The sequence below is a fragment of the Anomalospiza imberbis genome, chromosome 1, assembly GCF_031753505.1.
Source record: "Anomalospiza imberbis isolate Cuckoo-Finch-1a 21T00152 chromosome 1, ASM3175350v1, whole genome shotgun sequence".
Classification (NCBI taxonomy): Eukaryota; Metazoa; Chordata; class Aves; order Passeriformes; family Viduidae; genus Anomalospiza; species Anomalospiza imberbis.
In genome coordinates this window covers 49,239,190-49,359,157 of record NC_089681.1, presented here as the reverse complement: position 1 = coordinate 49,359,157, position 119,968 = coordinate 49,239,190, and the positions used below count along the sequence as shown (strand labels likewise).

Genomic DNA, 119,968 nt, shown 5'->3' with positions numbered 1-119,968 from the left:
CTCGGGGAGGTGAACGAAGCCTCCTCATCCCCGGGGACGTCCTGCCCGGATCAGCAGGTGTGAGGTGTTATCCTTACCTTCGGTCTTCCTCGTGGTTCGCTCGAGGGACCAGAAGAATTCCAGATTGCATCTTAAAGTCTTCTAAGTGGGCGCTCCCGCAGGAGCGAGGCTTAGTGCCTCTCGCAGCCACAGATTGTAAGGCCGCTTGGAGGATTTGTTTTTGCATATATTTTCTTGATGAAAAAGGATGACACGTATTTTTCCATTCATCATTTGATGTAGGATCTCAAATAAATTGCGGTACATAGTGTTTTTAGTGTAGGGGGATGGTGTCTGAAATTGCTTCAGAAGCAGTTCGCTTTTAGCCCACTTGTACATTTAAAAAAATTTCCAAAGGGAATGCTTATTCCCATTTTGCTTGCTGAAGTCCCACATAAATAGCTTGGGCTTCAAGAAAACTGTTGTTTAGTGCACCAGAAAAGGTCCTGAAGTAGTCAAACGGGAAAGCTGCACTGCCAGATCATCATTCTTTGAATCCCCCTCCTACCTGCTGTCAGCTTTGTTGGTGTACAGTCCGTGGCTTGGAAAACAAGGGCTCTTAAGGGGGAAAGGCATTGGCCACGCATTGGAGTAAGTTGCCCGAGGAGGGTGATGGAGTCACCATCTCTGGAAGTGTTCAAGAAGTGTCTGGATGTGGCCCTTGGGGATTATGGTGGTGCTGGGGTGATGGTTGGACTAGATGATCTTAAAGGTCTCTTCCAACCTTGATCATTCTGTGAAAGGAAAAAATAGACATACAAGCTTTTTCTGAAATTGTCAATTATATTTATAAATGTGAATGAACTACATTTAGCCACTGGAGCTACTGAAATTAACATGTAATCTAAAATGTAATCTAGAAATTGCAGTCTCAAATTTGAAGGGAGACATTTTAATTGCCAACAGGCCCAACTTTCTTTCCCCGCTCTCCTCTCAAATCAGAAGTTATTTCACAAGGACTGAGAATTTGGCCTAATTAGCTTATAATACTTCCCCAATTAATTTTAATATCACTCTTCTGAAGTTACCTCAAAGTGCAGTAGAAACTAAGACTAAACTTTGCTAAATTGATAGTCTATTAATGGAAAAAGTTTTGGGTAGAAAATTCTCTGCTTACTAGACGTGGCACATAGTTTCAAGATAATTACATGCAAAGTATGAGTGGGCAGAAAAGCAGTAGAAATATTAAAATGTTAAGAGAGTTAATAAAACACTTCATGATAATATTGAAGAACTGAACTGTGTGTTGAAATTTAATTATCAAAAGTTATCTGATCTCTTAATTTAAACTTCTTTCATCAGTTACTTTAAATTGAACCACTACTGCAAACATGCCACTCTGTCTTGTATTGTTTTTCATGCTATTAAAAGGGTGTTACATGATGCCTGTCACTGTGTATGCTGTTCTCAGTGTTTAACTTCTGCAGATGTAGGGATAAGTGCACTAATATTATTTGCCCAGTATGAGATCAGTTCTTAATGACAAAATTGCATGTCAGTGTGTGTCTCTTAAAGCTTTTGTCTTCAATTTGTTACATCATGGTGGAATGAGAAGCAGTTCCTACATTTTCTGTTTGATGTAAATCTAAGTAATGCTTTTAGAAATTGTTCAATTTTACTTGATTACAGCACTCATCATAGCAATAAAGAAATTTAAAGGGAAAAGAAAATAATTGTTTTGCCTTTTATAATATTTGGTGGATTTTTTTTTTTAACTCGTTGACATAAATGTTGAAAAGGGAAAAAATGAAGGGTCTTTTTTGTGAGTGTGGTGCTTCCTGAGAGCTGTGCATCAAACTTTCAGAACAGAAATGATCGTTTCTGAAAAAATGGTTTAAAAAAATTGCTGAGTTCTTAACTCTTTTAATTTTTCTTCTTTCTACTTCTTTCTTTCATTACTCCTTTCTAATTTATGGCAGTCTTGTTTAAGAAAAAAAAAACATTTTAAGCAAAGTTAGTTAATTGTTCCTATCCTTTCTGTCTAAAATACTCTGATTTGGTGCCATTGAAATGCTTATTTTCTTTGAATTGTCAAAAAACCTTCAAAATTATCTGTTTCATACTTAGGTTTTAAGGCTACTACAGACAGTGAGCAATTTACAGTAAACCTTTTCCCTCCTTTCACTTAATTCTTTCTATTAACAGTTGAACTTAGAGGTATTTTCCAACTTTTAACAATTCTCTGATTCTATTTCCCCACCTTTGCTGAGTTACAGTGGCAGTGCAAATATTTGTCATTAACTTGGTTGCTTAATTAAGCAGAATCAGTTTGTGTCTTATGATGTTTCTTTATTAATCTAAGGAATGTTACAGGAATGGCTGCACCTGGCTCACTGTAAAAGTCTGCCTAGACCAGTGCACCCCAGCTACAAAGAGATGTGGATTCTGGATGTGGAAGGCAGTGAGCAAAATCTTGGCAAATAAATCTTGAGACTGGGGACAGGGAAACCCAGCAGTTGCTTTTTCCATTTCTAGGTTGGAGCACCACCGGGATGGATCTACTGATTTCTTGGATGCCCTCAAGGAATAATACCTACTATGAGGTCTTCCCTGCCAGGTCACTGGAGAGTTTTATAGTTTTGGATCTTTTTACCCAAAACTTGGAATCATACTTTTTTTGGGGAAAAAAAAAAGCTTTCTCTGTACTTGTGGGTTTTTTTGAGGAGAGAGAGCACATGGGATGTTTTTAGCCTGTTCTTTAGGGGAGGGCAGCAGCAGTGGCCACATGCAGGTACTTAGGGAAGAATAAAAATCAAGGTAGCCTATGATATCTTCCCAGAATGCTCTCCCAATAACTACTATTTTTAATTCACGGAGGGATAAGCTATCCTGAGCCAGATGTGATATTTAGTAACCCACAATGAGCTTCTTTCATGAACTTGCCTAATATGTAATCCTTGACTTGATATAAATTTAGCATCCACAATATGCTTTGGTGATGTTTTTGGAAGGCTTTGCAAGGTTGCTATTTGTTGCATGAAAAACTGCACCTTACTGACCTTGACCGTACCTATTGCAATGTTTATTCCATGCTCTAGACTTCGTATTGGAAGAACTACTAAGGCTGAATTTGCATCCACTTCTTTTCTGTTACTTTTCCTCTAGAAAGCTCGTGTGTTGTTCTTGTCTCAGCTGTAGCAGAGTCCCACTTAGGTAGTTTTTCTTGTACAGAAATCATTCCATACCCTTGGTCATCATAGACATAAGGCTGAGGATAAGAAACAAAAGGGTGTGAAAAGAGAGACTAGACTAGAAGAAAGAGCAGATATGTGATTTCCACATGAAGAATTAAAATTGTTTGAAAGTTGAGAGGAAGGTTTTTCAGTTAGGAGATCTTTTCCTGAGCATATTATCACTGTTCAACAAATGTTAATTATGGAGATTAAGACAGCAGAGTCAAAATTAAACATATCCATCTAAGTTCTAGGTCTAAACAGTCATTTAACAAAAGCATTTTGTCTGTCAGTTTCTTCACCTGATATTTTGGCCTTTGCCAAAATCCCTCTGCCTTTCCATCTCTTCATCCTTGATTCCAGCTGGCATCTGTTGTCTCTGTCTAGCTATACTAAGTGCAGTGCAGTATCAGTCAGAGTGACAGTCACTTTTTTTGAGGTGCTGAAAGCATCACAAAGTTTTCTGGAATTTCTCCAAAAATAACTCCAGTGCTGTGATCCAAGGGGAAAACATTTGAGGAGTCATGAGTTAAAGAAGGGATTCTGAAATGTCTTCACTTGAGTCTCTTGGAGGGCCTCAGACTGCAGGTTATTCCCTGTTTTCATTCAATGACCTCATGAATAAATATGGTTACTGCTTTCCCAGGTGGTCCCTGCCACACAGTAGATTCTGAATCATGAAAAATAAAGGCTCTCAGAAATATAGTGGAGCCTATAGAATAAACACATATTCTTTCTCCACACTGAAAATTAAAAATAGCACAGTTTTGACTTCCTAGTAACTTCCAGTGTACATGGCTGAGGAAGAGGCAAGAATATGAGTTCTCTAGAGCATTGTATGGCAGTAATATAGCAGCTCAAAGGATAAAACAGAGATATTTAATGGAATGTAAATAAAATGCAGTCAGTCTATGAAATGTTGTAAACAGGAGAAAACAAACTTCAATATATTTATTTAAACTGCATCTCAGTGATTATATGAATGGGCACTGACATGTGTTTGACAGAGTATTGAGGGACTTTACTCAGCAGACATGGTACTCCTTGCATTCCCAGATCCCTAGTCCTTTATACGTAAAGAACACAAGTTAAAAACCCCAACCAAACGCTGAAAAGCACATCTTTGGCTGTTGGGCTGTTCTCTATGATCAAAGTCACTGTTCTGCCTCTTGTGCTGAATGTCCATCCCTTCTTTTTTATCCTAGCTGGTAAGTTGCAACAATTCTAGCCAAGTCTTTGTGGGGTTTTCAGCTCTTCTTGCATGAGTTTTAATCAGGAGTGTTGCCAGACACTGCGATTCTGTAAAGTGGAGAACTGAAATGTAAAAATCAGCATTGGTAGGTATTGTTAGAAAGGAGAGCTGAAGTCTTTAAGACAAATGTAATTAATTCTCCTAAACCTAAGGATGTGCATATGTGCTCTTTCCTTGTATGTTAGAGTTTGTATCTGTCATTGTACATTCAATGCGTATGTACAAATATGGAAGAAAATGAAATCTGCTTGATGCTTGGCCATAGGTCTAAAATAGTCTTTTAAAACATACTCAGAAAACAAGAAGCAGCATATTTAGTCAGGTGTTTCACATGAGAAGTAAGCTGTTATCAGTTTTCTTATCAGGTGATGCCTGTGCAAGTTTCGTTGGCTGGTGGAGCAATTTCAAAATCAACATATTTCTTATGGGGTGGAAATATCTTGCCACTACCTTTTGTGTTAGGTGGTTAGCTCACAATTGAGGAGGAACTCAAAAGAGGGAAAAACCCCAGTGCTTGTTAGATACAAGGCTAAGTCAAGGTTCAAGTAACTCATGTCTGATGTCAGCTCTATTTTAGCACATACTAAGACAAGTCTTACAGGCCTCAATTTACACCCACTCACTTGAATATGCTTGGCACAGGCTGGGAATTATTGTGAAATACTGTCTTTTAACTCTCAAGGACTATTCACAGTTAAAAAACAACCAAAGCCTATTTCAATATTTAGTAAGGTTGTATTCTGTGATACCCTAAAATAGTCAAAGTGAGGATTAAAAATTAAATAAACCTTGCAAAACTAAGCAATTTACAAGAACAGTAAAATGACTAACATAGGTGCCTAAACGAGCAGATAGTGGCAGCAGCAAAGTCAGTCTCGACCTGCCTAAAGCTGTAGTATTTGTTACTGACTTTCAAGCTTTATCAAAGTGCAATGCTGCTTCACTGAGGGACTGAATCACAGCTGCATGCAGCAAACAGTTGGGATTTTCCAGGAGGCCAGTTTGATTTCCCACTCTCCTGTTAAGTGGGTTCTGCTGAGAAACGTGTAAACATCTTCCCTCAGATTTATTACATTGATACGAACTGCCTGACCCCTTAAGTCCTGTGATGCAGGGCCTATTACGTATGGCCTCTAGGGAATATCACACTTCTGGACTGAAAACATTCCTTGGCAGTGCTTTTACCCATGCGCTGCAGAGAAAAGTAGGAAAAGGAGCTGTGTGCTCCCACCTTTTTCTTTTTTTCTTTTTTTTTTTTTGAAGATGGGAAGTTTTCTATCTAGTATATCAAAAGTTTGGCAAAACTGATCTCTGAGGAGTTGCTGCTCAGAGCACAAAAAAAAAAAAAAACAACCCAGAGCTGTGAGGAGGGTTCCCCCCCCGCCCAGTATTACTTTTCAGTATTTCATAGTAACTTAATTTTAAGCTGCATTTTAGATGCATTTACTGAGCTCTTTTCCCCTTTGTATTGTTCCTAGTTTTTGCAATACTGTTTCTGAGTCACTGTAATCCTAAATCATTTTTCCAAAGGAGTAAGTTAGCTAAAAATGACAATAGGGTTTTGAAAAATTAAGTAAGAAGCCAAAATAGGAGCATGGGTGCATAAGCAACACCAAGGGAGGATTAACTGCTGATATCTAAAATGTTCCTGACTGTACTTTGTTACTCACCCGTTATTTGGATTTACATTGTCGGAATATCTTTGCTTTTGTTGTTTAAAATTCCCCAGGAACATCCCAAATATTAGGTTAGTAACACTCCAGACTAGAAAAGGCCATGAGAAATATGTGATGACGAGGTTTCAGATATTTTCCAGCTTTTGGATCGAATGCAGGTGTCAGGACACAAAGGCATCCTGCCCTGTGCCAGGATGGGGCCGCTGTGCCGCATTCATTCCTCCAGATACCACAGGGATCCTAGAAACAAGCGATCCAAAGATAGTCCATAGGTCAGCGGTGAAACGGATCCTTGCTCTGGAGTGTAGGGACACCACCTCTGTGACATCCCCTAGCTGCTGAGCTAGTGTAACAAGCTGCCTTCATGTTGTGAAATGCTTCAGTCATCTGATCACAGTGCCATAAGGATGGGTTTATTTGCTTAAATGAAGAGCAAAACCAAGTGTAAAATGTTGTGCATTACCTTTATCTCCAGCAACAGAGTAGGGATGAAAAGATAGCAGGTAAACATTCCCTGGCAGCACTGAACAAAAACATGTTCCTCTTTGGAGGTTTCTCATGCAGCCTCGGTAGTTCTTTGGCTTCATTTTGACCTCTGCGTTTGTAGCCTTAGAACAGGGTAAGTGGGTCATGTAAAATAAATCACTGCTTTTCACAGTAGTGCTTCACAGGCCATTATAGATCACTGTAGATGTAAGACTATTAAATGTGTGCATGAGCCTATGAAAATAGTTTTCCATCATAAGCTTAATCTGGTGTGGAGCTTGGAGCCTGTTATATATGAACCCTAGGGGAGAAAAGATTAGGTTCCAAGATTTTGGCTGCAAAATGCTAAGGCTAAGTCATCAGAATTTTAAGCTGTTTCAGTGACCAAAGTTATTTTTATTTTTGGAAGTGAATTATTGATGACACATCCCCACAGCCCTCGGTACGCAACCTCAGCTGTCACATTCCTCCCTGCCTAGCTACAAAACACATCTGATGCTCTTATATGGTCTCTTGGCTGGAGCTGTCGGTCTTGTAGCCTCTCAGCAGTTAAGGGGTTTGTGCCCACTTGCAGGTTAACTGGTCTCCTACAATACAAAACAGAAACTGGAACTTGGAAGGTTGTCATTATACTCACACACCCTTGGATATTCTTTCTCAGTAACACGTCTTCCTGAGTAGGTATCTCTACCTCTGCACAGTTGTCTCACCCTCTACTCAGAGGGAGCATCCAAGGAACAAAACAGTTACATCCCACATTTCAGCTGGCTGTTCAGAAAGCAAGAGCAGCAGTACAAAATGTTTTTCAAGTGGACCATTTCCTCTCAAGGAGGACACCAGGCTCTCTTTTATGTAGCTCGTATTTATGATTCTAAAATTGCTACTTCCAGCAAGAAAAATCCAGCTGGTACACCTGCTGTTTTCTCAGAGTAACATACCAGCACCTACCATTTACAGAGAGAACAGGATCAGGAAAAGAAGGGTTTAGGGATCCAGGGTTCCTAACAAAAGTAAACTGCTCTCTGAATCTTAATGCCATTTAGACACTCAAAGGGAAAAAATAATCACTATCTTACATCTGTCCATCAAGCAGACATGTATGCACACAGTACCGAATTGCAGAGGTGACAAGATCACAAGATCGGTCTAAAAAAGTGACAGCATAACTTGTTCTCCAGCCTAACGTTACATAGCAACATTTCAACAAGACAGCCTCCTAAATGCCCACTCTCGTCTTTGTCACAAGGGCACTGCTGGTGAAACTTCCATGGATACTCGTAAACTACTTCCTAGAACCTTGCAGGTGTCGCATGGAAAAGTAACTCAGCAACCATTACTGAAGAGCATCAAGGTAGTTAAAAAGCAAACTTTCAAAAAAAGGAGCAGCTGTGGCAACCTAAAGTAGTCTTACATAATGTGGGTAGGAGACAAACTGAGGCTAGCAGATAAAACACAAAACTGGGAAAAGAATGGTTGAAAACTCAATTTTAATTAAGCCCATAAGTGCAAAAAACCACCCTAGAATAAAAAATAAAAAAATAGTACAAGTATGCCAACTGAGTATACTTTGTCAAGTTATTTACAAACCTGAAGCCAGAATATCTTCCAGAGTTGCCATATGGGAACACAAGCAAGATTAACCAAGCCTTCATGCTATCACACACGAAACGAGATAAACCCACCTTACAGGATAAGCTCTCAGAGCCTTTACAATCCTTTGTGCTGAATTCCTACTACTTGGGGTCTTAAGTCTTGTGATATAGCTGAGGGCAAGCTTTCTGGATAAGAGGTCATTGTTTTAATTGATAAATAAGTAGGCAAAATAAATTTTCCTCCTGCTTTCTAACTTGCAGTAGCCAAGAGAATGAGGCACATGGAAAAGCACGGTCATACTAAGAACTAACAGAACAATGCTCCTCTTTTCTTCGTATTTGAGACAACATCAGCACAAACAGCTCTGAGTGACTGACTGTGCTAGGTTAAAAGCCATCTTACCAACATAACTGACGAATATGTATGATATTTAAAAAAGCAAGAGCAACTTCAGCACCTATAGGGTTTTACCAAGTTAATTCTCAGAATTACTTGGCTCAAATTCTCACATGCAAATGAATTCGCTGTAGAAAAATAAAGCTTTCTGTAAGTTTTCTGGCCATGTATTGCTGTTAATTAGTGCCAGCACAGACTCCTTTGCACAAGCTTCCTTCAGCACAAGGGGAAAAATAGGCCTAATTCCCCCTTACTTAGCAAAGAATAATGCACACTTTGACATGAAAGTACTGCTAGAAAACCCATAAATATTAAAAGAAAGCAAAAGCTGGGCATAGTATCTGCTTAAGAACCAGATATTCTCTGCTGGCTACGAGGCAATTTTAACAGTCTTCCCTAACCATTTATCTGATTAACTACTTACACAGAAGTCAGATCCCACTTCAAAAACCTGAAAGACTTCTGCAGGTGAATTTTTAAAGATGCCAGAAGATGCTGCTAGGAGCATTTCACAACTCTGTGACACTGAACAAAACACTATGAAAGTGAGTTTTCTAGCTTGACTTGCAACTGCAAGAAAAATACCATGAACACACCTGCATTTATAAATGTGTAATAGAAATGTCATTCTTCACAAAAGATTTTGAGGTATTTTATCTATATAGCAATCTTTATTTCAAAATGGCATTTATTACAAAAATGTAAAAATCCAGCTAAACCAGAAACATTGAGATTATTTTCCTGGACTATCAACTCCAGGGAATGTTTTTCCTGTAGCCTTTCCCTCAAAATATTCCCTGCTTCCAGTCTTGATTACAGGTGCAAATGTGCCTAAATGCCCTGGAGTAGATAAATATATTGAAAAAGACAAAAGCTTTGGAGCTAAATGCATGCAACAAGTACTACCAGGAAGAAACCATTAAAAATAAACATAAATGTAAAGATAATGTGCAGGTGTCCAGGGACTTGCTCAGTCATCCTTGTCTTTAGCTCCATGTTTCAGGATGCGCGTGAATTCGATGTAGTTGAAATTGCCCTTTTTGTCGATGGGGGCCTCTCTGTACAGCTCATCCACCTCTTCATCCGTGAACCTGTCTCCCATCGTGGTCAGCAGCTCCCGCAGGTAGTCTTCTTGGATGAACCCTGGAGCACAGTGTAGGAGGACAGAAGAGGAGTTTTTACATTTATCTGCCAATATGTGGGTGATTATTTCTTTGAGTTCTTTCCCTCAATTAAAAATACCTACAGTCTTTGTCTGCCAAATGAACACAATGCCATTAAGCCCTATTACTAAAATTGCCAAATAATTACAAGAATTCAATCAAATCAGGCATCTTAGTTTGAAAGGTCCCACTAGTTCAAATAAAGACAATTACATGTTTTGCCTGTGGTGTACCAAAGAATATAAAAATTTATCAGTATTCATATTGGACATTCTTCCCAACAGCAGGGCTACACTCCCAATAGTACCAAGAACCCTATAACTCAGTATTTTAAAAATCACAAAGGGGATCAGTTAATCTTGAGCATGCCTATTAAAAAAAACACCAAAAAGAAGTAATGGAACTTGACTATTAACAATCAAGAAGTGCAGGTAACATGGGAAAGTTTGCAAAATTTCAAATTGATCTTAAATCACTGCTAAAACTCAGATTTACCAGACTAGTTACAAAGAATAAATTCTTGGCATGGCTTATTAAACAAGTAGGCTTGTCTAACTTGTGATTGCTTTTATCATCACTCCTGTGAGTCACACAAGAATTATCTTGCATTCATTTTCTTCTCCTTTTAGTGCACCTTAAGAAAGGGAAGGTAGATACAAGTTGCTGACAGAAAGGTTCTTCATAAAAGCACAACAGCTTTGAAAACAGTGATTCCCCACATGAAAGCAGCTCCAAAGGTGAATTTTAAGTTAGGAATAAATTAAGATCCTGGTTCCCAATCAACATCTTTTATACTTTCTCCTGTTTTGAACAATAGAACTGCCAGAAATTTGGAATTTCTACAGAGACTGAAAGGCAAATTTAGCACATGATGATACAGTAATGATTTTCAGTTTGCAGAAATTAAAATTTTCAGAGCTAAAAAACTGATCCCCGCTTCTATGAACACAAGTATTTGTTGTTACAGAAGTAAGTAGAAGTAATACACGTACACTGTTGTTTCACCCACATACCTGTTGCTTCTTCATCAAAGCAAGCAAAGGCATTCCTGATTACATCCTCCGGGTCGGTGCCATTTAACTTCTCACCAAACATAGTGAGGAACATGGTGAAGTTGATGGGGCCCGGAGCCTCATTCATCATGGCATCCAGGTATTCATCCGTTGGATTCTTTCCTACAAATAAAGGGATTCATACTTGGTTCAGCTTTCAAACTGAAAAAATAATGTCAATACAAACCAAGCGTTAACACAAACTGAGACACCACACCTCTCATATCCCAAACTCAGTATTTTGATTTTTGCAGCACAAATTTGCCTGGCAAGCATGAACAGAAAAAAGGGACATTACCAAGGGAGGCGAGCATGTCGTGCAAGTCCTCTTTGTCAATGAAGCCGTCCCTGTTCTGGTCGATCATGTTGAAGGCCTCCTTGAATTCCTGGATCTGCGACTGATCAAACATCGCAAATACATTGGAAGTGGCGCGCTGAGGGCGCTTCTTGGTGGTCTTTGTCTTTGCCCTTTTGCTAGACATGGTGGCTGTTGGTTCTGAGGAGACAGAAATATATCCAAGATTTAGCCTTATTAAATATATCCAAGATTTAGCCATCTACCTTGGGGTAGAAGGACATCAGGTTTCATGTTATTCGTGTATTTGGCATATACCCCAAATTACACATTTATTTCAATATCTCCTGCTCTATTTTCTTTCAGTCTTCACTTGCCGTGAAAGCATAAAGCCTTTGAGGATTGAGGGACCAGCACTGTAGGCCAATAGGACGCTACATCAAAAAACCCAAGTCAAAGCATAGCTCTTGAAACTCACACAGTGCTTGTATTGCTGATTCAATACTCAACCTGCATCTTCCACAAATTAAGTCAACTACATATTCAGGAATTTGGGAGGCACTGTTGACATAGAAGGATATGTGGTGCTAAACTAGTAAAGTGGTTAAATACATCAGATAGTATGCTAAACTAACATTTTGGAGGGGGGAAAAAAGTATTTTTGGCTCTGAGAGAGAGAGCACCAACTTGGTTCAAAAGCTCTACAGTGCTATTCCTTTACATAGTGGAACTACTACACAACACATGCAAATGCCAGCACACTCTTTTTTAAATGAATTGAAGGTATAATAGCTATAAAAATGTGAAGATTGTTTATTTTAAGCTACCAACCCTTAGAAACATTTATATGTTTTTATATATTTTCACATATCACTGGTATACTAATGTCATTGTTTCCCTTGAAGCTGTCAAATGAAGAAATAAACACGGTAGATTATTATATATTATAACACTAATCCATTCAGGGTAGAAGTGAGGCTTTTAAGTGAACTGCATCTCTTTATCTGGGAAGATACATGTAGTGTTCCAACTAAATGTATGACAGCACAAACTGGAAAAGCTGAGTCATTCACTGAAAAGTGAACACAAAGTCCTCAAGATTGCTTTTGAATCAGAAGTTAGACCCTTTTTAATATTGTTTCCAAAAGTCTCATAACGTCTGCTTGCATTAGCTAAAACTAAAGTGTAATCTATACTGCTAAAATCCTTCATAATGCTCAAAGTGTTATGCAAACCAGATTCCTTCCATCCTTGACCTGAATTTTACAGAAAGCACCTGTAGCAAGTGTCTCTTGAAAGAAGAAAAATTTAAGCTTCACCTGTAATTGCAAGAATATTAATATTCTGAAATTTACACTAAGTATTAATTTTATAACTTAGAAACAAATTATCTGGTCAGAAAAGCAATGCTAATTGGAGTCATAGCACAGTTCTAACTGTTTCTCAGATAGTTTTCTCAAAGATGTATTTTCTGTTATGCTCCTGAAAAGCAAGACTAAAGTCACTAACTGGGATTCATCCTTAAAAAAAAAGGGAGTAAAATTAAGCAAAGTAACTCCCTTATACAATCAACTCAATATGCAGGCAAAAAGCAGTTATTTCTGTCTTTTTTTTTTTTTTTTTTTTTAACTAAAAGGAAAGACATTTTACCTTGCTTTGTATTAGATACCTGACAGGGTGCACCAAGCATCTGGATCATAAAAGGAAATTCCATGGTTATGTCCTTCTCAGTCTGTCCACACCGACAGCTACTGATGTCCCCTGCCAATTCCACACTTTTAAATCCTACGCGCATCTACAACGGTCTTCTGACGTACAAAACAAACCATTATGTCCCAAAGTAAAAATAGCCCATGAAATGCAACTGCACATCGCCCAGCAACGCAGACGTCCTCTCCATTGCACTCACTAACCATGAGCTACCCGAGATGTCTGGCCTCCACAACACTGCAACAAATAAATGTGAACTCTTGACTTTGAGATACTTATGTAGACAGCTGACAACAAAGGTAGTTTACTTTCAAGCTGCAGCCAAGGGCTGTGCATAACTTTGGTGGTTTTCTCGACACTGTAAAAAACCCTCAGGGCAAGCTCTCATTTAACTCTGGGTTATTGATTAGAAGTTCCACTACTCAAAATAGAGCCAAACACTGTATTTTAAATACTCTTCTCTGAAATAATGCAGTTTTCCGGATATGGCTCATTCAAAGTAAACAAAAAAGTTTACTCTGCATGTGCTGATGCCAACTAAATTGATTTTTGCCTTTTTACTTTCATATGTCTCCATATTCTTTACATATATATTTGTAGCTCTGTAGCCTATTATTGTATTCATAGCTAGCATTTTACCTACTCTATTAGAAAGACAAAACACATTCCCCAGCAGCTCTAAGGCCTGGGGGTCCAAGGTTAGATTCTTTGGGAACCCAGGTCAAAATGGCTTCCCAAGTTTTTCATAAACAAAGTTTAGTTCCTATCTAAAGGGGGGGTTTCAAAAAAGGGGAGAACCAGGGGTGAATTATCTCATCACCTCTGTCTCTAATTGGTGATTCTTGTCAGTTATGCTAATTTGCTGAATATATAAAATTGTATCCACTTGTTACAGTATACATTTTCAGTGCTTTTTCATCCAGCATGCTGTGCACCATCAGGATCCTTATAATGGTAATCCCTTTTTATCACCTGTGTCTGGCTTGTAATTCTAGGATCAGTGAAAAGGCATTAAGTGCTGCAAAGGCAGTGCTCCCAGCAAGCCACTGCCCGCAATTCTCTCACCTACAATTCAATCCTAAGCAAGAGGAGGTAACAAAAGCAGACTGTCAGCACATTCTTTTTAATTCTGTTGAGAAGACTGAACTATCAGAGTATATTTTATTAGAAAAAACAAAGCAAAACAAAAAGTGCCAATGCTTGCATTACTATTTTCTAAGTTCCTCTGAACCAGGCTTGGGAACTCCTCCAGACCAAAAGAGCTGTCAGCCTAGCTACAGAGAAACATCAGATCTCACAGGACTGCAGTGTCCTTCAGCACAGGCATGCTGCAGCTATGCCTGAAACACTGGATTCAGCTTCGCTAACATCTGTTAGAAAAGAGGGTGGTACATTTTGGAACATGTTCAGAAAACCAAAGGCATCAATCCAGTTAGCCAAAGAGATCAATTTATGATTTAAAAGTTCCAGAAGTGTTTGCACTTTGTGTTATCCAACAAAAACATTCACATCTAAGCCAACACTTCTGTAATTGAAATAGGCTTAGTATAGGCTGCAAATAGAATTTGCAACCTATACTAACTATTATACTATTACATAACTATTATACTATCTACTATCTATTAGTATATAAAAAGCAGGAATACTTCACATTAGACAGTGCAAGTCATAACAAGCAGGTTTGGTCCCTTTTGTTTAATACTATGCTGCACTGAATGGTCAGGGCCGTGTTTTGGAAGCTGTCCAAGAAACTTCAAGCTTAAGACCTTACCTGTGAGACACACCATAATGGTATTTCTGAAAGTGTAACCTTTCTTTAGGATGATTTTCACATATTAAAAAACAATAAATAGGTAGTAGCAGCACTGTGCTGCTTTGTGCTGCCTGTATGGCCATTTCTTCAGCTGCAGTGGATATCAAACTACAGAAGCACAGAGTCATCTTGTGGTCCCTTCCTCTGGGAAAGTGATAAACCCTTAGAGAAAAAAATACCCCAAGCAACTAAAAATTTTGAGCCACGCAGTAAGCTGTGAAAATTTACAGCCCACTAACAGTGGTGCAAGCTGGACCTGCTCAGAGGCAGTGACCAAAAGTTATGCTTTAGAAAACACTCCCATGTTTCAAAATTGTGAATATTGTCATAATTGCAAAATCTGTCACTGAAAAAAAAACAAACTACTACACAATAAATCCCCAAACCCATAGCCAAGAAAGTCTCTATACGAACTAAGACAGAACAAACTCAAAAGTCAACCTCAAACCTAAATCTCAAGTTCTGTCCATTTACTCAATTCTCCCATCACATACAGTCACACACCCCTCACAATCTGGGGGGCAACAGGAAGAGCTAAGAGCAAGGTGCTCTTCAGCAAGACGCAGTAAGAGCAGATTACACTTTATGAAAGCCAACTAGCAAAAACCAAACCCTACGCTGTCCCACCCAGTCTTAAAAGTCAATTTAACACACTACTCACTAGTAAGTTTCCCAAAACTCTTGTACAGGAGTCACACTTGCCTCAAAATCCAGCGCCAGTGAGTCAACACAGCCTGTCTGCAAAAGACAAAACCAGGCTCAGAGGTGACCTTATCACTCTCTACAACCACCTGAAAGTAGGGTGTAGCCAAATGGGGATCGGCCACTTCTCCCAGTCAATAAGTGACAGGATGGGAGGACAGTCTGAAACTGTGCCAGGTTTAGGTCGGCTATTAGGAAGAATTTCTTCACAGAAAGGGTGATTAGACATTGAAATGGGCGGTGGGAGGTGGTGGAGTCACCGTCCCTGGAGGTATTCAAGTGAAGACCGGACGTGGCACTCCGCGCCATGGTCCAGCTCCCACGGTGGTCGGTCACGGGTTGGACTCGATGATTTCGGAGGTCTTTTCTAACCTGATTCTGAGAGCCGGGGAACCAGTGCACGCAGTCCCCTGTGCGGCTCTGGTTATTCCAAAACATGAGCAGGAAGGGACAGACCCAGGCCCACTACCTCACCCTCTTCCGACCGCAGCGGCTCCCAGCCCTGCCCCTCCCATGCTCTGACAAAGCCGAGGAAACACCCGCAGAGGCTCGAGGTGGCCGGGAGGCAGCGGAGCCCCTCCGACAGGGAGACAAACACCTTTTAACACCAGTTCCCTGAAATGATGCACAGGGAGCTCGTCCCCGCGGGCACCGTCCCCGCGGCGTCGCGCCCTGCCCAGCTCACAGAGCGGGGTCGCAGGCCCCGAGCCGGGCTCCCTCAGCTCCAGCCCGCAGGGCGGATCCCCGTCAAGAGCAGCAGCACCGAGCCGAGGCCCGAGGGGAGCTGCGGGGGGCGATGCCGCAAGCGACCCCGGCTCCCCAAGAGACCCCCGGCCCGGCACCGCCCCACCCCTCACCCCGCCGGCCCCAGACTCCGCGGGCAGCGGGCGGAGCCCCCCGACTCACCTGGCGGCGGGAGACGGCACCGGCGGGGAGCGGCTGGAGCGGCACTTCCGGAGAGCGGAGCGGCCACCGCCCCGCCGGGCAGGAAGGAAGCTGTGGGCGAGACCATCTGCGCAGCAGGGGGAGGTGGCGGCTTGGCTCATCGCTTCGGCGGCCGGGCGCCACGAGCCCTGTCGGGGAGGGGACCCGCAGGGGCCCAGGTGTTTCGCGTTTAGTCCCTGGAGTCTCTGCCTTCCTTGAGGGAGAAAGACAGAGCCACGAGCTCAGCCCCTCCACCCCGTGTGTGTGTCCTCCCCCGGCGACGCGTTGGTGCAGCGCGGTGCGGTCACCACATTCCAAGGGCGGAGGGAGTCGCGCGCCTGCCCTTGTAAGGCAACGGCGGGAGTTTCCTGCTCGCCCCGGGGGGCGGGGCCTTCCCCGCTCGCCCCGCCCCCCGCTCCGGCTGGGGGCTGGCCACAGGGCCACCGAGCCACAGGGCCACAGAGCCGCAGGGCCGCAGGGCCACAGAGCCGCAGGGCCGCAGGGCCACAGAGCCACAGGGCCACAGAGCCACAGGGGCGCAGAGCCACAGGGTCACAGGGCCACAGAGCCACAGGGGCGCAGAGCCACAGGGTCACAGGGCCACAGAGCCACAGGGCCGCAGAGCCGCAGGGCCACAGAGCCACAGAGCCACAGGGGCGCAGAGCCACAGGGTCACAGGGCCACAGAGCCCCAGGGCCACCGAGCCACAGGGCCACAGAGCCACAGGGCCACAGAGCCACAGGGCCGCAGGGCCACAGAGCCACAGGGCCACAGGGCCACAGAGCCGCAGGGCCGCAGGGTCACAGGGCCACAGAGCCGCAGGGCCACAGGGCCACAGGGCCGCAGGGCCACAGGGCCGCAGGGCCACAGAGCCACAGGGCCGCAGAGCCACAGGGCCGCAGGGCCACAGAGCCACAGAGCCACAGGGCCACAGGGCCGCAGAGCCACAGGGCCACAGGGCCGCAGGGCCACAGGGCCACAGGGCCACAGAGCCACAGGGCCACAGGGCCACAGGGCTACAGGGCCACAGGGCCACAGAGCCACAGGGCCACAGGGCCACAGAGCCACAGGGGCGCAGAGCCACAGGGCCGCAGGGCCACAGGGCCACAGAGCCATAGGGCCACAGGATGGGTCAGGCCGGGAGCGACCACAGGCACCGGCATCTGGTGCAGCCTCTCTGCTCAAGCACGTGGCACAGGGTTGCATCCAGACGGTTCTTGAACATCTTCAGTGGGAGAGGTGCCACACTCTGGGCTGCCTTGTTTCAGTGTGTGGTCACCCGCACAGTAAAGAAGTCCTTCCTTGTGTTCAGGTGGCACTTCCTGTACATCTTACTGCTTGGCACCACCGAGAAGAGCCTGGCTCCACCCTCTTGACCCTCCCTTCAAATACTTAAATTTAAAAGGTCCCTTCTCAGTCATCTCTCATCGAGGCTGAGCAGGCCCAACTCCCTCAGCCTTTCCTCGTAGGAGAGGTGCTCCAGTCCCTTGATTGACTTTGCAGCTCTTAACAGCCCAACACATGGTATGGCACTGTCCTGCATGCTCAGGAGATGCTGCTGTGTCTGGAAGAGTCACAGAAGACTACAGAATATCCTGACTTGGAAGGGACTTACGGGGATCATAAAAGTCCAGCTCCTAGCCCTGCACAGGACACCCCAAGGATCACACCCTGTGCCTGGGAGCATTATCCAAACACTTCTTGAACTCTGTCAGGCTTGGTGCTGTGACCACTTCCCTGGGGAGACTGTTCCAGTTCCCAACCATCCTCTGGAAGCAGAACCTTTTCCTAGTAAATAATACTGTTTTTAAGTCAAGATGAAGAGGAATATGGGATGAACAGAAACATCATCCAAAAAACAGTGACCACAGGTCAAAGATACAGCATCATATAAAAAATAGATATCACAACCACTGTCTACGTGGCCTAATTTATAACTTCGCATATGATTCTACTTACTAAATTTTTACAGAGTTTGCAATTGTATATGAAGTCATATAGTCTGTGAAAACAGTAAGAGATTATCAATATTTCTGACTTTTTTGAGGGAACTGGACTTAACTGAGTGTCCAGAAGGTGTGGTCTTCCCATGGGCTCCCCTGGCAGAGAGCACAGCTCTGGGGGAACATCATCTCTGCTCAGCACCTGCAGAGTCAAAACAAGCCTCTTGCAGTTTTCCCTGTCCCTGCTATTGCTGGCAGTGTTTTTTACCTATAGGAAATTGTGGTTGCTGTCACATCTCCCACCTTTCCCTGGGCACTGGCAGGATGCTGCAGGCTGCCCACTTAGGATGAGCCTGATGTGTCATAACAGGCAGCTCCTGACCCTGAAGACATGAGTTTCTGCTGTAGAGTAGCTCCAACATGGAAGCTGAGACAGGTTTTCCTCTTATGATCCAGAAAGGGGTCATTCCTCATGCTGCATACAAAAAATATCTTTGTTTCTTATGTTTCTAGAGTCCACTGCTTCCACAGCTGGAGTCAGTGGCAAAATTGATGTGTAATTTATGCAACTTAGCCTTGATATGAGTAGAAATCAGAATGTTTGTCTATTTAAAGGTATTTTTATCCAACAATTAAATAAATAATACAATGACAGTGATTTTCTGTTTTCCTTCAAAAAATGGTACAGTACTAACTCAATGTTCATTTTTTTGACCTAAACTAAAATAATATTTTAGCTTATGTGAAATTGGAAAAATGGAAATAACAAGCAAAGCCTAAAATGTCAGTAAGGAATATGTAGGAAGACCTGTCAGAATAATCCTCCATACTTGGGATCTGTCTATGGAGAGTCCTGGCTATGAGCAGCTGTTGGGTTTAATATTTAACATAATGAGTAATACTTAATATATTGACTAACCACAGAGAACTTTGGCCTACACTCTAAATCACCATAGTTGATTAACCTTTTACAATTCTTTTTCTGAATAATTTCTTAGTGGGGAAAGATGAGCAAGCTTTTATTTTGAGAAGTAGGTAGAAACTGACTCAGTAGATTTCAGGAATCTTTAAGAAATAGAGCAGTAATATTGGTTCATAAAGAGCAGTCCTGTTTCCAGAAAAAGATAATTAACCAGTTGCAAAAAAATTACATTATTTATTTGTAGCATTCTAAATCTCTTTCTACTGTATAAAAGTGCCATGAGTTCACTTTACAGATGGTGAAACTGGAACACAAGTGAGCTAGACTACCATAAATGCGAAAGATGAGGTTTGGGAATGTAAAGGGATTGACACTAAGTTAGGTAGTTGTGGAGTCTACTTCCAACAGGATTTGGAAGTTTGCACTATGACCTTCCAATATTTGCAAACCTAAGTAATTTTAGAATCTGCCTTAAAGTGACTCACCTGCTGCTTCCTCAGAGGTCCCTAAAGAAAGAAGTATTGCAAGGCCGCTTTTAAGCTCGGTCTTGACTATATACCTAGACTTAGTCTAATACTTCTGGGTCAGTGACTCCTTTGTTTGTGTGCATAGTCTCACTGCAGTAAATAAAGTATTAATGAAGCCACCAGGCTCCTCTCTTGCCTGGCAGGCATTCTGCCCAGCTCTGTGGTGGCATGTCTGGGGAAGGATCAGCCATCCTGGGCTCTCCTGGCCTCTGGCATCTCTTCATTTTGCATCTTCCATGTCTTTTCATGCTCTGTCATTATAAGGCTCTCCACTGCTGTGTTCTATACACTGCTTGGGAACTTCTCAGTCTCAGCACCTTACACTCTGCATGTAGATTGTTATTTCCCACATACATCAAATACAATTTCCTCTATGGAAATGATAATAAAGTAATTCAGGCTGTCACGGGTAGCCTGATATGGAATGATAGTAAAGTAGTTATTATGGAAATGATAATAAAGCAATTCAGGCTTTCAGGGGTAGCCTAAAGAGAATTAGATCAATTTACCAAGAAAAGTCTGCAGCCGCCACAATCCTGGCCATGTGGATGTAAAGAGCCATGATGTCACACCTCTTCACCAGTGTGTCTTCTCTGTGAGGATGCATTTTACTGGGGGAAGGATTCTTTAGAGAACTGCATACTTTAATTAAGTTCGTGTGTCATACAAATCCCCAGACAACTCAGTGGGACCTAGGGCACTCAAAGAATACAAGCAAAGCACCATACTCAAATCAATTATTTACCTACTCTAACCATAAGTAATATTTAGCAATTTGTCTAATGCTTTTCAAATCATCAAAATGATTTGTTTTTCCAAGAAGTGAAATGATTACCAGAGTAAATAAACAGTGCAATTCCAGCTTATTCTGGCATGTGGAAAGTGGGTACCACATCATGGTCTTGGTGGTGCCGTTCTTAAGGCATTCCTGGGGTGGGAATTTGTCCCTGTGCTTCACTGACATGACTAATGCGCCTGTAAAGAACAGGGGCTGTTACTCGCACCCGCACCGGAGCCTGGCAGCCGCCTGCTTACAGGTGCTGAGGAGACTGAGGATGATTCACTCACCTCGATTTCGGATTCCCAGCTTGACCTGGACACGCTTATGTCGCTGCACAGCGCTCGGAGCCGGGAGCCGGGAGCCGGGAGCCGGGAGCCGGGAGCCGGGAGCCGGGAGCCGGGAGCCGGGAGCCGGGAGCCGGGCCCGTACCGGCTGTCACCAGCAAGGGGAGCTCCACATTTGGGTAGACCCGAGAGACAGCCCGGCTCCGCTACCGCCACGGACAGGAGAGAGGGGACGCTGTGAAGTGACATCAAATCGGTGTGGAAATAAGTCCTGCTGTAGGCTGCGGAAGGAAAGGGAAAGACCCGGTAAGTGCCGCGATCTCTGGCGTGACGCTTGGGGCACTTCTGAGTTCCGCAAATCATAGAATAGAATTACTGAATGGTAGGATCATTTGGGTTGGAAGGCACCTTGAAAGTTAATCATCTAGTTACAACCCTCTTGCCATGGGCAGGGACACCTCCTGCTAGATCAGGTTGCTCAAACCCCTGTACAGCCTGGCCTTGAACACTTGTAGGGATGGGGCATCCATAAATTCTCTGGCAACCTGTTCCAGTGCCTCACCACCCCCACAGGAAAGAATTTCTTCCTAATATCGAATATCTTCCTATTATCTGCCCTCTTTCAGTTTGAAGCCATCTCCCCTTGTCCTATCACCACATGCCCATGCCAAAAGTTCCTCTCCAGCTCTCTCTTCCCCCTCTAGGAGCTGGAAGGCTGCTATAAGTTGTCGCCAGAGTCTTCTCTAGGCTGAACAGTTCCAACTCTCTCAGCCTGTCTTCAAAGGAGAGATGCTCCAGTCCTCAGATCATTTTCTGGGGACCTCTGGATATGCCCCAGCATCTGCCCCTTGCCTTTTCTGTGCTGAGGGCCATAGAGCATTGCCAGTCACAAGCATCTGCCTGCCTCTACCAAGGGAAATTGCTTGGGATTTTACAAAGTGAAGGCCTGTCTTGTTATAGCTGCCCCTCTTTGCTCATCTTCAATGCTGTTTATTGCTTTATCCCAGTCATTGGAAACTAGAGAAGTGTCCCCAAGCTCTGGTTGCTTCAGAAGCTTTCCTGTGAGCTGGGTGTATCAGTGGTTAAAACTTAATGAAACCTGACATTGCAGTTTTACATGTACCAAAACCTGAGAGACTGCTCAGGGTTTCATCACATGTAAAACTGCAATGTCAGGTTTCATAATGTTTTAACAGCTGTGATACATCCAGCCCACAAGAAAGCTTTTGAAGCAACCAGAGCTTGGGGACACTTCTCTAAAGTTTCCAATGACTGGGAAAAAGCAATAAACAGCAGTGAAGCAGAGCATCAGTGTGTTCATTTTATGGAAAGCTCAAATATTATTTTTCTAAGATGGAAAGTATTTTGTTCCAATCACAGTTACAAATGCAATAATAGATACAACATCACAGTAATCAACAGCACCTATGGCAAATATGTTTTCCATTTGTATAACAAAATTGTTCTCTCCTTGTTTGCAGCAGAGAAACATTCTGTGTGAGTGTGATGAGCCAGAGCTGACCTACCACTTGACCGATGTTTGAAAATCTTTCTCTGTATCTAGGCTCAACTTAGAAGGAATTTTTGAATAAATATGAATTAAATAAAATATACAAGTGCTTGGAAAGTATATGAAAACAAATATTCTAAAGTAGGTCAAGAGCTGGAAAAGAAAAGCAGATTTGGAATGATTTTCCTTCAAACCTGGAAGGCAATAGAGAGCTCGTAGTTTATGAGCCCTTTTTTGTGAGAATTGATGAAATGAGCTCATGACAGCACTGGAAAAACAAACAACTTGCAATGGAAAAATGAGTTAATTAACACAATAAATTAAACTGAGCTTCACAAAGCTCTGACAAACCTTCCTTCTTTAGTCACGCTTCCTGGTTCAAGTATGCCTGGATATCCCTCAGGAACATGTTAATTTTGATGTTAATGTTTGGAACGTTTTTGCTCGTTTGTATAGCAGAGGAAAAGTAACTAGGATTCCAAAATATCAATGAAAAGTATAAATGCTTTTAAAATCAAATATTTGGAATTTTTCCTATTTACATGCCTCTCCCATTATATGAACATTATATGGTCTGTATGCACCCAGTATTCCCTTGACTCCATTTTGCCAGCTATTGAAGGATATATGATTTTATTCTGTTGATGAGCTGGGAAGGCATTTCAAAACCCCTTGTTTAGAAGGAAAGATTTTGTGCTTTTTAAAATGAATTCTCACCTTTAAAAGAAAAGTATTAAGACTCTGGACATTTTACACATTAAAGCAGCCTTGAGATCAGAAACCAGACAGTAATGTGAAATGGCATGTATAACTTGACTCAACTTCTTAATCTGGGGATAAAGGAGAGCAAAATCATTTTTCAAATGCTCCACCCAAAACTATAATTTGACCCACAACTTTGTGATAATAGTGAAAAGTAGCTGATTGCAAATGATAGGGGAAATTGGAAAAAAAAAAAAAAAAAAGTGGTTTTCAGTCCCTCTAGATACTCCCATTTTAAAGGCAGGCTTCTTGTGTCTCATATTGCAGAATAGCTGCCAACAGAGCATGCTCCCCTGTGGCTGCACCCCAGAAAGGCTTCCTTGGGGTATCTGACAGATGTAATGAAATCCTTTTTCCCCATTTTCCTCCCCTTGTAACAATTTCAAGGAAGGAGAAGGACAAGCTCCCACTTTTGTGACTGGGAGTTCTGTAAGCCCTTGTCCAGCCCTCCTCCCATCAGATCCTGCTTGTCCAGTTCTCCCTGCTTTCTCTGGATGTGCTGTAGGGGGGAACAGGGGACCCTGGCTTCCTTGCTGCAGGTTTGGTTTCCTATGCTCCTGCACCCTCCTGGAAGGTTACCACCTTGCTGGGACAGAAAGCCCATGAACAGGGCCAGACGCTGCTCACTTGAGCTTTTCCGGCAACCAGGCTTCTTTCTCTCTTTGTGAGCAGCCCAACAGCAAAAGAAAACCCTAACTGCTCCACCAGGAATTTCTGGAGATTATCAGCAGCTGTTTTTAAGCCTCTAGCAGTCATTATGCAGCTGCACTTGGTCGTGAGACCCTGCTGGCATGAGCAGAAGGAAGGGACAGATCCCCTCTTATTTACCCTGCCAGCTACAGTAACAGCCTCTGGAGAACTCTAATGAAACAGCAGGAACTTACAGATGAGTAAGCAGGAAATCAGCCCTTCTTCAGGAAACCAGTAATACATATTTCAGGATTGTACTCAAACACGCTCCCAGACGCTGGCTGACAATTCAGCTGTCTGCTCACCATGGATGTCAGAGTGGGACACAACCTCCCCCTCCAAAACCTGAAACACAGGACTTTTTCATTCATAGGAAATATCAAGTACTGTGGTCACTTAATAAGGCAACATTTTTTAATACGAGCAAAATGAGAGAAATCAGATATCAGCTGAAAAAATTTCCATAGTGTGTTTTCTTTTAATTACACTTTAGACTTGCAGAAGTAATGACAAATACAAGTATTAAAGTGTTTCAAGGTGTCTCTGGCTAGTTTGATGAAAATTGTTTCTCCATCATATGTAAAAAAGTACAATAAAATACTAGTAAAATATTTTAAAATTTTGTGTTTCTGGTCCCAATTTTTTGCCATTTCTCCCCAGTGTAGAAATCATAAGGATTTTTCACAAAATTCCATTGGAATCTGGAGCTTTCAAGAAATTCAGCCTCTGCAAGCTAAATATCCTAAAACTTTAATAAAATGACAAAATGTGAAAATATGCTTCAACTATTCAGTTTGATCTCTCCCAGGTAGCTACTTCAATTTTCTTTGGGCTTTGGCCAGAGGAAAAGTGATGTTTAAATAAATGAGTTTTTTGCAACAGAAGTGTGGCTAGATTTCAAAGAACTGCCAGGAGGTGATAAATGGACATCAGATGGGCTCCAATTTGGACCATCTCATAGAAAATAAGATCCATCTAGTAAACAAATGCTTCCCCTCTGTTTTTGCATGTGACTATAAATTGTAAACGAAGATATGCCTCATATATTTTGCTCTGCACATTTAGTCCTTGGGTTGGTATCAGCTTTTTAAGACAGTGAATCACATGAACTCCAGGCTCCACATACTTTTAAGTTTATCTGGTAACTCTGAATGTTGTGGGTCCATAGCTCTGTTCTAAGTATTCCTACAAAGATTATGCTGTTATCTATAGGAATGTTTCTAATTAATCCAAAGTGTGGGTGTCTGTAGAGAAGCTAATTCTAGAGGCTATCTCCCTGGCACTGTTTTTCTCTTGCTGAAGATTAGGAATCGTATCCGTTGGTGTTAGCAATGTCATGGGCCACGCAGAGCAGCACCTCTTGTGATAAAGAGATTGTACTGCCATTATGCTAGCAGGCATTTCAGGATCCTGTACCATGTGTGCCCACCCCTAAGGAGTGCAGACCTCTGTGTGTAGTTTTCTGAATAACTCATCTAGCCCAATTTTAACACACAGAGGATGGATGCTGGAGGAACCATGACTACAAACAGTTCAGAAGCAGAGAATACCTGGACAAAAGAGACTTTTCTGCTCCACTGTCAGCTTCTTACCAGCAACAGTGAGATCAGCTAGTAAGAACACATGTTGACAAGGATTTTATATACATTTTCCAGAACAATTTTAAGACCCATGGGAAGATAAAACTCAAGATGCTGGTATCACTGCATCTTCTTGAACAGGAGCAGCTAATGTTAATCACGGGATTAATTGTGTTTGAAGACACTAGAACTAAAGACATTGTGTGACAAAAGTGTGGAATTATTAATGCCAGATCACAGGCAGGTTTCAAATGGCTGCTACATTTACAAGATGAGCAGGAGAAATCCTGACAAAGCTTGAGGGCAGTAGCTTTCCAGTTATTGCAGAGAATTAGGTTGCAAAATCTTCCTTAGCCAGCAAAGTCTATACTGTCACTTCACAGGGGTGGTACCTGCCCTACTGAGCAAACTCTGAGAGAAACCATTTTCAAACTAAGGCATGCAGCAGCAAAGTGGTCATGACTCAAAATTTTTAAATACCAAATAGTCTGCAATTGTGCTTTGGAAACAGATCTGTATTCATTGTACTACAGGGAAAGTAGGAGCCAGTTACAAAAGAAAATACAAAGGCAATTATGCAGCAGGATTTTAATGTTTGGAAATTTGACTCAGATGACTGGACTCTGAAACATATTTCCAGAACTGCATTCTCTGCTCAGTCTTGCACATATTTGGCTCTTACATTGTTTCTCCTTGTTGCTCCACCTCCATGGACAGACTGAAAAGCCAGGGATCACAGAGTGAAACAAGGCAAGAGAGAGTATAACCCCTCCTGTGCTCAGACTCATGCCAGTGCCAGACCATTCCTGGAGACTATTCAGATTTGTCAACCCTCCATCTGCTTGCCTAAGTTGGAACAATTGTGAAAGAACCTTGAGCTTTCCGTGAACTTTAAGTCCACCATAATTAAAAGGTGGCTGCTAATTAAGTGTATGTGCAGCTCACCCAGTGAGTGCAGTTCCTAAACACTCCGATTGTGTGGAACTACATCTGGAACAGTAATGCCCTGATATGCAGGTCTTTCTTCCTTGAATTATTTTGGGATTCTCAAGATATGTTTTTCCCAGGCAATTGCTTTTCCTAAGTAAAATTATTTGAATTGCAAAATCAATTTATTATTACAAGCTTGTTTTAAGAACTTGTGCTGAGAAGGGATTAAAACTAGAGAGCTTTGTGAATTGTATAGCTGGTTTCAGCTCATTACTTTTAAATTATTTTCAGCAAAATAATATTATGCATGTATCTGACACCTAGAAAGAAAAGTTAAAAACAAATAAAGCATTACCATGTTTGCTAGAGATTGTGAATATAAATATTGCTTTCAGCAGTTTTCACTGATCTATGCAAATAACCATGTGGTTGATTAGCTAGGCTGAGCTTGCATTCAGAATACTGAACCATGATCCATTAGTTATACATATAATTCAGAGATGCACTGCTCAGAAAACTAATGTTCTTCAGCAAGTTTAGTGAAAATATAGAAATTTTAAAATGCCTGGTTTTGCAACAGCTCTGCATTTTCACAGTGGGCAATATCTCTCCAGCTCAATGCTTTCAGTGTTGAATAAGGCAAATACAGATTGCCTGTGTCTAACATTGATGAGTGTTATCAGTGTGCCTCTGTCCAGTGTGAAGAAGATCATCTTTTTTCATGTGGGTCATTAAACTTCTGAAACCACTTCAGCTTCATATGTAGCTCTTTCAGAACCTTTGGAAAGATAATTTCCTTCTGAGGCCCACATCCTTTATCTGGATATACAGCTAAACACTTAACCATGTTTCTGGACATCATATTTGTGATCATATCAAATGTTTGTTGCCCTCTGAGCCCTGATGACAATCTGGCAGTGATGTAGCACTAACTCATGTCCAGAGATCATCTAGATATCAAGGTTTGCCTTCTGAGGAAAAACCTCCTCTTTGGTGACAGCACACAAGTGACTGCAGTGACATGCCTGTTCTCCTCAGCAGCTTTCACCAGCTGCATTCCTTTAATGCTGCCAGCCCATTGGCTTGAGCTCTGCCTCACTTTTCCAGGGTAAGGCAAAGTTTGAGAAGCAGGATGTGAGAACATAAGGATGGGAGATGGAAAACTGAGCAAGTAGGTTGCAATGTCAAAATACCCTTTAAATCATCTTTAGAGTCTGTCACTGTCAAAAATCAGCCCTTGAATTGAAGGAAAGCTTTGCAGCCACACTTAGACACTGGAAACTTGTGCAATGGAGCAAAAAAAATTTGCTTTATGTCATTGATTAACTACTGACTCCAGGGCTGCATCTGATGCTAACAGTTCTGAAACAGTAAAGAGAGTAGTAAAATACAGCTGAAACTGCACTACTTAAACTGCAGAATTTTTAAAAACAAAGCTGTCATCAGATCTCCAAATGGTCTGTTGTTACTCTTCCACAGCTTTCAGAGTACTGACAGACAACCTGTAGGCATTGGAGTATCTGGAGGAGTTTAAGCACTAGATTGTAGAGCCACAGACATGTCACAGTGTTTTAAAAAGAAAAATGACAAATCAAAGTAGGAATCTGGAGGAGAGCCCCCAGATTTGTGAGGATGTATGGATGATACTCCTGTCTCTCAGCTGTTAAACAAGGCAAGGGCTAGCACAGGTTGCCCAGGGAGGTTGTGCACTCTCCATCGCTGGAGGTTTTGAAGACCCAACTCAACAAAGTTGTGAACAGTCTCACAGTTGACCCTGCTTTCAATTAGAAGGTCAGCAAGAGAGCACCTAGGTCCCTTCCAACCTTAATTATTTTGTGATTTTTGTGATTCTCATTGTAGAACCAAATTGCCTTTTAGATGTGCTGTACTGTCTGTTGATAGTAATTACTAGAAATTGTTAGCTGGACTAGCAGTATGAAAATGGAAATGTAAAACAGTATGCAAATTTCTACAAACGAAAGGCAATTTAGACAGAAATAATTGCAAATAGAGTGATGACAGTAAAATTATGAGACACTTGTTCTCTGTCACCAGCAATCCTATCAGTGAAAATATATGGCAAATTCCTGAAGTCTTTCACTTACGCAGAGGCTTAATTGCTTAATCATTTTCCTAGAGGGATTTTTTCTCCTTAAGATCAATAATGACTTTCTTGGCAACTGAAAATTGTTCCAAGTGCATAAATGCAAACCAATTAAATTAATAATCCCTCTTTTCTTTTCCTTCAGACATACCAACCAGAGAAGTTGAAAAGGTTGGTCTTATACTGCTGCATACAATGCAGACTCATTGGAAAGAAGTGTGGCTGTAAAGCACAATTGAAGTACAGCTAGATTTAGAAATTCTGCTAGTGTTGCATTGTTTGAAAAAGTAATTCCCTGTGGTGTAAAGAAAATTTAGAAATCGGTGCTTTGTGCAGTCAAGCAAGATCCTTTGAAGAACAAAACGCTCTTGGAAAAGAGAAGAAAAAGAGAAAAAATGAATGGAAGAACACAGAATAACAAGACCAAAAGTTATATAAAAAAGAAGAAAGATGAACCAAAATATTCTGATTCCTATGCCATGGACACAATGCAGCTGTGGTGGTTACAGACTGGGAAAATCTCCCAGATTCCTGTGGTTTATAAAGGGGGCAGTACCAAATTTCCAAGCTGGCCAGCAAAGTGGGGGTGTTTCGCCACAAACATTGGGTGAAGGTTTTCCTTGGAAACCAGAAAAGAACAAGAAGTTAATCACACTCTCAAGGTTAATTTTTTTCATGTGGAAGATAATTTTGTCTCAACCTGCTTTCAGGTTCTCTTTGAGAGCCTCCAGAAGGGTTTTTCCAGTTCACATTTACTTAATATTTCAGAAGAGCCAGTGGCTGCAAGAACAGGCATGAAGAAAAGCAGTTTTTCCTTTTGCAAACCATTATATTGAAGATGGGTTTCAATTAAGATTCCACATGAAATTCTTTGTCTGTTAGACTGATCTTTGATGGCTTTGAAGAAAATACTATTTGTTTAAAATAAATTTAATTTTTATTTGCAATCTCCCTGCCTTTTTCTCAATATGGTAAGAAAATAATTTGTTATGGGGCAAAATCAAGAACTTTTTTCTTTAAATATTCATAACATGGCAAAAAAAACCCAAAAAACAACTAAACAAACAGGTCATCTTTCAAATGGAAAGGAATCCAATTTAAAACTTAAAAGGAAAGACAGTTCAGCTGATACGGCCATGACAGGTACCACACAGAAAAGTTGTGACACAAGAAAATTAGATCTGATGAAAAATCCAAGGTTATAAGTAACAGTTAAATAAACTAATGTTTAAAATATAAAAGAACTGGAAGATATGAATACAATATATTAATTCCTTTGAAAGCACATCAGCATATGGAAGATTTTTGACAAATTACTTTAGATGGGAAGCTTGAATCTTGTAGCTCTCCAGCTCCCACAGCTCTGCTAGGATTTATGCAAAGCAACAGCAATCATCACCAGAGTCAGGGGAAAAAGAGAGCAAGATAATGTTTTCCCCTCTTGATTTGCATATTCTGAATAAATTTCTGTTGTATATGCCTGTCAAATTTATAAGCGCATATAAAATCTTTGTGCAGTTTAAACAGAGATCAAGTAGTGACAAAATGTGGAAGAAATTCAAAGTAGCTGGTGTGAAACAGTACAAGGATTTTTAATGTAAGGATTTTTAGGTGAACTGGGCAATGCTTTGTTTTCAACATCCATTTCAAATGACTCAATCAAGTGCCAAATGAAAAATACTGTAGATGAGAAGCTGAGTATGCAAAACAGGCTGGGCTGTACACTCAGCAGTGCTACAGCCTCTGCTTTGTACATCAAAATGGTCCCTATATCACTTGTTTCTGCCATATTATGTCATTTCTTGGCCTTTTAACTTCTTATGAAAGGTCTCAGAAACTGAGCTCCTGTGATAGAATCATAGAATGGCTTGGGCTGAAAGGGACCTTATAGATCATCTCATTCCAACACCCCTGCCATGGGCAGGGACAACTTTCCACTAGACCAGGTTACTCAAAGTGCCATCCAACCTGGCCTTGAGCACTCCAAGGAATGGGGCAGCCACAATTTCCCTGGGCAACTTGTTCCAGTGACTCACCACCCTCACAGTGAAGAATTTCTTCCTAATTCCCAATTTAAACTTGCCTTCTTTCACTTTAAAAAGAAGCCATTCCCCCTTGTCCTGCCAGTACAAGTCCTTGTAAAAAGTTCCTCTCCAGCTGAGTTGTAGACCACCTTTAGGTACTGGAAGGCTGCTCTAAGGTCTCCCCAGAGCCTTCTCTTCTCCAGGCTGAATCTCCCCAGCTCTCATAGCCTGTCTTCATAGGAAAGGTGTTCCTGTTCTTTCATCGTCTGTGTGGCCTTGCTCTGGGCCACATGTCCATGTTCTTCTTATGTTTGAGGCCTCAGAGGTGGATGCAGCACTCCAAGTCTCATAAAGCAGAGAATATTTACATATATGGCCACAAAAGAAATGCCAAATATCATGGTTATTTTTTCCATGTATTTTTTTTTCAAGTGCTGGAGAGCAACATCAGCATGCAGTGTGGTGTTCTGAATTGAAAATTTGTAGATGAAAAGTAAGCAAGAGGAGAGTTTTTAAAAATAGCACAGGAGTGAGGGAAAAGGTGATCAATGTGCCTCCACATTAAAGTGATGTGGTCATGCTCTTTCCTGTGAGAAGTGGTAGAAATACAAACACAAATAAGAGAAATAATCTGACACAGGAATAGAAATAAGGCTGCATAAGCACAACATTGACTTAATAGTGCGCTAAGTGTTTTCATTAGAAGGCTGGGCTTTCTCATTATGCCCATTATGCCTCATTTTAAAGCACCATCTGGGTTTTAACAGAGCCTTGATAACCTCAAGCTCTTGTGCTAAACAAAAATATTAATGAAATGCCCACACAGACATTGTCTAGAGATATATCTGGAGGAGATTTAAATTAAGTAGCTCATTTGGACTAGCTATATCGTGCTAAGATCAGGTCTGGCTGAAAAACTCACCCCAAACTGATTAGCTCAGTAAATAGCAGGTGGAAGAGTCCTGTGCTGAGCTTTGAATTGTCAGAGCTACACCATCACTAACACTGGATTTAGTTAATTAAATCTCTCATGGATAAATCTCCCTGTTATAACTGTTATCAGGGGAAAAAAGATGCTCTGCTTTCTGAGCCAGCTGTTTGAGTAGGCAGAGGAGGATATTTTAATAGCTGACAGTCACGCCCCGCCTGGCCCTTCCCCACCCTGTAAGTTGCTCTTGGTACCTCTTTCTAGTTTCACTACCTGCAGTCACAGAGATTTCTCACTCTGGCAGTGAACCCACAGTTGCTTTTCCTTGGGAGCCCCAGCAGCCAGTGGGGTTTTGGGCACACCTGGTGCCCATTTGGTGTATGTATTCCTCTCAACATCCCTGCAGTTTGCTTAGTGCAAGTACTGAAAAGAGGTGTAAATCACTCACCCAGAAGTCATTGCTTTTCACTGGTGGAATACACAGGCATAGTATTTTGGAGTAGCACTTCTAAAATTTATTGTGGCTGAATGACCTGGAGGAGATAGATTTGCTAGTTTAGGATTCATATTTTGCTGCTGTTGTTTAACCTTACACTGAATTATGAGAATTTCTTTGGGTATAAAGATGCTGGGTTGTCAATGGCAGTCATGAGAAATGAGTCAGGGGTCCTCTACTTCCTTCCAGTCACTGAAGGGAGAAGGCTGATGCCACTTTGCAGGTGTGTCCAGCTGAGGAGGTGTTCAGTGGAAGAGGCAGGGATGTGCTAACAAGACATTCACAGTTTCTGCTAGAAAGCCAGAAACAAGCTATAGCAAAAAAAAAAAAAAAAGACAGATGAGGAACTAGAAATGTTCAACAGCTTATAAAATAACCAAATCCCAGTTGATTTTCAGAAGTCAGTAAAGGCTGAACTCTCATCTGTAGGTCTAGTGTTATACTGAATTCTAGAATTTTACTGTAAACTGCTATTTAATTTTTTTTTAAATGAAGGGCTTTGTTAAGCCACCGCAACTTCTCCTATAAGTCACTTGAGCTGTAAGATAATAAACTAGTTAAGCAGCAAATGTTAAAGTGAAACATCCCCTGGAAAGGATTTTGAAAACCTGTTCACTTTCATTTCTTGCTTGTTTTCCTGAACTATCCAAAACTGACCATCATCAGACAGAAAAATGATCTTGCCCTCCAGTCTTTGAAGCATCTTATTTTAGTTCATGCCAGTCCCTTTTGTTGAGTCTCCAAACTTAAAGTCGCTCAGAAATGAAAAAACCCTGGTCCTACAGCATGGATGGAGAAATCAGAGTATTGGCCCATCACATAAATATCAGGATTAATCCATTTCAGAGTTAAACACACAGCTGCCTTTGAGGAATATAACTGCACTGGAGTCTGAAGTCACCATCTATAGCAGATATTTTAAGTTACTGAAAAAAACTATTCAAATAATTTGATTAACTCTCTGAATATTTGTTAAGTCCTGGTGGGTTTGGCAATTGTCTCATAATAATTTGGTGCTACAGCTTATGCTGTTGATGTTTGAACTACTTTCATTTAAAGTTAAATCACACCTGGGAAATATTCACCAAAATTATCTCTGACTTTCATGTCCACCCATCAGATCCTAATCTCAGTTCCTTCTGTTCTTCAGTGCATCTTCTTATTTTCTTTAAATACTAAACAGTCTAATGTTCACCTCTTTGTCTTCACCAGGTCTTTTTGCATTCACCCCCAATTTCTGGAAGACTTTCTTAATGTCCTGGGGTGACAGGACATTTTCATGCTTTGTATCCCAATCGTGTATTCCTGTTCCCGTGCTCTCAGTTTGTTTTGTCTATAGCCGTGTCCCTCCCCCGGCTTGCTTGCTATGGCTTGCTGCTGCTAGCTTTAGGCCTGCTTCGCTTGCTCTGCTCGCTTGTGTTTTTTTTGCTTTTTCTTTGCTTGCCTTATTTTGCCATTTTTCTATTTTTTGTTTTTCCCTTCCTTCCTCCCCTTCCCTGAAGACATCGGACCTGCTTCGGACCTTGATTCGAGAACGTCAAGGAACTCCTCCGGAGTCTGCACTACAGAGAAGCTCAACACCCTCCTCAGCAGACTGCCCAAGCCGTTCGGTCTCTCTCAGACTGGTGAAAACGTTTGTTGTCATCTCGGGCTGTTTTTTCTTGTGTTGGAGAGTGTTTTTTTTGTTCTTGCTTAATAAACAAGTTTTTTCCACTTATCCTCCGAGGAAATTCCTCCCGAACCCGGTAGTAGGGAGGGGGGAGGAGTTGTGGGGGTTTGTTTCCTTTAAGGGGGCTCCTTCGGAGATTTTCCCCTAATTTGTCCTAAACCAGGACAATATATTCTTTGGTGGCCCGTACGGGGAAATCGACCAGACAAAGTGGAAAAAACTTCATTCTAAATAATATTTTGGTCTCAATTGTTTCGTGGGTACATTGGTATGTCTGTTTTTGAAGTTATAATGTCATTTGGATTGAAAGCCTGCCTCTATTTCTGGTCATTAGGGTTTTTTGAAGTTTTAATACCTTTGTGGTCCCTAGGTTTATTTTCTTATCCAGAAATAGCTCCGGTATTGTCCCTAATGCGTAGCTTTTGTAGCAGAGGGGCACTAACCAGAATATTTATCGGGTTGGGCTTGGTTGTGATGATTTGCAAGAGGTTTATAAAAATGTTGTTATCGGTTCCAGGAATGTATGGTTCGTGGTTGTGGCTGTGTACTCAGTTTGTTAGGGGAGAAGCAGGGGAGGAGGCTTTTCAGCCTTTGCTTTCCTTCTTCTCCTCTGAATTATTTACATCTCTATTAGAAAATGTTTGGTTCTCCCTGACTGCCAAGGACACCATCTTTCTGGCATTTAATTTAGTAAGCTTTCTTTATACTGTCTGTAGTTTATATAAGATGAAGGCTGAAATTTCTAGAGGGGCTGGTGAGACTCCTGATTTAGGAGTAAAACCAAGAGTGAGGAGTCCTGAGTGGTGTGGGAAATGGGAGGATATGGGCCAAATTTTAAAGGAGTTTTCTGATCCTATAGTCTGGGACTTTCCATCTGAACAAATTCAGAATCCAGCTGAGGTGGTAAAGTACCTGAAAGAGAGGTGCCATGGTAACACTAAGGAGGAAAAGATCATTGCAGTGAGCTAAGCCCTGGCACATGCTTATCGCACCCTGCTAGACACTGTAGGGCAGCAGACAGAGGAAAGGGAACAGGGAGATAAGTTAGTTACTATCCCAGTCACTCAGGCTGCAGCCAACATCCCAGGCTCCAGGCCAGTAGTTAAACCAGAGAGTAAGCCTCAACCAATGGCTGTTGCTGCTAATACAAGAGGTGGAAAGTGCAAAAGCAAGACTGACCGAAGGGTGGAGGATGATGATGATGATCCAAGAGAAGGACCATCACCAAAATCAGAAACCACACCAAATGGCACAGATTCCGGAGCCAATATTGATTCCTTCTCCCTGAAGGACCTTCGAAGCTTAAAGAAGGATTATAGGCGACAGCCCGATGAATCTATAATTAGTTGGCTAGTCCGCCTTTGGGATGCAGCAGGGGAGGCTACCATTCTGGATGGCACTGAAGCGAGGCATTTAGGATCCCTGTCACACGATCCTGTGATCGACCAAGGCATGATGAGAGGGGCTAGCCCTCACAGCCTCTGGGAACGGGTCCTGGACAGCGTAGCACAAAGATACCTGTGTGCAGATGACCTCTATATTCAGCAGACACGGTGGAAGACCATAGAACAGGGGATCCAACGCCTGAGGGAGATGGCAGTGGTAGAGGTCATTTTTTCAGATGACATAACAACTAGGAATCCAGACTTCGTACCGTGTACACCTGTAATGTGGAGGAAACTTGTGCGACTTGGGCCACCTAAATACGCTTCTGCTCTAGCAATAATGAAGCGGGATGAGGTATATGAGACTGTACTCGATATGGCGAAGAAGCTTCGAGCATATGCGGATGCTGTACATGGCCCGACTCATGCCAGAATTGCAGCTGTGGAAACACGACTGCAGAAATTAGAAGACAAAATAGAAGAAAGTCGTAAGAAACTCAGGGAAGAGATTAAGGAGGACCTCCTCCAAATCTCAGCTGTACAAATTAGACGCCCTGGTATCCAACGCAAACGTTCCATTGTTGGGGAGAGAAGGTACACCCCACGAGCTGAGTTGTGGTTCTTCTTACGTGAGTCTGGAGAAAACATGAGGAGATGAGATGGGAAGTCTACTGCTGCTCTGGCACAACGGGTGCGTGAATTGAAGGAAGGTAAGAAAAGGGAAGCAGCTCCAGTTGCCCGTAGTCGAATTGTCAGGCATAATGATGACGATGATTCGTCGGATCCCCTGAAAGGAACCTCCAAGACATATGTCTCTGGAAAGAAGGATAACCAGGCTTAGAGGGGCCCTGCCTCTAGCCAGGTAGAGGTTAGGGAAAATCGAATCTTTTAGACAGTGTGGGTTCTATGGCCTGGCACATCAGAGCCACAGAAATACAGAGCTTTGGTTGATACTGGTTCGCAGTGTACCTTAATGCCTTCAGGACATGTGGGAACAGAACGTATTTCCATTGCCGGGGTGACGGGGGGATCACAAAAATTGACTCTAATGGAAGCTGAAGTAAGCCTGACCGGGAAGGAGTGGCACAAACATCCAATTGTGACTGGCCCCGAGGCTCCGTGTATTCTGGGCATAGACTATCTCAAGAGTGGCTACTACAAAGACCCTAAGGGACTCAGGTGGGCTTTTAGAATAGCTGCTGTGGAGGCAGAGGGCATTAAGAAATTGAACACCTTGCCTGGATTGTCAAAGAACCCATCTGCAGTAGGACTCCTGAAGGTAGAAGAGCAACAAGTACCTGTTGCCACCTCGACAGTGCATCGCCGGCAGTATCGAACAAATCGAGATGCTGTGATCCCCATTCACAAGATGATTCGAGAGTTAGAAAGCCAAGGGGTGGTTAGTAAAACCCACTCACCCTTCAACAGTCCCATTTGGCCTGTACGTAAATCTGAAGGAGAATGGAGATTGACCGTGGATTACCGTGCATTGAATGAAGTGACACCACCACTGAGCGCTGCTGTGCCGGACATGCTAGAACTCCAGTACGAGCTGGAGTCCAAGGCAGCAAAGTGGTACGCCACAATCGATATTGCCAATGCATTTTTCTCCATCCCCCTGGCTACAGAATGCAGGCCTCAGTTTGCTTTCACCTGGAGGGGCGTGCAGTACACCTGGAACCGACTGCCCCAGGGGTGGAAACACAGTCCCACCATCTGTCATGGACTGATCCAAACTACACTAAAAAAGGGTGAAGCTCCAGAACATTTGCAGTACATTGATGATATCATTGTGTGGGGAAACACAGCAGCAGAAGTGTTTGAGAAAGGAGAGAAAATCATCCAAATTCTCCTGGAAGCCGGCTTTGCCATTAAGAAAAGTAAAGTTAAGGGACCAGCTCGGGAGATCCAGTTCCTAGGGGTGAAGTGGCAAGATAGGCGGCGCCAGATTCCTACCGATGTCATCAACAAAATCACAGCTATGTCCCCACCAACCAATAAGAAAGAAACGCAAACTTTCTTAGGTGCTATAAGTTTCTGGAAGATGCATATTCCTGAGTATAGTCAGATTGTGAGCCCTCTTTACTTGATTACTCGTAAGAAGAACGATTTCCATTGGGGCCCTGAGCAGCAACAAGCTTTTGCCCAGATCAAGCAGGAAATTGCCCATGCAGTAGCCCTTGGCCCAGTCAGGACGGGACCAGATGTGAAGAACATGCTCTATTCTGCAGCCGGGAACCATGGCCTGTCCTGGAGCCTTTGGCAGAAGGTGCCTGAAGAGACCCGAGACCGACCACTGGAATTCTGGAGTCAGAGCTACAGAGGGTCTGAAAGTAACTACACCCCAACGGAGAAGGAAATCTTGGCTGCTTATGAAGGAGTCCAAGCTGCTTCAGAAGTAATTGGTACTGAAGTACAACTCTTCCTGGCACCTCGACTACCTGTGCTGGGGTAGATGTTTAGAGGAAAGGTTCCCTCCACCCACCATGCCACCAGTGCTACATGGAGCAAGTGGATTGCCCTCATTACACAGCGTGCCCAAATTGGGAAACTAAATCGTCCTGGGATTTTAGAGGTAATTACAAATTGGCCTGAGGGTGAAAACTTCAGGCTCACTGGTGAAAAGGGAGAAGAGCAAGTGACCCGTGCCGAAGAAGCTCCACCGTATAACCAACTGCCGGCAGAAGACATACATTACGCTCTTTTTACCGATGGTTCCTGTCGCCTCGTAGGAATGAACCGGAAGTGGAAAGCAGCCGTATGGAGCCCCACACGACAGGTTGCACAAGCTATCGAAAGAAAAGGTAGATCGAGTCAACTTGCGGAACTCAAAGCTGTTCAATTGGCCCTGGACATTGCTGAAGCAGAGGAGTGGCCAAAACTTTACCTTTATACTGATTCCTGGATGGTAGCCAATGCTCTGTGGAGATGGCTGAAGAGATAGAAGGAGGCGAACTGGCAGCGCAGAGGAAAACCAATTTGGGCTGCTGAAGAATGGAAAAACATCGCTACCCGGCTAGAGAAACTACCTGTGAAAGTTCGCCATGTAGATGCCCATGTCCCCAGAAGCAGGGCTAATGAGGAGCAGCAAAACAATCAGCAGGTAAATCAGGCCGCAAAGATAGGGGAGTTGAAGATAGATCTTGACTGGGAGCACAAAGGAGAGCTGTTCCTAGCACGATGGGCCCATGATGCCTCAGGCCACCAAAGTAGAGATGCCACCTATAAGTGAGCACGAGACCGAGGAGTAGATCTAACCATGAACAGCATTTCTCAAGTTATCCATGACTGTGAGACGTGTGCCGCCATTAAGCAGGCTAAGCGGGTGAAGCCCCTCTAGTATGGGGGGCGGTGGTCCAAGTACAAGTATAGGGAGGCTTGGCAAATTGATTACATCACATTGCCTCAAACCCGCCAAGGCAAGCGCCACGTACTAACCATGGTAGAAGCCACTACGGGATGGTTGGAAACCTACCCCGTGTCTCATGCTACAGCCCGCAACACCATTCTGGACCTTGAAAAGCAGGTCCTTTGGAGGCATGGTACTCCTGAAAAGATTGAGTCAAACAATGGGACTCATTTTAAAAATAATCTTATTAACACCTGGGCTAAGAAACATGGCATTGAGTGGGTATACCACATCCCCTACCATGCACCAGCTGCAGGTAAAGTGGAGAGATACAATGGATTGTTAAAAACCACTTTGAAAACATTGAGTGGGGGGTCTTTCAAAAACTAGGAGCAGTATTTAGCAAGGGCCACCTGGTTAGTTAACACTCAGGGTTCCACCAACCGAGCAGGTCCTGCCCAGTCTGAGCCCCTTAATATAGTCGATAGAGATAAAGTCCCAGTGGCCCATATCAGAGGTTTGTTGAGGAAGACAGTATGGATTAATCCTGCTTCGAGTACAGGCAAACCCATTCGTGGGATTGTCTTTGCCCAAGGACCAGGTTATACCTGGTGGATAATGCAGAAAGATGGAACAACCCGTTGTGTACCTCAAAGAGATCTGATTGTGAGATGATATCATTATTTGCTGAACGTTACCACCATTGTCTGTACGTTACATCATACAGACATGAGACAGAAGGAAACGTGAAAGTGTCAAAGGTCTGAGCAAGTAAGATGGAAGGAAATGTGTTAAGTGTGGAAAGTTTGAACACGTGAAATGAAAAGTTTTACATTGTGTTCATTAACATGTTCACGATATGGGATAAGGGGTGGAATGTCCTGGGGTGACAGGACATTTTCATGCTTTGTATCCCAATCGTGTATTCCTGTTCCCGTGCTCTCAGTTTGTTTTGTCTATAGCCGTGTCCCTCCCCCGGCTTGCTTGCTATGGCTTGCTGCTGCTAGCTTTAGGCCTGCTTCGCTTGCTCTGCTCGCTTGTTTTTTTTTGCTTTTTCTTTGCTTGCCTTATTTTGCCATTTTTCTATTTTTTGTTTTTCCCTTCCTTCCTCCCCTTCCCTGAAAACATCGGACCTGCTTCGGACCTTGATTCGAGAACGTCAAAGAACTCCTCCGGAGTCTGCACTACAGAGAAGCTCAACACCCTCCTCAGCAGACTGCCCAAGCCGTTCGGTCTCTCTCAGACTGGTGAAAACGTTTGTTGTCATCTCGGGCTGTTTTTTCTTGTGTTGGAGAGTGTTTTTTTTGTTCTTGCTTAATAAACAAGTTTTTTCCACTTATCCTCCGAGGAAATTCCTCCCGAACCCGGTAGTAGGGAGGGGGGAGGAGTTGTAAGGGTTTGTTTCCTTTAAAGAAGCTCCTTCGGAGATTTTCCCCTAATTTGTCCTAAACCAGGACATTACTCATGATTGATGTTTGAAATTTGAAGGTCTGTCCTGTAGGGAGTGTTGAATAAAGCAATGTATGAATTTCTGATGCAAATTCTCCTCAAAACTTTGTTCTAATTGTTTGAGCATAATTGTTATATTAGACATAATTTCCAAGGATGATGGCTAAAGAGCTAAAACCATTATTTGTTTCTTCTCTTAAGACATAGCCACTATCTTTTTTTTTTAAGAAACATTTGTTTGATTCAAAAGTATTTCATCAACTAATGTGAGGATAAAAAAAAGGAAGATGTGCTTGTGTACTGGGTACATTTGTGTTAGTTGTGCCTGAATGATTGTGGGAATGATTATTGTAATAGCTGAGGCAATCGCTTATATTATTGCGATAGTAGCTTGCACTTCAGTAAGATGATATCTACTGATTGTTTTCTTTGTAATGACATAGTTCAGTTACATGGGCTATGGATAACAGGAAAGGGGGTGGCAATCACTGCAAAATTCACTGGTTTTAGTGCTCCTCAGGGGCATTGGAGCTCCCCACAGGCTCTATCAGGACCTGGCAGCCAGTGCCTCTCCCACTGCTCCAGTCCCAGACGTTGGGCACCTCTGTTTGGTCAATATCCTGCCTAAACTATTTAACTCATATTTTGAAGTATATTACCTGCTTCTAAAAGCTGCATGCCTGAGTGGCAGGAGCTCAGATATTGTACTTCAGTCAAGTTTTCTGGGTTTGGGTTATCTGCAGTTACAGATAACAGTTAACAGGTACGACTCTGGTCCTTCAGCAATCATGTGTCAAGGAGTTTTGGCCAGTCTTTCCAAGGTACAAAGCTGAACACAACAATGATATAGAAACTATCCATCATTACTGGAATAAATGTATTGAAAAATCTGTGATGTTTAGGAAAGAATGATAAAATGTGGGAGGACATTTGACAACCATCTGTTTCAATATGGAACTTAAAATGACAGGAGATACTATGGATTAAAAAAAAAATCTAGGGGCCAAAAGCACTTAAATAAATTATAAGAATTTTCTTTTGGAATAGCTCCAAGAATCTGCTATATGCTCTTGGGGTAAGGTTTTATTATGGACAGAAATCTTCATAATGTTACAAAGGAAAAGAAATGCTGTCAGCAACAATATTTTAATGCGACATTTCCAGTTCCAGAGAGACGCTGCAGAATAAATGTTGCTAATAATGGTAAGGCAAATATTTCTGTATGATGAAAAATTGATCTAGGCACCAACAGTCAATAGCTTGAGAGGCTTTTGGAAAAATTTCTATCCAAATCAAGGAGGCAGTGGTCTTGTACTTGGTTCTTCAGGTGTGAGGCCAGACACTCAAGCTGTTGTAGGCTGCACTCAGACCCTTCTGTTAACAGGTTGACTGCTTGTTACATATATGAGCTGAGAGTGATGCAGAGAATCAACAGAAGCCTGGATATTAATACCTTCTTATGGGTGAAGGCAGGGAACACAAACCTCCCTTCCCTTCAGTGGGTTATGAAGATGGCTAGTTGGAGTATAATGGACAATAACACATCTTCCTAAAGTGATTTTTCTTCTTGATAAAAATCAATTCAGAAAACTGGACCCAACTTTGAAAGCAAACTCCAGAAGACAACACACATGCTCAAAGCCTCTGTTCTCCAAAAATTGTTTTGCTAGATTTATTTAAGATTATACTCAAATGAAAGAGATGGACTGCCCTCAGCTACAGGATGCTGTAGCTCTCAAAACTTCAGCGGACAGTCTGGAAAGCTTTTTGTTCTGTCATATCAGGTTCTAAATTAATATTCCAGCTTTCCCATTCAGAAAAACAAACTTGTCTCTAGCAGTATGTAGTTCTAATTAGGAGAAGACAGAACTAGTATTTCCTAAGGGTGTCTCTCCCAAGCCCAATGTGACTAAATACATGTGGATACAGAGTGTTGCAGGGATTCTGAGGCGTGCAGAGCTCCAAGTGATTTAAAATATGTACTTTGATATTCAAATAGGATTTCAGTGATTTGAAATTAGCTGTGGATATTATCTCATAATAAAGCTAGATCTGAAAACGTGTAAATTTAAGGGGCAAAATAATACTAAATATTTTGCTGTTACATTGTATCTCCATTTTATTTACAGAATGAATGGAGGCAACACAGAATTTGAAAACTGTATTGAACTTCATAGTGCCATTGTGCCTTACAAAAACACGAAATATGTTCAGATTTTTATCTCCCACGTGTGAGCTATACAAATTGTCTTGCAATTAAAGCAGAGAAATGTGTTATTTAATTGCTTTCATTTCTCTACATTTTCTTGTATTCTTAAAAAGCAATTTGCCTGTCATTAAGACTTCTACAATGTCGGTGCAAATGACCCATGGTGAAGGAGTGGATCAGGAGTTTGTAATGGAATCCAGGAGTCTGTCCCCTGAGGCTCCATCTACTCTAACTAAAAATACACATTATAGCCCAGAGCCTATTGTTCAGTGGCACTGCCACTGGCACAGTATTCTGGGGGAAGAAAAGCTTGTATTAAGGTTCCCATTTTTCATTCTGCCTGTTGCAGATTTGGGCAGTTTCCTGAGCCACAATACAGTTTCTATGAATGCACAACTTTTTGCTGGCCATGGTTTCTGTCCTCATGAGGAAAACCCAAAAGCCCATACGTTTGGTGCACCTGAGCAGCTCCTAGTTTGGGAGATGAAGAGGCTTCTGAACTTACTGCATGGTGGAGCATCAGGCAGGAGGCAGTGGCTCCCCAGGGAACAAGTAGCTAGTGGGGACAATGAAGGGATTTAATGTAGAATCAAGGCGGTGAGGTGAAGAAGAAGATACGGATGAACTATTGTAAAGAAAAGCCTGGGATCCTCTAGCCTTGTTCAGACCTTCTTCTGGTGGTTACACCCATAAAGGGAACAGTGCTAGCAGAGCAGAAGGATCTGGAATGTTCTTGGTTGTGTTGCTTGGCAAGTGTGAAAAGAAGCTATAAGAGAACTTTGAGGGTTATTATTTCTGTCAATGCAAATGAACAAAATAAAATGCACTAATCACTTTTCTTGAAAGCCAAATTTACAGTGCAGAGGTAAATTGTATTACAATGAAGTCATACTGCATTCCACCTATTAGATCTCAGATGACAGAACTCATTCTGGTATAATATTTAACCACACAGATTACTAATTTCTATGCCAGAATGCTGGGAACAAAATGAAAGAAGACAAGCCCATTTAATTATTCCTAGAGGTAATACTGTTTAATTTAGAAACAAAAAGTTAGATTTTAGAGCTGCGTTTTTTATATCTACTTAAATGCCTCGTGAGGTCATGTTCTTAATTTAGCATTTTATCTTAAAGAAGATGATAAAAAAGTAACACTGTTGACAGAACAAAGAAAACACATTTCTGTTGAAATGTAACTCATATGACTTTAGAGAGTCTTGATAGATAGTCTGTCATTAAGCTGAAATATTTATATTACCTGTACTGTGGCTTGGCATTAAAAAAAAGAACCAATAAAATATTCAAATTCTTGTACCATAGCAAGGTCAACACAGGGTTTGGTCTTTCCTAGTTTCTGGTTCATGACACAATTTTTTTTTCTCTCCTCCTAAATCTGATTTAACTAAGGAAAAAAAAATCCTAGAAATAATTTTGAGTGAAATGCTGATTTTATTCAGAATTTAGTGAGGATATTTTAAAGGGAGAACTCTGTATCTCCTTTAGTTTGAAGCTGCCGTCATCATGTCTTTGCACAGAGATAGTACAGGGTATCGGTATCTATCTCTGTCCCTCTCCCTCTTCCATGCTATATTTATAGCATCCCCCTGGCCATAAAAGGTCTGGACTGGGGCTCTGACATTCCACTGACTGCAGGCATTATTTTTGTTCTGGACCTTGAAGTCCAGTCCTTACCCCTCGTCCTAACTACCTCTTTCTTTGCTGGCTTCATTGTTGCTGTATTTTTGTGCTATTCATCCACTTGGGAGCTCTTCCATTTGCTGCCATTCATTTGGATCCTGGTAAGTGGTTTTTTTATGCCGGAAGGTTTTACGTGTTCAATTATTTTTAATCTGAATCTGTAATGCCAAGTTGATAGTAGCTCCCTTTATTCTTCTTAGCTCAGCTGTTGAGGGATTTGTGGACACGAATTGAAGACATCTGAAGGTTCAGCTGTGAACCTGAAAGAAAGTAGAGCAGGGGCTCTTTTATTTTCACTCAGCTATCTTTGCATATTGTTACAGTACTCTCAAATGAAGCATGGATTACTGAGATACAGGAGGAGTTTGTCATGTAGTCTCCTATGGGCTTAGAGAAGGTTTAAATAACAAAAATATTTTCTTGTTGATTAGGATGTTATCTTTGCTTGCAAGAGTTTCTTTCTTTAAATCTATTCCACTGTTTTCATTAATTGATGGAGTAGATCTTTAAAGAATTACACAGACTGATAAACAGCACAAGAGGTAATGCCAGCAGAATCACTTCCTTTAATGCGTAGCTATGAACTACACATTAAACTATGTACTATTGTACTATGGACAAGTACAGAACTGTCTGTCTGCTCAGTAGTAATTTTAAATATTCAGTTCAATAGCTGCTAAAATACAGCCCCAAAAACTGTGAATTCATCTAACTATGGCCACTAATATTTTTAGGCCAAGCTCTGAAGTGCTACACTGATCTTGAGAGGGAGTGTTGCCCTCACACTGAAGTGGACTGATTGGTGCACGCAGACTAAGTGGGTGCAGGTAGCATAGATAAAACTTAAGAGATGGGAGTCAGTCTGATAATCAGGAAGTGCTCCAGATACGAGCAAAGTCCTTGGAACTTTCTGAGTTACTTGTCATCTCCGATAGCATCACACTACTGTATCTGATCAGACTAATGTAACCAGCTTATCTTGGCCTGTGAGCAATCCGTGATGTTTCAGAGGAAATATAAAACATAACTCATGGTGTGATAAAATGCCTATTAAAAGAGTTTCCTTTTACATGATGTGAGTCAGTGCTGGTCTTTGATTTGAACCATTAGAGCTGACTTAGTGTTCAGCACCTGCCTTGCTCTCATAGTCCTTACTCCTATCACAGACTTTTACTCCTGAGGACTGTGAGAGAGTGAGACCTTTCATGTTTGGAAGAAAAATGTTTCCTTTGTACATTGTAACTTGTTCTTTTGGTCTGATAAAAAGTAAATGAAATGCCTCGTTTAACTTCTTAATGGGCAACACATGCAGTGCTTCATACTTGTGGATCACCTTCCATGCTTTGAAGCCTGGAAGGCTGTGGGAATGCCTGAGCCGAGTGTCTGTTAGCATTGTGGCTGTTGCATGAATGATGAAGCCAGCCAACACTTCAAATAAAGCTGGTGAAGACAAACCAAAGTACTCTGCAGAAGGAAAACAGGATGTTCTCATGTTGCTTCCCTTTCAGTGTGCAAGACAATATTCTTCTGTATGTCTTAAACTTCCTAGGCAGTGATCATAATGACTTACAAGTCCTAAACGCAGCCCTGCAGAGGTGGAAGAGGGAGACAATGAAGAAAAAAATGAAGGAAAAGCATCTCCTGAAACTAGGGAAATTAAGAGAAACTACATACTACTGGTAGCTAACTAAGTGAAATAAGTAACAACACAAAATACTGACAGGTAGTAGAAACAAGAATGCTAGACAGGATAATTGCATTATTTTAGACTGACATGAAAAAATAGCCAGCATTAGGAATAAGAGAGTTAAAAAGGAATGTCAGCTTTTGCTATAGAGACCAACGGGCTAACACTCTTACGCATTTCTCCTTCTTCCTCAGATAAAAATAAAGTAAGTATATAATTTGGTCTCCTTGAAGTCTCACAGTTTCCCTTTGGTCAGGATATCAGCAATTTCTTTTACATAAAAAGTTTCTGAATAAATTTCTTCCTTGTTGACTTCCTGCAGCTGAAGTTATCCTACAAGGAGCATTTCCCTTGTGAGATCCCTGAAATAGAAGAACATTTTCCTCTTTGTTTTTGGTTTTTGTTTGGTTTGGGTTTGGTTTGTTGAGTTTTTGGTCTTGGGTTTTCTTTTCATAATTTGCCTTGGTGAGAGCAAGTACCTCAGCAGCTTTCAAAGAGCATAGTTTGAAATTTGTTGACTTGCTATCAGAACCAAATACTAAAGGAAAAGCCAAGGACTGAAATCTAGGGGTCATAAAGACCAGAGGGGAAAAAAATCACAGAATCACAGAATATTCTGAATTGGAAGGGACCCACAAGCAACATCAAAGACCAACTCTTGACCCTGTGCAGGACAACCCAAATTGGATATCTAGACTTTAATGAAGTCATGATTGTCTTATAGTTCTGTAAGTGTATTTTAAGTCCAAACATTAAATAGTTTTTCATTTATATGAAGAAATCACGAAGCAGAACAATATTCCTGCTGTTGTGATCAATACTAAAAAAAACCCTCAAAACAATAACAAACACTTCTCACCCTTGTTTTTTGATCTTCTTTAAATCCTTGTTAACATTTCCTTATTGTAGCTCATTTCTCTTACTAATCAGGGACCTTTTCAGGGACAATCCTAGTAGCCATGTGAGCCTAAAAGAAAGAGAAAGAACGGTTAACATACATTACTTGAGGCAAGCTTCCATGTCTAAGTAGAAAAAGTCAGTTATAACAACAGCAAAATAAAAATGCAAAATAATGACTGAGCTGCTGGTTTTAAAACAAACAAACAGACAAGGGAAATTCTTTCTGCACTCAACTTTCATGCCATTTTGAGAGGGGTACTACTTCTCACCTGATCAAAATTTGTACTACAAGTGACTACAAGGCAATCAACTGATGACGTGCAAACTAAAATTAAATGGGCCTATCATCTGGAGGAAGGGTCTTGGCAACCTTGAAGATGACATTTTAGGTTAAAAGAAAAGAATTTGCATTGAGGAGCATGATATTATTTTACCTGTTGCATACAGACTGGACTCAACTGTAAAAGTATGATGCCCAATAAGTCCTTTTAAATTGAACCCTGGTATCACGTGCAAAACAATCACTATAATGCACATTTACCTTCTCAGTCTTAGTGTTTTAATTCACTGTTGTAATAATAAATGGAAGATTAAATTCAGTCTGAAAATTGGATTACAAAAATAAATGAAATGTTCATATATTTTTGTTTCAGCTTTTATAGCCTTGTTGGATTTGCTCATGCCTTTAAAATAATTTATTACTTTATTATCTCTATTGTAATTGAACAAAATTATTTATCCTATCTCTGAAGAAGCCAGGCACACAGACTTTCATTAGTTTGCAGTAATAAGTGAGCACATAAAACGTGAATAGTTTGCAGTAGCAGGGAACAAACTGTAAATGAACAGACACACAACAGTGCAAAGGTTTCTGGTCATGATGGGTGACATGTGAGCATCTTGAAATCTGAATATTAATCTGTCTGAAAGTCTAAATCACATCATAAAGAGATAACCCTAAATTCATTGCAGTTGATTTTTCAAGTTCAGTGTTAGTTTGTGTGAAGTTGGGTATTATTTGTATGCTAACTCAGGAGTTTCCTTGACAGTAGTCCTTATGTTTGACATGTTCTTTTTCAGATATTATCCTGTTTTTATTTGCATTCAGAAAAGTGCAGTGAAACCCAAAATTCAAAGGCCCCGATGATGTCTTTACCGTTCTACCAAAGACACCATGAGCACTATGACCGTGCGTACCGCCACAAAGCACTGTCGTCCACTGTGAGCCAGTACCAAAAGGAGACAAAGAGCAAATCTGCCGTCTATGCTCAAGGATCTGCTGCTTACACCAGGGGCTCCGCAGCCTACCGCCACTCATCTGCAGCAGGCTTCAGCCTTGACTCCTCAGCAGCTTATAGCCATGGCTCTTCAGCCCATGACCTTGAGTCAGCAGCCTACAGCTATGGATCCACCGCCTACGACCACTCTGCCGCACAAAGCAAGAGATCTGCTGCCTACAGCCTTGACTCTGAGTCCCTCAGCACCAGCTCAGCTGCCTACAGCCATGCATCTGAATCCATCAACAAGCTGGCTGCAGCATACAGGCTGGGATCTGAAGCCTACAGTTTTGGGTAAGATAATCCATCTTCAAAACAGCATCTTGGTAGAAAAATTTCCAACCACCTCCCACTGAAAACAATGGCAAAACTCTCCTCCTCATCCACATAAAGTTTCTCTATAACTTGGCATTACTGTATTTTCCTGGTCAGGTGTTCTCCCTTGGCTTTGGCAATGGGAAGGACTGTGGTCATATTAGTTTGTTGGACTAATCCATGTGTGATGCTTGGACTATCATAAGAATAGCACTGTCAGTGCTGATGTGACTGAGTGCTGACATATTCCCACTCCAAATTGGTTAGGCATGAGCAACCTCTCCTTCGAAGTTGTTTAGCCACATTAATACAGCTGAATTTAATGTGAAGAGTTGAGATAGCTTTGGGTTGAGGCTGTCTCTTATCTGGCAAGGCTGGAGTAGTAAAAGAACTCAATGCTCTTCATGCAAGTTTGAGTTGATGTGTCCATATATTATTAATTCTTCTTTGGCCTAATAGTTTCACTTTTGCACTGAGTGATTCCAGAAACTGAAATTTTCACACTGTATATTGGTTGATGCATACTATTTCCAAAGTAGAAGTAACCTGTAGTGTCCCATTTTACGAGAGAATAGTAGCTATGCTCAGCTCTTTTTTTATTTTTTAAATTTAAGATCATAAATATTGCTCAAGCAATTACATGAGCATAATATTTTTGCTATAATGGCCTCATAATATTTGTATGCAGATATATCAGAGATTTACAGAAATTAGGGAAGTATTAAAGTAAGATTAGAGCAGCTGTTAGCAATAGAGGAAACAATCAACAAATTATAGCTCAAAACATCTGCTTGCTGTTATATTAATGTAAAATTAAGAGTATCATTAGCAGAACTGATCAAAACATGTCCACCAGAAAATTTAAATTTTGAAAACTGAATGTCCTCCCCAGATTGTGGATAATGGTGGAATCTTGGCCAAAACCAATGAGAGAAAGACTATGTGTACCACAGGAAACAATACCTTGTGATTTCAGCCTTCACTGAAATCTTGGCTTTCAGGAAGCTCAGGGTCCAATCTCTATTTGCCAGAGTTTGTTCAGGAATTTGATCCTCAGGCTGTTACAGTCGAGGTGAATGACTTTACTTAACTCTTTACTACAAGAAAGACATTGAGTTGCTGGAATGTGTCCAAAGAGGGGCAACAAAGCTGATGAAGGTTCTGGAGTACAAGTCTTATGAGGAGCAGCTGAGGGAAATACAGTTATTTATCCAGGAGAAAGGGATACTCAGGGGAGGCCTTATCACTCTCTATAGTTGTCTGAGAGCGTAACCAGGCAGGCCTTGGTCTTGTCTCCCAGGTAATCAGACAGGATGAGAGGAAATGGCCTCAAGTTGTACTAGGGGAGGTTTAGATAGGATATTAGGAAATATTTCTTCACTGAAAGGGTGGTCAGGTATTGGAATAGGCTGACCACGGAAATGGGGGAATCATCATTCTTGGAAGCGTTCAAAAATGTGTGGCACTTAAGGACATGGTTTAAGGGTGGGCTTGGCAGTGCTGGGTTACTGGTTGAACCTGATGATCTTAGGGGTTGTAATGATTTTATGATTCTGTAGCTGATTGTCTTACGCTGGGCTTTGTTGTTGAAACAATTTTAGTTGTGCAGATAATATACCACTGAGAAAGCAGTGAGAATCTCATTTATAATCTGCTGGTGAAGGGAAGAAAACTGGAGGTGCTAGGACAGATGGTTATGCTTCCAAAGGGAGCTGGGTAAGGGAAGATATCCCAAATTTCTGCAGCAATGGAGCTGTGCCTGCACTCTGTTGCTGACCATAATCCAAAACTTGCTTCTTCTTGAAGAAAAGGTTATCATAAAAAAAGAACTTCAAGTTGTAAAAAATGATTGTTAAAAAAAATCTGTTTCTGAGTCCCGCTTACAAGCACTTCAGCTGTCACACAAGTTTCTTCTGAAATCTGTGTGTTTCTCATTAAGAATAACTCTAATATCAACAGTATAATATTGAAGGAAATTAAATTGTTTAGTTGAGAGAGAATTTAAAACATTTACTGAGGTTTTGCTCGAGATAAAAGTTTTTGGTTTAAAGTAGCATATTTGCCTATATAATGCTCTGTAGTACAAGGCTTACCAATAGATTATTCAGACATAAGAATGTCTCAGCTGCAACTTCTTTATTTCTGTGGTCCTGTCATTGTATTGGAAAAAATTCATTGCTGCTACCTAAGACAAGGACTCTGGAGATTAGATACATAGGATTCCAAGCTCTCTTACACAAAACTTAATTAACACAGAAGACAATATTTCTGGATGAAAATTTCAGTATTTAACTAGGGTTTATGGCTAATATTGCCTCTATGTTGGTATTTTTTTCTTTTTTGCAGCCCATATTTCTGCAATTTGCAAGAGGCAAAATGGAAAAAATAATGCAATACTACAGCTAAATGTAGTTCAAATTTGAAGGAATTCTTGCCAAATTTGTACTGTCTTTCCCAGATAAGGCAAAATACTTCAAGGGGTAATGTGGAGACAAGTGTTACTCAAATAAATTAGGGAAATCAAAAACTTTCTGTTTTCATCCATATGAAAAGAATGGTGTAGGAAAAAAAAGAGTCTTCAAATTCTTTCAATTTTCTAGAAGTAGAAAAGGTTGAATTGAAATGCTGTATCTAAATGACCTGAGTGTTTCCTTGAAACCAGAATGGACACACAAATCCAAATCCAGACAATATTTTTCAGCTAACAATTGATAATTGTATATCAGTGAATATTACCATCAAATATAGATTTATGCATAATGGATGTAGTTTTGCAGATAAACACCATTGAGCCCAACAGAAAAACTCAAATATTACATTTTTATTCAGGTTACTTCTTATTTTTATCTAAAGTAGCTTCTAAGTAGATAAACTTAGAGTTACTGCAAAATTTAAGTCTCATCCATTTTTGTAGCCACAGTACAGAAAAGATTTCATGAAGCATTGGTGTTGACATGTAGTTAGTGCTATGTAAGGAATTTATCATGGGGAAAGCAGTGGAGAAGGACTAGGAACTATGTAACCTGCAAGACCTTGACCTGGACCCAGTTCTGTAATGTTGAAGCCGCACTTGAGTGGAAAACATTCCCAGGGTGTGAAAACAGGCAGTTTGAAGGAGCCACAGCTTGATTTTTCAGAAGGATGAAAAATTTTCCCTGTGCAAGTAGCCTGTCCCCCACATTTCAAGTCTTTTACACACCACAAAATCTTGAGGAAGTACAGGGAGCAAAATGAAAACTGGCAAAATCAAGAGCAAGTATGGAAGCTAGCAGCTCTGCTGGTTGCGGTTGGCCAAAGGTGCAAACCTCCCAGAAGAAAGGGCATCTCACCATGGAGAGGTTGCCTCTTCACACCCAGCCCTCCCCATCAGCTCGTGGGGCTGTCTCTAACCAAGCACTTCTTTGGCTTCAGCAGAGGCAGGAAAAGTGACATTAGCTGCTTCCCTTGAGGCTTTGTACAGGTGAGGGATGTATGTCACCCACAAGCCGATGTTGTGACCACCCATGCTCTTCCCCATCCAGTCCTTGGGGGCTGCCAGCATGGGCAGGTTGGCTCCTGTGGGAAACCTGGCTCCTGTCTCCTTCCACAGCAGTGCTCCATCCTCTGTGTGCTTCTGAGAAGATTTGAGTCAGATCTGCCAAAGCTTCTTATAGAGCTACAGGGCTGTCATACAGGGGTGCTGGATTAAACGTGTTTAACTCTTATTTGTGGAAGCTCAGTGATTTGCCTTTGCTCAAAATTTCACTGCTTTTCCATGTGTTATTCTCCCGTCTAGCAGTATCAATAATCCCATTGTTTCACAGACAGATTATCTACCACCAGAAGGGCCAGACACCTGCTTAGAGGGAAAACAGAAGTTACTGGTGTGGCTCAGGCATTTGCATTTATTTTACAGGTCAGGTGAAACAGCAAAGAGGACATGGTATAATTCAGGTGTACCAAGCAAAGAGAGGAAAAATGCCTTTCTAACTTGCCTTTAATTGGGCTGCCAGTGAGAGCTAATGCTCTTCTGAGCAACATTGCAACCAGGATTGGGACAAGGCTGAGTAAATAAAACACTTCCAGAAACATTAGAAGTCCATGATCTTGGCACTGCTCATCCTTTGGTTTATTATAGGTGAGGGTTAAGAAGCTTTCAGATGTCATACCCAAGTATGGAAATTGTTTTAATGAGACCTGCTATGTGGAAACAGTTCCCCTTCAAATAAAATTGTTGTGTAAGCTGTGTTAGGGAATATCACCAGCAGTATTGCCTAGGCTTGTGACAAACCTGTCAGCAACTTAAAATTAATATAGTCACCAGAGAGCATTTCTCATTTTTAGAGGCTGAATTTAAAGAGTTTTTCTCCTATTTACAGTAAGTTAAAATATTGCATATTAGAAAAGAAACAGCTGCTAAAAAGAGAGCATGGGTAAGGACTCATGGCTAACAGGTTCTCCAGGAGGTTCAGCTGGTGCAATCATTGTGTACACCATCATCTCTTTCTGCTTAGGACAACATACATGGTTTTGTAGAGGTGTAAAAGAGCTTACATGTGCCTTTTCATGCAGGAGTGAAAGCACGAAATAATAGGGTGTTGTGGTCTGCTTCCAGAACACATTTCTACATCCATTGGGTGCAGATTCTCTTTGGGTAGTGTGGTAAACCTGTCCCTTCAGGCACAGAAACAAGGGCAGTGCCAACATATTCTCTATCTGAGAATAAGACATCAACACAGAGCAAAGCATCTGTTTGGGAGCTGCAGATGTCCTGCACAGTGTTTTCTTTAGTTCCTCTTTAGGCTAGAGGGAAAAGTTAGTAGCATCTGTTTTTTACATCTCTGCAGAACAATGCCTGTGCCTTTTACAACTCTAATGAAAAACTAGGAGAATGCTGGCATTGACATTTTAACATGCTGGAAACAGCCCTGAAGTAGGCTTAGGTTACCAACCTTGATAAAACTATACAGATAATATCTGACCTGGAAAAAAATATACATATGCTAGCTGGGCATATCAGATGAGGCTGAAAGATGTTAAAAGGTCATGGTACTGTTCCTCCCTATGAAACTAGAGAGCACTGATACCCTGCTCTTGCAGGAGATTCTGTTCCACATATCAGGTAAAAGGTTGGAACGTTTTAAAATTGAGGGCAAGATTTTAGAATCTGGTTCAAGAAACAGAGGCCTCCTTTGGGCCACCTAAATAATGGTTTTAGGCAGGATTTTGTTTTTGTGTTACACAGGAAGAAATAGTAAGAACACAGGAGAACAGGGAAATAAACCTCATGATAGAATAGTGTTTAACCTATATTCTCAAGCAAAGAGCTCCATTTAAATATGTGTTTTTAGTAGCCTCCATCTAGCTCTGCCAGAATTTAGAAAGGAGAAACATTTTCTGCTGCTTCAAATTTATTCATCTAATCTCTTGGTTTATGCAGTGCAATTCTAAAGAAGGAGTGACTCTAGGTATCCCTCTGAAAACATCAGCTGGGTGCTCGGGTATGGTCACGAAGGTGAGATATTCAACTTCAAACAGTTGGAGTGTTTGAGTTTAAAAACAGCCTCCAAACAAACAGAACCTGTAGCAATTTATTCTTGCCTTTTCAAATAATTGTAGAGAGATATAAATGAAAGATAGGAAACCCCCACTACCATACAGGAAATATGTCAACAAAATGCCTAGCAGGGAGTGATGGGAACTGCTATATATGCTTCCCATTAATCCCTGCATGAGTGTGTAATCTGGACCTTAAATGAAAAATAAAATGACTGCAAGGCCAAACTCTCCTTTAGGAATAATATTTGTGTCTGGATTTAACAGTGCTGTAAATGCCTGAGCTGAAATTTCCACTACATTTCAACTACATTTGTGAAAATAAAAACTTCTAGACATTTAACTTAAGTTCAGTTGGTACTGTGATCTTCCTTGATATAGAAACAACTAGGAATGAAGTGGCCTCCTAACAGGTTCAGCCTAAAGCTCTGAGGAAATCTAATGGCTGTCAGAGTCAAAATTCCAGGTTTGACCCATTTTTAAATAGGACAGGAATAAAAGTCACCTGCTAAGTAAAGATTTGCAGCTCCTTACAGACTCTAATTCAATTAAGAAAAATAATGAAAATAGTTTGCCTTTGATGTTTCTTTTCCCTTATTTGATGAGTTCTCCCAGTGCATTTGTGGTTTGCCATAGTGATTGCACCACATCATTGTCCAACCCAGGAGTAAGGCCATTGCACACCCCGTTTCAGTGTGTCTCTTCCTTTTCATTTTACTCTGCCTGGACTGTTCCCGAGTGTTTTCTGCTTGGAATTCTGTCCCTAAAGCTGGATATGCCTCTCTTGTACTCTGTCCCTGGCTGTCCTGGGCAATGCCTGGTGTCAAAACCCAGAGCCCACAGCATCTCTCTCCTGTAGATGTGGTCTGTGCCTTAGCTGACCCAGTGGTGCCTGACATGGAAAACCCTTGGCCTCAGTCCTGCCATGTGTGCCACAGTCCCCCACTGGCTGTGCCTTCTTTTGTGTGGAAACCAGGTTACAGGGAGAGGAGGAAGGAAGGAGAAGCAGTGCACAGTTGCTTTTACCCCCTGTACTGAGCGTCTCTTGGCAGAAGTGCTGCAGGCTTGGTGATGGTGGCACCTGAGGAGCACAGAGGAATTACATTAAGAAAGACAGAGAGAGCTAGAGAATGGGAGACTGATTTAACAGGAACTGGGTAGGGAGAGAACTCAGTCTGGGCAAAGGGATGGACACAAAGAAATGAAGGAATGATGGGAGAATGAAAGTGGTCCTGTGTCATCTCACACACAGTCTCAGTGGATATATTACTAGCACACATTTTGGAAACTAAGCACTCTTCTTGTGTTGGTGGTGGTACTTTTGCAGGGATGCAGCCTAAGGAAAACATTAGCCCAAGGATATAATATTATATTACATTATGCGTGTGTAACATTCCCAGGGGCCCAGTGTTAGCATGGATTTTGATATATGTGGAGACACCAGTGTAAGCTATCCAGGGTGTGGGAAGCAGGTTATCCCTGACAGGGGCACATGTCAGGGCTAATGAGCCTTGCTGAGAAACCATCATTCTGCTCCTGTGTCTGCACATGTAAGCAGGCAGCTCATACTGTGTAGACAAAACCCCAGACCAGAAGCAGACTCACATACGATTTTCTGTGGTGATGTTGCAAGTCAGGTGAATAGAGACTTCGGGGATTTATTAAAGGCTGACAAATAATTAGCATATTCCATAGATATGGGAATTAGAGATGAGTTGCTTTGGCGAAGGAAGACAAGGTGTTTTGAGCTTTGTTTACACAATTTGTAACTATGTTAAAAATTAACCTAAAGTGATTGACTCAAATATGCTTCATACTCTTCAGAATCCCTCCCAGGCTGCTGAGAACTGGGGGATGGGTGGGGGTGGGAAGCTCTTCCTCCTTTTCAGTCATCCTCCATTTATATGTGCTATGTTAAATGGTGCTACTTCGCTCAACTCTTCCCACTGGAGTGGTATGGGAGAGCAGTGGGGATGGCAACCCTGGTTTCTGAGCTATACAGTGCCCTACAATTTCTGTAGAGAGACTTAAACAATCTTCCCAAGTCCCAAACCAAAAGCTATTAAAAGTACATTGCTACCAGGTATATTGCTTATTCTGTCTGTTTAGATTTAATACCAAGGGGCATAAATGATATGTTTGTAATGGTGAGATTGTCAAAAGTACACTTAGTTATGTGTTTAATAACTAAACTATGGCTATTAAAAATGATAAATTCTTGATTACAAAACAAGAAAACAAAAGGTTGTAGTACTTTAATTGTATTTTTGAGTACTTCTTCACAGCTGTTTTCCTGATTTTAACAATACAATTTTTATTTCAGACTGAAAAATTCCAACTTAATGATAGAAGATCAGTCCTATAAGATGAGTCCCAAAGCAAAGAGAGCAAAACAGAGTTTGATATCAGAGGACAAAGAGAACAAAGCCTTAGACTACTCTGTGCCCATATTCACAGGACGGTATGATAATTTTTATTTTGTTTGGTATCTTATTTCTAACATTCTATTAACAAATTATAAAATAACAAATCCATGAATCTGTCTTTACACTCATGGATCTTATGGTGATAATTTGCACTTCATATGAGTGATAAAAGAAAAAGATAAGTAAACTGACTGGCAGAAAATTGGACATTGTTCATCCAGAGCTAGGGCAAATGAACCTATGTGTCTGGACTTTGTTTTGAACACATTATCAGGGCCACTTTATATGAAATGAAAATATAATTAGAACCCTGCCTATTGGGAACCAGGGAAGCATGTTGTCCACATTATTTAGCTTATTCTTTTGGTTTGAAGACTTATTCCGTAATCAGATCTCTCTAACCAAGCATTAAACATAGAAACAATGAAACAACGTGCTAATATCTTGTCCTGGCACAGGAAAAACCTGGAATAAAACCAAATGCTTTCTCAAATCCATTGTAATGATTCATACTGATCTCACGTGTTGGTGGTATTTATTACATGGTTACTACTGAGGTAATACATCTTACTGCAGCAGTGTTCTCAGTAAAGCTGAATGTGAACTTTATGTGGAAGCCAGAACCAACATCAGCAAAGAGGCTCCCCTGCCCTTTTTGGGGTATGGCATAGTGATTTTAGTAGGAGTCTCCAGCAGTTCCAGCATAGTCACTTGTTCAGATTAATACATACTGGGGTGTAGTGTGGAAAATTTCTCCTGGTTAGAGGCCAGGAAAAATTTTCTTGCCCACCTGCAATTGAACAGAAACCTCCCTTCAATTTGTCTTTCCTCTACTGTACAGCATTTTTCAGGGGACACATCCACATTGTTTCAGGGAGCCAGTGCTTTTCTGTCTACTGCTTCATCAACACACAAAGGCACTTCTGCTTTATATCTAAACTTGTGGTTTCACATGAACTGAGTTCCAGCTTGTCCGTGGAGGATGTTATTGCTCTGGCCTTTTGAGCATTTGTGATGCTTTTGTGATGAGAACAGTAGTTTTGTTTTTTATTAACTCCCTCCCACTGTCTCAGAGTAATTTTTTCTCACCCCTTGTACATTCCTGTGTTGGTTTCACTGCTCTTTGATCCAACCAACATTAAAAAACACTGCTGCCTTTTTAAAAAATTGCTTTGGAGTTTGATCTGTATCTTCTGTGATAGAAACACATACAAATGTGACAGTCTCATGCAAAACTTCAGATAACATATTCTCAAGGCTTCTCACTACTTTTGCATCTTGGCCACTGTTTATACTTATGTAGCAGATTTGCAGCTCACCATCATCTGTCTCCCATGCTCTCAAGCACAAATATCCTTCCTTTTTATTGTATGTTGAGTCTACACAAGTAAAATATTTTAGGATTAGGCAATAGTTGAAAAAAAAACCAGTTGATTAGTACTTAGCTTTTTTACAGGCCTCTGTGATCTTAGCACATCATGTTAACATCTCAACAAATACTAAGAAATAATTTCATTTATTTTATTTTTTAATGCATACAGTAATATCTAACTCAATGTGACAGAGTGTAGGTTCATTTATTTTTATCTGTAAAATATTTTGGGGTCCTGTTTGGGATTCTACATTAAAAGGTGCAGTCAAATTCTTACATCATTGTTATTCTTCTTTTTTTTTTTTTTTTTTTTTTTTTGGTGTCAATCTTTTTGCTTATGGCAATTCAGAAAGCTCTGTGTGCTTTTCTGCCACTGAAATGATCCAAAAATTTTTAATTTTGCTTTGGGATATTTTTTTTTAATTTTTAAAAAATTAGTTAAAAAGAGCATGTGATGACTGTTGAGTGCTCAACTCACCATGGCATGAAATGGTATCTGGTTTAGGCTTTTCACTGTTGGCATCATGCTCATGACCACATGCCAAGACTGTGGAAGTTGCATGCCACATTCCTCTCAGATATTTATTTTTGTTTGAAAGATAACAGCTGAAGCCCATTGAACCATGTGCATGCTATATGTCATTCCCAAATTCCCCAGTGAAATTGATGTGTTGTTTCCCATAGGCAGAGAGCTGTTAAAAGGAAAGTTATTTATAAAGGTCATCTCACTGAGGGTTTGTTGGAGCTGGGTGACCTTCAGTGATGTGTCACCATTTCCATTATTTAGTTCTACTTCAGAACCCTCAGGTTCTGCTGTAGAAAAAATACTTTGCTCAGATTATTCACTTAGCAACCGATCCTTTTAAACACCTTTTAAACACCTGGGCTAATCATTGCAAGAGAAAATTGTGGACAGGCAGACAGTATTTTAGACAGTAAAACACCCAGAGCTTGTTGATGTAATGCCATAAGTGCTGAAGTTGCTGAATGTGGCTCATGGAACTATTTGCAATCACTAATAAGCCCATGCCAAAGGACTGTCGATGGCAGATACCCTTAAAATTATATTTTGCCTGTACCATTTGGGGTTGGATCTGGTTGGATCTGGTTGGATCGCTTTGAAAATTATTTTCTACTGAAACCCTTGAGACTGTAAAATCAACTCTTAAATGGTACAGTTTGCTGGTTTAGTGCATTTGTCATTTCAGGGAGCATGTTTCTCTTTGATCTGGGAAGATTATAACAGGGAGAAATTATTAGAAATAAATATTTAATACTGTTGATCAAAAGCATCTGGGGATTACAACTGCAGATGACTAGGATGAGTTCCATTTTAGTCAGAGGATATTCATCAGCTCTCAAAATATGCTTAATGCCTTGAAAAACCAGTCCATCCTGTGAGATCTTAACTACTGTAATTAAGGAAGAAGTAGTATCAGTTTGCCTTTGAAGAAAAATGCCATGGATTAATTTAAAATGAACATAGATAGCTATATTCATATTCATTATACTGTTTTTTTCAAAATTGCTTTTAAAAATCTCTTCCATATAGCTGCATCTTCAGGTGATATTTGTGGGGACAGCTGATGTGCCTAAGTGGAGGGAATCTATTGTCCCACTGATTTCTTAAGGATCATCCTCTTAAAGCAGACTGAAACACAGGAAGTTGGGTTTGAGGGTGGTCAAAGCTCTATGCTGTTAAATAAGATTTTTAGTCTTTTCAGCAGTTGTTAATTGTAATTAAGTTTACAGCACATTCCACTGCTTGACTGTCTTGCATCTCACCAAAGTGACTTCAAGATAAGGGGCTGGGCACTTAATTTTGAGCTTGAATTCAATTTTTTTAGTATTGAGATGTGCTGTCAAATGCATAATATTGGCAATCCTAAAAAAAAAAAAAAATTCCTTCCTTCTATTTTTTGCTTTGTAGTAGTAGTAAGTGTTTTCTGATAAAGGAGAGGCTGTGCTTGGGTGCACTCTAGAAACAGAAGTGATGTTTCTATAGTGCTTGCAAGATGGCACTTAATGAGAACTTAAACCAAATTTGTTTTCTATAGTGTGCTATCCAATGTTCCCTTACAGTAACTAAATTCAGCAGGAGGATATTGATGCTTCTTCTTAAGTCAAGGAACTTTCATTGTGTATGCACCACTACAGCAGCTGTAATGTCCTGGCAGTGCCAAAACAGTATGGTTTCAAAGGTACCTCCACATGTGAGTGTGGAAACAGGACTGCAACCACTGAGAGCTCTTTGTGTCTCATCTCTGTACAAAGCCTGAAGAGGAGGCTTCAAGAAAATCCAGTTATCTTCCTGAAAGATAATATAGGATGGAACTTATATAGCATATATAAATTATATGGAATTTTCTATGAACAAAGAAAACTTTTTGTTGTCTACAGTTATATAGGGTGGCGTGGGGGGCGTTTAATAAATCATGAATGAGGACATTGATTGTTATACAGCTACAATTATCTCTTGCCCCTTTGGCAGTGCTGTTACAAACACTGCAGCTGTAGGTTAATACCTTGAAGGTCTGTGGTTATGCCTTATCTTTATAGTGATGGAGATAAAAAGCCACAGCAGGATAATGTTTAAACTGAAAATGTGTATGGCATATTTAGAGGGAGAGGCCCTGAAAATGGCCATGACTTTGGACAGTGAAATACTCAGTCTTTCTCCAGAATCCCTTCCATGTTTCTGCTTTGAATACATATGAGAGTGTTGCAGCAGAAGGGTGTTGGCCACTGTAGTGGCTGATTTGGTACCAAGTAGAAATGGAACATGTTCTCAGCATTTTTCAATGGGATTCTGCTTTTTAAAAATTCTTTCAGAGAAGTAAATATCAGTGGTATCACAGACACTGAAGAAGAGAGAATTAAAGAAAGTGCTGCATATGTTGCCAAGAGGAACCTTTTTGCCACAGGGGAAGGAGTTAGTGTCAGCAAGGTGGCCAAGACTTCTGAAGAGGAGCATCATGAAAAAAAATCAAGGAAAGTGGCAATCCGGGAGTCTGCTGAACGTGTAGCCATGAAAAAAACGGTAAAATATTAGAAATTAATACTTAAACTGGAAAAGAAAATTAGTCTTTTTTTGTCTGGTGTTTGTAAAGTGCCTAGCACACCAGTGCCCTGGTTTACTCCATGGGCAATTACAATAATGGTAGTAATAAACCTAAGTATTTTCAATGGAAATCTCTTGAATTACTTAAAAGTCTTATTATCTAGGTATCAAATGGAAAAGGAGAGAGGCACTGTGTCTCAGGCAGGCACTAGGAATGCTTCTGTTGTACTGAGAGAAAAGGACAGAGTAGGGAACCAGGGAAGGCTCTTTGGTCATGCCTACACCTATATAAATGGCACACCATCCTTCAGCTGAAGGATGAGGCAGCTGCTGGGTAGAGAATACATGTGTGTGTGTGTACTATATATATTTTACTCATAAGTAGGTGAATGGGTAATTTCTGGACTTTTATGGCTTGTCCAAAGTGTTCACCCCAGAGTTTTAAACACTGGGTATAAATTAGGACAGAATTAGGGTAAATTAGGTGTAAATTAGGGAAGAAATCTGGAATTGAATCTCTAATTGTGTGCATTATTGCCCAATTCTTAAAAAAAATCTCAGAGCATAGTTATAAATATGTTGTGATCAGACAGGACATGTAAGTGCAAATATGTTTCAGTTAGTAAATATATTACTTTATTTCTATTACTATACTACACTATACTATTACTATATTTTGAGCAGAAAAATTGGCAATATACTTATAAAATATCCTTATAGCATAAGGTTGGAAAGGGTGTAAACACTTTCAAAGACAAGGTAAAAAAGTCAAAATCATCTCAAAAATTGAGAAACAGTGAGGGTGAAATTGAGGAACAACCAATGGAAATTACTACACACAGAAGGAAAAGATAAAGTAAATGAGGAATGCCTGGATAAGTAGAAGTACCTCAGGATCTGAGAGTTATAAAAGGTCAGTCAATTTAATGACAGTTGTATAAAGACAAATACCAATCTAGAGTATTATCAGTAACAGTAAGGAGCAGTTATTTAATTGTGTTGGAATCTGTTGGGTCTATGATAATGAGCAGTCACTGCTTGATGAATGTTGAGGACAAATAGAACATGTCCAGGACTGAGAAACCATTGTAAGGAAAACTGGTATTGCCCTGTTTATAAAGGTCCTATTTTAATAATCTTAGTACAGGGACCTTTAAGTCTCCATATATTTGAAAGTTAGAGCAGAAAATAAATAATTTTGTTTGCAAAAAGCAAGATTTATACCATATTAGGAGTTTTTTCCAGCTCTGTGGATAGTCAAGCAGTTGAACCAGTTACCTTGGGAGGATGAAAGATCCTGTCAGGAGGAAAGGTTTGAAAGTAGTTCTGTCAGAGATGACCTAGGCATAGAGAGCCTTGCATTACAGCACAAGTATAGAAGACATCTGAGTTTCAGGCCTATTTCACCTTCCACTCTGTTTTTAAAATAATAAATAAGTAATTAAATGTGGAATATTATTTTAGTTAGATTAGTTTTGAGGGGAAAGCTCTGTAAAATCAAATATAGTTATTATGGAAGGAGAAATTCTGGAAAATGAAAACTTTATTTTCTGTGTCCAGGTGAGATAACTACATTAAGTTTGTCTGGATGTTTAAATAAAAATTGCAGGGGGTTTTGCCTTTTTCTTTCTTTTTTTTTGTGTTTTGTTGTTGTTGTTGTTGTTGTTGTTTAGTTTGGTTCGGTATTAATAATTTGCACTTCTAATGGCTGCTGTAATCAAGTGTATAATAAAAATGTTTCTTTTCCAGCTAGAAGAGACTCAGGCATTCCATAGAAAGTTGAATCAAGATAAACTCTTACATGCTCCTGAGTTTATCATTGAGCCTCGTTCCCACACTATCTGGGAAAAGGAAAATGTTAGATTTAATTGTTCCGTGGCTGGCTGGCCAGAACCCCGTGTTACATGGTAAGTTTCTATCCCTGGCACTGAAAGTCACCACTTAACCAGAATCTGAAGTCATGTCAGTAAATTTAGTCATTTTTTGGGAACGATATAAGTTAAATTAAAAAAAAAAAAATTCAGGTACTGATGGCAGGCCTGTCAAACACCTTTCAAGTCACATTGTACAGAAAAAGAGCAAAATGTTAAAATGAAGCAATAACAACACAAATAATTATATAATTATTACAGTAAATTAATTAATATAATAATATTTAAAATATTAGTGTAACAGCATTAGGAATACATAGACTTTTTATTTGATAGAGACATCAAATATATTCTTTCTGTCGATGATTAAGGAACAATAGCTGTTTAATTTATCATACCATCTTTGTTAATGTTTCCCAAATACTTGAGTATAGTTCTACAAATGACACTAACATCCCTGAAGCATTAAAGCAGGCTTTGGTCAAGAGCAAACATTTTGGCAGCTGAGGAGTTATAGTGCTGAATCTCCATGAAATAGAAATCCCTAGATGATGCTGTGAAATCTCAGTAATGATGACGTGTTCATAGCAGACACATTGTCAGTGTTTGGAGTCAGTGACTTCAAGTAGATCTGGAACTATCCAAGTAAGATGAAAACTTTGTAAGTATTGAAAACTTTACAGAATCACAGAATATGCTGAGTTGGAAAGGAAACATCTACTATATTGTAATGTTATGTATTAATAATATATTGCAATTTGCTAATTGAATTGCTTAAGGGACTACATTTATTCAGGTCTTAAAAACCTTAACCTCAGGGCTTGTCAAAAATTGCTATTAAGAGGTATATTAATAGGCCAGAGCTGAGTCCACAAAGTCACTGATCTCTCTCCTGGGACTCTGACAGCCAGGCTCTGCATGGACACAGTTTTCCTGTCTTGTAAGGGTTACAAGTGCCCTGTGTTCACATTCCACCTGGAGAGGATTCCAGACAAACCCTTCAGATCTGGTCTCAGCTGGATATAAGCAATGGTCAGCTACACTCATGGCTGTAATCCAGCTCTGTAACCTGAATCCTACCCAAGAATTAAAGAGCTGGGTCATTTTCACTTTCGTTGGGATTCACCTTATCCCCAAAACCTGACATGGTTAAACTGAGCCTTCAGCTGTCTGTCTTTGCTCTCACTGTGAACCAGCCTTTCATCTAAGTGCTAAATGTGGATGGTAGAAATTAATACATCATTTTACTGTACATCTGAATTCCAAAGGGATTTCAGTTTGCCACAGGCTACTAATGGAAAAAAAAAAAAAAAGAGATCACATCCTTTTCAGCAGGTGTCTTTGCTCTAAGATATAGAACAGTGCTGACCTGGATCTGTCAGGTTTCTTTCAGCCTTTCTAACAAAATGTCAGTAGAGTATTCCAAACAATCATTCTTTGCATAACCAGTGAAGACCTTTTCATGCTATGCCTGAAAAACTACAAAGCTTTATGGACTTTCTCTAAAGAAAACCTGCCTGATGCAGCTGTTCTGACTCCCCTGGAAAAAAAAAAGCATATGGAAAACCCAGGACATTTGAAACCAGTAGCAGAAAGCATAAATTATCAGTAGCTAATCACAGTGGGAGGTTGCAGTCCCACATTAGCTAATGACTTGGCTGCTCTGGAATTTGCATTTCCAGAAATAACAAGTGGTCCTTCTAACACGAGTCCTAGTCTTTCTATAGATTAATATAAATAAACAAAAATTGAATCAATTAATTTTTACTAACCTGATAATGAAGACAAAAGAAGTGAAAGCCTTCTTGCTGCTGGCATGACCCAGTAAAAGCTTGTTTCTGCACAGCACCCCATGCTACCAAAAAACTTTGCTGCCATAGGATCCAAGAATTGCCAAGCCCTTTGGAGAAAATGTAAAGGTACTGTGGAGTTAAGTCCTGTTTACACAATTTCATATACCCTGGAAAATATTAAGAACGGATGGCATTATTCTATTTTCCAAAACATTTTTAGAAATTACACACTAGAAGTAATATAAAAATTACACACTAGAAATTACACACAATTTAGAAATTACACACTAGAAGTAATATAAAAATGCCCTGATGTTCCCAGGCAGTTCAGTCTGGGGGGCACCAGCTCACAGATGAGATGAAGAGTCATGGTGAATGTATTACTCTTGCTGGATTCATGTATTATTCTTTGCCTAAGCCAGGAGAATAGAGTAATGAGGTCAGGCATCTCTGCAAATGATTGATGTGCAGAATAGAGAGTACTGCCCTGCATTGAGTCCCTTTTCATAGACATTTTTCTGAGAGGAAGATGAGGATAAAAAGCATTAGGGTTTATGGTCCTTACTTAAGCACTTGGAAAACTCTCAGGGTATTATTATGCCCAAATATTTGTTGTCAGGGGAATATTCTTTATTGTACAATGCCGATGGTGCTGAAAGACAGTTTTCAGATTTATTGTGGATATAGCTTCATCTTGAAATATATTCAACTGATAATATTCTTAGTGAAAATATAATCGTTATTTACCAATTTGTTTGGTGAAGTGAGGCAAGCCACTGACACCAGACCACTTTCCTATCCTGTCTGAAAATCATGAAAGGTTTAAAATATAAAATCTGAAATGAAGAAGCAAACTTCTTTGTCTGCTGATCCATTGTGAGAAGAAAGATTTATTTAAGCTACATCAGAGTAAAAGATGAAGGTACTTTTATCTATCATCCTTTATCATTTCACTTAATGTATATACATCTTATGAAGAACAGGGAAGAAGCTATGTAAAGGAAGACACTGTCTTAGGAACCATTTTTTCTTTATGGACCTCAAATCAATGCCAAGTGTACTGTATACAATTCAGAGTGCATTTTATTTATTTATTAGACTTCTATTGCCAGTTTTTTTCCATATTTCCAGTGCCTGCTTAAGACAGGATTCAGACAAACATTTACTTGGTTACCCCATGAGTGACATTTTATGCAACAATTGAAGAATTTATCATGCACCACTGTTCTTCCACTATGAGAGTCTCAAGGTGTTTGTATAAATTCTGAAATTAGCAGAACCAACTCACCAATGACCACCACTGATTCATTCATTCCTTCAAACCGGAACAACTGGGAATTTGGAACAGTAAACCTTTCCTACGTGAAGATACACCTATGCTAGAAAACACTCATAGTGTATTCCAGTCTAACCCTGTTAAGTTGCAAGTAAACAAAAAAGTTAACTTTCTACCTGACATTTTTGTGTATATAAAGGTTTTAAAAGTAGGTCAAATATGCAAACCAAACAAAATGTTTATGATAGCTAGTAAGTAAGGGTGCTACAAAATTTTTATTTGCCATTTACAAAACTCTGAGATGTTGCTCATGTGACTTCTCCTTTCTTTTACAAGTAGCAACATCCCACTCAAGACTATTTTCTTCTTTTAATTTGAGAATAAAATCTACCTGGGACAGGTCAAAGAGAAAGAGAGAAAGGTTACACTTCCAAAGATATGTAATGTCTTCCCAGGGAGTTAGACTACAGTTTATCAAGGAGAAACATGCAGAAGCTGATCTACTTCAAATATCAAGCACCTGACGTTTTAAAGTATAGAATGACTTCTCTTTGTGACATACTGCTTCTTTGCTTTTCCATAGGTACAAGAATAATGTGCCCATTGATGTACAGGCTCACCCTGGCAAGTATATCATTCAAAGTCGATATGGGCTGCACTCCCTGGAGATTACCGAGTAAGGAAATATTAAATAATTTAACAAACAGCTTTAGCTGAAATGTTGCTATAGAATGAGACCTACAAAATGTGAACATACCTCTTGGGGATGTAAGAGATATCAAGTCAGGTAATATCAGAGATATCAACTGTGGTGAATGCTGTCTTCTAAATGTTGAAGCAGTTCTGGTTTACCTCAGTACAGGACATGCAATTTACCTGAGTTATTTATCTGGATTATTTATCTGGATTTTCTATTTATGGCAGAGTCAGAAAAGTGGGACATCTGTGATTACTTTTTCCATCTGTCTGCTTGATGAGTACAATTAAGCATGTAAAAATATGTGAGTTAACTGTTTTTCAAATGTAGCAAAGTTTACAATTCTTACTGAAATGAGGAACAGACCTGAGATGTCCTCCTTTCATACAAGAAAGATCCTTAAGAGTACTCATCTTCCAAGTGGGAAATTTTTGTACTCCTTTTGCATTAAAAATATTGAAAACATAAGTCCTAATCAACAACAATCTGGATTGGACAATTTTTTTACTGTCAGATGCCCTTTGAAAATATTTTATGAAACCTACCATTCTACAAGCTTCATGTTAGGCATCTCTTCATAGAGGAGAGTAAATTAGCAATGAATATTATCAGATAATTTTTCCTACTTATGCTGTATTCCCGATTTCAAATCTGTAAGTGATATTTGAAAAGAGACATTTGTTTCAAACCCTGGAGTTTAACATTGAGAAAAACCTAATGGCTACAATCAGTCCAGTGTCCAGTGTGTCTGTCTCCCAAGCTTTTACTTTATAGATTTTACCCGGGCTTCTAAGGGTTTTCCTAACTAAAACACCAGAGAGGCTATGCCAAGGAGTGATTGGTTGCTCTGCCTAATCATCTTTATCATTTCAGATGTGAATTTGATGACACTGCCCAGTATCATGCCTCTGCTATGAATGTTAAAGGAGAAGTTTCGGTTTATGCTTCCCTCGTGGTAAAGAGTAGGTTGCAAAACATTTCCTTCAAGGTTTTTTTCTTATTAAGATGCACATTACCAATTTTGGTTTTGTGGTTCACAGAGCCTTTGCCTCTTGGTGGTAGTGACCAGTTTTGTCTTTTTCTGTGTAGGGTACAAAGGAGAAATTGATGCAAGTCTTCTGCATGCTAGAAATCTTTCCCTGTCTCCATGTAAGTTAAAATATGTTTCTTTGACACTAGCATTTATAGTTGTGACATCATAGCACATGACTCAGTAGAATATTTAGTGACATTATTTTAAAAAGAAGCAGGTCTGATCTACAAGGGTGTGGAGCTTTACAATTTGGGATGGTGTTAGCCTCATTCATTAGCGGGGGGAAATGGCATTGCCTTCTGGGTCTGTTGGATTATATTAGAAATATCCTGTTAATAGTGCACTTCACTATGAAATAGAATCTGTCAAAGAGAGAACCAATTCCTCTTTTGCAATATGTAAAACGTGGCATGAGGAAGCATGTGCCTACACAGAGTAGGTGACTTAATTGTTATCTGTTGCTTATGTGGTTTCATAAGCTGTAAAAATGCACAGAAAATTCATAGAAAGGATTAAATATCCAGAACCCAATTAGACTATTTTGGGATATCTCAAAGTAAAAACTATAGTTTATTTTACCTGAGAACCTCACATTTTAGCAATATGGCTTCCGTGCTTCCATGATGATAAGACAATCCACCCACATATGCCATGTGTGTGAAGGTGCTCTAGGAACCCCATGAAATGTTTGACAGATGAGACTTCCATATATTTCAAATAAAATTTGGGATCTATCACTTTTTTATGGGAAAGAAATATCACAATTTGCATATAATCATTGATCACAGGAAGAGGGAAAGTTATCAGTGTAGGCTAGTTGAGTAAAGTGTGGCCTTAGTTTTTATCAGCTCAGCTGTTTTCAAAACAAACATAGAAGCCCCTCTGCCATGTACGTACAGTACAAGTGAAAGGCACTTAGGATGTTCTGTCTGGAGAACTGCACCACTTGGGACACACAGCATACGAAAAGATAAATTCAGGAACAAGAATAGAAACAGGCTACCCTATTATATTAATAGTAGCCGCCACAAAGTCTTATTAGCTTACAAAAACAAAGGCTAAGTGGACACATGACTGCTCTGAGATAGAGCAAGGAGTTAAAATGGGGAAAGAAAATAACTATGTAAGCTAAAGTTCCACTTGACCTGAACAAATAATTGATCACAAATAGAAGTCTTTTTAAGTTATAAAACAAACCTTATGATAAAACACTGGATTAGAAATTTTGAAAATTCTGAAATTAAATTCCGCAGAAGCCTCTCCCTGCTAAAATGAAGTAGCTGTGAGAACTGGAGCTGTACGAATGAATAAATAGTCAATTCTCTGCAATAGAAAGGACTTGGATTATCCAATGCTGCAATTGCCTCTGAAGATGATGACTTAATATACATATTGTTCCGATTTATACCTTGAACTTTACCTGGGACTGTATTTATAATCACTGAGTACTTTTTCTTCCTATTCTTGTCACAGAAGGAAAGAAAACCAGATATTTTTTTCTCCTATACAGTTGCCGTTACCCCTCATGGCTATGCTTCCAGGTTTGAAATCAGCTTTGTCGACAAGTTTGATGTAGCCTTTGGGAGAGAAGGTGAAACAATGAGTCTGGGCTGCACAGTTGTCATCAATCCTGATATCAAACGCTTCAAACCAGACATTGAGTGGTACAGAAATGGTGAGAATATTTGACAAGAAGAAATATAAACTTCTTTCACATAAATCTTTATTTATTTCAGCTTATGTCAATGTTATGATTTGGTCATCACTTTCTCAGGTTTTCCAATGATAATATTTTCTCTTTTTCATCTAGAATAGCTTCAGAATTTAACATTTTGATGTGAAACCACAGAAAAGTGACGAAGCATTGTGAAAATGTCTTCTAGGGATTTTTTATTTCTTAAAAAAATCTGAATTCGAAGCGTTTTTATCAGGGCAAACATCTATGTAGCCCATTTATAGAGCTCATATAGCTTTTACTATTTATTTATTTACATGCCAAGACGGTTTTTAAGTATCTGCATGGTGTTCTGTAACAGCTGATAAAATATAAAAAACAATTGCTTTCTGAAGTAATGCTTTGAAATCAAGGACAAAGTTGTCATAAGAGCAGAATTAGATGTTATTTATGACTGTTTTCAAAGGCAGAATGTTGTCTAATAAGAGTGGTCTCTTTTGTATTTCCAATCTATCCCAATATATCGTCCATATTCAGAATTTATTCCTCAGTAGATCCTGCTGGTGCTCATCATGAAATTCTCTAATTCCTAGGTGTTCTTATTACACCATCCAAATGGGTCCAGATGCAGTGGAGTGGGGAGCGAGCTTCTTTGACACTGACTCATGCAAACAAGGAAGATGAAGGTCTTTACACGCTCCGAGTGGCGATGGGAGAGTACTATGAAGAGTACAGTGGTTATGTCTTTGTTCGAGGTAGGACACTGTCTTGTGCACAAAACTCACCACAGAGCTGAGGAAAACGTCTTGGCAAAATCAGATATTTGAGGTGCTTCCCCCTCCTCCTTTTCTCACCCCCCATCACAATAGAATAATTATTTTCTATTGATAGATTCTAGCAATTTACATTCCAGTTGTTATCGTTGGAAAAAATCCATGTATGTGTCAGGCTTTGGTGTCATGTGCCTGAAGACTTCTAAACTCCATTGACATTCTGAGGAGGAAATTTAGGGTGTTATGTTCAGAGTGCTGAACATCAGCCATAAGGAGGAAAAATGCGCATAAGTTACAAATGCTTTTTTGTAACCATCCCACTGCAAGCTAAACTGCACTATTTTAATCAAGATTTTCTGCTCAGTTTGAGGGGTTCTCTTTAATGCACACTGAAGGAAAAAATACAGTGGAATGGAAATGCAAAGATCTGCAGCTGGAGAACCATAATCTCATGCAGCAGAATAAGCTGATGTCTAACTGGAGAGGTGCTTTTCAGGAAGGATCCTGGTGAACCAAGGTGAACATGTGCCCTTGTCACAAAGACAGCGGCATCCTGGGCTGCATTAGGAAAAACATTGCCAGCGGGCTGAGGAGGTGATCCTTGCCATCTACTCAGCACTAGTGGGGCTCATCTAGAATGCTAGATCCAATTCTGGGATCCCCCATACAAAAGAGACATGGAGTCACTGAAGTGAGGCCACTGAAGGGATGTGAATGTGATTTACAGCTTGGAACATCTTTCATATGAGGAAAAGCTGAGAAAGCTGTGACTGTTCAGCCTGGAAAAGAGAGGTCATGAGGGGAATTTATCCATGTGTACCTGATGGAAGGGAGTAAAGAAGACACTGGAACAGGTTACCCAGACAGGATGTGCAGTCTCAATCCCTGAAGACACCCAAAATCTGATTTGACATGGCCCTGGGCAAACAGCTCTGGCTGACTCTGCTTTGAGCCAGGGGCTAAACTAGACAATACCTGGACCTGTCTGCCAATCTTAACCACTGTGTGATTCTCTGAAGTAATGCAATGAAGAGTAGAATTAAAATGTAATTTTTGTGAATGTTGTTTGCTTGTACCATCAAAAACTTCATTGAATATCCATTGAGAATTATTTCTTTTAGAGGAGCCATGGCTATCAGGTAGTGTGCTGATTCTATATCTGTCCCAGCTGCTAAAAGCAGCTGAAGTGTGTAATGCTAGTTCAAAAGGCTCTGGAAATTCCTGGCTCTGAGACCTTGCCCAGAATGGCTCCTTGTTGCCAAGTCCAGCAGAACTGTGAGACAACAACCTGCCCAGAAAATACAACTGAAGCAGACGTTTTCATCGCCTGAAGAAAGAGCCTATTGAAATGAGCTTCTGTGACAAGAAATAGGACTTGTCTTTATTTGTTTTACATTGTGCTGCTATATAAATAAATGATCACCCTCAATCCTATTACATCTTCTGGCAACATAGGTGTGACCTGACAGAATCCCCCACCCCTTTCAGTAGAGTACCTTCCTAGCCAATGGGTGTGTTTAACAAATTCTATCTACATTAATTATATTCTACATTCCTATTTAAATGGTCCCCACAATCTTGGTTGTCTACTGTATTCTTCATTGCTCCTCCTAAACTGTAGCCAACTTTCATTTAAATGGCAGATCTTGTATTTAAGCTGGGGCAGTTGTCTTTTTGTGTCACACACAGAAATCAGTGTATCAATGGAAGGGGGGGCTCATAATGTTACACATTCAGATGGGCTTCCAGAGCATGTGTGACTCCTCTACCACAGCTACAGGTCATCATTTGTCAGCAAGCCATCAGGGATGAAATCCTAGCCTCCTAGAGGCTGACCAGCAGTGCTGGTTCTCCCAGCTGTTTCCCAGTCTGTCTTGGAAAGAAACTGTTGTCTCACGTTCTGTCAAGTGGTAAATTCAGGCAATTAAAACCTGTCATAAAGAGGTCACTGAAGACATTTTGTTATTATATTAATGTTCTTAGTATTCTGTGATGTTAACTAGATAGTTTACTCTCTTTTTTACCATTTTTAAAAATGCATCAAGTTATCTGTAATTAGAACCTGGACTCGGCAACTTTGGCACAGCTTCAAAAGCTCCATGTGATGCTACTCTGCCTATAAGAGAAGACTCTGCAAAGAGTTGCTGGGATTTTCTTTTCTTTTTAGGAAGACTATTGTTTTACTTAATGAAGCATATTAAATTCTCTAATAAGGCATTTTTTCATGAAAGTCAAAATAATGAAAAATCTGGATTACTGTATACTGTAAACCAAAAACCTGTAATGCCTTGAAACATTAAACCTTTCTGAGAATTCAGATTTATATGGAATGTATGAATAGTATTTATTAGCAAAAATTTTTTTATTCAGGTGTATAACTCTTAGGTCTTCTTTTGAAGTAGCTCTCAATTGTACAACTTGATGTTATCCTTCAGAGAAACAACATCTCTTATTTGAAAGTCTTTCACAGAATCTTCCAGCAAAGGTTATTTTTCTCTACATGAAGATTGCACCATCTCACAAATCAGACTCTTTGTAAACAGTGCCCAGCATTGTGCACTATTTTTCAAAGCTTTAGATAAGACATGTCCAAAAACTGATGCAGAAGTCAAGGCCTTTTGACACCAGCAGTCCCAGATTTGTGGTAAACACTTGAAAGGAATAATATGCTTATCCTTATGACATTTCTATTCCACAGTGATAATCTATGTGTAATATAATTAAACTTAAAAAGGTTTTGGTACCTTTGCAGTTCACAGCCAACCAAAATCAAACAATGATTTTGTTAAGTGGGCATATTTGACTCAGTATTGTTTTATCCAGTGGGTGAATACTTTTAATTCAACTATTGCCTGACTCCCAAATTTTTAGTTCAACAATGTCTCTCGCAGCTCCCTAATCAGAATGCATGGTACTAATTCTATTTAAAATGTCTAGGTGAATTACATTTGCAATAACATTTGTAAATGTTGCAAAGGAAAGCCAAAACTGAGAAAACACTAGCAATATAAAAGCAAATATTTTTTTGAAGTCACTAGGAACACAATTTGGTCCTTAGCGATTAATAATTGTGAAAGAACACATTTGCAAACATATTTCTCCATCCTCACAGATGCTGATGCTGAAATCCCTGGTGCCCCTGGTGCACCACTAGATGTGCAGTGCTTAGATGCCAACAAAGATTATGTCATTGTCTCCTGGAAGCAACCCGCTGTCGATGGAGGAAACCCCATCCTTGGATATTTCATTGACAGGTCAGTGAGTGTGCTGGACTGGAGAATTCATATTGCTGCTCATTCCAACTCAAAAAACTAAAGATACATTGAAAAAACATGAGATAAAACAAGTAGCTCATTATTTTCATTCTTGTTACTGACCAGAAGAAAATTGATTTTGTTTTGTTTTGTTTTTGATTGGCTGGCCCTGATCTAACTTTCATGGAAATAATCACATCTTGCTTCATTTAATTGCATAGAAAGGATTCTGCCAGATCTGCACAGTTCAACCCTCGCTGCTTCCTCTGAGGCTTGAGAGGCCTCAGGATTTTGTAGTGTTGGGTAGCTCTTCTGCATCAGGCAGCTGTGGCTCCTTCAGCACTAGGGCTTTCTTGCCTCTCTCCTAACAGTTACTATGCACCAGAAAGCAAAATACTATCTCAAAGGGACTTAGATTTCTTTCCCAAATGCTGTTGTTATTCCAGCTCTTAGATTCACAAGCTTCATGGAAATGATTTTTAAAAATATGAACCCTCCATGTGTAACATACAGTGGCAGGATCTTAGAAGCCTGTGATATAGGAAATTAAGTCAGTATTTTGAGACTTGCAGTGATTTTCAGTGCTGGTAATATTTGTTTGAATTTCAGTAATAATAATTTCATCATATTAGGTTCCTCTGGGCTTATTCAAATGAATGTAAAAAACACTCAAACATTTATATATATATATGCCATTATATTATGCCTTTGAATATGCATAAAGTATATCTCTGTAAAAAGAGGGTATTGCTTTGTGAAATAAATCTAACACTCAAATACAACTTTACTGTTTTGATAATTTTTGAGTGCCAGTCACTGCTGTAATTATGCTCTGCTAGATCTAAGCTATGGCTCTTTAACATTCATTGAAAAATCCTAAACAAAATTCAGGACTAGACTCTGAACAATATCTCATTTTAAAACTAGGCTACTGAGGGATGCTAGCACTGAAAGTATCTGCAAGAGAAATGGCATTTTGTTTTTTCTGTTGTGTTCACCTTGTTTATTCTGCATTTGCTTCCAAATTCAAAGCTGTGTTACTGCTTTCCAGTGTTGGATCCCACTAAAGGTATTTAAGGACCCAAATATTCAGCCAGGGTAGCCCTTAACTGCCTTGTGGAGTTGAGGGGGTGACTTGAGCCTGCAGGACTGATCTGTGTTAATGGTAGAAGCAAAGCTTGGGCATCCCTCACTCCAAGCAGACACAAGAGCCACAAAACCACCCTGAGTGGGATGGTAACAATTCTTAGGAGAGATTCTTGCATGTATCAAGAAATCTGGGTAGGAGCTGTAACCTTCTCTTTGGCAGATATCTCACCAGATAGTCTCTTCCAAGCTGAAAGGTCACCTTTCTGTTGATCATGTTGCTGGATACAGGGAAGCCATCACCACAGGCTTCTCCTGCCTCTCTGAGTTGAGGTGGTTACTCATCATATCTTCCTTCTGCCATAAACCAACCTCCTGATATGTGGGAGGTTTCACGGTTGTGGGACCAGCAGCACCACACTGGGTCCTGTCATTGTAGGGACTGCAGGCAGCACACCCCAGCCTCCCTTGGCAGCCCAGTGATCTGGTCTCTGAAGCAGGGCCTGACTGAGTGCCCCACTTTACCCCATTCACAGCTCTCAGTGCTGGGCTGGTCCCAGAACTCACAGTGGTGGTTTCTGCACCCCATGAAGCCCAGCATCTTTTGGGATGTACAGTGCAGCATTGTGCAGGAACAATGAAGTAGTGTCCTTCTGGCAACGGCAAGGGATGCATATTTCCTGTCCCTTCAAGTAAGCTAAAGCTGACACTCCCTAAGCGTGCTTTGGAGGGTTTAAACAGTGAAGTGAATCTGCTCTTATCCCTTTTCAGTTCAGGAAAGAAGGGTGCAGCTGTGAGGGATTTAGTGCATGCCCAGCTGGTACTTCAGCCTGATGCCTTGGTGCAGCTGCTTTGATGTCAGCAGTATATAATTCTGCTGAGGAAACTGGTACGGACCAGCCAATGAGCATGAACAGATGGCGAAGCTGCAAAGGCGTGGGGGTGCCCTGAGTTCATGTTTTTCCCTTCCCAGCACTGCTCCTGCTGTTTGTATTTTTCAGGTGTGAGGTTGGCACCTCCCACTGGACCCAGTGCAATGAGAATCCTGTGAAGTTTGCTCGTTTTCCTGTCACTGGTCTGATTGAAGGCCGTTCCTATATTTTCCGAGTCCGAGCTGTGAACAAAGCTGGTGTCAGCCTGCCATCCCGGGTGTCAGAGCCTGTGGCTGCTCTGGATCCTGCAGACAGAGCCAGGCTTAGAAGTAAGATGTGCTTTTTACAGGTTGCATGAGAGGTTTAAGAAGTCTCAACTCATTAAAAAAAAATAAATTAGGACTATCAACTCATAAGCCTTCAAAATCCCACCAGAGGGAGCAATGCAAAGCCAAAATACTCTTTGGAGACAGCTTTGCCAAGAAATCATCTCGGTGCTCTTTGCACCGTGTTCTATCTGCTGAAATGGCTTTGGCTGACTGCAGTGCTATGCTCCAAACTTGCAGGAAGTGGGGGAAAAGGCACAGGAGAGTTTAATTGCCTAGAGATATTTGCTTTTGTTCCGCCAGCAAAATAGCTAAACAGATCCTGTGAATAGTCTCTCTCTGAGCCACAGACAAGGGTGGCCGATTCTATTCTCGTGTGACAATCCAAGTCTTGTAATAACATCAGAACGACACCAGGACAGCCCAACAGATCCGAGGCTCTCTGCTTTAAGGTTAGCATTTTACAAGTCAAGGATATTTCTCCTGTGGCCTCACAATGTCTCAGACATTTTGCTTCCAAAACCACCTCTCTATGCATATGGCATAATCATATGCCTAAAATAAATTTCTACTTCTATTAAAAAGCTATTTCTACATATTTCTGAAGCTTTACAATTTAAAATGGTGAAGGGATATTGTACACAAAGCTACAGTGCTCCCACAGTCCCAGCTTGTATGAGCTTCTGTGTACAGTGCTGCAGCCAGGTGATCTAGGTTTCCATTCAAGATAAAACAAAAGGCCAGAGGAAGGAGATTTGGCCCTGCCAAGAAACATTGCACTCAGTCAGACATTTGAAACCCTGCCTGGGGAGGGCAGAGGGCTCTTCTTCTCAATGGGCAGCATGGAAGCTGTCACAGGAGGTGAAGTCTGTGTTTGGTGCTCTATTCCTGTTATATCTCTTGCTCTCATCCCTCATAATTTTTCTCTCCACCTTTCTTCCTCTCTTCTTTCATCTCCAAATCAGATCAGCCAATGTAAGGTGAACAACGTGGAGGCGGAGAACAGTGTTTGCAAAAATTATCTCTGAAAGTGCACTGACCTGGTTGAAAGCTGCATAACTGCAATAGTGTGATAACATATTGGTTACTCAGAGAGACACCCAAGTTTATCAAGTGGACATGCTGAGTCAGGCCGAGCTGTTACTGTTTGTGACTGTGACCCATGATTTACAAGCTGGTAATATGAGAGAAAGTGGTTAAAAAGAGACAAGATGCAGCCTGCAGGAATTTGGTTGTTCCCTTAACAAGTGAACTGTTAAACCAAAGGGATAGAGGATGGAAAATAAAGCTGAAACTAGTTCTCTTAAAGTGATGAGCTGAGTGAACCAAATACCTCTGCTTGTCACCTAGGAGACTTCAGTGACATTTCAGGAAGGAATAGATGTTTCAGTGGATTAAGTTTTCTAGCTATGTAAAATGCTGAGCTGCTCTCAATATTCAAGCTGGTAAGCCTACAGCTAGCTTGGGTAACTAGCTTGCTACATGGGCAACAGCAACAGCATTAACCAAAAATGGAGCTCATGGGGATCTTGCAATTGTTAGTTTTGAACCACGAAAGAGTCAGTTTTCTTATTGTTCTCATTGTTTTCTCTCTGACATTTGTTTCAGGTCACCCTTCTGCTCCTTGGACTGGACAGATTATTGTGACTGAGGAAGAACCTGCAGGTAAACACAGCCCTTTTGCCTACAAATGTCTAATGTGAAGCTGGTTGAGTAATTAGGAAAGCTCTGAGTGAGTTCAGTGGACTTTGGCACACACACAAAATTTGTTGTTCTGAGAGTCACTTGACCTTGAATAATTCAACAACTTGTTTTTTGAGTTGAAATTTCATTATTCAGGACCTAATCAAATCATGCTTAGAATTAAAAGAAGGAAATTTAAACCCAATATTTAGAAGACTTTTACCTCTACATTTAAAAAAAAAGATTAAGTGCTGAGGTATATTGATACTCCTATTTTTCAATCATGATGCTAATTCTGGTACAAAAATGGAAGAATTAAATCCAAGTTCCCTTTCCTATTCTTTTCTGTCCTTCAGAGGGTGTTGTTCCTGGTCCCCCCACAGACCTCCAAGTTATTGAGGCCACCAAGAACTATGTTGTGCTTAGCTGGAAACCTCCTGGACAGCGGGGCCATGAGGGTATCATGTACTTTGTGGAAAAGGTAAAATTGGACAAAATCAGAATCATGCTATGGCAATAATTTACATTTGTTTTGTCATCTCTTCTGGACCTCTGGTTAAGTCTCATTTCTGTCTGAGACTTGCAAATTAGGGCAAGGATTAGAAGTTCATTAAGATAACTGTCAAACTGTAAATTAAGATAAACAAGGAATAAAAGAAAGATGGGAAATAGGAAAGTAGAAGAAGAATGTATCACACCCAGTAATATTCTTCTTGAATTGTGTCATTGACCTACCTGGAGTAGAGAGAACAAAACTCCTTCTATAATGTGAAAGCACAGAGCAAAGTCAAGTGGTTATGTGTGTATATATATATATATATATATATATATATATATATAACACATTTATTTTTATGTATATGTATCTCATAAATATATATGATCGACATATTATATTATACATAGAATTATATATATATAAAATTTATAGAAATGAAGCTTGTCTATATAAGAAAGTTTTTTAAAAATCGATTGCATCCTGAGTACTCAGCACTAATTTCACATAGTCAGATGAGAATTTGAATCCCTCAGAAACCAGAACACCATTTACTTGAAATTATTCTTAATGTAAATCAAAGGAAAAAATTAATCACTAGTATTTGTGGTATAAGTGATCATGGTATGCAGAATTTCTAGGCACGGAAGTAAAAACAGTTCACAAATTAATTGCAAATGTTATTTTTTTTTCTGGGAAATGAGGGTCAAATCCATATTAATTCTGAAAGCCACCCCAAAACCACTAAGAGTGCCACAAGAGCATCTACAAGCAAAGTGGTAATGTTAGGGTTTTGCTCTTAGAATAATGCTGAATATCTGCAAAACTCATTTTGAAAGTGGTCCAGACTGGGTGTAGTTAATAACATCACTTCCTTGCAGTGGAGAGGGTTTAGCTCTGGTATATTAAAACCAGTAATATTTTATGTATGTTTTCTGGAGTAAGTGAACATCTGGCAGATTCATAAGCTTTGAAATATGCTCATTCCGTGGAAAGGCCCAAAGAAAGGATGTGTCTCCCTATTCTCCACAGCAGACATGAATTCAGTGGTCCGGGGAGAAAGCCTTGTTGTGTGAGATACTCAGCCTTCAGATACTTCTGTTCTAAACGTGGTTTCTGGTTCTAAATGGGGTTTCTGGGTTTGACTGCAGTGTGTTGCTGGCACAGAGGACTGGCAAAGGGTGAACACCGAGATCCCTGTGAAGTCCCCTCGCTTTGCAGTTTTTGATTTGTCTGAAGGCAAATCCTACTGCTTCCGAGTTCGCTGCTGCAATTCAGCTGGAATTGGTGAACCCTCAGAAGCAACTGAAGCCACTGTAGTGGATGACAAACTTGGTAAGCATGTAGTTGTGTGTATTAAATTACCTCCAGGGTAACTTTCCAGTTTGCCCAGGAAATAATTCAAGTGTATGAAAAGCAGTCAGCGATTTATTCCCTTTAGCGAAAATAATTTTTGTTTGGATTGCTCAACCTTTAATGTAGTCAAATGACAGATGCAAAGCAAGGAGATTAAGCTGCAAATAACGATGCCAAGAACTGCAAAGACTGCAAATAGCAAAAGAAAATGAAAACTCGAGGAAGTACAAAAATGTTTTGTTTTACTTAGAGTCTTTATTGAAAATAAGCCCAGATATCAGCAGAGTCTAACCTTCCTTGTTTGCCAAATTAAACAAAAGTGAAGAATTTAATACTTACATGAAAGCAGAGACTATTTTCACTGGAAGAGAAGCCAAGATGTTCAATACAGAAAGTCATCAGTAGCTACACCTACATCACCAATTTGTTTCCAAACAGCAATGCAGATTTCAATCCAATTCCCAAATGATCTCTGTTAGTTTCATGTTGACTTCTCAGAGCATTTGGATGCCCATGGAATACATTTTTTAAGAAGAGTAAAACATCTCCTGTCCTGTCCTGATAGATTACTTAATTTAAATCAGAGCAGTTTTTTGAAGGTTAAATCTGTATTAGTCATGCTAGTATAATCAAGAATAGAATTTCATGCTTAATTTATTTGTAAGCTTTAACCAGCAGGCCACTCATTTTTTTCTGCTTCTCTCCCACAGATATTCCCAAAGCTCCTGGCCGTATTATGCCAACTAGGAATACAGATACTTCAGTTGTTGTCACTTGGACAGAGCCCCCAGATGCCAAGGAGCTGGTTGGGTACTACATTGAGTCAAGTGTGGAAGGATCTGGTCGTTGGGAACCATGTAACAACAATCCAGTGAAAGGCACAAGGTAATTAATCTTAAAACATGGAAATTATGGTCACCAATGTCTGATTTACTGGATATATGTGCTTTCCAGCCATTAGTAGTAGTAGAGCTAATGTCTCTGTGGTAGTCAGCAGACTGGAATCCCTCTTGCATGTGAAGCTCCTAAGAAGTTGTAAAAACATATTTCAAACAGTGAGTTTTGTCCAAAGAGAAATTATATTTAACCTTATATTAGAAACAATTAGTCAAGGGGGAAGAAATATAGACATTGCTAAGGAAGAAAAGAGAAGCAGATTACTACTTCTAGCCATTGTACAGCCTATCAGCTTGATGAAAAGCGGGACACTGAGGGACGACTGAAGTTACAAGTGTGGAAAACTAAGCTGCATAATGTTTGGAAGCAAAGTGCTTTGTTTTGGAAGACGGCTCTAAACATTTCTGGACTATGTAGCCAGACTGTCAGGAGGGCATGTGGACTATAATCCCACTAAAAATATTGTTTTCTGACTGCTCTTTCACTTGTAATCATCAAGAAATTAATGAACATTCTTAAATATTGGGTACAAACCCACATTTCTTACCGATATAAAGTTTGGTCTCCAGTCAGAAAAAAATAATCAAAATTTAAAACTTCCTGAGATAAATCAGATTTGGTTTTGTTTGAATAAGTATGCAATCTTCACAGTCTGAAAGAGTAAGTGCAGAACTTTTTCCTCAAGTGGATTGATGTCAATACAGAAGTAATCCCTGCTTGATTCTGCTAAGTTGTACTTGCTATCCATGACAACCCTTATTACAATAAGTAAGTCTCTGCTAAATACTCCTGGACCAGCTTTGCTGTTTAGAAGGGCATTGTAAATGCTTAGTATATCAGAAGTACCTAAAATCTCACTTAGCTGAACACAGACACAACAATTTATTTTATGCATTCTTTAGTGCCTTTATATTGTATTTATATTTATATGTGCCATTATTACATCTTTTCATATCTATTTCTATGAGTCATGTTGCAGTTATATTGAAAGTGGGTGAAGTTTCATGCTCTCTGCTTGTTTTAAAATATGATGTATGACCTTTAATCATCATAGAAATAAAAATATTGTTCTGAGTTACTAAATATTGTGATACAAGTGCACTGCATAGGTTTCTATCACTGCATTTTTAGTCAGTGTGATATAATATATGATACAGTCAGGCATAGGCTGTCTGTTAACTCTTGGGTTTTCTGGTTAAGTCCATCTTAAAGCATTATCTGCAGTTCATATTTTGCCTTATGCAGTATATTTTGATCTTTTGAAATTCTGCACACATCCTGGTGAAAGCAAACAATTTGGAACAGTCTGATGGAATGGGTAGGGAAAATTCCACTTTGAAAATTTTGATTCAGGTTATTTTTTTCTTACTCCAAAATAAAACTTTGATTTTGTTTTCCACATTGTAGTTGCTTCATATGCAATTGTGTGACATCAGCATTGGTAGTGCAGTTATTACTACATTATGAAGTAGAACAAAACCAAAGTAACATGGAATAAAATACACTTAAAATGCCTATTGAAAAATAAATGGGGTTTAAACAAAAAATTAAATTTCCATACCACAATCTATTCCTAAATAAATGATTCCTGTCTTCGGAAATTTTGTGTTTTCAGGGTGGATGCCAGAGAAAATTTATGAGGGTTTTTTTTAATATGGCAATTAGATTATCAAATAAACATCTTCAAATAAAAGAATTTGTCTGACTTGGATTATTGTCAAGTATTGAAGCAAGAAAGTGAAGTACAAAAATAATTTATCTCCTGTACAATGCCCTGTAATTTTTTTGAACACTGCAATTTTACATTTATGATTGGAAGGGATTTATGGGAACCTGTGCTACATGTGTCTTTTACTTGTGTCATGAATATATCCCACAAGAATCAAATATAGACCTTACCTGCGGTGAAGATTTTCACATTTTTCTATTAGGAAGTGTGTATTTTACACACAGGCAGAAGTAAGGTAGACCCTCTGGTAACACAGAAACCTGTGTAGTCTCAAGAAGGAAAGAGTGTTTAAATAGTGTGTCTTAAAAGAGATGAGTTTAGACTTTCCTGTGTGAATGAGATGCCCAGATTCTGCATTCTCTGACCTTCATATAAGTGGCTGGGGTCATGGTTTGTCCTTGGTTTTTAGAAACCAGGATAAATATCGTGGAAGAAATGTTTTCTTTTCCCCCTTAAAACTTTTATTTTCTCTAGAATACTTCCTAAGTATTTCTTGACTGGTTTGTTTTAGATTCGTTTGCCATGGGCTCAACACTGGTGAGAAGTACATTTTCAGAGTCAGAGCTGTTAATGCAGCGGGACTCAGTGAATTTTCACAGGAATCGGAGCCTATAGAGGTGAAAGCAGCCATTGGTAAGCTATTTTCCCTTGCCCCTTTCAATGGTAATTAATTAAGTAAATATGTTCTCAGTAATTATTAGTGACTAATTAATTGCTTTGATTCACAATGTTGCCCACAAATAATAATTTATCCATAGATCTTATAGTCTCACAGACATAGTTTCACACTCACTGCCCTCTTGTAGACTGTTCACCTTCACCATCCAGTTTTCTTCAGGTGTTTCTTTTGAACCACTGTATGAGAGCACTGCCAAGTTCACTTAATAGGTATCCTGGAAAATGGGAATGTCATTCTGATTCTGTAATCTGGTATATCACCTCGAATGCACACCATCCTATATACAGTCAGTTCCTAAGAAATTTGTTTCCATGACTAAAGCTAATAGTGCAATATGTTGTCTGTAAACCTTCTATAACCCTGTGTGTTCTCCCTTAGCTGATGGATTGTTTCTGTTTGCCACTGCCTGAACTAATCCATAAAGATTAATGAGATCATTGGACTAGAATGAATTGTATGTCTGCAACACCCTCACTCTCATTTGTATTGAAGCTGCATACCTCTCAACCTTAGAGCAGAGACATGTGGCCTAGGGCAATTTTGTGAGATCATCTTCATAGGAACACAAACGTGACCTGGAAGATCTAAGACTAAAATAACTGTAGCAAAGTAATACTATTAACTTTACTTATGCATTATTTGTGAGCAGGCTGAGAGGTATTCTATGCATTTCAAATTTTCTTGAATTCAAGCTTAACATTTTGTGTGTGAATACAGTGACTTGTCATACTTCAGCTGCATTTTTCACTGCATGCATTTCTTAACTCTGTTGCCTAAATGAAGAAAATAGAATGTGTTCTAAATCCAAATGTCTTTGCTGTTTTCTGGCAATTATAGGGGGAGGATTGCTTCATGGTGTGTGTCCTGAACTGAGTGGTAAAGCTGCTGGACTAACAGACCGCACTACCAGCTGGGAAGGCATGCATGAGGCCTCCCAGCCTATATTTGACACAGATGCTTTGCTAAAATGCAATGCTAAATTTAATAGAGAGACACTGTCCAATAGCTGTGGCAAACTGGGGAGTACAGGAGACAGTAACACAAGAAAAATGGTTAAGGATGCTGTCACATCTGCACCACAAAAAGTTGCTGCTAAGCAGGCAAGTAAGTCTCGACCTGGGGATCTTTTGACAGTGGAAAAAGTTACAAAGAAGAAAGATACAGGTGAGAAATAATGAAATAAATAGATTTTGCTGCTTTGGTTGGTCCACTTCAGACTGCTGTAACTTCTGTTCAACTGTGCTACACATGGGCATGCTCTACAGTGATGCATCTTCTATCAAACTCATTACTTACGTGGTCTACTCTCCATTAAGATCATTATGCATGTAATGGTATTTGAAATAATTTTACAAACTCAGTGGTTAATGAAAGTGAAACACATCAATATGGTTAGTAATTTAATAGCTTGTTTGCATATTAATGTATCCAAGGTGATCTATTATTTCTAAATCACTTCAGTAATTTTTTAGGAATCTGGTTACCTAGTTCTCTGGGTTATATATGTGGGAAGGAAACAAAATCTGTTTATGATGGTAAGCATGACAATCTGTGTTCTGTTAGGAAATATGAAGATCCTTTGTGGATTTTAGCCTAAGCTACATCTTACCTGCTGACACACTGTGCTAATGAATGTTGTGTTCTATATCTGACTAATAGTGATATGTAAGGAGGAAAATGTATCAAGTTATAGGCACATGCACAAAATCATGTTTTAAATTTCAGTGCCTAAACACCCATTTTGCCCAAGATACGTGTGACTTGAATTTCATTTGAGTCCTGATACCTGGACAAAGAACTAAACTACTCCCTAGGCCTTTGAAGTGAGACACAAAATGTTGAACAGAAAACAAATTAGGGGCACCTGGGCCTAGCTGACACCAATATAAAACATTACACACAAAAGGAAACATATATGATGTGGGATTTCCATCCAAAGTATTACTTCAGGGGCAAAAGTAAAGCTTTTCACTGGTATGTTAAATATTGGATGTGGGCAAGCATTTTCCTATTAGATAAAGAAGAAATATAAGAAAGTGGGTTGAGATGAAGTGAATGATTTCTTTATTGTTAAAAAAATCTAAGAAGGAGGATTATGCCACATATTTTTTTAATGTAAGTTCCAGTAACAGACATGTTCCATTTCTGGTCATACTGCAGTGCCTATGATCACTCTGCTTTCCATTAAGGTAAGACCACATGATGGGTGCAATGATAAAATTTGCCCAGTAAATAAATTTAAAAGAAGAAAAGAAACAAATAAAGGCAATTCTTGAGAGAAAAGAATGTGAGACTATTTAAAAAAAAAAAAAAAGAAATCACAATGAATATTATGTTGTGAAAAGGGGTTTGCTTTCTGCAAAAGAAAACAAATCATTGCATCTCAAATTTTTTTGCTCTTCCTGCAATGCTAGTTTTAGTTCCTCATTTTTCACAGAGTAAAGTGAGTCTTGATCACTTGCATCAAAGCTGCAATTGCAACACATTCTTTTGCTATGTATCAGCCTGCTTTTCAAAAACAGGGGATCCTGAAAACTAATTCCTATGCAATTTGGATTTTGCATTTGGTTTGTGGAAGCTTTCATCCTGCATTTCTTATTCCAGCTCCAGAAACTTCCCTTGAGCACATAAATATTGTCCTAATTAGGAAACGCAGGGTAGGAGCCGCCTGAATACGGTAAGTGAAAGCAAGCCTGAAATTCTGCCTCCTACTCACGTGTTATTGACATTGAAACAGCTGCTCCATCTCCACCTTATGACATCGTGGTACTCGAGAGTGTCCGTGACTCGATGGTGCTGGGATGGAAACAACCTGAAGCCATTGGTGGAACTGAAATCACCGGCTACTACGTGAACTATAGGGAAGTGGTTGATGGAGTTCCTGGGAAATGGAAGGAGGCCAACATTAAAGCTGTTACTGAGAGGGCATATAGGGTAAGAGGTTAACTCTAGTTATTGCTGGGGGAGCAGGCAGTGTTTTCAAATCAAATCTCAAAGATGGCGTGGGATGAATTATGATTCAGTGTACAAATAACTGTTCAGAGGGTTTGAATTCCACAATGATAAATTTATTTAGCCCTATTAAACTTCTCTGCAAAATTTTTTGTACACTTACTCATTAGTCTGGCACCAATTGTCATCTGTAAATTCATTGACATAGTCTGATATTTTGTAAGTCAGGCCCTCATAATAAATTGGACTTCTACTGGTTTGGGGGACATATCCCAGTGCTTGCTGGTGCTAAAACCAGCTCTGTGCCAGCTGGTTTTTGTGATCAGTTCTTGACCCAATTTAGAGACAACCTTGTTGAGCTGCTTTAGGAATGAAAAGCAGTGCCAGGGCTAAGTTTCACCCCACTGTAAGGACAACTCTTGCCTTAAGTGAACTTGCTCCAGACCACAAGACAGACTAAGATGATTGTTGAGCAGTACCTTTTTTTCTCTCTGGCTACTAAAGTGTCTATCAATAGGAAAAGGGGGTTGCAATTTGAGTGTGCTAAGATCACTCATGTGTGCTCCATCACTGATCAGAGGAAAAGCCAAGATAATTATCATGTTAAGATGTCAATAATGCTTCCAATCTTCAGGCATACTTAAAAGCATGCTCATGTTTTCAACAATTCCCATTGTGACTTTCTTCTGAAGTCCTAGTCCAAAGTTTATAAGTACCATTTTATTGATCCTGCAGATCCAAAACCTGAAGGAAAACATGGTGTACCAGTTCCAGGTGGCTGCTGCTAACCTGGCGGGGGTTGGGGCACCCTCCAAACCCAGCAAGCCCTTCAAATGCGAAGAGTGGACCATTGCTGTGCCTGGTAGGATCCTGAGTGGGACACAGCCCAGGGGTGCTCTGGGACTGATTATCTAATGCATGCATTTTGCAGGGGAATCAGTGGGACACTGAAGTTCATGGCCAGGCTTGAATTGCCAGCACTTTGATTTTGTACCATTACAGTGATGCCTTACATAATCCCTATTTAATTAGTAGCATTTTACAAGCAGCTTCTTTAGTTTTCTTTATCTTTCTTTCTTTGTTCCTCTACTGTGTCTGGCACTTTGCTTTCTAGTTTAAGTACTAGACATAAATACCTGTCTAAGGTACAAGGCTGAGAAGAATGGGGTCTTGTAAACCTTGTCTAAATGTATCACTACAATGCCAGATCCATGACCTTTTAGCATTCATTGAAATTAATGAAAACAACCTCCACTGACTTCAGTGGACTTTAGACCAGTTCTTGAAGCAGCACATTAGCTTAATAATTAACATATTTCCCAGAGTTTGGGGATTATCTGTCCATTTTGTAAGCTCATGAATATTTGATCAAGATACCAATCTCAACCAATTACACTGTGTTTTGGGTTAGTCTTTTTAATTGGCATGGGTTGTATTTTGTACATTGGGTCTAGTTATGATACAGAGGAGCTAAATGTTATATAAGTTCTGTGTACAGTTCTGGGTTCTGTCTGGTTTTGGTTCTGGAGTCTTATGCATTGGTCCCTTTGGGATTTATTTTGACACCACAACCCCAGCTTTTACATTTCAGGGCCACCCCATGATGTCAAATGCACAGAAGTTAGGAAGGACTCTCTGGTTTTACTGTGGAAAGAACCAGTTTATTCTGGTCGTAGTCCCATAGTTGGTTATTATGTTGATATGAAGGAAACTGAAGCAAAGGAGGAACGGTGGAGAAGTGTCAATGAGAAGCCCCTTCAAAAGAAATTCTTGAAGGTAAATAGCTGAAGATTCAAATACTGGCATAGCAGCATAACCTTGGGGAAGTCAGTTTTGATAGCATCATCCTGCACTGATTGTGGCTCCACTTAAAGGAATACTCAGTAGGCCATATGATACATAATTTTGTGGAATGACTTTGAAAAAAGTGATCAGCAGTATCTCAGTTCTAGAGATAAGTATGAAGTAGGTTTGCTATTTTGATACTTTTCAGAATATTTGAAAGACAAGTCACTTTCAAGTGTGATTCTTTAATATATGTTTTACGGGAGTATCCCCGGGTGATATAATTTCAGTATAATTCCTCAAGTCACTTCAATTAAATCTGTACTATTAAATCCCCTCTTGTTTCTAAATAGGTGTGGCTGGCACTTATTACCCTGATAATTTAATTTTTTAAAGCCGGCATTTATCTGCAATAAAAGACTATGTTGTTTCAGAGGTCAATGTACATGAGTTAAAAACATCCTGTTCTAAAACCAGTGCTCCTTTTGCTAAGAAATCAATGACAGCAATGACGCTGCCTGAATATTAACCATGCACACAAGGAAGGAGCAAGGCACACGGATTAGTCATGTCACTCTGGAGTTGAATATAAAAAACAAAAAGAGAACTGGAAACGAAACAAAACAAGAAAGGAAATAGAATTGTCAAATACCCAGACTGATCTTAATAAGTGTGAAATTAAAATCAGTGTTTTGCAACACACCACTGTATATATTTGGTTCCTCCAGATTGGTGGCCTGACACAAGGTGTGAGCTACGTGTTTCGTGTGCGGGCAACAAACCAGGCTGGCGTTGGGAAGCCATCAGATGTCACAGATGCTGTCATAGCTGAAACACGACCAGGTTTGTTAGAAAGACTTCCTCTTTGTCATCATATTTACACAGGTTCCTGTTTGTGCAATGTGTTTACCTGCAGGCTATATGCCAAGAATCTGCTCCTTCTCAAGTCAAGCTTTTTTATGAAGAAAGATATGAGTTGAGGGCCATATCCTAAGTTCATTGTCTGGTATGTTTTAAGGTCAGAACAGATTTTCTTATCATAAATACAGGTTCAGGAATATAAAGATACAATAAAGTTGTAAGATTTGCATGTCTCTACAGGTAGGTGCAAAAGTAGAGGACTAAGATCATCTCAACAAAACAATATTATGGATGTAAATTTTGCCTTTCCAGTTGTTTATGCTTTATCATTCTCCTTTTCTTATGTAATGTGCCTCAGGAAAGGATAAAAGAAACTACATTTTTTTTCTCTTGGTCTTTAAAATAAAGGCTTTAAAAGCAAATGTAGTTACTTTGAAGACGATTTTCAGTAGTGAAATTCTTTGTTGGAATCATCCTTGAAGTCTGGCTCCAATGTGTCTATAAGATCAGCAAGAAACACAGCAACCAGTGCAAAGGCAGCATCTCCATACCTGAAACTTCAGGAACCCCCTGGGGTTTATTAAGCTGTACAAGTAACAGAGATGACTGGTCAGAGACAACACTTTTTTGTCACCAAGTCCCCAACAGAAAACCCAAGCATGGACTTGTGTCTTCCTTGTCCATAGACTATTTTAGAGGTGCAGTGTCCTACAAGGTGGAAGAACGAAATCCCAGATATTTCAAACAAATCTAGTATAAGGTTAGTATGATGTAAGAAGTACAGGGGTACAAGTCAACCTGGATCCATCATACACCCTCTTCTCCTCTGACAATTCCCTTCCTACACCTGCAGACTTCATTTCCCTGGGATCCTTTCCCAGTTTCTGACACCTAGGCTAATTTTTACATCCTGTTGCTCAGCTCTCATAGATGCCCAATCCTTATGACCAGGGCAGCAAAAATTCTAACAAGTATTGAGTTAGACCTCAATGAGGCTGTAAGTCAAGAAAGCCTGAAAATGGAGGTGTGAAGATGGGTGTGTAAAAGAATTGGAAAACTCAGAGTAGGGAGGCTGGGGTGACTGCTATTGAGCTGGGATGGGAAAAAGAGACTGGAAGGAATAGATGGTCAGTTGAAAGCATGTAGGATTGGGATACAAGGACAAAAAGAAGGTAAGTAATTTTATGAATAAAAAGGGCTTGAAAGAGGATCTTTGAAACATATAAGAAACATAATTTCAGATCTATAAGTTGCTGAAACACCAGGGCTATTTCTATCACCTGCAAGTGGAGTAAGGCAAACCATAAACATTTATTCCTGAAAACAGCTATTTACAGCAGCCACTTCTAATAAGACAATTAAGCCACTATTAATACTAAACTTTTGGCTTTGCTAATTTGCTTTCATTGGGGGTTAATATCTGTACGTCATACTTCTGATAAAACATTGTGATGATAACACTCCTCAAGTGCCCTAAATAAAGGGTTGGCCGTGTTACTACAGTTGAGAGCAATTACAAACACTCTTGTGAAAATGACAAACGTAACAAAAAAAAACTGTACACTGTGTTCAGTGTTCACTCAAAGAGGTGAACTTGAGCAGAACATTCGGTTTATAGACCTCACCATTAGAGAAGGAGGGTTTACAGGTATGATCTCTGAGGGATCACCAGAAAGTGAGGATTTAGCCCAGTGAGCACTCAGGGAAACTGAAAATTACTTATGTGTACAAATCTACTTGACCCATATTCTGAGCTGAGATCTGCTGATACAGAATCCATCAAACTAAGCTTCTTAAAGGTATTAAGAAAAGACAAAAACTTATTAAAAACAATTATTTCATAAAATAGCCTCTTGAGCAGGCTTCCATCTTTCTCACTCTAACCACAAAAATGTCAAGAACAATCACCCCATTTTATAAAAATTACTACAAATATTTTGGTGCTGCCCAATGAATCATGCCTCTATTACCATCTTGGATGGAGACAAAATATTGTCAGGTCTCTCTAGAAAGTCCCTGCTGGAATGCTGCTTTTGGTGAATGTGTACAATTGCAAGACAACTGAGTTTTCTAATCAAAGAATGCAAGCAAATAATATCCTGAATGAATATAGCTGCTTTCATACAAAGGGTGCCAGTTGTCTTTATCCAAAGAAATGTGTAAATATAATTATTCAATAATTTCCATCCCCTCTCGTTTAATTGAAAACCATGTTTAATTTGTACAGTTATCTTCTAAAATTAAATGAAAAATCCCAACCATGTAGACAAATACTAGTCCAGACTACTTTTGATCTATAATTTTGTTGTTTGACAAAAGCACTTCAGCATATGTGGATCTCACAGGAAACAAGAAAAATCTAAGAGCAGACCGCAACTCTTCTGCAGTGCTGCCCTTAGTCCTTGTTTATCCTCATACAAAGCAAAATTAGATTATGAGCTTACATCAGCCACTTGAGAAGGGCCTGAACCTCAGAAATTGAGGAAATTGTCCCATTCAGCTTTTCTGACTGGCTGTACTCAAAATGATGCCTTTACCTCTAGTGTGTGGAGGATGTCTGCTTTATGTTCTGTTATTTATTTTCTTTCAATGCAATAAAATGCTCAGAATAATGGAGATGTGATATGACATGTAAGTATTTTATTTCTTACTGTGACTCTAAGAGAAGCTCTGGATGATATATTGAAACCACCAAGCTATCTAGAGGAGGGAAATTAAGACTGCTAGTACTATGGCAGCTTCTTTGGCTCCACTTTGCAAGATAGGTGGAGTGAGGTCTACAAATGTGGTCAGTAATTTAGACATTTTTTTTTTACTCATATAAATATTAGAGGTAAATTCCATCATCACTTCTGGAAATAAATGCTATACATTGTTACCATAATGAGAATGCTTTGAAACAAATGTAAAAGATTCTATTGTTCAAATTACACTTATGGCTGTAATTCTTTCCATGTCACATAAAGTGCCATCAAAAGATTCATGGGCTAATGACCGAGAAGAAACTAAACACTAATGAAATTTCAAGTGATGAATTTTGCATATAATAAATTAAATTATAACAAAAAATGCAAATATAATGTTGCCTAGTAAAATGTTTGTAGGTTTCAGACTTCATTTATCGCATATTGGTATTTAATGTGCTTCACTGCTCCAAGGGCTGGTAAATAACAGTACCAATATGGGAATATTAATCTCATCTTTCATTAAATGCTTATGGCAAAGTGTGAAGACTAAGAAAACTGTGTACACAGATTGTCATGACAGGAGTTGCTTGCAGTCCTGGAAAAGGTGTGTATAGTTTTAGGACAATGAAACACAGAAATCTCCTACTATGCTTGAGGGTCACTAAGAATTATGCTGAAAATAAAGCATTCAATTTCAGTGTCAGGAATAAGGCACTTGTCTTTAAAGTACAATACTTTGTGGAGAAAGTGTGTCATTAGTATTCTGGGCAGCCTAGCATTGTCTTAGCCCAAGTAATGGGACATGAGTGCCCTATTCAGATGCGAGACCCAGCTCTGAGCTATTCAGAAAAGAAGGCTGGATGTTCTCCAGCCCCTCTCAGTGCACATGCTCTCTCTGACATTCTCAGACAAGTTGTTGAAATGAACATTAATGCCACAGATTACAAGATCATTGGGTTGCCCAAATCCCAGATGAAATTCCCTCAGCTCCACTGGGGTGTGAGGGAGCAGAATAGAGGCGCCTTCAGGTTGCTGACCCAGGATTCACCCCCAAGGCCTTTAAAAGGACAAACTAGGTCACCCTATCCAGCTCAATGACTGAAGGCACTGGCAAGACTGGGTGGGTGACTTAAGCAGCTAATTGCAAATACTCACTCCCTTTGTGGGCCCAGGATTAATGGTGCAGACGGCAGCAGGGCTGGATGCCAAGCACAGCAATTAAACCAACCTCCCTGAGCGAAGCCAGTGTCACCAAAAATGTGCCTCAGTCACAAATGTGTGCTGCTGGGGCAACTTGACTATTTCTTCACTTCTTCAAATGCTCACATTTGCATGCTATTCCCTGTATAGTACTTACCCTATTAAAGAATAGGAAATCTATGCTGTATAATGAAAGCTCTAACTACTGCTTACCATGGAAAATATTGCTATTTAATAGATCAGACATTTAGTGGATTTAGAGTCTTGCTTTTTTTACCCCCTTCAGGCTTTTTCACAGCAAATACAACTCTTGTGTATGCTTGGATTCACGAGTGTAAATCAGTTGATTTATGATGTGTATTAACCTGTGGATTAGAAAAGGAATTGTTATTGTAAATCAAAGACCAGGGATATCGATGAGTGCGGCAATTTATGTTCCAGCTGAGAAAATGGCAAGAATCTGCTTAATCCACTCTCTGAATGATATCTATAGAAATTTGTTTGCTGAATTCTCTGAGAAACTGGAGTTGCCTTGTTCTGCTCTTTAAGGAACCAAGGAAGTGGTGGTTGATGTAGATGACAATGGAGTAATTTCCTTGAACTTTGAATGTGATCAGATGTCTCCAGACTCTAAGTTCATTTGGTCCAAGAATTATGAACCAATTGAGGATGACCCTCGACTGAACATCGATACCAAAGGCGGAAAGTAAGACCCTCAGGGGTAGCAATAGTCTTGTATTTGAGACATCTAGACTGTCACAGAAATCCATCCTTTTAATGTATGACCTCAGGAAGAGTTAAAACTGCCTCTGTTACTAGATGGTTACTTCCTGAGAATGCTGTTCCCCAGTAAATCCATACCCAGACCATTTGGAAATTGTAGCTTGCACAGAATGAGTCAGAGCTCCCTTGTAGGCACTTTAGTGATGTTTAGGCATGGGGAGAGAAAATCTGTGCCCTGTCACCTTATAACCTGTCAGTCAAGGCAGATGATGATAATGATGATGATGATTATTCCTATTCCTATTATTTTAAATCTCCAAGTAATAAAATTATCTGGCTTCTTAAAAAATGCTTTTGCCCTGTAATGCAGCTGTAATCTTTGGAACTGCTGCTGTAAGGAAGGATTTCTTATGACGGCATCACCATGGCCTGATTTAGCAATTTATATAACATCTCCAAGCCTACTCTCTTTCTTCAGGCTTTTCCCAGAGGAAGACAAGGTGAATGCACAGGTTCAGCCCATGAAGGGCCTATGTGCTCTCCCTGTGACAGAAGCCATATTGAAAGAAACAGGGGCCCACCACAGCCATGTTGCTGCCATATGGAATCTGAGTCGACCTGTATCTACAGTATCCTTCTAGGGTCATCAAAGCCTTGATAACATGCTTTTTTTCTTTTGGTGCCATCACCATTTGTACCACACATGGTAGGACTTACTCTGATTTAGAGCCAAACATTTGTCTGTTCAGTCAGAGCAAAAGCTAACACAAGGCTATTCATATCTGGTAATATAGACAGAAAGGAGGGGCTTGGTTCCAATGGATTTCACCTTTTCATCATAATGTTTTTTTTTTCCCTTATAGGTCAAAACTTTCCTTTAAGGATCTTGGAGAAGATGATTTGGGAATTTACTCTTGTATTGTTACCGACACTGATGGAGTTTCATCAAGCTACACAATTGATGAGGAAGGTAGACACAAAGCCTGCTAAGCATGCCTAGTTTGCTTTCACATCTGTTTTTCTCTGCTGCTGTGCCTCTCAGATCCAAAAGGCATGCACACACGTCATATTACTTCTTTTTTGTCTTCTGCAGAAATGAAACGCCTGCTTGCTCTGAGCCATGAACGTCAATTCCCAAGTAAGTGAATCAATCATGTCTGTAGGGAAGAGCTTTGCATGCAGTGGGGTATCACAAGCCTGATCTCTTTGAAGATGTCCCTGCTCATAGCAGGGGGCTTGGATTAGCTGACCTTTGGAGGTCCCTTGCAACCCAAACCATTCTGAGTCTATGGTCACAAAGCTCCTGCAACCATCAGGTAAGGAGGTCACTATAGTAATTTCAAGTGAAAGTCGATTTGGATTGAAAAATTTAAGATTCTTTTTTTTCTCTCCCTCTTTCAGTACATCTGTATATTATTCATGCTCTTCCTATTGCAGGCTACTGGTCTATATACTAAGTCTGTATAACAGCTGGAAAATATGTATCATATTGGCTTTGCTTCTTCTGCAGAACAGGCTTTAATACTTACCTAGCACGCTTGACCTGATTTGAAAACCAGAATTTGAAAGATTCTGTGATTTTACTCCAACTAAAGTTAACATAAGTTAAATTTAAGGTTAACAAATTTGGCAAGTGTAGTAAATTCAGCTGTAATGATATATATGTACAGAATTTTTCTAAATGTACAGAAATTCATTCTCTCCCTCTTTCCTGTAACATTTGACAAAATTTGAACATGCTTTCTACTCTTGGGATGGTATTTTTGTCAATTCCACAGACATTTACTATTCCCTGGCACTCCAGGGAATTTATTATTCCACTGTAGTCTCTTCTTTGTCATTCCAGGTATTACAGCTCTTGCCTATATTTTAAAATCTTCAGCTTAGTGCATGCACTGCTGGCACCTCTTCCAACTCAGCCCACATTGCACCTCTCAGCCCAGCCAATCCTTGGCTACAGAAATGGCCTTTTTGCCTATATCACCTCTCATTTCCTTCTTTGTCTTTTCTCATCAGCTCTACTCTTCTCAACATACTGTATCACCTTTTGATAGCTTTATGACAGCCCAAACAAACCCTTGTTTACTCCTCCTCCTCCCAATTATCTTCTCCTAATTATATTTTCACACTAAAAGACAGTCATCACAAAACCTTGCTGCTGTCGCATGACCTTACTTGCCCTGACCCTTCCCTTCTGAGGACTCTTCCATGCTTTGTGTTCACTACCAATGTCACAAAAGAAGCTCCTCAGGACACAGACCATACCATCTTTTTTGCACTGTATCAGGTAACAGCACGGGCATAGCTGTGCATGAGCTTCCAGAAGGCACAGGCAGAAAAGGGAGATCACTGCAGAAAGTATCCTTAAGGAGGAAACCATCTTATATGCTTCGGCGACTCTGGGCTCTTGGGTGCACTTCAAGAAAAATATATATTACAGCTAGGGGTTGAGATTCAGCTGTTTGTACTTCTGAGCAGAAATTAATGGAACTTCTGCTTAGAAACACATGCAGCCAGCAACTCCATGGGAAAATGGATTGCTTGAATAAGAGCCTTACAGACCACAGCCATGTATGGGTACGACAGTGTGCTGGTACAAGGTAAAGAGAAACTCTTCCAACTCCTCAATTTAGCAACTGCCCGAGGACTGCCTGTCAAGTGCTGACAGTAATTTGTGATGCTGTACAAATAGGATGTAAAACCACTGGAAAATGCCTAAAATATCTATCAGTGCTTATGGAAATATTTTAAATAAGACTTCTGCTCATGGCAGAATTTAAGACAAATTTATCCAGTTGCTTTAGGCTGAGAAATTATCAGACTTTTCTCCGAAAAAGAATCCTTTTGCATCCTTTCAGCCATTTATTTAACAGCTGCCGAGATACTTTTCTCTCTTCCATGTTAGACTAAGATATTCTTAGTTAATAACAGGCAAGCCAAGTGGGGGTTTAAAATTTCTGTAGAGCTGACAGTGAGACAAAAGTGGTGCAGCCTGATGTCTATTCACACTCCCACTTGCTTCCTGTAGCATTTCAGTTGCTTTGTTTTAAGAAATTATGCAAGCCCTGAGATTCCTTCTGTTTCTTACACACACAGTGATGTGCTGGGTGAGGAAGGCCCACATGGACCATTCTCACAGCAGGGACACACTTCCATGGAGTTGTCTTTGCCCCACTCCCTCGTAGCAATGCTGCCCTTCCAGGCTCCAGGCTTTTCCCTCTCTGGTTAAGCAGGTGCCTTTATCCTAATTGTCTTTGTTTCCCTGTGACTGTTGCCTCACCTTCCAGGAGCTTTGTTTTATCAGAGGCAGACCCTATGCCACTCAGGCACTAAAAGCATACATGTGGATGTGGAGTGTGAGAGGGACAAGGAGTCAGTGTGGCAAAGGAAGAGCTGAGCCGTCCTCACCCCCTTAGTTCCTTTGCAGTGGGGTATGGCAGCAGCTGTGCTCCAGAAGGCACCCCAGTCATTTAGAACAGTGCAAACAGCAGGATGAGAGAAATCAGACACTACTTTGGTCCCAGTCACGTCCTGCTGAGCCTCTGCATACACTGAGGTAAAGAAACCAGCCTGCCCTGGGAGGTGTGTCTTTACACACATGATGACTATATCATCATGTGTTTTGCAACGTGTTTGTGCACTGTCCTCAGCTGTTCCATGCTACACCCTAACAACACAGACTTTAAACTACTGAGAAAGTAGAGCCTGGGGGAGAGTTCACACACAGCAGCACACGTAATGCTGAGAGTGTGATTTTTACTGAGAATCTGCACATCCACCAGGACAGATAACACGAGGAAAGTCAGTGAGATGAACAATATGCCCCAATGTCAGAGTCTAACTCCTCGTGCTTAATGTTGCTGATTATGGTGTCTTAAAGAAAAGTTAAAGTGAAAGCAAGCTGAGGACTGTTACTAACAGGAACTAGCTAACTAAAAAGAGAGTTACCTATGGTATAGTACGTGACTTTTGCATATTTTTTTCCCTGTTGACACACTGAATTGGTTTATATGTGGGGGTTTTGGTTTCTTGTAAGAAAACAAAATGTACTGGGGAGACTAAGGATGTGTTGAGATATTTGGTGGATTCTGGAGATGCAGGTTCCACTAAGCAGAGGATCAGAGTTTTTTCAAAAATCTCCAAGCCTACAGCTCAGCAGCTGACTTTCTGATCTGGCTTTGTGCTTGGAGATCTTTTGTGTTTTGTTTTTTTTTTCCCTCTGAGTCAGTTCATTGTCTTACAGTAATATTATTAGACAACTCATTAAACATGGGTCTGCAGCATACAGACCCACGTAATGCTGTACAGATACTTGCAGCTTGCATTTGAAGTAGCCTTGTTTTAGAACGGAGCATAACTCAAATCTTGAACACTTTTAGTTTGGCCAGATCTTGTGATTGAACGATCAAAAGACTAAATCTCATCTGTCATTCTATGTACATGTGGGTGGAGAGGCATTCTGTCTATGTGAAGAGCTATTATGAGCTAGTTACCTTGCATACAGTATTCAAGTATAGAAGGATTAAGTGGCTTTCTTGTTGTTGCAGACAATAGTTGTTGGGGCACAGGCAAAATAGGTATCATTCCTTTCTTTCTTCTTTGTAGCTGTCCCACTTATCTCGGAGTTGGCAGTGGAAATCTTGGAAAAAGGAGAAGTGAGATTCTGGCTGCAAGCTGAAAAACTGTCTGGCAATGCAAAGGCCAATTTTGTATTTAATGATAAGGAGATTTTCAATGGAGAGGTAAGACTTTTCACTGCTTACATGTGTTTGCATTTTCATTAGTATCAATGAGGATTAATGTCTCTATCTTCAGTATATTTCCAACTAGTGTTCCACTCTGATGAATTTTCATGAGAAATAGCATATGTCATGGAAAGCATGATTAGAAAGATTTTATCCATAGTTCTGAGGTCCAGATGAATTCTACTGGATGCATTTTATAATGGGAAGTTATATGCCTTCCTGCCCCTTTTGTGAATATCACGTGTTCTGTTAAGTGTGGTTTCAAGGAATCACTGCAATTGCCCAGACTCCTCCTACCTCCTTCTTCTATAGCCCTAGAATACCCTTGTTCTCACCTCTCTTTGTGGTTTGAAGGAATTTATTACATCACAGAAAAAATCCCAAGTGGTTGTTTCCAGCTGCAGAACTTGTTACATCCCAAAGATGGGACATGGCACGATTTTGTTGCAACACCAGTATCAGATAGAAGGCAGAGATGGGGCGTTCTAGACATGACCTTGTACAGTATAATCACCCTCAAAGAAAACGTTTTCTGAACAGATGCAAATCTAAGCCTTCCTAATGAAAAAGAGCATAGTACTCACTGTGCAACAGGCATGACATATGCTTGTACAGCATCAGTAAATAGATTTATTTATCTGTTTGGTAGTACATTAGGAGATGGAGCTAGAGATACTGAGTCTAGAAGAGGATAGGGATCTGAACAAATGGGAACTTGAAGAAGTGGAAATCCAAATAAAGAAAAAAAAATTCTCCTAAAGAGACCATTATAACAATTCACAAATATTTTCTGTCTCTGACATGTATTAATTGTTGCTTTACTTTCCATTCCTGCAGAAATATAAAATGAAGGTGGACCAGAATACTGGCCTTGTTGAAATGATTATGGATAAACTTGAGGAAAAGGATGAAGGCACTTACACGTTCCAGCTGCAGGATGGAAAAGCAACCAATCAATCTAGTCTTGTCCTCATTGGTGATGGTAGGCTATTCTGTGTTATGCAGTGGGCTGGCTTTTCACTGTTTTCAACACCAATAGACGTTCCAGTTTTTTTATGTCACAGTTTTGCCTGCCTCCTACAGGACAGGGCATGTGTGTGAACTGAAATTTTTAAAGTGATGGGAGGAAGGGGAATCGTTACAGAAATGTAAAATATTGCAGCATGTCGTGGTTTGCTTTCCTATGGGTGAAATGAAAATTTCCCATATAAAAAGCCCATTCAGCTGAGAACAAGTAGCTGCACCTGTTAGAGCTCAAGCAGCTGCTGACTCTGCTGTCTCTTATTTGCCTTCCTACCAGGAGCTGCATGATTGGGGATTGCACATCATTGGGCAGGACACATAAAATTCCTGATGACTGCAATCAGCTAGGGAAGCTGAGTTAGCCATAATCAACTTCTGACACTCTGGAATGTCCAGTGAAAAGCTGATCCTATGGCCAGCTTCTCAGTGACATCCAAACGACAGTGTTAGACCGAACTGTTACAGTGACATTCAGCATTGTGCCAATGGCACATGAAGTTTAACCTTGTATTTCTTACTGGTTTTAATTCCTAGTATTCAAGAAGCTACGCGATGAAGCAGATTTCCAGAGAAAAGAGTGGCACAGGAAACAAGGTGAAAATATTAATACTAATAAGTATCACATATGTGTTAGTCTGTTAAGAGTTTGTTTATAGTTATATATGTTAATTTGAAATACATGGGTTTTGTTGTGTTACGTGGTTACTTCTGAAGCAGAAATAGGAAAAATAAAACCACATTAAAATAGAACAGTATTCTTGTCAAGTAAAACACATCTGTCTTTCATTTTGCATCATGAATACCACTGATGTGACTTTTTAAAATATACCTGTAATTTCAAACAGGTCCTCATTTCGTGGATAAACTGGGATGGGAAGTTACCGATGAGTGTAATGTGATGTTGAAATGTAAGGTAAGGGGCAAAGAAAACCCTGAGTACAATATTCAGAGTACACCATACTGGCCTACCACTACCTAGATGGTTGGGAAGGGATTAAAGACATGTCCTTTGCTTTTGTACTCCCAGCTGCGTGTTGGACAGTGACAGAGCCCCTGAAGGTTAATCCTGCTGAGGCAACAGCTCATTGCATGTAACAAAATATGTTGGAAAAGAGCTTGAATTTCTTTCTTCAGGTCTATCAGCTACCCACTCAGAGAAAGGCACCTGAAAAGGAATGACACGTCTTTGTAAATCCAGGGACTAATTCATTCTTGGCCTGTTTATGCATGTAGAAATTCCCTGGGCAGGACCAACTCATTCCCTGGTCTCTTTTTCTCTCTGTTTGCATCCCTGTTGTTTTCCCTCTTGCCTCCCTCATTTTAAAACGGAGGCCTGCAGTAACTCACTGCAGTTACAGGTTGTAAAGCTTGCTGTTCTTCTGTGAGAGACCTGAACACGCTATCCCATGTAACAAGCTAACCCAAATTACAACACCAAGCTCCCCTGCTCAGATGAAGTGAATAATTGCAAGGTGGTTTTCATTCATTTTAGGTGGCTAATATTAAGAAGGAAACACACATTGTGTGGTACAAAGATGACAGGGAGATAATGGTAGATGAAGAACATGACTTTAAGGATGGCGTGTGTACTCTGCTGATATCAGAGGTGAGTGACTGTCTTCATTAGCCTTCAGTTGAAATTAGTGTTCAGATGAGTTATATGATCTAATCTGGTACTCCAGCAGAACAATTGAAAAAGGAAGTGGGTTTCAAAAATGGAAAAGCTCACAAGGCGTCTGTGTTTTCGCTAAAGCAAATGTCTGTCTGTAACTGCTTGTTCAGATTTTCAGGAAATGATGACAGAAGAGATAATAAGCTTGTCATTTCCTTTGCATGTCAATTTAGCAACAGATTGAGACCACATTTCCATTCTGAATAGCATTTGGAAAGTGATTGTCACTCAGGCCTTTAGAGTCACCAGAGGGGTCAGGTTCATACCCAGCCTTGCAGCAGATTTGGGGTAGGACAAGGTCCTGCATACTAGGACCTGCTGCCAAAGCCTATCCCACCACCCCAGCCAGGAGTAGGGCAGCTAGGGGGCACAAGGGCAGCCTCAGGTATCAGGTACCTGCCTGGGGACAGGGATGGGATATCAGCTGGGTTCACAAGTAAAATCTAGACTTTTCTACAGTACCTGTTCTGAAAAGTGGTTTTATTGTTACAATATTGCAGTTTTCTAAGAAAGATGCTGGCACATATGAAGTCATACTGAAGGACGACAGAGGAAAGGACTCCAGTGAGCTAAAACTCAAGGACACAGGTCAGAGTCTGGCTGTGGTCAGCCACACCAGCAGATACCAGGACTGAAGTGGGTTCAGGGTAATACAGGCATCTGCACATATTGCCTTCTTATGGCTTTGTTCCTCATGCATACAACATCATCTCATTAGAAAAACTGAGATTTTTCAGTTCAAATAACATTTGAATACAGCTTATTGCATCTGGATTCTGTGTAATTTTGAGAGCATACAGTGATTACCACTAAGCAAAATGATACCAGATTTCCTCAGGGGACCATCAATAAGCTTACAAGTATAGAAAAACATTGCAGAACCAGATAATTTAAAAATATTTTTAGCATATTTTGTCAATTACTTAGAGGCCTTTCCACTTACTGTGATTACTATGTTCTTAACATTCCACTCCTATCCATTAGAATATATATAAATGGGCTAGCATTCCAGCTGAACAGTGTCATTTACAAAAGAAAATAAAATATAACATTGTCGTGTTAAGCTGCAGCAGTATTCATCAAGACTGCACTTAAATAATGTCTGGAAACTGTAAAATAACAGGCCACATTTCTGCCTTACTCAGATTTCTAATATGCTTGAAAAAGTAGCTTTTTCAAAGACTGGTTTTTCAAACCTTCTGGGGAGAATATTTCAGAGCCAGTACTTGTCCTGCTGTTGACTGTGCTTGAACTGCAGACACAGAATCTTAGTCTCAGGATTTTATTTCCACAGCTTTTGCAGATCTGATGAATGAAGTATGCAGAAAGATTGGTAAGCACTTAATTATTTTTTCGAAATAATGACTCATTGTGGCACTCAATGAATGGCAGTATGGCTGCATAAAACCATGTGCTCTTCTTTCAGCTTTATCTGCAACAGACCTGAAAATCCAGAGCACAGCTGAGGGTATCAGACTGTACTCCTATGTTACTTACTATGTAGAAGATTTGAGAGTAGGCTGGGTGCACAAGTAAGTACACAAGAGCTTTGCAAAACCCAGTGCAATTTTGGTTTCATAGATTCAGAATGAACCTGGGTATGCGAGGGAGATGAGGCCCAGGTTTCCCCTCCTCTCTCATGAGTCCTTATCTCATATGAGCTTGTTTCAGTCAATTACATTCACAGGGAATCAGTATGAGCGTCAGATGTGGTGGTTCCAGGCCTCCTGTTGTTTCTCTCATGAAAGACAGTCCTATGCTACAGGATGCCACCAGGATCGTGCTGCTTCAGAGCACTTCCCACCTCCCCAGTGGGAGCTGCATCTTTCCCTGACTCAGTTTTAAGGAGTGATGCAAACATAACCCAAGAGACTATCAGGCTTCAAAAGAGGCCAGCACCACAGGTTCAGAGATACCTGCCCTGGAGGTCTGCTTGTCTAGAAGCCACAATTCAGTGGAACGGGGACAAGCAGGCATATCCTCTTAATGCATGGCTTCATTTTCAGAAGGCAAAGCAAATTCCAGCTTGTGCTTGGGGCAGTGAAATCCAGACAACCCCTCCTGGAAGCACTGCAAATGTAACCAAGACAGACAGAAGAACTGAGATTTTAAAAATGAATTTGAATGCCCAGCTCCCCATAAAATTAATAGCAGTTGCGCATCCAGACCTATGAGACAGCTTTGAGTTCTCAGCCAGCACAAACAGCTTACACTGGAAAACCCAGAGAAGTAAACATGAGAAGTAAACAACTTAGATCACTTCAAATCCATTATTATTGTTCCTGCTGTTTCACTTCCTGTGGACATGGTAGTGGTTAGTCTGTATGATGGAATCTGAATTACTGATCTCTCAATAAAATTATTGTAAATGAGGCACAGAATACCCAGGATGTGCTGTACCAGGCTTGCTGTAATTATTGACACTGATGTTAACCAGCACCCTGTCAGAGAAATGAAAGCCATTTGAGGCCCTCTTGTTTCTTCCCACCATTTTGACCCCGTATCATCCAAAGTCCCAAGTATTTCAAATAAGTGCAAGAGAATATGAAGTATTCTGGTTTTTTTTTCCTCTCTCTTTCTCTCTTTTCTCCATTTCCTTTTTAGAAACTTGTTTCATCTTGAATCATGTCAAATGAATCTAGAATGTTTTATTTTTCCCTCCAGTGCATTCAAAGTTATCAGTTTAAAGATAACAAGGAAATTAGTAGATTATTTGACAAATATATTTTGCCTCATCCAGGGAAATCAACTGCTTAGCTAGGAACCTAAGAAATTGATTTTTGGGGGTGAGGGAGGGAGGGTGTTGGGTTTTTGGGTCTTTTGTTTTGTTTTTTGGTTTTTTAATGGAAGAAGATATGCTTATGTCAAAGTGTGTTTAAATTACAAACATAGCAGAGCATCAGAAATCATTCCAACTGGGCAAACACCATTTATGACAAAAGTGTTTTTTTTTTTTGTAGATACAGCCGTGTATACTTTTGCCCAAGCAGAAATAAACCTATGCTAAAAAGAGAACAGTAACATTTGTGGATGCCTGGGCTACCCTTCAGAGATTTGGCTTTTCAACTTGTACAACCTTTCTATGGCTCAGGTCGCAGACTGAAATGCATTATTTTTCTGCATGCTCTGAGGATAGCTGGACCTTGAACAGGGAAAGGCTGTCACACCAATTCTGCCCAGCTGGCTCACAACTCCAGCAAGGGTTTGACTTCAAAGGTTTCAGAATATGGTGGCATACCATAGCATCTTGGAAATCATTTATTAACTCCAGATGTTCTCAGTGACTCAACAACAGCAAACCCTTTTTATACTCCAGTAAAACCAAAAGGTAACATTGTTCTGTACTTTTCAGCGATACCCAGATTAAGTTCACAGACCGGATGAGGACTGGTGTCACTGGGGAGCAGATCTGGTTGCAGATCAATGAGCCGACTCCACAGGACAAAGGCAGATACATAATGGAACTCTTTGATGGCAACACAACGCACAAAAAGACAGTGGATCTTTCTGGACAAGGTAGGCCATTCCCTCTGCTAACATCATCCCTGTGTGGGCAGTGTGCTGTGGCAGCATGGGAGCATCCACAGCAGGATCTTGCCACAGACCTGCCACCCTTTGGGCTCTGTGTGTGCACCCACCAGTCTGTCATTCTTTGTAGGGACTGTGTCAACAAGCCTGACAGAGTTAAGAAGCATTTTTGGACAATACTCTCTGGCACACAATGTAACTCTTGGGGATGGCACTGTGCGGGATTGGGAGTTGGACTTGATGATCCTTGTGGGTTCCTTCCAACTCAGCTTACTCTGTGATTCTGTGATTTGTTGTCCCCAAACCATGCCATTTGTTTTCCCTATCCTGTGCCCTCAAGTAATAAAATACAAACCGCTTTTTCCTATTCCAAATACCCACTTACAGTCTGCCTACTGAAATACCAGCCCAGTGCCAGTGCTGGCACTGATTGGCAGTTTTGAATGTGAGTTGTAGCACTGAATGCCTTCTTTGTGTCTTTCTTCCAAGGAATATTTGAAGGAGGAAGCAAGGGACGAGTTTGTTCTGATACTTTTTTACCATATTTCTTTGATGGGTGTAATAAAACTCCTTATTCTTCAGAGATGCCAAGACTTCTCATCCGCACAAGGAAGTACTAGGGGAACAATTTGGATTAAATACTGGAAGCTTTTACTCTGAGAGACTTCTCAGATCCTAGAGAACAGATTAACTCCTTCCAAACTGCTCTTTCCATTCCCAGCTCTTCCCATCCCTAAAGCTTCACTTTTTGTTTGCAAGCTCTGTGTGAGGGTGACAACATTGTAATCATCTCCACGCTGCTCCTTTGGTACTCTATCTCCACTTTTTAGGAAAAGATATTTCTTCTTCCCTTTTAAAGCAGGAGAGGCTGATCTCCCCCATGATGGCAGCTTAGCCTGAATTTACAAAGGAGACAACAATTTGTTGTTCGCTTTGCTCGAGGCCATCAGTGTGATGCTTCAAGTAGATGTGAAAAATCCTTGGAAAATCATATCTCTTGTGTTCCATAAACTGGTGGTCTCTGAAGTGGGTATGTGCAAGATGACCCAGTGTGCTTCACTGGGGCAGCAGGAAGAATATACAAGAACTTCACTTGTATACATCTACATAATCTATAAATAAATATATATATAGGGAGCAAATGCTTAAATAATTTTATATAGGGATGTATAATATAAAAAGTTTGGAAGGTCACTGTCATAATCCCTCATTTAGGTCATGCATTGTGCATTTCTTACACTTTTTTGTGAAATTACTTGAGCCTACACTACTTTCTTGCCCTCTGTCTTAAAGCCTGACTTCTGGAAGAAAAAAGTGTGTTTATGCATTCATATGTATATATAACAGCTGCCTTATACCAGATGGCCTTTATCAGTCGAACCATTCAGCATTTTAGTGTTTGTACAGTACACATGCATGCATTTTAAATTTTACATTTTAAATTTATTTATTAATTTTAAATTTAAACTTGTGTGATTATTTATCTCTAAACCTACTTTTTTCCTCTTTATGAAGCCTTTGATGAAGCCTTTGCTGAGTTCCAGAGACTAAAGTAAGTATTATGCCATCTAAATACAGTAATGGCAGCCATAAAATAATAACAGTATTTGTTTGTTTTGTGCTGGAGATAACTTTATCTTATGAAACAAGTCCTAGTCAGACAGAACCCCGTAGGAGTTCTGCATGTGACTTCTTTGGTGCAACTCTTATATAGCAGTCAGGTAGCAAAGAAAAAGCTGTATTGCCAAGCAATCAGAGAGATTTTCCTTAATGGATTAAAAGCAGTTAAAAAGATAATCTATTTTTCAATGACTTTAAGTAAACCTTAACTGAAATTGGACTTTCCCTTTGTTTCTTTCAACTCCAGGCAAGCTGCGATTGCAGAGAAAAGTAAGTAGGCCTTCTTTGACAATGGTTACAAGAAACAGTTTATGAAGCTTTTCTTCCTCTCCAGGAAGGTTGTGTGTTGGGAAAGAGAGGGCATGTAGGCATGTTTATATGCATGTGCTCATCCTAAAACAAATTTGTCCTCACACCAAGGAGAAGTAAGTGACCCATGGTTGATTTAACATTGGTGCACTTTGCAGCTAATCATATTATTCTTATGGGTTAGGTTGATTTTTCTCATCTAAGTTCCTGTTCTCAGTATCAGTTAGCTTTCTCTAAAAATAAACTTTATTGCTGGGATCTCTCATGCATGTTCTCTGCACAAAAGTCTCTTTGTTTTCAAAGATCGAGAAAATAATTTGGCTAGTTTTGAATGCTCTAAAAAGTCAAATGGCTCTGCATTACTTACAGAAACGGGTAAGAAAGCAACAGTAGCTTTTGAATTGCTTAGAATCTTCTCAAACTTTTGCCTGTATGTCAATTCCAGCAGAGTAACTAGAACAGAAGTATGTATTAACTACTTAAAGAGTAATTTATTAGACTTCAATTTGAATTATTAAACTCATTATCCTCCCTACTTACAGAAGAAGCCATGGAAAAATGAATTGTTAAATTAATTTCAAATTACTTTCAGACCTGTGTAAAAATGAGGGCAGAACTGGCATTTGAAAAGTTATTTGAGAAAAATGTGTAGAGAGATAGAGCAGGGCTTGGATACGAACAGTACCCCCACAAGTCCTGGCTAAGACGGCGTAAAGAGGTCAGTGACTGCCCTGACCTTTCATTTCTGACCCTGGACTATCCGTAAGGCGCTGTCATGTTAACTGTCACAACATAGGCTCTTTCCTGGTCTCCTAAGGCTGTTATCTCTGTGCTCCAGAGCACATCTTTTATGGAGCAAACTAGAGGGGAACATTCTGTACAGGCATTTCCTTCCTCTGCCAGGCTCCACCCAGACATGTAACGAACAAAATCTGTATTCCAGGATAAGTGCACTAAAGCCTGCATGTGATTGGCTTATTTGTATTTGTCTAAGATTTCTATGGGACTCTTGAGTTTAAAACTAAATCAATCAGGTATCAGTCTCATTTACACATGGATACACACAAGTGGTGGAACTTCATTGTTGCCACTGAGACTGCAGTCTTTGTATCTAGACTAAAAGCCAATCTCCAGCACTTTACCAGGTGTCATTCATTTTCCTTTGGACACCCAATGTTTTTAGTTTACTGCAGTAAAAATTTTGAGCACCAGATTTCAAAAATGTAAATCTTTTTTGTGCACTCAGAATTAAAACCGAATTGATATCAAAGTCTGCAGGACACTGCACATGTACTCTAATTTCTCTCTATAAGTGATTGACACCAACTATTAACACATTTTTTTCTGTGAAATCGCCATATTTTAAAGTCCAAATGGTGTGCTAAAAATGCTGGCTAGTTCTCTGCTAGCACAGATATCAGAGACAAGTTGTACATAAATAAGACAAAAGGAAAGAACTAGAAGAGAAACACAATCCAGCACACAGTTGATTTTGAGACGCTAAAGAAAATTAATCTTCTTTATTTCCAGATCGTGCACGGGTACTTGGAGGTTTGCCCGATGTTGTCACCATCCAGGAGGGCAAGGTACAGTAAATTAACTGATGCTTTACACAACATCCCAACAGCTTGAATGCCTTTCAATGATGGGAAAACAGTCACCTTTTTTTTTTCTTTTTCTTTTGTTTTTTTTTTTTAAGATGTCATCTTTAAAATCTGCTACATTATTTATTCATCCCCTGCCTTCTGTACATAATTCAATGGACTTGCACAGATGGGTTTATGTATTCAGGGCAGTGTCTTTTCTTAAGAATTAGATAAAAGTGAGATGACAGTGTGAGTTAGGACTAAAACTCCTTATATAACCAGCTCTTTAAAAATTCATGCACAGGTTTCACAGTTAGATTTTTTTCCTTGTAACAGAGCATCAGGAAAGTTTAACTCTTTTTGCACAGGGGAGCCAGTCATTCTATGCCTTCTGCAGTAAACTTCTTTGCAATGTGGCATGGTAATCACACCTGTAGAGGCTGGCTCTTAAATGGTGTAAAAGTAGTAAGCAACAATAACTTAATTCTCATCCAGCCAATAGGAGAAAAAATTCTCTATTTCCTCAGTGTAAAGGAGATGGAAGTCAAAATAAGTCACTGGTGTTACACTGGATTATATTAGGAGAGTTTAGCTGAAAGATTATGGTAAGGCACTCCCAGAGGAACATTGATGCTTGAACACAGAACAGATGACCCAGAAACTGAGTTCTCAGTCTCACAACTTTTTCCCAGCACACTGCTTCTACAACTTGCTTTCCTTAATAGTACTGAGACCAAAAAGTGCCTGCTCTTCACTTCCTGCTGCTCTGCCACAAGCCAGTTCCTCTTCACAGTGTGTTCGAGCAGTGAAATAGGGCATGTGAATGTCACTGAAAACCTGTAATGTGACAACTACAGTAAGGCAGCACCCTCGTATTTCTGGCTTTATCTGTCAGTAGGTCAGCTGGGTTAAAAGAATTTGATTATAAGCTCAGCAGAAGTGTTAAGAATCTAAAATCTTATTCTGAAATGCTTAACAATGTGAGATTAGGCGAACAAGATAGTAGACTGCAGCAGTTCTAGGAAAATCAAGTATGTTGACATTACAAAATAAAATTCTTTAAGAGATTTAGCAGTTTGAGAAATGCTGTAAAGTAAGAAGCACTTGTGAACATTGTAACTATAGATAGAAGACACAAAGGAACAGAATGAATTAGCAGATTCTCAGCTAATCAGTGCTTGTAGGCGAGATTCTCATGATGCTTTGGCAGGGTGTAAACTTGGGTGTAAACTTTTACCAGTTTTAAGCTTTCAGACAAAAGAGAGTTGATATGAAATTGTGTATGAGTTCACTGATACAAAATGTGCAGTGTTTATAAAACGAGTTTGTAAAAATGAGTTGCAAAATCCTACCCAGACACATGTTGTCCTTGACAGCAAGGATATTCGTAACATTTGAATACATGGCTGAAATACTCTCAGAACTCGAGACAAAAGTCCTTGACCTTATGTTTCTTGATTCAGTAGAGGATTGTTTTGAGTAGGACAGAGAGTGATCAGGGAATACAGAGCTGGTTTGGGTGGTGTTGGCTCATCTGTCTGCTGTTTGCATATATGCTGGAGAGAGAAGAATGCAATTCTCTGTTGTGTAACTCATGCAAATTGCACAATCATTGAGGATTTTGTACAACAGCAAATGAGGTAGCAGAGGTCTGGCAAGCTTTGATTGTGAATTCTAGTGCCACCATAACCACAGACTTATATGAACAGATTGGTATCCCGAGACTGAACTTCCAAGCACATGCATATCTCAGATTTAAACTTAACATTGTGACTTTGATGCCATTTATTAGCTTTTTACATGTGAGCTGAAGGGTATGGCTGAGAAGGAATGAACCAGTGTTTACCAAGTGTTAATCAAATAGCATTCCAGATGGCCTAAGAGGCTTCCACTGATAGACATAAATGCTCCTCAGCAGTGTGGTATAATTGGAAAAGGCTAAGTGTCAGTTCACATTAGGGAGGAATCTGACCTGACAGAGAATGCTAGCATAAGTTTTGTGTCCAGCCAGCCAACTTAACCTAAGTGGCTGTTTTAATGAGGGCCTGTAAATTAGTGAAGAGGCTTAGGATTCTGATAGGCACTTTCAGACACAGAAGCAACATGTAACATCCTTCTTCCCACCAACTCACTATTCTACCCTTCTGCCAGGGGTGTAGATCCTCACAGATAGGCTGGAAGAAGGGAGCAGATTTCCTTAACTGAGCTGCTTCAGTCCACTCCCCAAAACATCCATGACTGTGACTGTGCTAATATGAAAGAAGAATGGCAATACTTGAAATACAATGACACATTTCTCTCTGCCACCTCCACCACCCTACTCATGATAATCTGCAGTAAAAGGCAGAAGAGGTAGTGAGGGCCACAGAGGGTCTGGACTTGCAGCTGCTGGTTGCTTCAAGTGGACATGCCTCAGTGCCCTGGGCCCAGGAGTACAAGGCACACTTTTTTTACCATGATGGTATCAGGTTGAACACAGTATTATAATCAAGGGTTTTGGTGAGTAATAAATATGTACATGAGCAAAGACAATCTCTTGGCCAAAGAACAGAAATCTGAAACAGATAGGTGCAGTTATAGTGAGCAATCATTTCTCCTTGGCTATGGAATTACCTTTTCAGAAAACCAGGATCTCACCATCTACACGGTGAATTATAAGACACATCTCTGCACATTAGTAGCTGGAAAATAAATAGAAGGAGTTGGGAACGTCAAGAGAATCACTCATTTCAAACAGGAGCTAGTGATGCAAGGTTAAGGAAAATGTAGCTATTTTAAGGAATTATTTAGAAGAAGAAAAGATTCATCACTGCTGCTTGAATCTCTTTGAATTATGGAATATGGCAGCACTTCAAACACCCCAGCTTTGAATGATGCCACTAATAGAGCTGTGTGGACATGGACATCAGCTCATTAGCACTGTGGTGGAGTGGAAGCTGGAGCCACTTGGTACCAAGTTCTTGCTTGCCTGAGAATCACAAGACAATAATGAAATATTGAGCACCTGAAGGGCCCCATATGCATTGCCTGGCTAAGGCCGAGGGCATTTTTGTATCCAGAGTAATAAGGAACAGGGGGAAAATATAAAACCTCATTTCCCACTTGTTTTTCAAAAAGATGGACTGATATGGCAATTGAAACCACATTCACACCAGTGGGCTATGAGAGAAGGGAGCCAACAGCCCCACGTGGTCACCAGCTGCAGGTGCTGCAGGAAATCAGAGGCCATTTCCACCATGCTGTAACCACCTCTCACTTGGAATCTGCCCTCCTTCAGTACCAAGAATTACATGTTGCTATTAGAAGAAAGACTTCCCCTTCCCTTTTGCTCTCATTTTGGTCCTCAGGTTGGGCACATGGGGATTTTTATTTTGTTCTCAGAGATATCAACATCTCTCACTTTTACAGAGGTGTCAATTTTTCTGTCCATTCATTTCAACAACCTTCCAGGCATCTCTCTTCTGTCCCATCTTTCACTATCACACTACTGGATAAGAAGCAGTGAGTCGGAGGGAAGGTTGGAAGAGATACTTGATTCCAGTCAAGTGAAATATTGTCTACTCCTTATTTATCACTTAGTCCATGCCTAATGAAACACTGAAGACCATTTTATTTGCAGTAGAAGTTCTTCAGTTTCCAGTCCAGTTAGATTCTCCTTTAAATGGCATATATATAAATAAATTCCTTCCTAAATAAAGCTCCAGAGAAAGGCCTATGTACCTCTGAATTGTCATGTGAACTTTTTTCACATTTGAGTCTCTATGTGATACTCACTTTTGCAAACATTTTTGAGAAGACTGACATAGCACTGTGACTGGAGGAGGGCATCATTTACATGTATCAATATCTCCCAAAAATGAATTAGCCGACAAGAAAAAAGGAGGCCTGTCCAAAGTGTGCCCAAGAGACCCACCAGCCTGCTGAAGGTACAAGAAGCTGCCAGTGACCTTTCCAACAAGAAGATTTTCTAATAGTTGAAGATACTTCCTACAGGTTGATGGGACTGAATTCAGTCCTTAGGAACAGTACTAAAGTCAAAGGGAAATACTTATATGAACACTAAAGAATGAGTAAAGCCTGTCTTGATTTCAGTCAAAAAGCGTTTCACAGAAGTGCATAAAACACTTCAAGTCTGTTAGAAGAGCTGTCAGGGCACAGTTTAAAATGAACCCAAAATAAACAAAATATTCCAGGGCCACTATGTTTTTAGTTATCTAAAAAAGCAGCCACACTTTCTTTACTTATAGGATATATATATATATATATATATATATATATATATGTGTGTGTGTGTGTGTGTGTGTGTGTTGAGCTTAATGTGAACAAAATCATCTGACAGTTCATTAAAATCTCATTTCAGGTCTAACACAGAAATGCAGATAATATCTAATTTTATATTAAAAAATATGCATGGAGAAACCTCTGCTAATGATTATGAGAGTAGAGAAGAAGGTCCATAAAATATTGAAAGGTTTTAATGGCATTCTTGAATTAACTGAGTTCCTTCTTTTCCTTTATGATAGAGAAGAGTGACATAAATTATTGATTACTGATGATGGTATGCATCTGTTTACTAAAAGCAGGAAGCTAAATGGGAAGTTGGAATATTTGGAAAGTCAGGCATCAAAAAATACAGCAAATATTTACTGACTCATAATTCCTTTGTATTTTTCTGTAGGCACTTAATCTTTCTTGCACTGTCTGGGGAGATCCCACCCCAGAGGTCTCATGGCTGAAGAATGAAAAATCATTTGTATCAGATGCCAATTGCATCCTGAAGTTTGAATCTGGAAAAAATGTCAGCTTTTCCATTTCTACTGTGTCCACACAAGACTCTGGGAAATACAGCATTGTGGTGAAGAACAAGTACGGTACAGAGACCAGCGACGTCACTGTAAGTGTGTACATACCTGAGGAGGAGAGAGAGTCTGGGCAAGAGAAAAAGCAGTAGGATAAAATGAAAGCGTGAAATTAAGTCTAGAAGACAGAAGAACAGAGGAGATTTTGGATGTTAGGCTGATAGAATCCATGTGTGTAAATGGCTTTCTGCTTTAGCAGGCAGCCTTGGATTTTTCCATTCACTTCACATTTGCTTCTAATACACTTACTTATGCCAGGGAAGATGGCCTTTCCTAAATGTTTTCTTAATGATAACTTCACAGAAACGAACTGTAGCATTTTAAGCAAGGCCAAGTGCATACTGTCTGTAAACACATGCCCACTATTTCACCCTCTTCCTGGAGCATCTGAAAGGAAAGGGTCAAGAATTGTTTCAGTGGAAGCAATTAATGAGGTCGATGGAAAGATCAAAAATGATCGGTGCCTATTCGAGCAGCAGCTGGGATTTGTTCCAGCTTTGGTAAAGCAGCATAAATGGAATGTGTTAGATCACGGAGAAATGAGTGCTGATTTTTGTCTGTGTTAAGGCCCCTTTGTATTGCTGTGTTAGTTTAGTGAGGCCTTAATATGGGTGTCATTTACAGCCCTAAATATTGTTTAATCTGCCCAAACAGGGTAACAGTACTGTAACATAAATGAAAATAAGGCTTAGGAGGCCAGGATAATAATATGTGTGTGTGTGTGTCTGTGAAAGTGTATGAACTCTGCTCTATGTTCACAAATAAACTGAATTCACTTCTTTCCTTCCATCACAAGCTTGTTTCACTGTGTCGTGTTTTATTAGTCACAGCTCATGTAGTTGTGCACAGTACCTTAGTGTCTTAATGCATTCACCATTGTAATTACCTCCAGCTTCCCTTTAGATCCCTGTTAATCTTCACTTTGATGTTTACAACAGAACCACAATGGCATCTCTTCACACCTCTCTGTCCAGACCTTCACTGCCTCACACCTTAAGTCAACAAGGTATTTTTGCAAATTCTGTCACGGGAGTAGTCCTATGCTTTTCAATGCACCTGGGTATGAATTGTGATTTAAGGGTGATATGTAAGTATTTTGTTCAATAGAAAATCAGTTAATTTCATCCAAACTTGACACTGGAGATTCAGAAATAACATATTTTATAAAGATCTCTTAAAGCTACAAAAAGAATTTTCACTGTAACACACACACAAAAAAAAAAAAAGTGTTGCACAAAAGTGTTTCAGAGAAAAAAACATTTGTCCATTTGTCCAGATCTCTGAATGCACTTAACATAGATTAAAAACTCCATGTCTGCTATTTTACAATGCCAGCTGAGGAAAAGCAACAGAACCTGCTGGACATATGTATGATATATACATGTGGTATTATATGTATAGGATGGGATTAGAAGCAGTAGCCAGCCCAATTGCTACTTAGGAGAGCAATGTCCCATGCCAATAAATGTTTCCATTAGTAGTCTCACAACAGCACAATTCTTCACATCAGCGTCTAAAGAACTAACATATATATTTTCAGTCTAAGCATGATCTGTGTGCACCTTTCACGCACTCTCTCTTGTCTTTTCTAGCCACTGTGGCTGCAGAAATAGTGCTGCAGTCACAGGCACTCACTTTGGGGCAGTACTGGCATTTCTGTGAGGATGCCACTACTAAGTGTTGGACAGTTAACACTCATTTAAACCCTTGCCATGTGAGCTTTACTCTCAGCTAATGTTAAAGTGGAAGCAAGAAGGAATTCTTAATGGTTCAGGTAAAAATAGATTCAACACAGTTACCAATGGCAAAAATGTTGATTTTAGCAATTTCTTTTGTTTAAAATCAGTTTCTATAAAGGGCTAACAATTGTTATCCTAATCTTACAAAAACAATTCATATTTGCATCAGTTTTATGAACTACCAAATCATGTTAGCACATGCCTAACTTTAGTGCATGTATCACTAGTTTCAAGGAACATGTTAAGTTTATCTGGTATAAATCTCTTTTTCTTCCAGAACAGATTTCACATTACAGGGAATTTTAACATGAAATTATGTAAAAAACAATGTGGTTTTGGTGTTTCACATAAATAGTGTATGTGTTCATATAGCCTTATCTCCTAAAATATTTCACACTCAAGCATCAAAATTGATGACATTATTGCATTTTTAATGTGTGTGAAATTATATCCTTTAATGAATCAATATCTGTTACCAAAAAAAGTTCAGATTATCTAGTCAGAGCTGCTGAGTAAAACAGACCAAGTAACAAGGCTTAACTTTTAAATTTCAAAATATAATCATGACAAGATCTGTAATTTGAGATAGAGCAAGCTCCCTGAGTTTAAAGGACCTATGCAAAATTATGTTATAACTTTGCTTAGTAGGACATGAAGCCAATTCAAAGATTATATGCAGGTCGCTCCATCTTTGTCCCATGACCTACAACATACAAATAACAGAGACGCAGCTCTTCCATCCTCCAGAGTGCAAACAAGAATATGAGCAGCTCTTTGCAACAACTGAAGTTTATTACTCAGTATTAATTTTAATAATGATTGCATTACTACTTTATTTCCAAAAATCTGTCCTCCTGCCTCCCTCCTTTTGGCAGAACAGCCAGGGAATACAAGTGGGTCACCTCCCAGGTAACAGGCTGGATTATATTTTGCTTTGCTTTGGCAGATGTATGTGTCCCTGAAAGAGTAATAAGTTCCTTCGAAAGGTGTTGCTTCCAGGGATTCTGTTATGGTGATTTCAGGTTGAATTTGTGAAGCATTCACATGTCTCGCTTGTGCACGTTCTGTTCTTGCTTTGCTTCAGGTGATTGTGATGCCTGTGTCAGGGCAGACTGACACAGTCCAAGGACACAATCAAAACAATAAAACTGTATCTAAAAAGAAAAAAGCAATGACAGCAAGCAAACAGAAAGAGGGGGGAAAGAAAGGTAAGAGTGCCTTTACTTTTAGAGTCGTCTATTATAATAAAAAAATTGTTAAATTGTTACAGAGTTAATTGTCTGTGCCAATCAATATTTCATAGGTCCCAATCAATCAAGCATACAGTGCATATGCTCTTAATCAACAACAGATCCAAAGTATGAATTACCAGGTTAGGCCTAAGTGAAAGAGACTTAAATCAATATTTTCAAATCACCTTTTCTACTTCCACTGCAAGTTGTCACCTTGACTAACCTGGCTGATGGAAGTTTTTTTAAGTCATAATAAATACTTCTATATTTCTGAATGCAGAGGAAAGACTTTGTAAGCATGTATACATACACAGATGGTGTTATTTTCCAAAGTGAGATTCATTTCAGCAGCTAGATATTTGATATTTCACTAAAAATAAGTCCTTGCTGATTCAGGGACCCTAAATGCCTAAGTCTTTTAGAAAACCCTGATTGTTTAGCCACTACTTGAGATTAATCAATTATTCTCTCCTAGTTTTATGTCCGTATTGAATGGTAAAGTTGGAGTCTCATTTAGAGGAAGGGTAGAAAATTAAAAGCTCTCTGGTGATTCAGCGTTCTCATGTATTACTTGTATATTATTTTACTGTTTTAGACTCTAACTATAGAAGTGCTATTTGGACAATGATTTATTCTTCACAATTACATCTCTCTCATACAGAGCATTTTAACTCCAAATCAGTCTTAAATTCTGACAATATCAGAAGAACATTTATTTTTCATATTTTTGCCTAAGTATTTTTTCTTTGTATACAGGGTGTATGCATGTTATATAATTTCTGACAGAATATTTTATACTTTTATACCCCCACACACCTTTTTGCTCCTAAGGCAAGAACAAATATTTTACAGCATTTCCTTCCTCTCTTGCAATACTGGTATGGTAGACTTTTCTAAACAATCCTGTAAATTAGGTGACTTAAGCAGGAAACAGTTATTTCTGTACCTGTAAATGTTTTCCAGTATCTACCTCTAAATAATTTTAATTAGAGACATAAAGACTTGAGCTTGGTTTTGGTTCCATAAGAAGTAGTAATGCTATGTGTGATACTGAATCTCTTTATATGGCTAGGGAAAGAGGAAAAGAACATGAAAAGGTTTAATGTGAAAGAATAATGTGAAAGAAATGTTGCTGAGCACAGTAAATATTGTTACCTAGGATTACTCAGAAATTTTGTTACTTCTCCTAAATCAGATTTTATTAAGACACACGGAGAAGAAATTACTGCTACAGAAGAGACACCTGATCCAAATGAAATACCTCCTTTGGAAGCAGAAAAGGATACAAAAAGCAACCAGCAAGCAGCAAAGAAGACTGCTGGAAAGGCAGGAGTAGCAGAAAAAGTTCCTCAACCCACAGAAAGTTCAGATAGGCAGGGAAAGAAGCCATTGGAAAAAGCAGCCTTGGGTAAACCCCACTGAACCTCAATGAAGAATGTGATCCTGTCCTCAACAGGATAATAAGTTCAACCTGAGATTTCATGAGTGGTATCTTAACCATAATATTTTAACACACAAGTTTATTAATAGGTTTTTTTGTGTAATATTTTTAATATTTCCTAACTTTAAATCTAAATGCATAGTAGATGGGCACTTCTGTTTCAGTACCACATAACTGCACTGAAGAAATGTCTAAATATCTGAATAATGATACATGTACTGTCAATGTGAATTTAATTACTAAAAAATGCCCATTATAAACAGAGTTCATTAGAGCAAATCCTGTCTAGAACTGACATATTTACTACAGTGTAAAGGAATGTTGGTATCAGTTACACAGATGTGTTAATAAATATTTATAGGCCATCACAGCTTGAGGCAGATGCTGCTTACTTTTTCAAGAAAATTATATATACGGGCCTCTTCATGCCATGTGGGTTCTACTTTTCCCCATGACCAGTCTGGCCACTGTGGAAGATCTCCAGAAGCAGAACCATCTCCTATGGATGCAGGGGGGGCATAAGTCATTTTCTTTTGATCCAAGTTTCTTTCATACAAACCTTTTTCATAAGGTGGATCAGGACCACATCTGGCCATTTCTTATCACCAAGACTCACATGACTGCTTTCCAATCCTCTCCACTTCATTAATTCCCTTAAAGACTTCATGAGTTACTGTGGATAAAGCATTAGCCCACGAAGTATCAGCTGCCCCCTAAATGCTAATTTACCTCCATAATTTTTGCAACAGCATTCAGAGTTCTGCTCTTTTTCCTCAGTGGCTCAGCCCAAGACTATCCTTTAATCCACTCACTACCATCAAAGCCACTGGTTTCTCATAAAACAGTGTAGCTTCATGGTCATGTAAGTAAGGAATAAATGAAAGGCAAGAATCTGTGCATTAAATCATTGCTGTGCTCATTCATGTTCATTACTGTGTTCATTCACATGTTTATGTGCTGAGGATATAGGAAAATATGACTCATTTGCAAATGCTTAGATACCATGAAAAAAGCAGAATTCAAGCTGAAAATAAAACCAATAAAAATAAAGGTCAGAATTTATTTTGTTTCTACACAACCTAAGTTCAACTTTAAAGTAACCAGAAGTTATAAAACACAAGAAATGAAAATAAAATATTTTAATGACTAGGAAAATATTCATATTGCTTTCAACTCTAAGGAGGCTCAATCATATTATATTGCCTTTTTCCAGATGGATTATTGATGGAAGGTCACTGAATTCCACTGGTATTTCTAGGTGCTGGATCTATTGCTAATGTAGAAATACTGAAAACACAAGAAATACCAGTTTCTAATCCATCCTTACAGAACTGTTAGCATAAGAAAACAAAGAGTCTCAATAGCACAGAAGTCAAGACACTGATATCCCAGATGAGAAGAAATTAATTTCTTTCTAGTAGAATTCCAATAGGATTCTATTCAACACTTTTTAAAACAAATTGAAATTTTCTGGCTGGGTGAAATACTGGATAGAACACTTATATGTAGGCAAGTAGAGTAATAATGTTCCTGTAAATAATGTAAAGGGTTTAAATAACTTGGATGGTCCATAGTGAGTGACAGAAGGACGTAGGATGCAACAGAGAAAAAAATTGTAGAAATCAAAATACTGACATCTACACAAAATGGTTGGGAGAAACTTAAATGCAGCCTGAACTACAACTAAAATCATCCAATTACACTTAGGTATTGTTTGACACTGAGCTCAACTCAGTTCTCTGTCACATCTGTTTCTAAATCTATGTATTATAGGCCAGCAGTGAAGGATGTAGGCCCTTCAGAGAAATGCAGTAAGCAGCATTTCCATGGCAGGACACCCCAATGCATGTAATTTCTCATGCAATTATTACAGAAAATTATAAATATTTAGAGATGCGCAATCCTAGCACTCTGTCAGAGTTACAGGGAGTGGCCCCTCAAAAGCAGTACAAAGCTGCAGGTTGTTTCACACAACTCTCCCTTGCCAGGGCAATTATTTCAAGCTGCCTTACATCTGTAAAGATCCATCGCCTCTCGCAGCTCCTTTGGGTTGGGAGCCTGTCTGCCACGAACACCAACGGCAGTGAGTAAGTTATATATAGAACAGACTGTACCACTGAGAGCCTGATCCAATTCCTGCAAAATGCCACAGGGGCCTCTGCATTAGCTTTAATAGAAATCAAGCTAGATCTCAGAAGAATGTTCTAAAAATGTCCCAAATCTCAGATTACAAAGCCCATTTTTCTCACCATGAAGCCAATAACAGATTTCTCTTTTGTGTCATTTTAGCAGAATCAGGTCTTCGCTTTTTGCTGCAAGAATAATCACTGTTTTCCTGATATTTCAACTAAAACCTACTGGAAATAGCTTTAAAGTTTTACACTAAAATACACTAGAGTTAGGGGATTTTTTGTTAAATTTGGATGCTTCCTTATAGAGCTGGAAATGGAGTCACATCAGTATTGTTCTACAGGAATACATTTGCTATCCAGAAGAATAGTGTAGTTATGCACAGTAATGAGATAAACATACCAAAGATTACCCTCCCTTTTTTATTTTGATTATTTAAGCTGTAGTGGTTCACAAATACTAAAAAAAAAAGCAAAATTAATATTAACAAAATTGTTGAGTATACTAAAGCTTATTATGTTACTGTGGTTGAATAATTTCTTTCTTGCATTTAAAATATGTATTGTTTATATTCTATTGTCCATTATAAGTATGAAAAATGGTTTCAGTCTCTGTGCACTACATGACGATAGAATGCAAATGATTTCTGTAGCAACAGGATCTCCTATCAAACACACAGAATCATTTGACTACATTTAAACTCAGGCACTGAATGCCATGTTTATCTGGAGTGCACTTCTCTTTATTTTCTTATTTCTCACCTACATGTTCTCTTTCAGCACATATTACTCTTTGTATTCAAATTTATAACTCTTTTAGAAATTTATGTTATTGTGTAATAATAACTTTATTTAACAACAAGGGAAAGTGTTGCAATAAGCTATATTATCCAGTCACCTTCTAAAACCACAAAGGATGATTTTTGAAGATGAAAAAGGATGAGAAAAATAGGCTTTGACTTCCACTGCAGTAAAGGCACTGTGATTCCAGCTGTCCTTGAATTCTTCTGGATTTGTTAGCCAATTATTGAGGAAGATCTGTCTGTGCTCTGAGATTGACAGACATAATTTAGTAATACATTAAGCCATAATCTTTGAAGCAGCTAGCTGTAAACTGAGATCATCCTTAAACTAGTGTAGACTGCACTTCTGCTCTTTGCCCTTGAACAACTGTAAGGTAAACACATAAGTGACATCCCATTTAATCTACACTTATATGGGACATACACACACAACAAGTCTTTCCCCACAGTTTTTTGTTTGTTTGTTTGTTTGTGTGTTTTGGTCTTGCTAAAAGGACATTAAGTTTTAAGAATTGAAGCAAAATGTTGTCCAGGGAAAAGAGCTGTAAAGAGAAAAATGTTAGAAAAAACTCTGTTTCACAAGGACTTCTAGAGATAAAGGTATTATGAGAGAGACAATAAGGGGTTGATGGAGAGGAAGGAAGGCCCCAGACTTGGGTCCAATCTTCTGCTGACTTTTGCCCTTGCCTCACTTCCCATTTCATTATGTGAGAGCTCTTTCCTGCAATCTCCTGCAAGTTTTCAAATGAAACACCTTTTCTTCCTACTTTCCCAATCTTGCATCTTCTACCATCTGATTTGACACAGTTATTTCCATTTACTATTTCATCACTTTTCCTAACAGGACCGGAATAAAACCTCCTGCTTAATTAGGCTGTGATTTTGGCAAGGATAAGGAACTTCTTAACAGAAGGCCTGAAATCCTATCATTAGCTGTTATCAGAAAATGGTTTGTAAAACACTTGCTAATGGTTGACAAAGAATAGAGAAATATCGCTTATATGAGACTTGATTTGAGTGTGCTGGCTTTACCAAATATGTTAACAAATAAGTCAGTCAACTTTTGGGACTATTGATGTGCTTAAAAATTTTGGTGCATCAGGATACAGTTCCTTACAGCCCTGAATCCTTGCTGCTATTAACTTCCCTCCTTTTTTTTTTTTTTTTTTTTCCTTTTTCTTTTTCTTGTAAATGAAAATAAAAAATAAAACTAAACTAAATCATAACATCATGTCATAATGTCATTCTGATCCGAGAGATGTTATGGAAAATGCTTCTGAGGGACATGTGTTACATGTGTTGGTCATGACTAAGAGGCAGAGATAAGGATCCTCATAGGTTTACAGGGTAAGGTATCATCCTGTCTGCTGTAGTATAAGCAGAGGTGATGGTAGGCTGTTGGAACCCAGAATGTCCCTTGGACACTCTTGGATGTTCCGGGCCCAGGTCAGAAGCATCTGAGACCCTGGAATGCAGCCACAGACCCCTG

The 119,968-nt window shown here is 39.8% G+C and overlaps 2 protein-coding genes and 1 long non-coding RNA gene across 12 annotated transcripts; 1 reads left to right on the top strand and 2 right to left on the bottom strand.

Moving 5' to 3' along the window:
• Positions 1-9,256: 9,256 nt before the first annotated feature.
• Positions 9,257-16,415, bottom strand: LOC137474634 (myosin regulatory light chain 2, smooth muscle minor isoform). Of its 3 annotated transcripts, XM_068191405.1 has the most exons (5): positions 16,257-16,373; positions 15,351-15,386; positions 11,129-11,326; positions 10,792-10,953; positions 9,257-9,758 (listed from the first exon to the last, which is right to left on the bottom strand). In XM_068191405.1, the coding sequence occupies exons 3-5, from the start codon at positions 11,310-11,312 to the stop codon at positions 9,586-9,588; spliced, it is 519 nt and encodes a 172-aa protein (XP_068047506.1). In that variant the 5' UTR covers positions 11,313-11,326; positions 15,351-15,386; positions 16,257-16,373; the 3' UTR covers positions 9,257-9,585. The 3 variants fall into 3 exon arrangements, with proteins under 3 accessions (XP_068047506.1, XP_068047497.1, XP_068047489.1); XM_068191396.1 differs by lacking the exon at positions 15,351-15,386 and having other exon boundaries at positions 16,257-16,415; XM_068191388.1 differs by lacking the exons at positions 15,351-15,386; positions 16,257-16,373 and adding an exon at positions 12,776-13,062.
• A 26,429-nt stretch (positions 16,416-42,844) lies between these two features.
• Positions 42,845-56,637, bottom strand: LOC137474627 (uncharacterized). Its single transcript, XR_010999439.1, has 3 exons — positions 56,447-56,637; positions 46,063-46,170; positions 42,845-43,768 (listed from the first exon to the last, which is right to left on the bottom strand). It is a non-coding gene; the product is annotated as an uncharacterized lncRNA (long non-coding RNA).
• MYOM1 (myomesin 1) lies at positions 47,182-116,609 on the top strand. Of its 8 annotated transcripts, XR_010999421.1 has the most exons (40): positions 47,184-47,674; positions 55,554-55,691; positions 59,861-60,068; positions 61,839-61,996; positions 65,613-65,705; positions 66,600-66,688; positions 66,816-66,875; positions 68,270-68,434; positions 69,028-69,189; positions 72,320-72,461; positions 74,549-74,748; positions 76,354-76,410; positions 76,785-76,909; positions 78,076-78,259; positions 78,991-79,165; positions 81,418-81,539; positions 82,423-82,749; positions 84,323-84,519; positions 85,273-85,399; positions 86,129-86,313; positions 87,051-87,165; positions 91,620-91,776; positions 92,657-92,763; positions 92,887-92,931; positions 96,399-96,535; positions 97,376-97,520; positions 98,096-98,155; positions 98,407-98,474; positions 99,054-99,167; positions 99,734-99,821; positions 100,528-100,566; positions 100,660-100,765; positions 102,586-102,749; positions 104,277-104,313; positions 104,629-104,651; positions 106,221-106,276; positions 110,955-111,170; positions 112,039-112,141; positions 113,959-114,082; positions 115,302-115,440. XR_010999421.1 is itself a non-coding variant. In XM_068191332.1 (39 exons), exons 1-38 carry the CDS (start codon positions 47,247-47,249, stop codon positions 112,130-112,132), a joined length of 5,124 nt encoding a protein of 1,707 aa, XP_068047433.1. In that variant the 5' UTR covers positions 47,184-47,246; the 3' UTR covers positions 112,133-112,141; positions 113,959-114,082. The 8 variants fall into 8 exon arrangements, 6 of the variants coding, with proteins under 6 accessions (XP_068047433.1, XP_068047444.1, XP_068047454.1 ...); XM_068191332.1 differs by lacking the exon at positions 115,302-115,440 and having other exon boundaries at positions 112,028-112,141; XM_068191353.1 differs by lacking the exon at positions 112,039-112,141 and having other exon boundaries at positions 47,185-47,674; positions 82,423-82,440; positions 115,302-116,609.
• Positions 116,610-119,968: the final 3,359 nt, after the last annotated feature.

Excerpts from the sequence above, each read along its gene's own strand:
- LOC137474634 (XM_068191388.1), bottom strand. The coding sequence starts at position 12,920 with ATGCGCGTAGGATTTAAAAGTGTGGAATTGGCAGGGGACATCAGTAGC. Across the intron at positions 11,327-12,775 it reads GGTATCTAATACAAAGCAAG|AACCAACAGCCACCATGTCT; the intron begins GTAAAATGTCTT and ends CTGTCTCCTCAG. Across the intron at positions 10,954-11,128 it reads CGACATGCTCGCCTCCCTTG|GAAAGAATCCAACGGATGAA; the intron begins GTAATGTCCCTT and ends CTTTATTTGTAG.
- MYOM1 (XM_068191317.1), top strand. The coding sequence starts at position 47,247 with ATGATGTCTTTACCGTTCTACCAAAGACACCATGAGCACTATGACCGT. Across the intron at positions 82,750-84,322 it reads TACAAAGAAGAAAGATACAG|CTGCTCCATCTCCACCTTAT; the intron begins GTGAGAAATAAT and ends ACATTGAAACAG. Across the intron at positions 99,168-99,733 it reads GTACTCTGCTGATATCAGAG|TTTTCTAAGAAAGATGCTGG; the intron begins GTGAGTGACTGT and ends ACAATATTGCAG.